Below are 134,987 nucleotides of genomic sequence, written 5' to 3'. Positions count from 1 at the left end.
AGTTTGTGGAGGTCCTGGGCTAATGCGATTGTGCCTGGCGTGAGGCCAGTTGATGCACTGCCAAATTCTTATGATAACTACTTATGGTAATTAATGTTTTACAGTCAACCACAGAAAATTCCCAAGCGCCCCCTGTTGGTGGCATTCAGTAAAAGAGTAAACAAGATGGAATATTCAAGGAGGGCCAAAACCCCCATGAAAAACAAATCCCAAACATGATGTCATTATGTTGTTTTCATGATTTCATGACGTAATATGTGATGCATTATTATCAGATCAGAGAGGATCTAAAACCCACTGAAAGGATCTAAAACCCACTGTTTGTGTAATCTTCAAGAAGTGTGGCTCTGGGAAAACTGCGCATCTTTCAAGTCGAAAAAGTCTGCACTCTTGAGACGCGGTGGCAGATAATCAACCGTGTGACGGGATGAGAGAAGAGAAGCGGCTTGCCAGCAGCTTTTGTCCTTCCTAAACCTACAGTCACTTTGAACAAGCTGCTGAGACCAACTGAGTCAGGGGACACGCAGCTTCACAGCGCCAGTCACGCAAGAGCAAGAACTAATGGACATAAATCTGTCCCAGGCTGTTCATCCTCACTGTATTTTTGCACGTTTGTGCTCACGCAGCTTTCCTTCAAAGCAGAACGTTAATTGCTCCTTGCTAAAGGGGTCTCCAAGTCTCCACAAAACCGCTCTGTTTTTACAGTTTTAGCAAACTGTACACATTTACCGTGTGACTCAAATGTTGCCAGTTTTATTTTATGTGACACAAATAACAGACAAAGCGACACATATGAGCTAACATCCCCGAGTGACTTCCACATGCTCACATCCCCACGGGGAGAGTGACACACATGTCTGCCCGAGTGAATGTGTGTGTGTGCTCGCGCAGTGACACACACACACGCACACACCGATGGCGAACTGTCCCCGGGCTCCTGCAAGCCTGTTTGTGTAGCAGTGAAGCAGAGATAATATTTGAAACTGTGCTCCCTCTGAGCGAAATGTCTGCGTGTGTAGAACGGGGAGGGGGGGTCAGCACTGAAGGACATCACGGAAAATCTGTCCATCTACAGTCACATGAACAAATGGTTCGAGCACATTAAAATCACAGAAAGGACATCCACACTGCCCTGAGATTCACAGAAGCTGGCGTGGCTTCTTCATCTGCAGCATTTAAATGTAAATAACAGACTTAATTGAGTCCAAGCTTGGATGATGGGCCAGAATAGTTCACCTATTGTCTCTTTTTTGAGATGCAAGCAAGCTTCTAAATAGTATTGATAATCCCATTACCTATAAACTACAGTTTAAGGATCAAAAATTCATCACAAAGCACCAAAAGTCCATTTGCTGAATGTACTGGGAAATCCACATGTAGTCTTTGCATTGCTAGATCTCAAAAAGTTGGGAATGACAACAGGTGAAGTACAGATGGACATTGATGAGATTTGTTAACAGAAACTAGCACAGAGCTGTGAGAAAAGTCAAACAGACTTTAATTACTTCTTTCAGACCCTTATAATTAAATTACTACAGGTGGCTGGAAGAGGTGTTCAAGAAAAGATACCTGAATCATTGAAATGCAATTGGCAGGACCGCAGCACAGCGCTCTATCGGAGCTATCAGCTGAGCCTTTGCGGGAGAAAAATAGTTTTTATTGTTCCTCGACACGCTGAAGGATCAGAGGAAGAATCGATAGTAATACAGCATTGATGAACAGAGTCCTCACAAATGTGAATCCATGAAGGAGTGAGAGACAAGAGGGAGACTGAAGCATCAGTGGAAATGAATGACCTCAGAGCGGACCTACACCAACACACACACACACGGACACACACACACCTTCAGTAGTTCCTCTGCCTCGACTTCATGCAGTTACAGTTAATGATAAACATCTCGCTCTCCCCCCAGAGGTCTGTTTTACAGATGGCCTTAAGACGGTTACACACACACACACACACACACACACACACACACACACTTAGGCCTGCACGCACCCACTGCAATCTGTGAGGAGCTCATCCGAGGGCTCCGAGGCGTGGGTGAGTAAACCTACACACTTTATGACATGTATAAACATTTAATGAAGTTTGTAACATGAGCCCTTTATTCATGCAGAGAAGGTAATATGAGAGGGAGAGAAGAACAAATGAGGGCTGTGGTGAGAGTGCGGCCCACCAACTAGCCTGCTAACTACCAGTCAGTCCCTAAAGAATCACATGTGGTGCTCCACCTTCATGGAAAACAATAAAAACATCCATCCATCTTCTGGTAACTGCTGCCTGACACCTACATGGAGGCCTAATCAACCTAATTTGCATGTTTTCGGAGCGTGGGATTAAAGCGCAGGAGCCAGGGAAAACCCACGCAGGGCTGGAGACAACGTGCAGACCTGTACTCTGTCGACCTGCCTCTGTGCTGGACGCGTGTTGTGTTGACGATGCAGCACCCTCCTACACGTGAGCGCCTCGATCACAGGCGAGCAGCCTAATAGAGGCAATCATCTGCGCAGGACGTCCTTAAAACCCTCGATGCCTTTCTCAAGGTCAGCCATTATCCCCACACACGCGTGCATCCAGTCAGATCAAAAGCTCCACCAGCACGCCCACACGGCCCTGGTCACCTTCCCAATCAAATCCCCCGGCTGCACCAGCACATCACAGCTCCTTCTCTCCTCACGCTGAAGTCCCCCCCCCCCACCGCCTTTAACCTTCTGTGTTTCACAGCCTCCCGTATCTCCTCAAGTCCTCGGGAGGAAGCTTTTAAGCGAAATTCAATTTTCATACGGTGCATTTCTTTCATTCAGGCTTTAACAATGATTCCTCTCGGTTATTATATTTTTTTTAAAAATGTTCTGCGCGGATTTAAGGGGGCGGGGGGGATCGAGAAACACGGCTGCGGACATGTTTTAAATCCAGTATGATCTGTCATCCTCACCAGTATTCTCAGCACACCTCATGTTTCACACTAAAACCAACTCTCAAAATAATGGGTGCAGACCTGCTAGAAAATGTTCAATATCTTATATAATGGCTATATTATTTTTGTACATTATCATTTAATATAATGTTTACAACTCCATTGACTCTAAAGACACAATAGGTCTGTTCCAGCACACAGTGACTTGGTTGTTTGGGGTGATACATATTAATTTAGCCAGTAAAACTAGCAAAAATATCAGCATTTAATCATTTAATATGTCTCCATATCCCAATACTATAGGTGGCGCAATAACATCCCCTTAAGCGTCGCAACAAAGGTACTGCCGGGCAACACTGCGACACGCCACTGGGGTGTCACGCACATAGAAGGGACAGATGACATCATCTCACCTGCAAACCCCGCCCACAAATGCAAGATCAAAGCACGCCGGAGCGTTTGCTTCGAAACGTGGATTTGTTGACCCCCCCAAAGCAGACCCATTTGAGCTTTCAACAGCTCGTTTCAAACTAGCAAAGTGGCGCCACGTTTAGTGTTGAGTTGGGATCATCCAACCACTTCGAACCTCTTCAATGATCTCTTCTCTTATTTTTTTTAATTAAATTTGATGTTTCTGTCCCTCTCTTCCTCTGTTAATCATCGCCCAAGCTCTTCTCCTGACTCATCTTTTCTCCTCTGTGCTTCTCAACAGCACTTTTCAGGCTTTGCAGCAGGAAGGACGGCGAGGTCGCGCTCCAGGTCACCGTCACGCCGCTGCTGCCATTAGCATGTGCTGATTTTTACATAACTGTTCACGTCTTTGTGAATGCTGTTGGGGTCAAAGATAAGATGAGATAATTAGGGCTGTGTTTGCCTTTTGTTTTATTTTTAGTTTGCTCTGTTTTAAAGACGTCAAGACAGAACATGGTGATGATGTTTGAAACCCAAACAACCTTAATGAGGAGAAGAAAATAATGAGCCGATTGCATGATTAGAGGCGTAATTCTTCAGCGTGCCGGAAAGGCTGTGGAGCCACTTTCCTTCCTTTCTGGGCGGTCTCCGTGTGAGGACAACAGTAACACGACGCGGCTGCTGTGTTCTGCCGCCGCCGAGGTCGTTCTTTGTTCGGATTACCCCAAACGCGGTGAAATGGCCATGAAATCCCTCTCTTTGACTGTTGACAGCAAACTAGTCAGCCGTGCTGTCCGAGAGCCTTGCAGAATCAGAAAAAGGTAATTGCCTATCAGGAGAATGAAAGAGGGAGGCAGGATCAGGGGGAAAGGGAGAGAGTGACGGCCTGTAATTGGAAAGAAAGATGACTGGGGAGGGGGGAGAAGGAGAGACATTTGCAGCCGGCGAGGGCGCCTCGTGCAAACCTGGCGTCATAAGTCCCATACAGTCCTCCACAGCGTGACATAACACATGGCCGCGCTTGTCATCTTACCACACATGGCAGTGTGGCGTGGGTAAACAGAGCCATGACCCCCAGCGCACCAATGACTCTACAGGTTTTTCTCCCCCAGGAGCCTCATTTTTTTTTTAAAGCATACTTGATCTATGGCTGTGCGCTCACCCACGCAGGAGAACATCGCCCACAAAGTTACATTAATGAGCAAATCCTCGGCTGGACGGGAACACGTGTTGGGATGAGGGTAATGTGATTGTTTAATTTGTCTAACGGTGTGAAACATGACAAAGGCAGAGGTTTATTTACATGCATCACTCTGACAGCTTACGAAAGCCATTATGAAATGCCGCCAGTGGTTTACATTATTGTGGGTAAGAAAGGACGCGCGCGCGCGCGCACGCACACAAACACACACCAACCACAGCTTCCTGATTCTCTTGCTCTTACTGAGGGCAAGTGGAGAGACTTGTCACTTTGGTTAGTCATCACCTCTAAGATCAGGGAACATACACTGCCGTGCAACTGTTCTGTTGATCGAAAAGACAAACAAATGCAGCAACGGATGGAGATAAAAATGCCAATCTATGCTTTGACGTACCCAGGACTGAAGCGCGGTCCCTGGCGTCTCCTCATCTGTCCAGCTGTGTGCATCTATGAATCAATCAGCCCGCAAGTTTCAGGCGGTGCTCCGAGCGTGCCAGCCCTCCACTCCTCCGGTGTCCCCCTCAGTCCGTCTCCGTCTCACACTGGGACCCAGGCAGCAGCAAGCTGTGGAAAACCCTCCCACTCATCCCCCCTCTTTCCCTTCTTTGCTCACTCTTCAGTGTGGCTCGTGCAAACACACCTCCTTGCACTCTTTGCTGTTATTGTCCCCCCCACACACACACACAAAAAAAGAATCACCCAGGCAAATCACAGCCGGGAAGGATTTCGGTCTCCTTCGGACTCCTCAGTGGGTCAGGGTGCCCTCCATTTATCCCCCGGCGTGGATGTGGGATTACAAGAGAGGAGAGGGAGGATGGGGAAGGAGCGCGCTGTTGCTGTGACGGCTGCCTCTGCCTCCGTCACTGAGCGGCTCTCTCGCTCGGAATGCTTTTCATCTTTCTTTCTCTCCTCCTCTCTCTGCTTCCCCACTCTTTACCCCCCCTTCTCAGTCACAGTCTATCTGCTACTGCTCCAGCTGTTTGGATTCACAATTCAGCACGCTGTAGGGCGTAAGGCTAAGGCACCGTCTCTCAATGGGCAGGCAGCAGTAAAAGTGGAGATGTTAAGAGTAGGAGGCAGGAAAAATATACAGGAAGAGGGAGGTGTATAGACTAGGGAACTCAAAGAAAGAGAAGCACAAACCTTCCAACTAAAGGAAAGACTGAGTTTTAGGAAAGCTCATCAAACGAGCAGGAGAACATCATGCACCTACAGAGGAAACATAGAAGCTTCATATTTATCTGATTACAGGGAGCTCCTAATAGCACATCCTTCCCTTCCCCTTATTCTACCAACCTGAACAATACAGGAGAAAAACAGGGATTTATGTTGTGTCGACTTGTCGGGGTAAATCAGCTCACATCGCGCAGACTTTCACACACAAACAGAAATACGCTGCCGACCGAATGCCCAGAGGTCAGTTAACAGCTCATCGCTGGAAAGGAGAAGTCTGGCCTGTGACCCCGAGGCTAAGAGTTGGCATCTTACAATCCCTTTCAGCCATGCCCTGCAGACGCCTCCCACTCCACCTTCTGACCCAGCGAACCACCAACAGTAACATATTACATCATGTCTCCCTGCGTTGAAACATTATGGCAGTGTCCCTGGAATTTGAAAAACGGACCTTCTCTTTCCTAAAATATGCTCCAAAAAATACGTACAACTAAATGTTGGGCTTCGCCCCCCCCCCAATGGTTCAACGATATGTCCTTTCTGTTTAGGAATCGTAAGCTGTGACATATTGACTAAATAAAGACTGTCATTGCTGTCTTTGCTCCTGTAAACACAGAGGTGAATCAATTTATTGACCAAAGCTGACCCAATACCGCCACGGTGGCTCCTGTAACCCCTTTCAGCCTAAAAGCGATGGACCCTTGTGTGGTTGACCTTTGTCACAGACCAAACTACTAAGTAACCAAACAGCAGATGTTACCGGGTTGAGGAGTGGTTGCCGAATTGATACTCTTGTGTTTTTATGGTAAGACCTGACTGCTGGAAAGAAATCTCAGTACATTTTTTGATTCCATTCCAGAGATTACACCTCTTTGGAGGTTATTATTCCTCTAATTCTGCATCATTTTGGTGTGCTTGATATTTTGCCACCTTACCGACAGGAGCAGGTGGTGTTTTTCTCTGGTGTTTAGCTTGAACAACACCTCATCCTCAAATACTTCAGCCCTGCACGAATGGAATGCTCTGGATAATGCTGTAGGTGTAGCATGCGGGTCACATTCTGCAGCCAGGTAACAGGTAAGTTTTTCCGAGGTCTTTTCATTTGTGCTGACATTTCCAGCAAAATGGGATGACATTTAGGTTATGAAAGTCTGTGGGAGCTGGATATATCACATCTGAGATTGGAAATAAATGGAACAAAAATGGTTTATAGTTGTATTAATAATACATTTTAGGTCAGATTTTCCATTTGAGCGTCTTAATTTAGTGGATGGATGATTTTCGCTGTTGGACCAGCATCTCAGGGTGGAAACAGGAAGTTCTATTTAAATGCACAGACGTGATTGGAATCTTTCCTGTACGTTTTCCATTATCCGCTTTATCGCAAGACTAAATTAAGACTTGCTTATTGCTGTTGTTTTTGGCGGCTTCTCTCCTTTTGAAAAAAAAGGCAGTCACAAGCCAAGTGGAATTAAACCTCCAACTGTAGTCACATGCAGAAATACCACACGCTTCTCATATGACCCGAGTTATTTTCCATTACGCAAGTCTAGACTGAGGCTACGGCACCCCGAAACTCCCAGAATAAAGCAGTTATATACTAAGAGCATCCATGTGCTATATTTATTGGTCTCTCAAACCGTTGAGGAGAATAAATTACTTTCAAGAACCAAAGCTGTTGAAAGCTGAGAGAAAAAAGATTTAAGACAGTGCAGATGCTCAATTTTTAAGATGACAAAGCCAGAACTACCTCCTCAATTTAGGCTGGTTGTTAAATCAGGCCTTGTCAGCAAGTCTTTAAAGATCATGGGGACAAGTTGAGTATTTTTTAAACAAGTAATATTATTTATTTTTCCCCAGATGGCACATTAGGTAGAATAAGAGAGAAAGGAAATGAAACATCCAATAAAAGCAACTAAACTCACAGGGAAAAAAAGCTACTATGCAGCAGAAGTGTCAGCAAATCCAGTAAAGAGTCTACAATTGACTCTACACAGCAATACTGGTTAATATGGGAGAAACTACTGTGATAAAAAAAATAAAGTTAAATGAAACCCTGAGGCCATCTTTAGTTAATTAGACATTTAATTGGATTCAGTCTTTTGTAGATAAATATAGCGGACAGAGGGACATCTGACAGAGCTACACCGGCTGCCGTGGACCTCTGATCGTGTCTTGAGCAGCTTAGTCGCTGTTGGCCGCCTGAGAAGCCTTGAAATATTGGCTGACGACTGCTCTCGGTGCAGCTCAAAGCAAAACGGCCCTCTCCTGCACACCCTATTCCCCTGCCCCCTCATTTCCTGTTTCTATTTGTCTCTGGGACAATATCACTGACACCTTCATTAGCGCCGACATAAGAAAATGGAGCAATGGCAGTTAGCTGCGATGGCAACTATGTTGGCAATGCAACATCATTTTCTCCCCCCTCTGCATGTGCATGTGCAGTGGTATTACTGAGAGTCTTATCAGTGGAAACAGACCTGGACGTGAGCGGGGTTGTGAGCAGGAGGGTGTGTGTGGATGGGGGGTGGGGGGGTTAGAAAGCGAGAGAAGAATATAAGGATAAGAAAAGGAATAGGAGACTGAATGTAGGCACAGATGGGGAGATGGGTGATGGACGCAGGGAGGATATCAAAAAAACGGATAATGGATAGTGAAAAAGATGAAAGACAAAAACAGTTGGAAGTGAGGGGGGGGGGGGAGCAAACATGACGTGATCCGGATGAAAAGTGGGAGCTGAGGGAGAAGAGAAGGGAAATACACACAGAAGTTTGGTTCGGGAGACGCCTATAAAAATGATGAAGAGGCGGCATAGAAAGAAATGGGCTTTAGAAATTGGGTTTTTCCACGGACTGACCTTTTGTGGCAGTGCCCCCTGGGGTGGGGGGATCGGGGGGGCAGATGTCACCTCTGGCTCAGGCTTTTGCTTGGGTGGGTTAGCATCCCCACTCACTGAGCAGGATGAGTAGAGCGGCCAGGCGAGGGTTCAAACCACCCACCCGTTTAACCACCCTGGTCACCGGTCCATCGCAAGACACACACACACACACCATCTACTCACACACACACACCATCTACTCACACACACACCATCTACTCACACACACACACACCAAGGGGAGGCACAAGCTAATGTTCATGTTTGTGGATGGTGGCAGGAAACTGGAGTACCTGGACAAACCCACTCAGCTTCTGGGAGAACATGCCAACCAAACATAGAAAAGACACAGCTGGAATCAAAAGTAAGATTGGTAATAATACATCACAACAGCATACAGGATGTGTCCGAGCTATATGTACACAACAATACAAATAAGCCGAGGGGCATCGTAAAACCTAAAGTTCGTTATGGACTGACGGTTTCTGATTAACTTTTTTTTGCAGGCCGTCCACGGATCTCTCATGTTCTTCCGTCCTCATCAAGCCTCATTTTACAGTATATCAGGTGAAACTGTAGACTATCCAGAAACTGGACCTGGTGGTTGCAATTCCCCTCCAAATGTTTAATATTCTATTAATTCAAGGGAACCTGAGCTCGATTGAGCCAACGTGCAACTAAACTGAGCCAAACCCCTGTTTGGCTGCCAGAGTGGTGGGTGACGACTGGCAGGAAGGTCAGACTTGTGGAGATGGAGTTACATTCTGTTTTCAGCGATAGCAAAGAAGAGAAAGAGATTAATAAATAACTGTAGGGGAAGGAGTGTGACTGAGCGAGCTATAGGTACTGATCGAAAGAAAGATTGTGTATCCGCGCAAAATTGGAAACACCCCTGCAAGGTAGGGAGGGAAAGTGAGGGAATTAAGAGATATGGAGATATGGCAGGAGAGAGCTCATGGAGATCAATAGAGCATTGACTGGAGAGATAAAGTGGGGCACAGGAGGGGAGAGAGCGGTGACAATACGGCTGAAAGGTAGGGGAGATATGGAAGACAGGGAAAGAGAGGGTGATGAGGAGGAAGAGAGCGTAATGAATGTAAGATTAAGATGATGTGAGAGGAGCTGTTGTTTGTCCTCAGGCTCCTCTCTTTGAGAAAGGACAAGGATGTGGGGGTGGTGAGCAACATTTACTGACACAAACTGTGTGTGTGTGTGTGTGTGTGTGTGTGTGTGTGTGTGTGTGTGTGTGTGTGTGTGTGTGTGTGTGTGTTCATTTTTCACAGTAACCAGCCACCAATAACATTATATAAGCCTGATCAAAACCATGGGAAACCATGGCAACTAATCCAACCGCATCTGACACACTGATGGAGGATGCGGTATGACAGCACAGACACGTGCGCTCAGGATCTTTTAACAGCGTCGGTTTTAATAACCCCCGCCTGTTGCTATGTTATCGGGGGGCGGGGGGAAAGGGGGGGGGGGGGGGGCGCAGTCCCGCAGACAAAGACAATTTGGTTATCAGACCACGGCAGACCGCAAGGCTCTTCGTCAGAAAATGAAAAGTCCAGACAGTGATGAGCAGCGCTGCCGGGCCATAAGGGTATTTCAGACCCCAAACGGAGGCCATGGGGGGGCTAGACTGAAGATCTGCGCATCGGGGTCACCATCACAAATGACTCGCTCACTTCCAAAAAGTCACGGAGGAGGCACGAGCCTGCAGCGACTGTCTGGGTCCCCAGCTCAGAAGAGGATGAAGGGGATAAATGAGGTAGCTTCAGAGAATGCTGTTCCACCAGCCACAAGCTTAAGAGCTCATTTACATCTGTTTCCCCCCTCACACGAAGCTAAACTGGGCCCCACATGGCCTAAATACCACTTAGAGCACCTGTCTCTGCCCTTTGGGCCACACAGATGGGTCCAATGCAAGTGTCAATACAAATCCAAATTACAGTAGTAAGAGTAAATCAGAGGAATAAACATCACCCACCCTTCTACTAGCTGCTAGCAGTGGATGTAGGCGTGAATAGCTGCTCATCTTCATGTGATCTGGCAGATGGCGACATGCACGGGGTGGAACCTGCATCCTGCCCATGAGCTGGGATGTGTTCCAGACCTGAAGAGAAAGGAAAGATTCAGAGACACGTCTGAATTCACAGCAAATGCTGGATTTTGACATGCCTCACCCCAATCAGGGATGCTAACTCATCCCAACTGATGCACATATTTTACTGGGACTCCAGGCAAGGTGGGGCTGAGCATCCATACATTAACAAGATTTATTTGTTCCCAAGTTTGGTACACAATAGGAAAAGGGGGGGGGGGCAGCTTATATACATCAGGAAGAGGGCGGAGCCAATGAGATCCAGGTGAGGTCGATGAGGTAATTAGACAGGTGAGGAAAGATGGAACAAGCACAAGTTTACCTAATCGCAGAAATCCAATTATCATCCAGTTTGTGGAGTTACCAGATTATTCTTATACTTTGATTTAGAAAGAAATTAGATCAATGCACATACACATGTAAAGGCATCTTTCCCTTTCTAACTCACCTGTGCATATCTCCACCCACTTCGCTCTTTTTACTGTTCTGAATAACGAGCCCCAAAAAAGACGCGACTGTAGCCTGGAGATGAATCCTTGTGCATACAGCCTAGAGATGAAATGAAGAAAAGATGAGTCAATTAGATGGAAGCAGAAAGAATAATGACTTTTGACACGTGGAATGAAGTTTGGGATCACACACCGTCGGTGCAGATGCCGAAACACAAAAACTCAATTATTGTAGCCGCGCGTGTTATAAACTGAGCGGTAGACGTGGGAGCGCCTCTGATGATTTCTGAAAATGGTGTGTGACATATGGAAGGCCGGGGGACACAACACTGAATCACAGTGGCGGCTGCTCATATTAGATTCTTTTGGTGTCTTTTTTTTTGTCATGTCAGAAGACAAATTCTCATACCCTCTCTCACCTTCCTCTCATTGTTTATTTTCATTTTCTCACACAAGAGCTGGTCCTGACTGCAGATGTGGAGGGGGAGGACAAGGGGACAAAGGGGAAGGCAAGGTAATTTTCTTTGGGTCTGAAAATGTGGGATCATTATCTGCTTTTTTAGTGGGTGTTGTTCCGAAGCAGCCGGCTGGAGAACTCCGCCTGCTGCACCTAATGGGAACAGAGACTGTGACGCCCTGATTAAAAACCCGATGAGCGCGCTCGCGCACAAACGCACCACCCAGGCCCTAATTTCTACGCCCTGCTGATGAAAATCTATTCCTTTCAATGTGCTCAATAAGACACTTTTACAAGAGGAGTAAACTAAAATTCAATCAACGGTTGGTTAAAATAATGGCTTTCTTGGATCTGGTCTCTGTGGAAAGGTATAAAGTGTAAAATCAGGAATAATAATGGAACCTCTGCACCTAGACCACCACCCAATGTCAGGCAGCTGCATATGGCTGCTGCTGCTGCTTAATATAGAACTGATACGCAGGAATCCCTGAAAACCAGCAGACAACCCCTGGAATGTGGATGTAATTTGGGATTAACCTTCAGGAAAGTAGACTGTTGCACTTTTAGTTAATTAAATCCAATTAATATTGAGCCTCCTTTAATTGGACTACAGTATGTGCCAAAATGCAAATTTTTGCCTACTAGCGAGCATACAATTCAGCCTCTTAATCCTGTACATTAAACAGCACAATTTGCCATTACCCTGCTAATTCATGCTCCATTTAGTCTGAGCTGGCCCGCAGGGAAATTGACATAGAGAGAAGTTTACACATTTTACACAAACTGTCATTTCATCAGCTCTTATCATGGCCACATCTTTAGTCTTGGTGATTAAACACCACTCACTGAGGACAAGTGACACCAAATCCTGACAAATTGGCAAAAGTGGGTAACATTTGAACGATTTGATACTATATGGAAGGAAGTCTAAAAAAAGAGTGAAGCGTTGAGGATAAGGTCATTCCCTGCTCTCCAGCCTGCGTTGCAGCTCCTGCTCACCTTGTGCTCTGAACAGGGGTACTTATGTATGCATTAAAACGGGAAGGCGAGGAGAGGGAGAATTTTAATTAATTACCATGTCTATATCTGCCTCCATCCACCTGCTCTATAGTCCTGGCAGACAGAACTCAGTTTGGAGTGGAGCCTGAGATACCATGATGGGCGGGCAGCAATTACTCCTTCAATCCCACCATGACCATCAGCTCCTCTTAATTGACTGCACAGTGGATGGCGTTTGGAGGGACGAGCACGCTTTAGGTCTAGTGATGTTTATGGCTCAGCAGGCTGAAGCTGTTCTGAAATCAGCTTTAAATTGTCCACATAGACAATTTCAGACACTCTTTCGACCAAAGCGACAGTGACATTTTCTGTCTGAGACTTCAAAACCATCAGCCAGATGCCCCCAGTAATCTATAAAGTTATGATAGTGGCCGACTTGCATTTGATGACAATGCTCCATGCTTTAAAAACGTGACCCACATGCATGAAAACAGTCTGCGGAGTCTTGGAGGAGACTGGTGAATGAGCGTGTGATGCCTGAGGTTGGACGGATTTGCTTTTTGTTTTGATTCTAGCTAACATGGCAGCTACATATCAGAAAATAACAACTTTGGTCACTGAAAATCAACAACGGTTTATGTTGTGTAACAAAAAGAGTCAGCTTTGGGGTGAATTTACTGTTAATTATTGTTGTTTCTCTTGTTCCTCTCTGCTCTTTTAGGAGTGGTTCGTGCATCTCCCGTGCCTCACCTCTGCATTGGTCCTACCTTCTTCTGATAAGTACACAATACATAATCAAGCTAGCATCGCTTGGGTTCACGTATGCCAACACTGACTGTGTATTTAAACACATCCATGGAGATGAATATGGTGATGGCCCCTGGTAATAGCTGTAGTGTCTGTAAAATCATAAATCCCAACAAGATTTATGAGCCCTGACTTTAATACAACTTCTGCTGAACTTGTTTTTTCTGCCACCTACATTGAGAGAAAGTGCAACAGCCTCTCAGTTTCCCATGCTGCTGTGCATTGACCTTAAAAAAATAAGCTAAACTGTTTAAATAGGGGGAAAGTGAAAAGCCTGTCTGGTTTTCCCTCTCCTGCAGTCCAGCCCATGTATGCATGAAGGGAGAACTGCATTAATCATCTCTGATATAGTCACGAAACCACCTGACAGTTTCATTTAACCAAGTAAAACTCACACACCCTTGAGGTTCCCTGGGAAAAGAAGGGCAGTTTCACGTTAAGCACTGGGGGGCATTTCGCAAGGTGGAGAGAAGGAAAACCTTTGAAGCAAGAAGACGGCACCGAGGGAGGAAATGATCTCGCAAAAAAGGCCAGCGAAAGGTGAGGAGCAAAGCATCGGAGGGAAAGATTAACGGCACTGGAAGTGGGAGGTCCAAATGAGAATATGTACCGCGTGAAATAGAGGTGCACTGACAAGTGAGTGGGCAGAAGTGAAGGGAAAATAGAGGCTTTGGCAGAAATATTGTATGAAATTGGTTACAGAATCAGAGCGCTTTGGGAGACACGGCGGTAGAGGGGCCGAAATATAAAAGGATTGTGCAAAGAGGATGAGGGAGAAGGAAGGTGCTGAGGCTTTTGGAGGGACCTCTGTTCACCTCAGATTGAAAAATATATCCTGCACGCCATAGGCAGAAAACAAAACACCCACGTGTGAAGTCTCCAGCTCTCAAACACCAACATGCAGAGGACCTGACTCCCTGGACCACCACGTTATCCGCCCGACTCTTCCAACAGACTGTAATCTTACCTGAAACACATAAAGGGATTATTCTGGTGCATTATTGCACCTGAACCATTTGCTTCAGATGCAGCTCTGAGCTCAGAGCTCAGCGCACGCGCTCGCCGCTAGTGTCATTGAGGTGTCACCTTTCATAATGATTTTATATAAAGATTTTGGAGCAGACAACTAATCCTGGTTGGCTGGTGCCCTTGGTCAACTAAAAACCCAGTAATCTCACAGACAGTGTGTCCCTCTGTAACCAGAGACAGGTAGCAACAGCTGGTGCGCTGTGCATTTGACTGCATGGACGCATCGATGTGATGTAATACAGCGTTACTGTTTCTATGGACTTTAAATAGCCGGCTGCAGCCTTGGCTCCTATAAGAAAATGTATAGGGAGATGATTTAAAAGCATTAAGGGCCATAAAAACACTTTAGTGATTAGATCGAGTGAGTAACCAAATTCAAAATGAAGATAGACAAGAATTAATTTAATATTTTTAATAGTGAATCAGATTTTGTTGTTGTCCTGGTATCAATCTCAGATGCTCTGTTTGTGTGTGTCTTGGTTTGTTTTATTCAAATGGGTCCAAACTGTTTTGTTTATTTATTTTGTAATGACTTTATCATTAAAATTCACAATAAAGGCTCAAATTTAAAGGTGAGGTCAAGGTTAAAGGTCTTAAACAATAAATGGCACAAATAAATGGAAGGCAATGCAAAGGTCCTCTCAAGATAGCTCTGCAAATGTGTGTGTGTTTCTGAGTGCATGTGTGTGTCCCCTCATGGAAGCAATGATGTGTGTGGTGATATTTGTCCCACTCTTCATCTGTCCAGGACATAATAAGCCAATCACCAGGGCTGATGGGGAAGGATGAGTGATGAGAGCTCCATCTCCCAGTGGAGATGAGACTGGGAGGGATAGATGACGCCTGTCTGCTGATGCTCGCCGGGCTGCTCTGGCCCTGGCCGGTCCCCCCCAACACCTGAGACCGAGGCGGAGGTGTCACGCAGCAGCAGGAGCAGCAGCAGCTGCTGCTGCCCTCGTTGTTTCAGGTCTCCAAGCCGCAGTTTGTTTTATGATGAATCAAATCTGCCGAAAGCCTGATAGCTTTGGCCGAGCTTAGGCCGCTCTCAGCGCAGGCACCAATTACTGTGTGATATATTGAGTTTTTAGCAAGAGCTTGATCAAGCCTTCTGGCATTTCAGACAGGGGAGGCGAGGGGGGCATTGATAAATGAGACGCTGCTTTAGGCTGTGCATGGAAACTGACTTTTCCTTCCATCTACGGGGAGTCTACAAGACTCCTGCTTTGCGGCCTCGGCGATTGCACGTGTTATTGCTTTTCCTGTGTACCTGAGTCAGTGCATACGGGTAGAAAATACACCAGAGAGAAAGCACCACGCGAGCGTGAGAGCATATATGGATAGAAGTTCAATCATGACGCCTCCGTTTTCCAGGCAACGTGAGTGTACTGACATAAGGAAACTGGTTAATAACCAAGCAAAAGCTGCGTGGTGATCAAATCCAAATGTCAAGCCTTAATGTTTATGAAATATAATGAGCTATTTAGATCAGACGTCCAGAATGGGCGACCAAAACTGTCCTGATGATGCTGTTTTAAAGCGAAAGTGGAAGCAACAAACTGAAAAGGGAAGAGAGTTGGTCACCCTCCTCTGTGAACTTGTCCCTCGTCGAGTCGCTGTCCAACGGCTGATCTCACGTTCGCTAGTCAGACACTGTTTGGAGGAGGAAGATGGATGGAAAGCCCCGCGCTCATGTGCCTGTTATCTTTTCCAAGCTTTGATCTCTCCTGCTATTATCATCTTTTGCCTGCGGTCAGGTGCTCCGCTGTCACGGCTCCCCAGGAAACACGCGGGCAGACAGACGCGGGGGTTCCTGCTCAGCGCCGACGCGCCCTCCGCCGCCCTTCTGTTTAGGTTACGCAAGCAGGAGATGACAAAAGATGGAGGGAGGGAAGGAGGAGCAGATGACAATCAGCTGAGAGGCGAGAAAGGAGGGGAAGTGGGAAAAGCGTCAGGAGAGGAGAGGAACGGAGGAAGATGGAGAACGACGGCGAGAGCTGTCATCAAAGTCTGACTCATTGCTTCTGCTCTGGATATAGAACCGGGCTGAGAGGCAGGAAGCTAATGTATGACAGCCGCAGAACAATTACAGCCCTTCAAACCAGGATTAGCCTCGTAATGTGGAAGAGAATGGGCTGATTTTACCCTCAACAACATCTCAGCATTATTTCCCTTCTCACAGATTCCACATAAGAACATCTGGCTTTTTAAACTTCATGGGTTCGGGCGTCGTGTCTGTATTTCTCTGCACAACCACGACGTCGCATTTGATCGTTCGTTTAACAGGTCACCGTAGAGCCTCACCTTCCTTCACGCGGAAGACACTGACAGCACCAGCATCTGTATGATTTATATTCCGCCATATTCTCTCTGCCATCCTGTCTGTAGTTATCTGCAGTTAAGGGCCTCTGCTTGGCATGTTCTCCCTCTCTAAGTGCCTGCAGAAAGGACTGGCTGTGAAAGCTGCAGTCAAATAGCTGTAATTATCTGCAGTCAGTTGACAACCGGGGGCCGACTGAAAGGCTGCTAACACACAAACACGGCACACCAAAGAGAAGCAGGGATGGGGGGGGAGGGGGGATTTGAGAGTTGCAGCCGGTAAACGTACTGGTTTTTGAATGAAGAGATGTCTTTTGGCTTGGTTGTTTCAGATTTCGTGATTTCCTGTGTCACCAACCAGCCCTCGGGAGAGAATTTCTGTTCCCAAATATCAGTGTTTCGTTTGAATTGCGTCATGCAGGGCCAAGTCCCAAAATTCAGCTTGTATTGAAGCTAATGGTTTTTGTGACTTTAAAGAGAAAATCTCTTGATGGCAAACCCATGTTGAGGCCCCCTTTGTCCCCATCATCCTGTCTCTCCCCTGTTGGGTACAAATGGGAGCCACAGATGAAATTGATTAGTGGTTTCACAAATTGGTTATGAGTTTAAGGCTCTGGAATGAGTTATTGATTATGGGGCTGTGCACAGCTAACACCACCAGCACGTCCTGCCTTTAAAGCTGCAGCAGGGACCCGAGGGACCCCAACTCATTTATTCAGATACGCTATTCATATTTTACCTGTAATTACTTTGAGCATCCTATTTAAAATGTTTTTCCCACATGAAATAAACTAAAAAATCTTTGCACCATAATATATAAAGTATTCATGTATTTCTGTTACAGCACAGAGAGTCTAATAATTAAGTCTAATAATATGTACAACTTTATGATGAATCTGTACTCTGTAGAGTGTAATAAATTTGGCTGTTAACAGCCTTCGTTTGTAATTAAAGCTCTCAGCCTGTAGTATTTGTACTTTATATTATTTATATGTGATATTTCTACTGAAAGCAAAGATCTATCTCTGTGTTCCAGCTCCAGTGTTTATGTCACATAAGTTTATTTCGCATTTATTCATCTTAGCAGCCACGGGAGCAGTTCCCTAATTTCACGCATTAACGTAGCAGCGTGAAAACTGCGAGGGGGGGTTGTGAGGCATCGGCTCCGGACCCCTCTGACACACACACCCCCCTCCCTCCCCCACAAATGACTGAATTGCCCCAGATGAGTAGATGGTAAATAATCCAATAATCCAGGAGAATGTGGGGGCAAATAACTCCACCAATAAAGAATCCTGTGGACACAAATGGGGAAGGGGGGGTGGAGGGTTGTGTTTGAGCATCTCTTCGATGTTTGGCTGTAAAAGCCTGAAAAACAGCCTGTCAATCAGCCATCCTATAGCTCATGAATAAATCTGAACTGAAATGTTAATAACAGGCAAAGGTAATGTAAATCCATAAACTCAAAACAGGAGGATATATATCAATATTAATATAGCCAAGACCTCAACACCCATCCGTCCAGAGTGTGAGTTTGTCCCTTCCAGGATAATGTAGAAGTTAGACATTTCAGCACCTTCAGATAATTTATTAGACATTAAATCAGAGATTTTGACCTTTCAAAATTAGGAAGGGACAAATCCGAGCAGCACAAATGTCACAGCAGACATATCCATGTCTCAGGTTTGAGGTAGAGGTGGTATAATGTCTATATAGGTTAATTTTATGCTGTGCATATAAATTATAAAGCCTCTAGGGGGTTAAACTGTAGGATCAGCAACAGTTAGGAGGGAGTGGGGATGAATATTCAAGCACGCAGAATGTATTCAAGGTAAATACAGCGAGTTTTGTTATGAGAGAAGGTTGTTAAACCAGGACTCAGCCAAACATCCTCAGAATTTAAGAACTCAGGATAGAAAAATAAGTCAACTCTTTTATACTTGAACTTATGGTCTGTCTGGAAAACTGTCACCGTTTTGGCATTCAATCAATAAAGGCTTATTCAAAGCTGCAACATTTCAACGCTTGACCTTCATCAAGCATTATTTCAGTGCTTTATAGACCCCCCAAGAATAAATAACTTTCTAAAGCCGTGAGAGAGGGTTCGTGTCAAGCTGTGAGGAACGGCGAGCCGTTAAAATCGTTCCCGCTCTCTTTCCCCAAAAGCTTTGATGGCGCTACCTGGAAAGTGACAGATGAGCAGCAGGCGTTTTTCAAGGGAGAAACTCTTCCTCACGTCTCCACGCAAATGATCAAATGTGTCGGACCGGCAGGAGATTATGAAAGATTAAAAACATGTCAGAACACCGCTCTTAACTCTGACGCTGGGGAGGAGGGATTTGACAGTGTTTTAAGCAAAGAGGCCTAAAGTTAATGGTCTCAGCCCTGCCTCTCTCTATATTAGCCTGCTAAACACACACACACACACACACACACGCACACACACACACACACACACACACACACACACACAGCTATTCAATGTAAGCTAAACTGTCATTAATAGCTAGTCCCAGTGACATTAACTCCATATTTGATGTCATTTCATGCCCCACCACCGTACAGCTGCTCCCAAAGGGAACAGGCCAGTACGACCCCTCTGAGCACAGTCCCCATTATGTAAGGACAAACTGGGATGCAATGCTTCATCTAGCTCAGACCTCTCTCTGGGCCTGAATCTGGAACTTTAGGATGTCCGCCGGCATCGTTTGCTCACTTTTTAGGACGTGGTCAGTCCAAAGGAGGCGCTTGTGTTGCCCTTGAAAGTTCTGGCTCAGTCTTTGCAGGGTTTCACTTTTTTTTTACCCCGTGCATGCTGGGAATGAAATCAGCCTGGACTATTGACTAATGTTTAGTGAGAGATGCCGGCGAAATGCTGGAAGTCTTCATTCGGAAGAGCGAATTTCTCCAAATCAAATGCCCTGTTTAATCAGAGCTGTTGACACAGATAATGCAGTAACTGGTGCTGGGGCTATATATTTGGGACTAATGAGCACTGACAAATCAGCGGGGTGAGACTGCAGATTTGGTCAATTAAATCTGCAGACAGCTCATTACGGGCGAGAACACTATCACCACTTCAGCGCTCAACAGTTCTCCCGATCGGCCTCCATGCATGTCGCGCACTGACAGCAACCTAAAGATGTGGAGGGATTATCCTGGAGTTTGTTGTCGATGATATAACCTTGGGTTTGCTGATAGGAATTCCAGCAGTGGTTGTAAAAGCAGTTTTTGGGCAGTTGATCATTAGGGGGAATTTAATAAACCCCGAGGCCTGAGCCTTTCACATCAAACAGACTGGTGATTCTTTTTAGATTATAGAGTCCCAGAATCACAGAACAGAGGCAAAAGCAAAATTTCAAGAATAATTAAAGGGAACTGCAAGACCAAGTGAACGCAACAATCTGGTGCAGGGGAATAAAAGCAGACCGCAGCTGTCCTCATTTACATAGATGAGGATCCTGGGACCCCTCAGGTCAGGTGGTGCTCCTTTGGTAATGGCCTGCCGAGGAAACTTGAAGGTCGTTGATGTGCTCCAGTAATTAGGCCAGTGTTTGGTCACCATTTCAGGACAATGTCAACAAAGAGTCTGTGAGGGTGAATAAGAGGTTCCCCCATTCAAGAGCATAAATTAATTAAAGAGGAAAATGCAGTTCACGATGATATAAAAGAGGGAAAGCCTTTGGGAAATGATATAACAGGACTGCAAATGAGAAATAAACCGTGGTGTAAATGGTACAGTCCTTAGAATGATCTGAAGCAGACACTGGACAGATCCATGAGCGAGAATTCTTGTGTTTCCATGGGGGAAAATAACCTTTCTGAAATGGCACACCCAGTTCCAACAGCCCCAAATTTTTATTTTTATTTTTTTTGGGGGGGGGGTTAATATTGCAAAATGATTTAGATTTACTTTAAATATGACCCACAATCTTTAATTATCTTCAGGTTTGTTTCCACCCCTCATTAGTAGAGAACAGCGACTAATTGCAATCTTACGGTGCAACGGCGCCCCCTGTTGGTAACGAAAATCAGAAACTGAATCACATGATGAAATTCCAAATGTAAATCAATTTTTACTGATTGATTCATTTTAATTGTGGACAAGAAAAAATTTACTTGTATTGACAGAATGCCATTTCAGTTTTTTTTCAGTTTCCAAAGTAAGGGCGACATTTTGAAGGCTCTTCTGGGATTTGCTCTCATGTCAACCCTTCCTCAGCCAGCCCCTCTGACTGACACTGTTGGGGGTTTTTTTGTTTTTTTTTTCCATCCAGCAGCACCTGTGCTTGGCTGTCAGACACCTCAGAGCGTGACTCTGCTGCCATTAGTGCAGAGAAACAACAGTCACTGGGACAAAGGTTCCCACAACGCGGCCCTGGGGGACCTCCACATGTGCAGGCAGGTAGGTCAGGCCTTTATTTCCCTCAGGGACAAAGTTCGAGCTTCATCGCTGGGCAGAATACATCAGATTATGATGGTTACTTGAGGGGGTCCCAGGCTTTTTCTTTTTCGTGTATTTATATGAGGCGTCTATCCATCTGTAACTCAGCGGCATTGCTACATCTATTTATAGTGAGCAAAGGACATTAGCTCAGTGTCCGCCTGGAAATGTCATGTAAGACATAAGGGTCTTGCAACATTCATCTGTAAATGTGAAGGTCAGGAAACATCTTCTTTCACATTTATAAAATGGAGAGGCTGACCTTTTACTTGTGATATATAGCCAAAGATTTTTGATTAAATTGATAAAAAAAAAAACAGATTATTGCTGAATGAAGTAAAATTTTAAGACATCGACGCCTTTTTTCATTTCACCGTTAATAAAAAGATTTAAAACAACCTCTAATTGAAGTCTGACCAGTATAATTTAATTAAGGTTTAAAATTTCAGCCTCTCATTCTCTCATTCCCCCTCAGAGCTATAATGGAAGAAAGCTATGAGACATTTGAAGAGGAGTTAGGGCCGCAGAGAGTAGATCCTCCTCCACAGAAGCCTGCTGGACAAATCCGCAGACCAGGTGGCAAAACACACACACACACACACACACACAAACACACACACACACGCACACACTGAAAATCTCACTTTCATAGAGCAAAGGCAGATCACCAGAGTCGTCACTATTCATCATCTGGGAGTAGGAACGCTTCCAGAAAAGTATTTAATTCCAAAATAAAACAGGCTACTAGATACATTTCTTCTCCCACGTGGCGTTGATAGGGTTTGGAGAGCTCTGTGTCACCACAAATGTTTAGCGTATTTGAAAAGAAACAATGTCTGGTACACAGTCCATTCAGCAGGTTGCATTTGCATTCTGACTGTGTTGATTCTAACCGGGGGGGGGGGGGGGGGGTCATATTTCAGCGACTCTGCTGCTCTCCAGTATTTATAGAGTTACACAATGCAGGCAACAACAGATGAAGGCTCTGCACTCACACATGCATGCATGTGTGTGTGTGTGTGTGTGTGTGCGTGTGATGAAAATGCATGAAATCACTCCAAAACAAACTGAATTATGAAACCCAGGAAATAAACAGTTTAGTGTCAGCAGGTGCTAATGCAGGTTTAACTCAGCAGGGAGGGTTTTTTTTTGTTCCTATAAAGAATTATTCATACAGATATTGTTATTTAAAAGCCCATTTAAACCACTGTACTTAAAATTTAATCATATGTTGTTGTCATGGGTACAATCTTTTCAACACCGGCTGTCTCTTTCAGAGATGTACGCTAAAAGGAAACTCACAGAGGTCAGTTTAAAAATGAAATTTCCCCCTGAACCCCCTCACATTATGTCTAAACCTCAAAATCGTTCCCTGACAGGAATGGGCTCCGCAGCGTCCAAGAGCGGAGGCCAGAACTTTGCCCAAGGAGCCGAGCTTCTCCAGAACCAGTGAGTCGGTCACATCCTTCCCCATCGCCGGCTGTCCTTACTGACGTTTCCCTCTTTGCTGCAGCATCCTTGCACAGAACTTTGTCCATCCAAAACCTGAGCCAGATGGAGAAACCGTGGGAAAACGTCACCCTGAACCGCTGCCTGTTTGTGGCCATCACCATCCTGGTGCTGACCTCAGGCTTCCAGAGGCTTCACGGTAACCACCACAGTATTTCAATGCATCCTGGAACGACGCTGATGTTTAGTGTTTCGACAGAGGCAGTGCGGGGTCAGAGGGCGATGGAGGAAGAGGAGGATGCGGGACTGAGAGTCAGACGATCGGGAGCATTACAACAAAGAGGACAGGACCTAGAGGTAAAGACACTTTCTCTGATGCTCCACCTTCGATGCAGTTTGCTGTGTTTGAGCTTCAGATCTCTTCCAGCCCGAGACATCCCTGTGGGAGGTCATGTTCTGGTGGCTGCCAGACCTCGACGATGAAGACGATGAGGAAGAGGACGATGACCTCCAAAGGGTGAAAACAAGGACAGGGGGGACAGCGCGTCCACTGAGGGGTCTGAGAAACAAGCCGCTGACAGACAAGAAACTCATGAAGAGAAGAGGAGAAAATTTAAAGGTCAGGAGAGCCAAGAAAAAGGGTCAAGACAAACTCAAAGAAAAAAGGGAACGAGAGGAAATAGATGATGCAGATGGTGCCGAAGAGGAAAACGAGGAGTCCGGACTGAAGGATGAACAACTGAGGGAACGCAAAGTAAAGAAAAAGACTCCAAAGTCATGAAACTAGTTGTAAAACAGAAGACTTCATTAGCAAATGTTGCTGGGTTGCTATTATGGTCACACACAACCATTTCATTCAACATTTCTGCCAATTCAGGTCTCTGCTGTCACAAAATGCATGCGTTTGCATTTCATTGAGTTGTTCGGGTTTTCACCTGAATGAAAGACAAAAAAAAACCTGTTCCAACATTGTGAATATGAATCTTAACTGAAGATAAATAAACTTAACATAGGTTAGAGTTTAACGTGGATTTGATCCATTTGGCAGCACGTTTGATTTCAATTTTATGAGTGTAAAAAGACGGACTCTAATTTTTCCAAGAGTTTAATTACAAAATCGGCATCTTAAAAGCAATTTCCAGGCTTCAGTTCGTAACCAGAATCTTTATACAGAATACAATGTGACCAGCTGGGGTGTCCTGCTCATCCATAAACTAAACAAATGTATAAAAAGCTCTCAGAAATGATGCTTTTCTGCACACAAGAAAAGAAATCCGTCGAGATCAACTGGTCAGAGATCTATTAGAGGATCATAGACCATCAGGAGGAGGTGGCCTCATGGGCATGGGTGGCATATGAGGCGGCATATGGGGGGCACCCGGGGCACCAGGGGGGAGAGGATGGATGGACATTCCTCCTGGCGGTGGAGGAGGCATGGAGTCGCTTCCTGGGTGTCCATCAACAGCACTCATCAGGGGAGGGGGTCGCTTCATACCTGCAGGTGGTGGAGGACCTCCGATCGGAGGAAGAGACTTCTCCATCTTGAAGTGGAATTGTAGGAAGAACTGTGGCGATGAGACAACAAAGGTTAAATCACATATTTCTTAACTTATAAAACCATGTGGTGTGGGCGCTGTCCAGGAAGAACCTGTTTAGTTTCTCTGTTCCAGTGGGTCCAGAAGCGAGTTTCTGCTTTATCAATTTCTCGGCTGGGAACCTGGAAAAACCACAACTGCTGTGAGAAAAGAAAGAAAAAAAAACATAATAAAGAATAGAAGAGTAGCTTTTGCTGACCTTAAAGGCAATAGTTTCATATGGTTCAGCAGCAAAAAGCAGGTACTGCCATCGACGGTCAGGGGGCTCAATGCGCTGTTCATAGGCAGACATGAAACGGTGCCTGGGTCCAATTCCTTCAGCGACTTCTGGATAATCGATCTGATCAACACAGAAATCGGATTATTCTTCTTTTGGACATTACATTTTTGTCGACAATGAGAATTGAATTGAGAAAAACGGGATATCACACCTGGAAAAGTAAAGACTGTTGTCCCGTTTCTGGATCCCTCTGTTTCGTCACTGAAATAAGAAACAGAGAAATTACATCTCAAAATGGATCACACATGAAGTGAAACCAACAATGTCAGTGACAGCATCACTACAGTGATTTACGACCATGCAACCAGTTTACCTTTGTATCCTGGTCGACCAATTTTTACAAACTTCTTGACCTCAACTTTAACTTTTGCTGGGGCTGGCTGAGCAGGAGCTTCTTTGGCCTCCTTGGCTGCTCTGCGAGCTCTGGGGGAAACAAAACACCAAGTATTCACCTCACTGGGGAGTTTTAGAACAGGTTTTTTTTTTTTTCTTTTTTTTTTTTTACAATACTAGTGATCATTCAGTGGTTTTAACAAATAGGTAAAAGGGAAAGATATATACGTGCATGTAAGATTAGTCCAATATGCAGATATATATCTGCATGTAAGATTAGTCCAATAATAACTCATTACTCAAGACAATATACCATTATAAACTCACAAGTTGGTCTGATGTTTCTTTCCTTGTGTGTGTGCCAAGTAGCTGCCCTGTAAATGAAAGATGATTTATTTTAATCTCCGCATTATATCCAAGATGAACAGATGCCAAAAAATCCTAGATTTCCTTACTTCGTTGTTATGAAGTGTTAAGCAAAGTTTGCACTCATATGACCCTAAATGATTCTTCATAAAGTAGGGGTCTTTGTTGATGTCAATGGTTTCCAAGGCGAGCTGTCGCAAACGCTCCCGTCGGTCACGGTTGCTCTCCGATGTAGAAGCAACACCACCGCTCCCAGTCTTTCCTCCAGCTCGATGCTGGAAATCCATTTTTGCTGTATGATGGTCTCACTTAGATACCAGTATGCCTGGAAAACAATAGACAGGGATTCCATGTAGATTGTTAACTGATGTCCGCAGAAAAAAAATGCTGCCATAAAAGATGTTAACAATAAAAAGTGCTGGAGTGCTTACACTAATTACGGACTATTGCATGCCACGATTCAAATGTACTATTTTTCGTTTAGCAATTCATCGAGCTGTTTCTGACGATTTTGTTTCATTAACAGCATAAAAATAAAAAGGGGAGCAGCGAAATGTTGTCATTTATAGAAGAAATATTCAAAGTCAAGCGAAATGTATTAGCACAACGCAACCCCAGCTATTGAAATGCATGATGCAAATTTCAATGCTAAGCTAACAGCCATTGATTAGATTTTAACACACCGGAACTTTGAATCAATAAACAAAGACGTATCATTCGAGTGCATGTAAATAATACTAATTAAATACAAAACCAAAAAGTAATAAAGTATGAATACGGTATTTATAGAAACCTTTTGTTCAAACCAGTCACCTACCTCACAACGTTACGTTTGTGCCACTCACTATTTGCAGTGCGCATGCTCAGACTAGAGCCTATTTCCTGTTTCCTGTCAGAGAATCCGCACAGCGCATCCGGTACATTACTGCCACCTACTGGACATAACAAAATTGGCTCGTCGATTAAAATTATAAACAGAATTATAAGTATACCTTAATCCATGTTTCCATGTATACAAATCTCTTAGAAAGTACATGTATTTATTTAGATATGATGGAATTGATAAATCAAATACATTAACAAATATGATTTTGTGCATTTTAAGATTCCAATTTTAGGATTGCAAAGGCTACATTTTGATACATTAATAACATAACACAGTGGACTGGAACTATAAACGTGCTAAGCTTTTGCAATAAATGGCACTTGCAACTGAAGAGATATAGTGAATAATACTTTACTTACCCCAGATAATCAATCCGTGAGTAGTTAAGGTTGTAAACTACACTCAAAATTGCAAACAACGAGATTTCCTTTAGTACATTCCCTAAACTTACACGTATATAAATCTTTTTCTTCTATCTTTTTGTAATCGCTCAGTGATTGACCCTCACCGACTACCGTACCAGAGGAGTGTCCGCTTCTGAAGTACTGTTACCCATCGACGTGGTTCACTTTACTACTGCCCGTTTAAACTGTCCTTGTCGTTACTAACCCTGATTTTAAGGCGTTTTCTGTCAAGGTCAAGGGAATAGAAGACTTTTGTCAGGTCGCCGATCATAAGCGTGTCTTACCGCTGCAATAGCTCAAGGGTGAAATGATCCAACACTCCGGCGGAATTAAAGTCTCGATATCGCCAGAGCTGCCTTGACTTCTTCGTAGTGCCGTGGCTTCTCGTTATTACACGTCTCGTTAGTGAAACATGAGCCGATCGAAGTGAAAGTGTCCGTGTGCCTTGTTGTTTTTGTGCGTCGGTGGTCGTGATGCGTTTCAACGAGAAGGAGCTGGTGTCCCTGAGCCGCCAACCGTCCGAGAAGGCAGCCGAGCTGGGGATGCGAGGACCCAAGAAAGGGGACGGTAAGGTAGCTCTTTCACACTGAGCCGACCCTTTATTTTCATCAGTCGTCTTGAGGTGAAAGTGCGGTTCCTCACCTTAGTTCCCTTTTTAAATGTCGTGTAGTGGTGAAGAAGAGGTTGGTGAAACTGGTCGTCAACTTCCTGTTCTATTTCCGGACTGATGAGGAGGAGGTCAGCTGGGTCGATGGTTGAACTGTCTAAAATATGTTGTTTTCTGTCATTTATCTATGGTATATTTTTGGTGCTTTTGACAGCCCATTGGAGCCTTGCTGTTGGAGCAGTGTAGGGTGGAGAAAGAAGACGGTCAGTCCTTCTCTGTAGGTGAGCTGCAGCATCCTGGGTTCCCTTTGTTGGTTTTTTGTGTCCTTCGCTACAAAAGGCAACGGTTCATCGCCAGGCTGTCAATATTTTGGTAATTGCACTGTGTTTACAAGAAATTCTGTGTTTCTGCTTGAAGCATTTCTGGACGAAGCAGAGAGGAAATATCTGTTTGAATGTGACTCCGAGGAGCAGTGTGTGGAGTGGGTGGATGCCATTATCAAGGCCAGGTAGCGCATTTTCTCTTCCTTTTTATAAAAAGAAAGTATATTCAGGTGTGCATGGTGCACGTTTTCAGTCTCAGGGACACCTTTTTGATGCAACATGTTATACCTTTATATTCTCATCACAGTTACGAGTTCATGAGGAAAAACCTGATTTTCTATCGGACCGAAATCCACAGGCTCACCGGGAAGGTGAGGCTGATTCTGGTAGAGTTAGTGCGATTAAAACAGTTGGTGGGTAGATAAAGAGGGCAGATTGGGATCATTTTTTGAGTTCTGCTCATTTTTCTCCACAGGATCCATTGGAACAGTACGGAATATCAGATGAAACACGCTTCCAGGTCAGCAACGGCCTGCAGGTTACACCCAGAGATACCTCATCCCTGTAAATCAGCATCCTCTGTTCACACTTCGGTTCTGGCTCAGTCTGCAATTTATTTCCTGTTGGACAGAAAACTACCATTACCACAAACACACATTTCTTTGTCCTTGTTCAGATCCATTCTTCAGGCTGAAAATGAGGCCCTGCTATCTATGTCACTCTCAGCTAGGAAACACTGTATTTAGGCTTTTGACTTCTTTTTTCTTCTCAAAAAACAGTTACCGGTATATACCACATATGTGTACTGTGTAAGACATACTGTATTTGAAGACATCTTTTTATTTTTTTCTGTTGTGCAGTCAAACCGAGACTTTAGTTTAGAGATTTGAAGAACAGCCATAGCCAGAATCAATTTCCAGTGTCAGTACATTTGCTTGATATCATTGCAAATGTACCAGATGTGATTTAGACATTACACAAGCTCAGTTTATACTGGTATCCAGGTTGACCTTTTCCAAGTTTTACGCCAATTTGAGCCGCATGTTTTCTAAATGTGAAATGAAATAGCTCGTGTTTTATATTATGTATCCCACTAAGACTATTTAGCTGTTAATGATACCTTTGCACATCACTGTTGTAATATAGTACTTGAAACTGCTGTACATTTTCTGTGGCACTTTGAATTTCTTTAAAAAAAAGATGGGATCCATTATTCTTTCATTTTAATTTTTGTGCAAAATTCCTCAAAAACAGTTACAAACTAATTGTTGCTAATTGTATGGCTAGCTCTGGATGTGACAGTGCTCAAGCTTCCAGATCATTTTGATTGTAGCAGTTCTGAAGCTGCCATTTTATTGAACAGTTGAATGGTTTGATTACAAAATGTACACCCATCGTGTTGCTCTTTTTAAAATTGTCATTTATTGATTATGTAAACAGAGTCTTAACAAATAAATCCCTTTCATGTATCTGCCCTTTTCTAATTTATAAAATTAAAGTTTGCTTTCATATTATTGTGTATTGTTAAAAGAGTAATATATTTAGCAATACTAATGGCTCACATGACCCTCCTTTCTTAAGCAGGATATTATGGTGGTGAAATGTTTCCTTGGCAACGGGAAGTGTCTGATTCAAAAACAGCGACGTCATGATTTCCCGTGATGCTTCGCGTCTAGCAAATGAACGTTCAGCTGTAGAAAACAGTATTTTTACAAGCTCTTTTCTTTAGAAGAGCAATAACCGCAAAACCAGCGATCTCAGCCATAATCGACGCAACTAAGGAGGATAATCAGACGGCACATCACGGACACACTTGATCGGGACAGGGTATGTGTTAATACAAGTGAAGACTGTGCTCAAACAATGTTGCTAATACGGGTAGCCCAACAGCTAGCTTACTGTAGGTCAGTCACTTTATTGCATTTTAGCTTTAGCCTCTCCATGCTAATTTAATTGTTTTACATTTTAAACTTCCTGACATTTTAAGGTCTCAAATTATTAAGCCAGCACGCGTCATTATTTTTCTTGTCTACGTCGATTGTAGTCAACTAGTTTATATACGTTTAAGCAAATTTATTAAGAACCAAAAGTTAGTCTTAGCTAAAGATGCAGCATTTGACGGCTGACACCGTCTTCACCTGCAGGTTTTAATTTTACACTCTGAAGAGTGGAAATTTAAATTAGAATATGCATTATTTTCTAGTTAATATGATCTATTTGTGTTTCTTTGGGTGACCTGTGATGATGTGATCCCATTTATCTGTGCAAGATTATGTTTTTGCCAGCTGGCATTCTGTGATTAGATTAAGTAATGTACAGTCAGCACTGTTCAATCAGTTCTTTTTAAATAAAGCCACCCTGAAAATAAATAGTAGTTTAAAACGTATACCAGTAAATGCTTACAGGTCCAGTCTGAATTTATTATTAACTTTTAAAGTTATTGTAGTCTTGTTGCTGTTTGTTGCAGAAGCAAACTAACTGGGATCATTTTATACCAAGGTAAAATGTAAATTGTATTTTGCAACTCTAGAAATTCCACTGAGATTGAAAACAAGCCCATGTTGCTAAATTGACATGAATAATAAATTTCACCTTTTCTCAGATGCAGAGCAACTCTGAAGCTTTTTTAGTTCATTTGTTGTTGACTTGTGTTTTCAGGCATCATGGATCAAGACTATGGGTGCAGGTTATTCAGACAAATCAACATCCAAAATGAGAACACAAGCCCTATTGTAAGTAAACGATACACTTTGAACTATTTAAAGGAGTCGAGATTCCCTTTAAATCAGCTTCGCTAACAATCATAACAGGTTTACTGCGTTATAGGCCTTGCAGTAGTTCCATTTATCGCCACTACTAATGGCTGTTGTTAATTTTGTCCACCAGTTGTTTTTATGATTTGTCTGCCTGTGTGTGCCAGCATGTGTTTATCTTTGTAATATGTAAATGGAAGGGTGTTTAATTTCCACCGAGTTTGCGAGAGTGGTTAAATGGAAAAGGCTCAAGATGTGTGCTGAGGGTGTTGCAGGCGTTGTTTCGAAAGAATCAGCAGTTTAACAGGCCAGCCTCTTTCATTTCTCAGTGTCACAGGAGATAAGTGGTAACAAGACCTCACCAGCCAAATGACTGGTCTTTGTGATTGTAGCCTTCTGTTGTTAGCACCTCCGCTCAGTGCACCATCTGTCCACTAAATTATCTTCCTGTTTTATTATCTACTTGTTAAATCACTGTTCATGCCCTATTTGTATTTGGCTTCCAGTCAGGAACTGCTCTCTCTTTCTCTCTCTCTCTCTCCTCCTCTGCAGAAAGCCGCAGGAGCAGTGCGAGCGCTAACACCCACAAGCTCCCCCCTGTCCTCTCCCAGCAAACACGGTGATCGCTTCATTCCCTCCCGGGCTGGAGCCAACTGGAGTGTTAACTTTCATCGCATCAATGTGAGTCTGCTGGAATACACTCAGGGCTGCGCAGACCTCCCCTCCAAAAGAACAGTTCGCTCACTATTATCACGCTGCTGTGGGTTCATAGATACCGCAGAGAATAAATCATCTGTTTATCACTTTGTTTTACAGGAAATTGAAAAGTCACACAATCAGAACAGAAAAACCAAAGACGGCACAGCAGACAACAACAAAGGTAATTCATGCATATTTGTGCAGGGTGACTTTTTGTTGGCTTGTTTTTGCCTCTGAACTGATGGGCAACAGTATATTCTTCATGGCAGCATCACCTGCGTGATTACAATGGAAAGTCATCATCGTGGTAATGCACCAAGGAAATGGCTGGTTTTACCATTTTCACCTCTTGTCAGGCCGGTTTTGACCTTTTGGTGTTTCCCAATCCTAATGAGACCCGGAGATGAGGCCCAAACGGACCTTATTGAATCATCCCCATCGATCTCTGCAGAAATGCTCAGAGCTGAGTCGTTGCTTCAATTGAATCATTTGTGCAGCCTGGTTAGATTTCCCTTCTGTCCGTTCCTCCAGCGGATGGCCTCGCGTACTCTGCTCTGCTGAAGAACGAGCTTCTGGGAGCAGGCATAGAGAAGGTCCAGGACCCTCAGTCTGAGGACCGCCGTCTGCAACCGTCCACTCCTGCCAAGAGGAGTCTTTTTAGTGTTGGTTGCTCTAGCTTTGCCTCCACTTTTAATACCCTTTTCCCTGCTTTATTTTGTTAAATACTTGTTTGCGTTGTAGTACTCTGTAAGTGCCAAAAGGGCCCTGTCTGAAGAGGATGGAAACACAGTCTCTCCGTATTCCCTCTCACCCGTCAGTAGCAACAGGTAATTCACCCCCCCCGTGCTTGTCTGTCATGTCTCCTCTCATGTGAAATCACATTTGGATTTAACCATTTCTTGCCTTTCAGTCAGAAACTTCTGCGGTCACCAAGAAAACCCACGCGCAAAATATCCAAAATTCCTTTTAAAGTTTTGGATGCTCCGGAGCTCCAGGACGATTTCTACCTCAATTTGGTGGACTGGTCCTCTCTGAACGTACTCAGCGTGGGACTGGGCACCTGCGTCTACCTGTGGAGCGCCTGCACAAGCCAGGTAAGCGATCTCTCCCACGTGACGGCATAAAGACGCGGAATAAAACCCCACTAACGGTAATCCTGTCGGCTTTCCATGAGTGTCGATTTTCCTCCCGTCTCTTCAGGTGACCCGCCTGTGTGATCTGTCTGTGGAAGGAGATTCTGTGACGTCTGTGGGCTGGTCAGAGAGGGTGAGTTTCTGGATTTTTCACATTGTTATTGTCTAACTTTTTTTAAACAGTGTACAGCCCCAGCATTCCAGATCTCTCCCCATCTGTTGTTAGGGTAACCTGGTGGCTGTGGGGACTCATAAAGGATATGTTCAGATATGGGATGCGTCAGCAGGGAAGAAGCTCTCCGTACTTGAAGGGCACACAGCTAGAGTGGGTGAGTAGAGAGGTTTTCCTCATCCAGCCTTTTAACGCATTGTATATGCTCATTAAAATTCCTTCATTCGAATTCTTTATCAGGTGCGTTGGCATGGAACGCTGATCAACTGTCGTCTGGAAGTCGCGACCGAGTGATCTTGCAGCGTGATATCAGAGCCCCGCCTCTACAGTCGGAGCGCCGTCTCCAAGGACACAGGCAGGAAGTCTGTGGTCTCAAGTGGAGCACAGACCACCAGCTGCTCGCCTCGGGTGGAAATGACAACAAAGTATGTAGTTGGGGAGTTCCGACTCGGTGTCTTCCTCGGCTTTCTTCAAATACCAGCGTGTCACCTCTCTTTGCTTCTCCCCCTGCGCCGACCTGCTGCCCGGCCGTAGCTGCTTGTGTGGAACCACTCAAGTGTCCTCCCAGTGCAGCAGTACACAGAGCACTTAGCCGCCGTGAAAGCCATCGCCTGGTCCCCACACCAGCACGGGCTGCTGGCCTCCGGCGGGGGCACTGCCGACCGCTGCATCCGCTTCTGGAACACACTGACAGGCCAGCCCCTGCAGTGCACAGACACTGGGTCGCAGGTCTGCAACCTGGCCTGGTCCAAGCACACTAATGAGCTGGTGAGGCGTCGATGATCGTTTTCAGCTCTATAAGTCAAGACGAGCCCCGCGTCTGCTTTTGACACGTGACGTGTGTTTTCAATAGTCTTTTTTTAAAGCTTGTTTTTGATGAGTGGGGTTTCTTAATCTCTCCTGCAGGTCAGCACACATGGATATTCTCAGAACCAGATCCTAGTTTGGAAGTATCCCTCGCTCACCCAGGTGGCCAAACTCACAGGGCATTCCTACAGAGTGCTCTACCTGGTCAGTGGTTAGCAGAATTGATGCCGTCATGAGGATTAGCGACTCAGGCGGCCTAATAAACCTGTTATCAGTGTGTAGTAACGCTGTTCGCTCCCCCCGTGATGATGATTTTGTGTTCAGGCCATGTCCCCTGATGGAGAGGCCATCGTGACAGGAGCGGGAGATGAAACGCTTCGTTTCTGGAATGTATTTAGCAAGATGAGGTCGACCAAGGTAAAGAATTATCCTCTTTCCCAAACACCATATTATGCCTACAATAGTTCTTATCCCTCCCAACTCTGCTCTGTTTCAGGAATCTGTGTCCGTGCTGAACCTGTTCACCAGGATCCGATAATAAGCACACGTCTGTACGACGAGGCCAAGAAGGAAATTCCTCAATTCCTCTTTGCATGTCGGGATGGTCATGAACCCCTTTTTTGGCATTACCCGTCTACAGAGCCCCCCCCCAAATGCCCTTAAGAATAAAGTCGCTGGAGGAGGGAGGTGAGCGTTGAAGGAACAGAAGACAACAGGCGTACTACAGTATTCCACTTCCCTCTGAGAAATGATGCCACTGCCTTTCCAACGGACCAGTGTTCTCTGACAATGAGAGATTTTTTTGGGTGGGTTCTCCTCCCCTGTGGTTAATTTTTGCTTACAAACTGATTAGTTCTTACCTGCCAAATAACTGAGTTTGTATTGATTGTGTATTTATTTTCCTTTTTAAAAAAAAATGTATGTGTTTGGAGGGCTGTTTTTTTTAATTGTTTGTCTTGGTCTTATCTGTGGAGTGTGTTGTTACTCAGTTTAGTTTGAGGGGTGAGAAGACATTTTACTTTGCTGAAAATAATGCTATTTTACCCTGATGGATGACATAACCCTGTGCAAAGCGGCTGATCCTGCTCCACCTTTATGACCTGGTACCGGCATCATTGTAGACTGTGATACGAATATAATAATTATATTCACCCGTATTGGTTTGTTTGTGTTGGGAAATCACTAATATAATCAAGCAAATTACATCCATAATGATGTGCATGTCACCATGTTTCTGTCTTTAAATCAGTCCTGGAAACAAAAGATGTGCTGAAAACTCTCTGGCTACCAAGAAAAAACATTTGGGATTAAATTAGCAACGTTCTGCCTTCTAAAGCATTGGTTTTATTCTGCCGTCTCCTAAAATATTCAAGCTGGGGGCATTTCTGCTACTTACAAGAGCTATAGCTGCACCCCCCCCCCCATCCTTTCTCCCTCATGTGAGTGTTTGAGGCCTCTGGTGCCACCTTTAAACGAATGCTATTTATTTTTGATGTGTACGCAGGTTCCTGTACGGAAATGGCATGCTTGTTTTTCCAGGGAAGCTTATGGGCACTTTTACTGCTAAAGTGTGGAGGTTTTTTTTATTGTCACATCAGGGCAGTGCTGCCAACTTGAATTACAGAATCTCAAAACAGATTTCTTTACAGAGAGATAATCAAGCATTAAATCACCATATCTTGGACCATATGGCCACGCTGTTTTATTGCTTTGAAAGTAAAGCGTGTGGGCCATAAAATCAATAGGATGCTGTTAAGAGAAACAAAAGAATTACTGTTGAGGTGACTTCAATGCCTTTTTCTACACGTTTCTTTATTACCTTGCAATATTTATGGATAATTTAAAATACAGTTATATGGTACCCATATGTGTGAACTTTTTATAAAACCAGATCACGTTGTGACCTTGGTCTCATTAACTAAAGAAGAATAATGGAATGATTGCCTGTTTTTAAGGTGTAATTAAGGAAGACGCGAACCTTGTGAATATATTTGCTGCATTAACGTACTGCAGTGTCGGCATTTGAACATCAGAGGGCGCTGATCCGCTGTAAATTTAAGGCTAATCCTACCACACCTTCATACTTCTTATTCTATTTTTTTCTAAAGGTGAGTTTTATCCCGACAACAGTGGATCAATGTAAGAGTTTCCCTTTATAAAAGCACATGGGTGAAACATCCAAACATTTCTGATTACAGTCGAGTCTCGGTTGAGAGCAGCTGGAGGTTTGAAGAGCCACAAATCTGCCCTGTGGACTCTTGGAAATACAAATTACTGCAGCCCACACACATAGTTTTTTACCAGGAGCACGAAAAATAATGAATGCCTGCCGCCTCCCAAAGCTCCCACACCTCTGCTTGTGCCCTCTGACCCATAAAAGCTCGACTTTTACACATTTAAACAACAAATGTGCTCTTTCGTTGTAAACAACAGCTGAAGGGTCTGACCATGCGAAGAAAGGGGGATTATAAATGATCTTCATCGTGTTGGGTTTCTGCTGTGTTTTGCAAAAGTCAAACTGCGATATTTTGATCACCACCAAGATGGAAGAAATAAAGAACACAGCAATTGGGTGCGATGGCGATCAGACGTTTATAGCCTCCACCACAGCTCGAAGACCCCTCGTTCAGAATTGATTATAATGTCATGTAAACAGCATGCACACATCCATAATAGTGACCTGATAAATCATCTGAATAGAAGACATTCAGCAGTGTCGCGGCTCATCTGCGGGCCTGGGTTAGATGTTAACATCAAATCCTGGAAGCAGGGGAGCAAACAGAGGGAGGCCACTAATATGTGTAATCCTGCCTCCTGATGTTTCTATCAAGAGGCGGGGAGACTTGCTGTTCATTATACAACCAAAGCCCCACAACACAGTGTTCAGGATCTACCCTGTGGTTTCTCCCTAATCCTTGCTCTTGAGTTGTATTGATACCCGGTCTGCAGGGATATCAAAGGAAACAAGGCTTTTTGTGCAAACCAACAGCTGTAGCCGGCCTGCCTTCTTAAGAAAATATATTCTAAAGGAAGCAACTGAGCACAGCAGCCAGCTGACCCACTCCTGCCTGGCAAGAACAGACAGGGTTCCTCGTGTGGCTTATTTACAAAAAGGCTGGTCATACAGCAGCACCTTTGCACCGGCTCCTTTGGACATCTGTTGCTGTAAGACAATGACTTAAGTTGGTCTAAAATGAAAATAAAAATACACATCAACGTGAGTTGAGGGGAGATTGTGCAACTGGTGCCTTCTAATTTCTGTGTTTTTGTTCATTTAGGAGAAAGATTGAATGCAGGTCCCCTTCTAAAGGTGCTAAAATGATGAACCTGGTGACTCTGGTCAGCACCGCTGCTTGGGGGCTTTCCATTGAGGAGTTTGCATGTTCTACTCTTACCCTGGGATGTTTGAGAAAAACCTGGAAGGGTTGTAATTGCTGTGTAAAAAGCTAGTTTACATTGAGGGTGGAACAAAAATGAAAAAACGTCCATTTATGATTGTCAGTAAGACCTGTCCTTGCATAAATAGCGAGACCTGTGGGTGTGTGTGTGTGTATGTCTGTGTGTGTGTGGGGTGGGGGGTGGGGGTAAATGAATTTACATTTTATTCCAAGGCAATTAATTTACCCGATTGCAGTTTGCACAGTATGTCACACTTCCCCGTTGTTGTCTTCATTCCCAGATAATTAGATGCGTAATCTTGATGTCATAGTTCAGACTTAATTCAATTATGTTGCAACTTCCGGTCGCTCTCGTGCTCAGGTGAAATCACCCCCAGAGACCCGTTTTTCACTCTCTCCGGAGCCCTTATTTAAATGTCCCATTCACATCTTTAACCTCCACATAATGTAATTTGGCTGCTGGTTTGAGCCGCACCCTGAAAAGGGTCTGACTCAAAGCGGCTCCCATTGGCCCCCCCGCACGCCGGCGTCACTCCGCAGCGGCCCGCCTCCTCCTTGTCTTCTCCGGAGCGGCGGACGTATATAAACACGCCGATCCATCTTCCTCCAGCCAACCCGGTAACAACATGAGAACCATTACGTGCAGCGCGGATGGGAGGGCGTCGCGGCGCGACGGGGACGCAGAGCCGCGACGGGGACGCAGCCTCCCGATCCGGCGCGGCTCCGCGGTCGTCGGCATCACCTGTTGTTCCCGTCGACGCACGGTGAGTCCGGTTAATTGCAACGTTGCTGTGCAACTCTCGGGCTATTATTTGATATACTGTCGCTCCCGCATTCGCTCCATTTAAATAAAGGTCGCGTTTAAACGCCTCTGAGTCCCAGCTCGACTGTCTTTACGGGAAAACCGAGACCCCCCCGTTCCTCTGCCACAGCTCGGATGAAATGTTTATCATGTCGTCATGTTGCCGTGATTTGAGGAGAGACGGAGAATTGCCCTGACTGTAGATGAGAGCCGATCACGTCTGAAACCGTGAGGGGGTTTGTGTGGGGGGGCTTTATAACACCACGAGAGAAAACTTCTCTGCAGCAACAGGTGGTGTGTTTTCTTTTTCCCCTTTTCCTTTTTTTTTTCCGGGGCCGGGAGTCGAGGCGATGTGCTGAGGCAGGAGATCGACGTAGGGCGTCATTCAGCACCGAGATGCTGGACAGCTCCCTCTTTTCCTGTTTAGCGGCAAATCTGGATGGAATAAACGCGATCCTGGTCGCCTTTCAGAGCCTTGACTAACGGCTCAGCATCATCCCCTGCGAACACCGCCCGCCTGATCCCTCAGTAGATGTTTCGATATACGCCAGCACATTTTGATCAATATTGAAATGTCTTCAGTGCATATTGATCACCCCTCGGGGTCTCTTTTGGTCTATATAGAGTGGTATCTCTTCTCAGCACTTCTCTCTTCTCCAGTTTGCACTCAAGGACCCCTTTATTCACCCTTTCCTTCCCTCCTTCCTCCCTCCCTTCCTTCCTCTCAACTAAACTGTCCCCATCTTCCCATCCCCCCACTTCCACTGACTCCCAGTCCTGTTGCATAGCTACCAGCTCAGAAACATACTGGAGATGCAGGACAATCTGTCTGTCTCTTTTCTCTCTGCCCCCTCTCTTTCAGTTCAACTGTGACTTATTGGGAGGAAACACACACATCACCAAGTTGCCTTCGCCGCCATTGCCTCGCCGTTGTAAACAGGGCGTAATTGCAAATTGTTCACATATTTCCTCCTTTCCGTCTCGCTGCATGTGGAGGACGGCGTTTATTCAAACTGCTGTGATCCTCTCTGTCCCTCCCTCCTCCTCCCGTCTCCCTCTTTTGAAAGGAGCTGAAAGGTTGGCATTACAACAACAAAGGAAGGATGGAATGTCAACGGGCTTCAGAGAGAAATGGATTGAGGGAAAACAGAGAGACGACTGCGGCGTGCGGCGGTCGCCATCGCCCAGATCTAAAGTTCGCGACCCCTCGTCGGACCTCAAGGCCGGCGGCCAGACCCGCCGCAGAACCACGCCGACGACGACGCAGTAGCGATGCTAACGAGTGTTTGAAATCCCGCCCCCCATCCCCCACGGTGCTCCAAGGTTGTTCCTCTCTGCTTCTCTTTTTTCCCGCAGAGTGAAGCAACAGATGCGGCGCCCTCGACATAAAGGAGCGGAGGCATTGGCCGAGTGTTGGGTGGAAGACTAGTGATTTTGTTGTGACGCTGTTCAAACAACAACAAGTCCCAGTCTGCCTCTCAGCACCAGCAGTCCACGTCAATATGAACGGCACATGCGCTTATTCCACCCCCCCAACCCTGTTTATCCAGCTGCAACTGTCTCCCAAAATGCACTTTAAAATCTCATGATTCATCCGAGCCTTCGTGGATGAAGGCTAATAATAATGCTGGCAACGTGAGTTACCCATAAAACCCCAATCAAAGGCCTTTGCCGTGCGTTATTAATAGAAGTTAATCACATAAAATGAAAAGCAAATGTGAAGAAGTGCTGTAACGGCAGATGTTGGCAGCCATGAGATGCACAAATGCTGTTTATTTTTCTTTAATGCATCCTGTTTAAGCAGAATATTTGTGAAATAAAACCAATATGGGGCCACTTCTGGTGTGATTTTGCATTTCCTTGCATTCCTCCAGACAACGTACACACCATCAAAAGCACTAATTCCTCCTCCTTCAGCACCACAGACACTGAAACTGACACTAAAGAGGAGGAGGAGCACTCTGAAAGGAGACTCAAATTCCCGACATGTGTCTTTCAGCTGTAAAATAAAGCGTTTGCCCTACAGACGTGAGCAGTCAACACACCTGCCTGACAACAGGAACCAGCATGCGATATTTTCTGTCATGGCCTCCTTATTATCGACGTCAGCAGCCAAATAAATGGAGGGGGATGGGGGGAATCAGCCAAATTAAAGACCATTTTTAGAAACGGGAGCCATTTTATTTAAGGTCACCGGTTTAGAGCAAAGCTACAATTGCTCCGACTCTGAAATCAGAGCCTGCATGGAAACCATCACGCGTGAGTCCCACTGAAAGGCAAATCATCTGGATTTCTGCTGAAATCAATCAGGCTTCAAATCCTGCTCCCACTTTGCGACGTCTCAATTAAGAATGCGAGGAAGGCTGGCCTCGTTCACACCGCTCTGCCTGCGAGTCTCCAGATTGGCAGCATGCTGCTTTTTTTCATATATATAAAAACAGGGACTGGCTGCGGTTGCTAGGCAACACAAAAGAGTCAAGCGTGTTTGTTTATTGGAAAATATAAGAATGCAGACAAAGTTTCAAGGCTTTCCAGAAAGGTTCTGCAAAAATGGAGCTCAGATAAATGGACGGAGCGGAGGGTTCCTAAGCATACGTTTATATCTGAGGGCTTATTAAAAAAAATAGTGTATTTAGTCGGCCTCAACCACCCACAGCCTGCAAATGCTGTCTTTTTTCCTCATGAAAACAATTTTTCCATCCACTTTCCCCTGCAGAAGCGACTCGCTAAAGTTCAAGGCGCGATTCAGTGGTAAACACCCCGAACCTGACCTTTCTGCTCCCTCCCGGATCCAGTTTTACTTAGTTTATCCTCTTTACAAGAAGGCGGGGGGGGGCGCATGCAACGTGTGCGTTCCTCCCACACGTCACAAACACAATAATTTGTCCTTGATTACAAGTCACCTTTTAGGAACGGAATGAAAGGACCAGGCTGATGATGCCCGAGTTCCCCCCCCCGAACGCGTCCCTGCGGGCTGCGATGGATCCGTGAGCGGAAGCGCACAACAGGTGACGGATCGCATCAGACAACATAGCGCGGAGCGCAGACCTTGAGGAACGCGTGTACTCCCGCCTCGTCGTTACTATCTGGGCGTCCAGCCTGGCATGATGGGATGCCAACTGTTACCCTGCTGTCTGCACTGGCACCCATCACCGGCGCCCCGGCACCCCCCGGGGGAGGGGGGCGACTCTGACGGAGATGCTGTCGGCAACCAGCATCTGTGTGTGTGTGTGTGTGTGTGTGTGTGTGTGTGTCAGAGAGGAGGAGAGAACATGTCTGCTAGTCATCAAAGCGGGGCTGACATTTCATGAACACACACGCACAGGCGGATGAAGCCCGTTATCAGACACACGCTGTAATCCAAGGCAGATTGTGTTTGATATTGCATTCACAGATATGTAAGCAAGGTCATCTCTGTCGCCACGTTGTCGGTGATAAATTATTAAGAGCTCCACGGGGGGAATACTCGCTGCTGCCGTTGGCTCATTTCCAGGTTTTAAAGAAGCGTGAGAGCTCTTTAATGCAGCATGTTGCGGTGGGGTTTTTTTTAATGCCAATTATTTATTTTTGCTCGGTTTTGCGTTTCTTGCGGCAATTTCTGCAGAGACGACTCAACTAAAGGCGGATATTTGACTTTATAGAGCGCGACAGTGATTCAAGCCTGAAAGCAAAGCTCTCATTTGATGAAACACCCTCGAACAGCAGCATCGGCGTGTTTTTCACCCGATTCCTGGACGCTCGTCGTCCACGTCGGAGGGTTTCATACCTGATTAACATGCATTCCTGTTACATTTGGAGTTCATTATAATTACAGCAATCATTCCCTGACTTTTTACCTGAACCAGCTGATTAAAAATCTTCGGGTGATTTATCTGCAAAGCTACATTTCTGTTGTAATTAACGCACCGCTAATTACCAAGTGAGACTGTGCTGAAATGCTAATCTGGGTTGGTTTGAAGTGGAAATGTTGCGACTGATAAGGTGAGCAAGTGTCAGGGTCAGCTTTCAACGGCTTCACCATTCGAGACAAGCGTCACCTCACAGATCAGAGCGTAAAATCTAGTGTTTGCAGTCAAATAAATCCTGTAGATTCGCATCGCAGGAACACAATCTCACCTACCACACAAACACAGCAGCACGGAGGAGAAAATGACCACACGAAGCTCATTCAACGTTCATAGAAATGTCTCAGATTATATTTACAGAACAAAACAGGGATGGGATCACAACAGGCGGCGATTTCCATCTAACCTACCAAACAACATGGGTGCATTTCAAACCTCACCGAGCACAAATACTGCGAAACATCAGTCTTTTTACAGTATATTATAATGTAGAAAACTTGCAGATGAGACAAGACTTTGAGTCTTTTTTTCTTGAATGAAACCGTTATTATGCTAAATGCTTTCATTTCAAATATGAGTGACTTCAATAGTAAAATTAGCACAATATTCAACGAAACAAGACCCACCAAAGCACATTAAGCACAGCGGACAAATTTGGCCAAAAAGTTACCATTAGCGCAGCTAAATATTTCAGATGAAATAAATAGCACAGGTATATAAAAATGAAATGTTTAAAACAGAGATTTTATAGAGATATACAATGTTAATAATGCTGTTTTGTTTCATCTGTTTGCGAAAAAAAAAAAAAAGGATTCGGACCCTGGAACAATACGAACACGTGACTGAACCGAGCAAACGTCGAGCTCCACTTCATCTGCTGGGTGACACAACTGATCCCAGGTCTGTTTCACGGCCTAACACAAACACGTTAGGTTCAAATGAACACTGGCCCAAAAAAACAGCGTTTCTGCCCGTGGGGCAGCTTACAGATGAGAGGAAAAGGCTTTTGAATTTCACCACATGGTTTCTCACTGAACGAGCGAACGGATGGTCGGGTTGTGGGGCGAGCCGTCGGCCCGGGCGAACTGGCACAGTCAGTACTAGGTGGTCTTCACCAGGTCGTAGACGTGGATGTGGACGTCGTCGTCATATTTGATGTAATACACCGTGGGCTTGGCTGGGACCTGGTAGATGACCAACCCCGTCCTCTTCACGCCGTTATCCGTGACGTACTCCACCTGTTTACCCACGAGGCTCTCTGGCTCCTCACCCGGTTTCCTGTCTGCTGGCAGCAGGTGCTTGTTCTCTGGCCATAACAAAAGAGAAGAAGATGGTGATGTCAGTTCAGGCTAGCTCGGGCAAGCATGTCATAAACATCCAATGACCTGATTCAGGCAGGACGCGGAGGTCTCCGTCCTTGTAGTCGTCCCACAGCTGATACATGTACAGCACCGGGTCCTTCTCATATGTGATGTAATACCAGTGGGTCATGATGGGGGCACGGGACAGCACCATACCCCGCCACTCGTTTTTCTCGCCATCCTCCTTCTCAAACAGATGCTCCACGGCTCGGCCCACCAGTTCCTCGGCCCCGGGAGGTATTTTGATCTTATTGTTCACTGTGTGAGAGAGAGACAGAGAGAGACAGAGAGAGAGAGAGAGAGAGCGAGCGAGAGAGAGACAGAGAGAGAGAGACAGAGAGACAGAGAGAGAGACACAGAGAGAGAGAGAGAGAGAGAGAGAGAGAGAGCGAGCGAGAGAGAGACAGAGAGAGAGAGACAGAGAGAGAGAGAGAGACGCTTTGAGGAGAGAGGCTGAAATACCTTCGCTGCTTTATTGACTAACCACCCAAATATTTTGGCTTGACGGGGGCTGTCGATCTATAACCTCAAATTTCCACCTGACCCACTTGCAGTGAATGATGCTTGGCGAGGGAATATCCTTATTTTGTCATGAAGAAAAAAAAAGTGCAATTAAAATAAACAACACAAAAATCAACAGTTCATACAGTAAACTACCCCCCCCCCCCCCCCCCCCCCCCCCCCCCACTGATCTATGCTTGCTTCTCTACCAGAGTCGGCTCATTATACCCAGAAGCTGTGATCATCATGGGCCAAATATGTGGCACACGTCACATCTATGGATGCTCGCGAGCAGCCGTCCTGGACGTCTGACTAGTGATGACCAACAGGGTTCCACAAAAGCTGCTGACCAGACGTCACAGCTAATGAAAACTATCACAACGACGACAGAAAACAACGGTTAAGCCCCTGGTTTTCCGCAAATCCAAGTCGCCAAAGATGTTCCCCACATTGGTAAACTAATGCTCGATACGACACACTAATTGGCAATGTGCCGATTCAGCAGGTTGTTCTTACACTCACCGACTTTCTCAGACAACACCTGCAGGTTGGACACCCGGCTGTCTTTGAAGAGCTCAATCCCGTACACACAATCAAAGCCGTCGTATTTGACCATGTAGAGGGAGGTGTTGACGGTCAGCCGCTCCAGGACGGTGCCTTTCCACGTGGTCATGCTGCCTTTCTCCCTCCAGGTGTGCTGAATCCTCCGACCCAGAAGGTTGTCGGGGTCAGGGGTCAGGCTCAACTCCGAGCCCTCACTCAGCTCTCCAAAGCTACGCTTTCTGCGGGCAGGGACACTTTCACATGAGAGCTCAGTTGATTTCTAATTTTAGTACATGTAAAACATAAGCATTACATTTGAAATGATGGTCTTATCTTACGTTTTAACTATGTAATTATTTCACATTTGCCATCCATGAGGACGCACAGGCGTCCCTTATACACTCATGCACATCATCATGAACCAAATGTCAAAGGTGTTCAGTAACGTTTTGATCATACCTTCCCCGTTTCTTTGACATGTTTCCATTAATTTCTTTACAAACCTGGAAGAGACAGAATTTCCAGTTAATGTAACAATTTTCCCACCACTTCACATGCACATTTGACTAGAGAAGAAATGCAAAGTAGGTCTGGCGCGATCAGATGCAGAGAAACAAACGCTGTTGCAAATTAGCTGCGAAACGCGACGAGCAACCGGATGTAAACACCAAAACTGCGACAAGCCTGGCGCTACTGCTAATGCTAAGCGACGTGGCTAACGGCTAGTAACGCCTACAGGATTTATGTTTCTAAAGCTGAGCACAAGACTGATAAACGTCTTGACTTTCCCCAGAATACCTGAATGAATGCCGACGTGTCGAGCTTCGACCCTCTTACCTACAGACCGTCTAAAATAGGAAACCCCAGTTTCGCCGAGGCAAATAGGTCCATTCAATGAGTGTTTGTGGTTGCGAGCGTTTCTGAGAAATCCATTTCTGTATTCCTTCACATACGCTAGCTGAACAAAAGGAAATGCAACGCCATGGAAGCGCCAGATTTGCACACGCTAGCTTCTACGCCAAATGGACAGAACACGACTGACCGTCATGAAATAATGCACGCATGACACGTTTAATGAGACTGACAGCTGGAGTCGAGAGCTGACACAATGGTCTGTTTAGCCTACCTGCTCAATAATTTCACATGTGTTTGTCTTCGTAAACCAGATTCCACCACCTAACCTGTACAGGAAACGAACCTCCACGGTGGACTACAAATACCACAGACGAATGTTCTCCCTCAAAGAACTCTGGGAATTGACGTTAGTATATCTACCCCCGCTGTACTTGTATTCCAAATAGTCACGAACAATTGGAAAATCTTTACAAGGAGATATACGTTGTTCAGTGGGGTATATGTTTAACAAGCTTGCGAGGATACATTAGTAGCGCCCTGTTTACTTTCAGTCGCGACCATACAAAAGTCATGAAACTACATTTCCCATATTCAATGCGTCATTCAATCATGGCCGCTTCAATTACCTGTACATGGTCATGATGGATCTCGGGAACGCCCCCCTCCCCTTCTATAATAGGGTCAAAACGATACTAACTTTGGATTATTACAGTGTAGAATTTGTCATTTTTATTCCAGACAAACCTGTTTGTTTTTCAAAACGTGGGATTAAAAAAACCTATATATATTAATTATTGTAAATCTTTATGGATCGAGTTTTTAATTTGAGATAATTGTCACTTGACGTTAATAAAAATAAAGCAATACGTTCCTGAATCAGCAGGACGTTTTTCTGTTTTGACTGAATATTAATTAGAAACAGCTGGAGAAATTCCATGTTTTTACCACAGGGTGTCAGGCTAAACGCATAATATCTGCTCCACTTGACCGAGCTGGAGACTAAGTGATGCGGCAGACTGGAGTTTGGCAGCCTTCTTAGGTTTAAAGCTTTTACATGTATCTGGTGTCTGGACCACATCTATGAGTGGATTTCACTTGTGTCATCTGGAAGTGGAACATCACAGCAAGGTTTATTATATTATAATCATTAAGCAGGGATAAACACATCACCTCATATCCATTATGTATCATATCATATGTTATCATATCCATGTAAATGGATTTTTTCATAAACCTGCTTTATTTATTTATTTATTTATTTATTTATTTATTTCAAGATTCAAGAGAACTTTATTGATCCCTTTAGGGGGTGTCCACCAGGGAAATTAGCATCTCCAAAGATCCACAGCATCTACAAAATTTCCCACCACCATTTCACCCATTTATTACCTCTTTTAAATATGTTTTTAATTTAAGCCTGAACTAGCTTTGGAATGAAAAGACAGATGAATGATTCAGTAGCATATAGCACCCTAAAAGCTTTCCAGCAGCATTTAGCACAGTTGTTGGAAAATAAAATTCATATTAACTGACCCAAATCTAATTTTTTCTTTTTACTGTTGGGTCCAACTCTTGAGGATGGGAAGTCTAAGAGGAAGTACTACAAGATGAATTGAATTATGATGGTTTTGCATCGAGTTTTAGTAACTTTTTGGGGTTGATTGTTGCATCCGTGGTCGGAGTGGGTGCAGATAGACTTCAGTAATAATTAATTTGTGGTTTCTCCATTAAACAGTCAGACCACAAATGTTTCACATCAACCATCCGCATTTAATCTGGATGAATGTGTGCGTCAGTGCTGTAAAGATGGAAACATTTCTGAGCAAGCTATTGACATCAAGCTAACTGATGTACAAGGTTACCTCTTCTTGTCCTTGTTGTCACAGCAACAGAAAAAATGGCCTGTGTGCTGAAAAAAATAGGCCGGCACCTTTTTTTCCCCTTCTTGTTAGCCTACATTTGTTCCCATGATGCTCTGCAGCAGCAGGTCTGCGCTGTTCTCAGGGCAAAGTGAAATATGAGGTGAACCCGCGAATGCAGTTGTTAAACATCTGTGCCAGGCGAGGTTCTCACTTTGTTCTAAAAATATTACACTGGCAAGAACCCCAGAATATCAATCTTTCTGGGGGTTTTTCTTTTTTTTCTGTGAGTGACACCTTCCATCACTCATGTATGGCAGAGGAGAGCCCGGAGCAGCCTACTCCTCCAGGGACGCCACGAGTACACCGCCTCCAGAAATAGAGGTTCTCCTCCTCTCCTCTCCTTCCAGCTCTTCTGTTCCTCCAAGTTTAGCTCACATTTGCATTGCTGCCTGAGACACACACATGCATGTACGCACACACAAGTGTACTCTGCAGTGGAATCCCTGTCCATGCTTGTGAAGGTTGTGTAGCAGACCTGTAAACCGAAGCCAAGGTGAAGTGTTTTTCTCCTTATTGATTAAATATCTCTATGATTAGAAACATGCAACCTGAGTGTGGGTTCGTCTGTGTGTGTGTGTGTGTGTGTGTGGTGACCTCTCACCCACTGACTGCTGGGACAAACTCCATGACCCCGATCAGGAAAAAAAAACAGACACAAACAAATACAGTACACTGAAATATTGACATATATGTTGCACACACTAGTTTGCTTGCGTGATCAATATCTTTACTAAAGCTCTATCAATATCTTTACAGACTGGAGGCCGTTTCAGAGGTAGATAGTTAGCGTCTGGAAGCACATCGGCCTGTGTCCTGATGGATGAAATAAGCCCAAGCATCAGCAGCTAATTATAAGACTAAATGTTTTAATGCAATTATAACCTGTGCGTGCGATAACAACTGAATGCTCTCATAATTAAGCTGCACATGGATTGTGGAGTTCTTAGCTGTCGCAGCTAATTGACCCCTAGACTGAGGTGGGGTGGGCTTCTGTCTCCATTTATGCACTGCTCTAATTAAGGCCATCTACTTGTGTGCGGGTGTGTGAGCGTGTGTGTCCTTATATAGAACTTTTTTTTAAAAAATTGTGTCTTGTCTGTGAGTCAAGACATGGTACATGTTTGGGAGGGTTTAGTGTAAGCCTTATAACTCCTCCACGAACCCACGTTTTCATTGTATCTTCATGCTAAACTGCCTTCATCCTTTGAGTAAAAACAATCTCCACTTTAAAAGTTTGAAAAATTCTGCTCTCTCCTCTCATTAGTTGTTTCGTTTCGTTTCGTTTTCTGCCGCTTATCCGGATCCGGGTCGCCCAGAGGGATGCCCAGACAGCCCTCTCCCCGGCCACTTTCATCAGCTCTTCCGGGGGAACCCCCAGCCGCTCCCAAGCCAGGCGAGAGATGTATTCTCTCCACCTAGTCCTGGGCCGACCACGAGGCCGCCTCCCGGTGGGACATGTCCTCTAAAGGGAGGCGTCCGGGAGGCATCCTAGCCGGTGAGGACTGGGACGTAGATCGACCGGTAAATCGAGAGTTTCGCCTTCCGGCTCAGCTCCTTCTTCACCACGACGGATCGGTTAAGCGCCCACATCACTGCTGACGCCGCTCCGATCCGCCTGTCGATCTCCCGTTCCATCCCATCCTCACTCGTGAACAAGATCCCGAGATACCTGAACTCCACCTGGGGCAGGACCTCCTCCTCAACCCGGAGAAGGCACTCTACCTTTTTCCGAGCGAGGACCATGGACTCTGACTTGGAGGTGCTGATCCGCATCCCTGCCGCTTCACACTCGGTCACGAACCGTCCCAGCATTTGTTGGAGGTCCCTGTTCGATGGCGCCAGAAGAACTACGTCATCTGCAAAAAGCAGCGACGAGAGCAGCTTCCGCCCACCGAACTCGACACCCTCCACTTCCCAGCTGTGCCTAGAAATTCTGTCCATAAAAGTTATGAACAGAACCGGGGACAAAGGGCAGCCCTGGTGGAGTCCAACCCTCACTGGGAACGAGTCCGACTTACAACCGGCTATCTGGACCAAGCTCCTGCTCCTTCGGTACAGGGACTGGACGGCCCTTATCAAGGGACCTTCTACCCCATACTCCTGGAGCACCTCCCACAGGATGCTCCTGGGGACCCGGTCATAGGCCTTTTCCAAGTCCACAAATCATATGTGGACGTGTTGGGCAAACTCCCAACTCCCCTCAAGCACCCCAGCAAGGGTAAAGAGGTGATCCGTGGTTCCATGATCGGGGCGAAACCCGCATTGTTCCTCCTCGAGCAGAGGTTCAACTATCAGTCTAATCCACCCTGGCAAAGACTTTCCCAGGGAGGCTGAGGAGTGTGATCCCCCTATAGTTGGAACACACCCTCTGGTCCTTACTCTTAAAAATAGGGACCACCACCCTGGTCTGCCAGTCCAAGGGCACTGCCCCCGATGTCCACCAGGCGTGTCAACCAGGACAGCCCTACAACATCCAGAGCCTTCAGATACCCCGGGCGGATCTTATCCGCTCCCGGAGCTCCGCCACAGGGCAGCTGTTTCACTACCTAGGCAACTTCTGCTCTGGAAATTGGATGGTCCACCTCCTGGTCTCCCGACTCTGTTCCACCTTGAGGATACGTGTTGGTAGGATTGAGGAGCTCCTGGAAGTATTCCTTCCACCGCTGGACAATTGTCTCAGGAGACGTCAGCAGCTCCCCACGCACACCTAACACGGTGTGGCCGAGTTGCCGCCTGCCGCCCCTAAGGCGCCAGACAGTTTGCCAGAATCTTCTCGGAGCAGACTGAAAGTCTTCCTCCAGAGCCTCACCGAACTCCTCCCATGCCCGAGTTTTTGCCTCGTCATCTAATTAGTGACGCGCATGAATGGATGAACAAGATTCCCACTGTCCCTACCTACCATCCAGCGAAACCACAGCCAAGGGAACGGGCTTGGAGAGAAGACCCTGTTGAGCTCATTAGTTGTATTTTTGTGTATTATGTGTTGCAGCCAGGCACGAGCTATAAATCAAGCATTTGTTGCTTCAGGTCGTTAAATTAAACTGTTACAAGCACTGCAGGAAAACATCATTAATAACTTTAAGGTGTGGCTGTGGTTACCCTATACGACTGCAGACGGCCAAGCTGGTTTTCTGGTGAAAATGATGATTTCCAGCATATTTCAAGTCACCAGACAATCATTCACCCCCCCCAAAAAAAAAAAAAAATTAACCTGATGGAAATGATAAAACACACATGTACAAAGTACAGAGCTGCCTTTTGTGGCAAATCTGTTCTTCCTGACAGTGTTGCTCCCAGCGGCTGATATAAAACCTGGTGCCCAAGGACACTTCAAAAGGAACCATCGATGGACGGAACATCCTGCGGCAAAGATTTAATCTGACGCTTATATTTTTAATCTGCTCACGGGAAAGGTTCATTCACCATTTATCTGCCCTCAGAAATCAGTCTTCCCCCCTCTGTTATAGCAGTTATATCACGCCCTGCTGAATCTATCGATCCCTTCACCTTCCAGGGGGGTGTCACTGATCGCGGTTTACTTTCTCAGTCCTGTACATTCCCCAGTCTCGCTCTTCAGTCCCACTCTTAGATAGTCCTGAGTCACACTGTATCACACCCTGTCCTCCTCTCTACGCTCCAATCAGGATATTTTTTTGTGCTGTCACTGCTCACTGTGAGTCTCTCCAGCCTTTCACATGACATAACCAGCAGGGGGCGCTGTTCCCTCTGATCTTTTTTATTCCTCACGTGGCACTGTGTGCGTGTGTGTGTGCGCGCGCGCGTGTGTGTGTGTGGGGGGGGTAGATAGAGAGTTTGGGGTTTTTTTGTTTTAAATAGCCCTTTGACCTTTGTCTTAATGCCATGCTGTAAGCATAATTTCTGGCATATATAGATTTTCACCATTCAGATGCGTTCTGTTTACCCTTCTGACAAATGTGTCTGTCCAGTAAATGCAGCACAAGCAACATAGTCTTTATGCAAAATTACTACTTTTATACCACAAGTGTCACATTAGCACCATAAAATTACAATGTGCAGAATCATAACGAAAGTTCATCAAGATCCAGTTGCCAGAGGCCACAGAAAGATTATTATTAGTGCATCATCCAAAGAGCTTTTTCTATAAAACTTGTAACAACAAGGCCAATGTGTAAAAAAAAGTTCTCCAAATTCCAGATGGATGCTCTTTTTGATGTTCGAAAACACGTCACGTCTGCTTCATCTGGTTTATTTTCATTTTTGCAGCATGCATGACGAAAGCTAAAACCGCAGGAGAGCTCCAGAAAGACATCCTCCTTTCTGCATCCATCACTCTGGGTGGCGTCAGCCCCTGTGTGTGTGTGTGTTTGTGTGTTTGTGTGTGTGTGTGGGGGGGGGGGGGGGGGGGGGGGGGGCACAAGTAAGAGAGCTCTTTCTGTGACTCAGCAATTTCAGGACCACTTTTTTCATCCTCCACTTCTCTGCTCTTTGCCCATTTTGTCCTCTTTCGTGTTCATTACCTCCTCCCTCAAAGCAGTTGGTCTCATTACTAAATTGATTCAGCACATGAAAATAACATCTAATCACCATAATAACTCTTAATCAGAAAAGAGGGACAGCAAAACGCGTAACACATAAGCTGGTGAATTAAAAATAACGCAAAAGCTGCTAAATTCAGATCTTCAGGTAAATATTCGTCCCTCGGTTTTAAACAATATTCGGAGCCAAAGGGAACGAGAGACGCAGACAGAGCATGCTGGGTGTGCTGCTCTCCAGGATTATAGGGCAGGAAATGAACACCAGCAGAGAGAGAAGAACAAGTGTGCTGCAGGTTATGGAGGCCTGGAGGAAGAGACCGATGAGCTTCACGTGGAGTCGCTTCGGTGGGAAGAGTTCAGGGTCACCGTGACAACGGAGGGCCCCGCAGGGGCTCGGCCAGCAGAGAAGGAGTTAATAATAATTACTGATTAATATGTAATTATCAATAACCCACAGATGTGTGAAAGATCACCCAGCACATCGTTTTATCTTTCCATAACGGTTCTGCTTTATCAATGTTTATTCTGATGTTTCTGGTTTGAATGCTAATGTTGCGCTAGCATCAGTAGTGAAAACACCAATGTCTTTTCTTATAAGGATTCAGCAGCCTGGAAGGCAGTTAAAGACGTTTGTGGGTAGGAAATCACTCTGGGCTCTTTATCTTTTTGTCAGTTTTCCAAAAGATTTGACGTTTGCTCAGAACCTCGTCCAGACGACGGCCTCGTGTTAAATTCACACACATGAAGACGTCAGCATGATGAAAACATGGCGTGGATCAGGGAGGACCCCGGGGTGCTCTGTGCGAAGGTGATGGATGATGTGAGGAGTCGTTATCCTCCGACAATTAGGCCATCCCAGCCACTCTCGCCCTCACAGCTCAGCCTCGGCACAAAGCCATCCGTCTCTTTATTAGGCCACTTCAAGTTGCTGCTGGAGGGAATCTCACTAGTGTGTTGCTGGTTTCCAGGCTGCATTAACCAGCAGGGCAACAGTTGCCGACTCCTCAGCCAAAGGCATTAATTTTCCAACTTTTGGAGCCTTTTATTTTGATACTACTGTTTTTTGTTTGAGCTCTGAACCTGATGCGATACAATAAAAAACACGAGTGGTGTGACCGGGCCTCTGAGTGCAGGTTTAAATTGCTCACCTCACAAAAAAGGTTTAGCTTCTCTTGTGCCGGTTTTGGCGTCTAAAGTGGTGTTTTGTATTAATGCAGAGCATTATTTTACCTGATAAACTGCTGCAAGCTGCTTCAAAAAGAGGCTACATTCACATTCACCTTTAAAGCGTTTATCCTGGAGGGTTGAGCCAACAGAGGCTAACAAAAGGTGTGTGTGTGTGTGTGTGTGTGTGTGTGCGCGCGTGCGTGTGTGTGTGTGTGTGTGTGATGGGCAAATAGCAACAGAGCCACTGAGCACAGACCTTGACCGAGCAGAGCAGATGACATGATTATTGTCCTGGCTGTCATCACTTCAGCTGCCGTCTGGGGGCAAAATGATCGGAGGAAGTGGATGATGGGATAAACTCATCGAACTGGGGCTTTTGCTTCCTGCCTAAAAAGCCCAAAGATCACCAAGACAAAGCGTTTCACTAATGAAAAATGGGCCCCCGGTTTTATTTTTCATGAGTTACATTTCCTGTCTTCTGCGCTCCTGGGGCGCGGCTGCTTTTATTTTCACGTGCCCTCACTTTGTCTTCGGTTCACTCAGTCAGAGGGGGTCATGGGCGGGGTGGGCTTTTAGCTGCTCTCCATCCAGGAAAACTTTACAATCAGCTGTTTTCACTATGCAAACTATGACGGTTCACATGGTACAAAAATTACTGTTATGGACAAGGCTTCAAATGCCTCCTTTTGGAAGCCAAATCAATTCTTTGTAACAGTAACACATGTCAGTCAGTGTGATTTAACAGTTTTGTTCTCAAGCTTTTGATGAATGTCTTCACTCTAGACCCCGTAAATGTGCAAATCAGTTGTTTTTATGCTCGTCGGAGTGTTGACAACATTTTCCTTTAATTTCATCGCTGTCACACGCTTCCCATCCTTGCGTGGATGAAGGCTCTAAAGGTCGGTTAATAAAGAAATTTCTCTTTTTGTGATTTTATTAGAGCTTTTTTTTTTTTCCTTGATGAGATTTAAAAGGATGTAAGATCACATGATGCCACTGCTCTGCAGCTTGACGCACTTCTCACTTCCTCCCCAGCCCCCCTGTCCAGCATCTGTGATGTTACCCAGGCTGTAAGATGATTTACTCTCTCTCTCTCTGTCTCTGTCACACGCTGACTGACTCATTCGTGGACACAATTCTTGGGCCGAATGCTAATTCTGCCATTCAGTTCTGAGCCTTGGCCTCTCTGGACGCTCCAGTGTGGCTGAAGCTGTCTCAGCAGAGAGGAAGCGTGAGGGCAGAAGGTGTCCACCTGTCCTTGCCTCGGCATTCCACCTTGGCCTGAAGAGATTTGAACAGCAACAGACTGCACAGGCGATGCAAATGGTTTCAATAATAAACTCGGACCAAGGGGAGTTTGCACGACGACATAGACAACCTTAAAAGCCTAAATACGCCAAATGCACTTCTGGCTGCCTCGGTAGGGAGATGCTGATATGATTAACTGAAGTAGGACAGAAAGGGGCATAGAGGACTGGCATTGCAAAGGAAATGAGGTAGAGGACAGTTCTTGGTCATATACAGGATGAAACTATATACTATGCTACATATAACTTGGTGTAGCATCCGCCTGCAGTCACTATCAGTTTATTGCTTCTTCATTGAATTACAGCGAAAGGGATAGATGGAGGGAGGGATGTGTGTGTCTGTGTGTGTGTGCGTAGAGCAGAAGCGAGAGAGGACATTATGTCACGTCAAGGTAAAGCTACACACACGCACTGCGGAGGGGCTCACCCACATTTGTACCAGCTGGAAGTCAACGTGAGGAGATGGTACAAGCGGTGTAAGGCTGTGTGTTAAAGCCTCACCTTGGCTGTAATTTCAATCATTCTATCTCGTTATCATGCTGTGCATAATCACCGTGTGTGTGTATGTGTGTGAGAGAGAGAGAGGGGCGAGAGAGAGAGAGAGAGAGAGAGCGAGAGAGAGAGAGAGAGAGAGAGAGAGAGAAAAAATGGACCAAACGCAGAAGGAAGAGGTGTTTGCTCCTCCCGTGGCTGTTGGAAGAGCGTGTCCTTGGACTGCCCTCATCCCCAACGCACCCACCCACACACACCTTTATGGGCGCGCGCACAGTCCCACCGGGTCGTTTGCTCTGCTTGAAAAACACAGAAGTAGGGCACGCATGTGCATGGACACACATCGAGGTATAAGAATAAATAGACTCCCTCCTTTTCTGTGTGAGAAACACATGCACACACATACACACAGTGCAAAGCTCTTAGCTCAGACATCTCATCAGGGATGCAGTGGAGCCTCTGTCTGCAGAGAGAGAGAGAGAGAGAGAGAGAGCAGAGATGAGAGGAGAGGGATAAGAGAGATAGAGATGAGAAAAAGAGAGAGAGAAAGAGAGAGAGCAGAGATAAGAGGAGAGGAGAGAGGGGAGATATGAGAAAGAGAGAGAGCAGAGATTAGAGGAAGGATGAGAAAGAGGGAGATGATCTACTGTGGGGTGGAACGAGGGTGGAGACATTGTTGATTTACAACACAGCATGTGCGCATATGTATCTGTGTGTGTGTGTGTGTGTGATAGCCATCCAGCAAGGACAGGTAGAGGAATAAAAGTCCACACACATATAAGTATGCCAATGCGCTCACTTTTTTATTGCACAACAAGGTATCGTCTTTTTCACGAACGCTGAAACAACATTGCCACTGACTGACAGACCAGTTTATTGAGAGAGACCAGGGTGTGGCTCTGTGTTCAGGGTCGGCAGAGGTGGTGGACAAGACAACCTTTCAGGACCTGGGCACAAATCAGCCCCAGCCCCCGCCCGCGCACCTCACGCTGACGCTCTCAGATGGATCTGGAGGTGTTGTAGCTACAGCTGATTTGTCCCCAATTCCTAGACATTAACTTAGACAGATCTGGCATGATGAAAACCTTTTATTATTTTTATTATTGTAAGTGTGGGAGCCAAAACATGACTCAAATGTTTGCTTCCAGAGAGAGGACACATGCTGTGTCGGATATCTGTGCTGTTGTCTACATGGTGCTGGTAACGTGTGTCTGGATGCCCACACCAAGCTAGGCTGCTAATCTAAAAATGTGCTAGAGTCATTTTCAAGGAGCGTTATAGTCTTTTGGTGTTTTCCCTCAGCTTCATATGCACTTCAGATCTTTAAATGGCATCATTTCTTAACTGGGACCAGAGAAGAAAAGGCACAGGAACAACCACGCGCACACACAAACTCAAGCACACGATACAGAGAGTCCTGAAGCGGAGGAGGCTTAGGGAAGCTAAGCAGGCTACGGTAGCTACGACACAAAGTTTCAGCTCAAAGACTAAATGAACTTATTCTGCAGTTGGTGCACAACGCGTCTGTGTACGCAGATTTGAAAATTGGGATCGGGACAATACAGGCATGCACTCGGCTGTGGTCTGTGAGAATGACTCAGCCAGGAGTCGGCGTTGCAACTGCTGATGCTTGAGACAAATTCATCCTTGCAGAGTTTTTTTTTTTTTTTTTAAATATGTGTGTGATTTTTAACCGTTAATGCCACATCTGCCAGCATCAGACCTGTACAACAGTACAGTTCAAATATATTCCACTATGTACACAACCTAAATATGCTTCTGTGGGCATCTCCTTTATATTCCGTATCCACTTATTTATCCCTCCCTGTGTGTAGGAAGCAGGTCATCTGAGCTAATGTCTAGACTGCTGACATCCACCAGAAGACTGCCAGAGCTCACCCCCTCCCTGCAGAAGATGTTACTTTTACAGCAGTTGTGGTCGACCACCATACCCCCCCCCCCCCACACACACACACACACGTCACATGAACAGAGCATGAATACAGCGCGCATGGTGTTGGAAGGCTCAAACGAACGAAAATGTGCAATTTTAGTGTTTCCCAAATCAGGGAAAATTAGATATACTGACATTGTCATTTAAATTCGGCAATAGCAGTCCTTTTTTTTTTATCTTTTTACATATATTGCAAGTTGAAAATAAAAACACCTATTTGCATTTTTACAGGCACATACATACCACAAAAATAGACTATGTGGAAACAAGATATACTAGGCACAAGGTATATACAGTTTATGTGCATGGGGTAGATTGCAAAAACAATAACCGAAGGTAACAATAAGTCCAAGACACATTTACGAACAAAAAGTAATACCCTGATTTGTTAACATTTCAACACCAAGGCATTCAGTACCCTTAAGATCTGTTCCAGCATGAATGACAAATGTCAAACTCAGGTACTCTCAATAACTGTCAGTCAGTCAGTCACACAGGTTTGAGGGACGTCAATCCCACATCACAGCAAGGTCCAGAAGAAGAACCGTTGAACAATCGCACTTTGAACCCCACCCCCCCCTTCGCTATCATCGGGCCGATACAGCCGCTACATCACACACTTGGCGGCAGTGGCTGTGAGCCAATTGACGGAAAGCAACTGCCACGCAGACCCAGCAACAGATAGCTCACGGAGGTGTGGACGTCGCCGGGGACCCGCGTCAGCGGTCGAGGGTCGAAGAGACTAGCGCGGATCAAAGTGTCTGGGACTCCATCCATCAGAGTGGATGCGAATTACACGTTAAAGTGTCTTACTGGATGGATGCAACGGAACAGAGGCTGTGCGTGATATTGCCAGAAACGTTAGCCAAACTCTTCCAAACTCCGCCGCACTTTCACACACTATCTTCCATATAATATCGGCACTGTCCTGATAGCAGCTTAAGAGGGCAAACTCTCGTGTTAGCACAAAGGAAACAGGAAAAAAAGGACCAATTGATTGCACTGGAACAGCATCGAAGCAGACAACAGCTATTGACTCAAACGGACTTGGTTCATTCACAATCACATTGGCATTTTGGCATGTACCTTTCCCATAGGAAGAAGAAAAAACAATACAAATTTCCAATGATGCTGACGAAGCCGGCGGCAGCACTGTGACCCAAGTGGAGCATTTAGTGCATGTTTCTGATCAGAGAGGAAACCAACATGTGGCTACGCCGCAGGAAGAATGAGCCGGGATTCACAAGCCATATAATGAAGCCCTTGGATAAAATCAATCATCCACAAACCGTTTCAATTTTTAAACAGCGTTGAGGAGAACGTGGTTCAAAACGAAACACTGGCGAGGGTTAAAACAGCAAAAAGGTCCGTCATGTTTTTCTAAGCCAAGCAAAAGTCAAATCAGCATGGTTAAATCAACAAGTTGATTTTGGGAGGCTTGACAAGTCTACATAAATCAATGGAAAGCCACACTACGGCAGTCGATACATCCCTCTGGAAAGGTAGCAAACCTGAGTGAAATGTCCATTGCATGGATTTTTGAGTTTGGCTCTGGATCGATGCTCTCTGCTGAAAAAGTTTAACACTGCATTCGCCTTACACATTAATTCAGCTACCCGCTTTTTGTCTCGATTAGATTCACTTCTCGCCCCTACCGGTTTACCTGATATCGGCACCAGAGGAAGCACGGTGACCATTTTTGAGGGTATCGAGCATCGGTTTTCGGTTTGATTGCAAGGTCTAAGTGCAACAGAAGGTGCTTAAACGAATGTCCTCGGTGGTTGCTCTGGACCGAGAAGCTCAAATGGGTCAGGACTCGCTCGTATTCACACCATTCCAAAATAAAAGTATTCCCCTCAGGACAACTGGGGTTTAATGGGTGGGTGGGTGGTTTTTTTTGTTGTTTTTTTTGGGTTTTTTTGGGGGGGGTAGGAAACGGGTTCAAAATACAAGAAAACTTTCATCAAAGTTAAAAGCAAAATCACACGAACATTCAGCAACACATACAGAAATGCCGTATAACCCCCTTGCATCGTAAAAGCCTTTTCAACTCAGCAAACCTTTTTATTTACATGGCAGTTTATATCTGATTAGCTTCCTCCTTCTCTCATGGCATACATTCAGCGGGAGAAGGCTTTTGGGTTAGTGGAATCAGAAGATTTTGAAGCGAAACCTTGGCCTAATCCCAAAATTTGAGCATGGGAATTGCGTCAGATTTTAAATGTCGAGACATTCATGAGAGCATCGGGCCATCCTGAACGAGGAGTATGGAGACAGTATGGAGCACAGAGGTGAGGCATCCTTGCACCACCTAATTTAGTGACTCGGCGACGTACGAGAAGGTAGAATTAGCCGAACTCTGAATCCGTTTCGCTCCGTTTGTTCCAGCTGGGTTAACGTAAATGACGCAACAGTTCCTCGCACTCCCTCAAGCATTTTTGGTTAAGGTAACAACATGGTCACTGGATTACAATACCTCAAGTGAAACCACAGTAGTTGCTGGATTCTTTAAGTTTTCACATTGAAAGTTCAACAAAAGAAAAAGGAAACAAGTTCACTTTCCTGTACAGCATATGTATAGATATTTATATTCATATATATTTATATATAGGCGGGGTAGAGTATTGCAGAATTATATTGCATGTGTTAATTAATAAACCTAGACAAAAACAAGCAAGTATACAGTATGGGTTGTTCACAAATGTTTTCCTTTGATAAAGCTCAGAATATTTTGCCGCCTGGGCCCTCGCGTTTACAATCGGCGTACTGACCAAACAGCCGACTACCCTCCAGGTGTTTTGACAAAAACGCGTCAGCACGTCAAACCGGCCACACCCGATGGGGTGAGTGCGTGAGTCCTTCTCTGAAAACGGAACTGGAACGAACCGACAAACTCGCACACGCGCGCGCGCACATTTACGACCACATATATACATACACACGAACCAAATATATGGCTTCTAACGTTGAATCAAGGCAGTTAAATAAATGGCATTTTCTTCTATGTTTCTTTTTTAGTTGATACAGACACAACCGAACTTTGTGTTCAAGCTCAACTTTGGTTTGGGTAAGATACAATGAATATAATATCCCTCCTTTCTTTTTTCGTCAACTATTTACACATAGATGTAAGATCGACCAGCGGTCTGAAACACTAACTTCACTACTATTTGAAACAATATGAAGAGCAATGTGTTCTTTTGCTACAACAGCTTATAAGGAAAAAGTACACTCAAAACACTTTTAACTCTTAAAATGTCATTGTCATTTGACTTCAAGTCCCTGATTTTCATTTTTAAGTCCAGCTCCAGCTAGATTGCATTGCATGGATTTTACACAGTATGCAATAGTTACATTAATCATACTTTTCTTCAGATCTTTACAGTAAAGACAGCGATATACAGTAGGTGTTTGGAAGCAGAGTGTCAAGGGTGATACTAAGACTAAAGGTGCTGGCACAGTAGACTAGACCAGTTCGACCTATCATTATACTAGTTTAATTGTATAGACTCTTCCGAGTCAAAGTGTCTCAAGAATAATTTGAGTTGCTCTTTTCCTTCTGCTGACACCAGCACACAGTGCATCCAGGTAAAATCACTGGTGGCCCTGGCGGTAGCTGACTGGTCATGAAGTAGGCTGACACATCAGCAGAAATGACCATAAACATACCGATTCTCCTACAAAAAAAGGCCTCTGAACTCTACCAGGGTCACAAGTTGGAAGACAGCCGGGATCTGGCAGAGTCTAGCTCCGGAAGGCTGACAATTGAATCTTTCTTGGGAGCTCCAGAGTCTGGAGGTCCTGATCCAACAGCTGCTGCCACCCCCATTCCAGTAGGTCCACCTGGAGGAGGCGTAGAAGCGAAAGCCACTCGCTGTTGACCCCCTGCGGCTCTCCCAACCCCTGATGGCCCGGGCAGGTTGGGGTGAGGTGGCTGAGGTGGGCCGATGGAGTTGTTGGATGTGTGGGTGGATGCTGGAGGGCTGGGGGCTGCAGAGGCAGCTTGTGGGGTTCCTTCCTGGGGAAGTGAAGGCTGAGAGGCAGACAAGGCCCGGGTGTCCTGGCTCAAGCTGCCTGCATGGAGGGAGTGGGTGCTCTTATGTGAGGCTGGCCTCTGCTGGGTTTGTGTGGGACTGGGTACATGATGCTGTACTAAGGACAACTGAGAACCAGAAGGTCCTGAGCTCGCCATGTATTGGAAAGTCCGTCCTGTAGCTGTGAGTGGGCTTTGGACCGGTGGGCTTGATATTGCAGATCCAAACGCCCCTCCGAATGCTTGAGGGGGTTGTGATTGAAGAGGTGACATAGAGACAGGGCTGGACAGGTTCTGCATCACCTGAAATCTTCGTACCATACGAGGGGATTGCAACGTCCCCGGACCCACAAGGGGACTCGCCATTTGAGGACAAAAGCTCATGGCTACAGCCTGCTGAAGAGTGGCAATTGCAGAGCCCGTGTGGGGCTGGCCAGGAGGAGCAAAAATCCCACCAATGGAGGGGGTCATGGACATGGCGCGTGGCCTCTGCAGGTCCACCAGCTTCACCATTTCACGATCGTATTTGACAATCTCCTGGATCATCTCATTCTCCTGGTTGTTGAAGACGCCGGAGTTGAGATCGTGCTGAACTTTGTGCATCAAGATTGAGTTCTTTTTACCTGAGAGAGAAAAAAATCAGATTAGGGGCAGACAAAAGAAAGGGGTTGGGGAAAGGCAAGTTCTTGCTTGATATATCCTTCACATCTGGTCTACCCTCTCAAAATCTTACAGTATCTACACCATACTGAAGGGACACAACAGCTCAAATTAGTGCCTGATTAATCTAATTTACTTTCATTTAAGTGATTCAAACAAGCTAAATGTATCGTGGCGCGAGTGACTACAGGCTGAGAGGCCTTTTACCTATCCGGTTTAGACGATCGATGGCCACAGTTTCAAAGGCTCGTCTCATCATCGGATATTCTTCCAGCACCTCATTGAAGTGGTCAACCGACAGTGAGTAGAGCCGGCAGTAAGTCTCTGCTCGCACACTGGCGGTTCGCCGACCCCTGGTCAATAGGCAGATCTCTGAAACGCGAGAAGACGAAAAGGGAAAAACAGTTATTCTCGCCATGCCAGACAAACGTCACTGGAGCCTCGAGGCGTACTGGATACCTCCAAAATAAGAGCCATCTGAAAGTTTCATAGCTAGAGTGCCCTTGGTGATGACGCTGCAGACGCCGTGCTGAATGAAGTACATTTTCTTCCCGATGGTGCCCTCTCTGATGATGTAATCGTGCGGCTGGAATACTTCAAATCTCAGCTTGGTCAACATGGCTGTCACAAAGTTTGGCTCCGCGTTGGCAAAAAGCGGCATGGACGCCACCAGCTTACGACAGTTGAAATTCACGATTTCCTAAGAAAAGTGAAACCAATGTTAGAATTGCACAACTTCAGGGACACATCTGGGTAGCATGTGTTACGTCATACCTCTCGCAGAGGCTCGCTGAGTTCTCCCAAGATGCTCTCCTCATCAAACATCTTGCCCTGGTATCTGTGCTCGTAATAGTCGTGGATTTTTTGTCGGAAGTCAGCTGGCAGCTTGTGGAAGGACATGTACTGCTCGACTTGTTTGTACTGAGATGAACAAGAGATTAAGATGTGTTAGCATGGATCGTCTAATTTTCAAAATACTTTTTCTGATTTGTCACCATTAAGGAAATTAAAAAAAACCGATGGTGTTTCATTTGTTGCTCATTTGTGGTGAAAAAGGAAACTGCATTTTATTAAGTTAATTAGAACAGATTTACCAGGGAAATAAAGGCTTAATTTTACTACATATATGGTAACACACTAACACAACAACAACACTATGCAGAGATTTAATGTGTATTTAGATAAACTTAAAAGTTCAATTGTAATTGGCAATACAATAGCAGTACAGTGCAAAAGAAAGTTCAAATCACTAATTTAAAAATCACAATATGTCAAAAAGATTTCACACATGAGAGTTTGTTATGAGGGTATTGATAAATTTCCCGTTGATGGATAAATGAGCGATGGACTGTGAAATGAAGCTGTGGGAGAAGAAAGATCATTTGGTTTTAGGCCATTGACTTTGCTTAACAAACACAAAAAAGAAAAACGATCTCATGCAAAATCACTGAACTCTCCGTCACTGAAAAAGCAAAGAAACTCGCTATGAAAAGTCCGGTTGTGAATCAACATAAACGGGCCTCAAATACTGCAAACAGACGCCCTTCAGACTGCAACCGCATCGATCGCACTCATCAACTGATCAATTCCATTCACAAGGAAATCGCTAGAGGATCCAGTAAAGGCTGCAACACACAATCCGGTTGTAACATTGAATGAAAATCTATCCCAGGTTGATCCCCGACAACCGATTGGACAGCAAAGTACTAAAACCCGCTTTCACGCCTCACACCCCAGCTTTACTTAAACAGAAAGATGGAACCCGCACCCATAAACCAGCTGACACCGGACTCTGAAAGATGACTGAAGTCTAAACTTCTATTGAGCAAAGTCTCCTAACGGCCAAGGCTAACGCTAACCCTCAACAGTCTCAGATTAATGTCTAAAGGGGATCATTTGTTTGGGAGGCAGACATGAAGGTTTGTGTTTCACAGCAAATTCAACACAGAGAGCAGCTGCCAGATGGAATACTTGTGTGTGTGTGTGTGTGTATAAGCAGAATCGTGTAGTCTGAGGCAATAAATCCCTTACGCTGCTTTAATTACAGCTGTAAATATTCAGCCGAAGGCACCCTAAAAGCCCGAATGCAGCTCTGGCAATCAGGGTTAGCACTGGAGGTAAATCAGGAAATCAACATTTATCCTCGCTGTAATAAAATGTTTGGCAATTTTGAAACAAGTGCATAAATAACATGGGACTTTTATGGCATAGAAAGTAATTATGAAATATTCTATGGCTTCGCTCTCTTCAATGTCGTCGGTACAAAAAAAAAAAAATCCAAACATTAATTAAACACCGTGGTGGTGATGGGGGGACTGAGAGCAGGTCCTCTGATGTAGTTACACAACACCTGTGCCGACATCTGCAGATGGAGGTCGGCCCGAAGAAATGACCCCGTGTCACACAGCTCTACGCCAGGCGCCAAAGCCAGCACCACAGCTGCTGCGCTGTTCTTCAGAACAGGCGTGCAGACTGCGAACAGAGCGGCGGTCAGGGGAAACCCTGTGCTCCCCACAGAGGAATACTCAGGAAACCCACCACGGCGGGCCATGACTCAGCAAGATCTGAATGAATGAGGCAGTGGGAAAAAGCAGAGGCGCCGTGACTCCAGTTTGAGAACCGAGGTGGCAGCGCAACTTATATGTTATCGCCCGGGCAAATGTTGGCGTTAAGGAGGAGAGGGCAGCGGGCATTTGGGCGATGTGTCAGAGCAGCCGGGGGGGGCTAGTGGTTAAACAAGAGTGAAAATAACATCACTTTCTGTGTCACTGGGATGGCAGCGTGTGACAGTACGACAGCACCCAAGTAGCAAGCTATTTTGAGGATTCTTTGAAACCCATTAATGAGATTATGTCAACATGCATGGCGTATTCCAGTGAAGCTCCATATTCCAGCGAGGTTCAATACTTTGTTTAAGGTGTTTGGATTCTTTACAGTGGCTGGAAAATCCTCTGTGCGTGCTGAAAAGAAAAAACTATACTTTATTGCATCTAACTCCAAGTTGTTCACACACAAGTGGAAGAAAAATGATTTATTTTGTAGTATATTGCATTTTTAAATTCATTTTCTGCACTTTAAACTACAGTTTATAGACAATACTCAGTGGGGCGGATGTTTTCATTTGAAAACTACAAATAGATGCGAGGATCAGGGACCCATTGGAAATTGCTGACTGCATTGGAAATGTACATTTGAGATGTTAACATGTCGAAATATCAGCACACTGGACTTATTTTAACGCTAAATGAATCAGAAAACTGTCTTTAATTATGGCATCTTTATTATTCTGGTGCAGTCATGAAACTTTATTGTTCCATTTATGTACTTTCACCTTGTATTTACTCTTTTCTTCAAAATTTAAATTTGAAAATATCCCAAATGGTGACATGGTCGTATAATTCATTCATTTAATTCCCTGCAAAATCACCCCTATTATATTATAAACCAAGGAGAAGAGAATCAGATTGTGATAAGTCAGAGCTCATCTTGTCTCTCTTCAATTTGGAGATGGGCACGCAGGCAGGAACAATGCATCGTGGGGCTCACACGGCACAAAGTCTGATTAAATGAAACGAGGCTCCTCGGGAAATAATTCGATCAAAGGGAGCGCCGACCAACGTGAAGATCGTCTGGCACAATCGGGAGTCGTTGCTTACAGATGTTGGTGCAGGAATCTCTTTGCAATGTCAGCCTGCCTCTGGATAATTGGTGCAATCTGGTATAGAGGAAGCACGTCGCCACCGACGATGGCAGCGGCACGCAGGAGGAGGGAAAACAGCCGAGCATTCGGCTCTGTGTCAGCAGAGAGCTGTGCAGTCTGGCTGAGATTAGACTATTAACCTCCTGCGAGGCCATTAAGGGCTGATTATTGATTCAGAAGTTCCACCGGTGTTGCTCTACATTGTGCTGCATGTGTTGATACCGTCTAAAGAGAAACCAAAACCCCAAACACAGTGTTGAACTTCAGGTCAACATGGCCGACGGGTCCTTTTTAGGGTGACAACTCTCAAATAAAGCTGTGTTCCACCTCCAGTAATGATTGCCCATTGCTTTTTGAAGACTTCTCAAGGGTTCGGGAGGGAACTCCAGCCCATCCTTAAGTCAAGAGAGTCAAACATATGGCTTCGTCTGATTTACATTTAAAATCCTTTGCCCTGAAAGCGGCCCTAAAATATCATTAGTTGGACTCGCGCTTGGACATTTTCCTCATAAGAAGAGAAAATAAGGGGTTGGAGTGAATTTGGATTGCTGCAGGATTATGACTGTTGCATTTCGCTACTTTACTGAACTCCCTGCGACAAAACCTCCAGATGCCATTATGTATAAATCTAAACCCCCACACAGCGCGAGTCTGGCATCGCTGCTGGGCTGAAATAGAAACCACAACACAATTCTACTCTCATCCTCAATGGGGCTTTAACAAACTGCCAGAGAATGCATTTTAGAGACACTCCCGCAAGATAAAAAAATAAAAAAAACGTCCCTCGCACTGTTGTTGGGAGGGATGGCGGATACACCCGTCGGCATCGGCATCAGCTGAGGATGGCTGACACTTTGCTGCTGCTTCTCAGCTAAATAAGTGTCTGCATCTATGCTAATCCTCACAGAGCTGCAGAAAAGAAAAACAGCAACTTTGGAGGTGACAACTGGTCCGAAATGGGCTGGGAGGAAACGCAGCTTCCTGCCCTCAGCAGGGACACATACGCAGGGACGCTGCAGGGAAACCTACAAAGTGTCGTATAATAATCGTGCACGGCATTAAGGCGAAATCTAATATGTGAAAGAGGCTTATTTCCAATTAAAAATCCCGTTTAAGCTCCCTGGAAGCTGAGGGCGCTCGCAGTGCAAACTGATTTAAAACAAATGAATCAGCAGCAACAGGACGAGACGGCACAACGATAGCCCTCTAAAAACTAAATTTATGGACCCCCGACTGAGGGTAAAATGATTTCTCGCAGAGAAAACAAAAACAAGAAATTCCTGCTCAGCCTCTTTCACTCGAGGACACACTGTGAAGATTAGAACACAAATAATGATTTGATTTGCTTTACTGTTGTGTTTTACACACATTTCTTGGAGCTGAAGCACACCCGAGTGGCCAAAAAAACAACCCCATTGGGAGTTCTGCACAGGCCCGTACACTTTTAACAAGCCACCGTTCAGTTTCTGTCACTGTGTACCAAAATTTAGTTAACAAGGCTCTCCTCTCTCCCCCTCCCCCCCCCCCCCCCCCCGCTCCCTTTAGCAGACAGCAGAAACACTGCACCTCCCAAGGACACCAGCACCACCAACGAGGGTAGACACAAGGGAAGACGGGTAGAGATGGAGAGACAGTCGGATGGAGAGGAAACCAGAGGGCGGGGGGAGGGGGGGGGGGGGGGCAACAGGGAACAACGGCGAATGGCTGCGCAGGGAGGTGAGAGAGTGATTAGGAGGCGGGGGGGGCTGGTGGCTTATATCACCTTCAGGATGACATTGGCAGGACACACAGGTCTGCTGCCTCATCAATTCTATTGCTGCTCATCTCACACACACACACACACACACACACACACACACACACACACACCCACACACACACACACTTTACATCTTTCTCCCTAAACAACATCAGCACCCATACACCCACTGTGCCGACCCCACACACACACACAGAAGCCAGCCCCCGGCGACGCGGCTGTACCTGGCCGAACACACCCGTGGCCTCTGATTGGCTGTAGAAAGCCGGCAACACGCCCCCGCTCCTCAGTCAGGGAGACTCTGCTTGGAAACAGAGCGGTTGTTACCACTACAGGCCGCTGCTGCAGCGCTGCTCAGCGCTGCTGCCATCCGCAACCTCGCATCAGGAGACGGAACGCCGCACAGAGACAACGCCGACTTGGGAAAGTGGCCTCGAACGCGGCTCTCAGTTTCAAACGTTTGTGTCCGCTGCTTAAATCCGATGCGACAAATCTGAATGGAAATTTGTGGAAATCCATGAGATTTTGTTTTTCCGGAGGTTTAATAGATGCAGACATATCTGGGATGTTGGCTTCCTGGATTAGAATTTTTAGACACCTTTCACTGACGACACCTTCACTTTCAACCGTTTTTTTTTTCTGTGGCTGTCAGGCAGTGTTGACTAAACGGGCTGAAACGACCTTAAATAGACATTTTAGCCCAGAATAATTCCCGTGCTGCGATTATGTCACCAAGCAACCATCACTTTGGTGTCAATGGAGGAAAATGATGTGGTGGCGGCAAGTTTACCAGTTTTCACCGTGTTCTCTTAGTCAGCGCCTCATGACATCGTCCTGTTATGAAGGTGTTGATTTGTCTTTTTGAATTGTGATACTACCAAATATAAAAGCAAGCGAGAATATTCCTTTAAATGAAACCAGCGGTGTGAAACTGGATGTTGGGAATTAACACTTATGGCAGAGGGGAGATGACGTCGCTCCTCACCTTTTCCTGATACTGCCGCCTGGAGGAGTCCAAGGACTGGATCAGAGCTGTTGCGTGGCCAATAAAAACGGCATAGCAAGTAGCTCCGACGATCATGCTCAGCATGGTGAGCCAGATGTCTGATAGGCTCTCCGGGGCCTGTCGGCCATAACCGATGCACAACATGTGGCTCATCGCTTTGAATACGGCGAAGGAGTACAGCTCGGACCAGGTGTCGTTCTGCGGGGAGACAAAAACACATGGTTAAAGACGGCAGATTCGAGGGTGAGAAGTGATAAAACCAACCCCACGGCAACATCTTAGGGGAGCCAGAGGTGGTGGAAATTCACACAAATGAGAACTCTGGGGAGGGTGCGTTAGAAAGAAAACTGGAAGAAGCGGAAACAAGACCGGGGGGGGAATCCAGGGAGGCCTAATCAGCAAAGATAGAAGTATTTCCTTGGAGGAATGACGAGCAGAGTTTACCGAGGAGGGTGTCCATAGGCCACTAGTGCTGATATCCACGAGGAGACAACGCTTACTTTCATGAGGTAAACAGTGGTGAACGGCTTCCTTCAACCCATTAACCAACCGAACGCACGCCAGAGTCGGTACTCTCCGTTTCTGCTGCGGTGACCTCAGTCTGGGAAGGCCGCTGTTGCTGATGCGTTTAAGATAAAGCCACAAACAAGGAGCCGAAACCTGTGTTTTTCCGCCCCTTCCGAGGCACTCGATTAATTTATCCTAGAGACAGAACCCGTATTGAAAGGGAAAGCTGTAATTAAAGACTCTGTTTGACTCTTCCTCTCCACACATCTGCGCTCAGGAATCGACTGCTTGACTGCTTTTTTTTTTGGCATCAGGGTTGTAAATGTTGAATGGAAGGATGCAAATACAAAATGAATGCGAGTGAGAACCAACAGTTTTTAAAGGACAGTAAAAATCCTTTTACATGATTAAAGGGCCACGCAGCCATGGAGGGACTCTTCCAGTGTGAGCAGGGGGGTAGGGGGGTGGTGGGGGGGTTTGGTAGAGTCCAAAAATAAATACAGCTCCACCAAGTGGGCTGAAGCTAAATGTTGTACGTGGAAAAGAAAAAGAGAAACACTGGAGTGAAACAAACTGAATAATAGATGAACAATGAGCACTTTGATACTGAAATAGCACGGGCGAGCAAGGGGGAGGGAACAACTTCATCGTCATGAGCCTCAGCGGCCCTCCCCGGGGGGTTCGCTTTTGGATCCATCCTCTGCGTTGTAGGGTGATCACCTCGGACTTCGAATGGAGGAACCTGAGCTGGAGACGGCCGATACAGCGAAGGGGCCGTACGTGCATGCCAGGGTGTCCTAAAGTGATTCCTTTGTGACCTTGCTCTGCAGCACGGAGGCTCAGACAATAACAGAGGGGGAGTTTAGTTTCTGCACTTCAAGAAGTGGCAGAATGCAGCAAAGCTTTTTTATAAGATGAAAAGACAGCAGGTCTATACCTTGACAATGCTGCTTGTCCTCAGCAGGTTGCTATAAACATTTCTGATGCACAGAACTCACTTGAAGACCCAAATCAGGTTTAAATATAACAATAAGACACAATTTATCAGCAGAAAGTACCCAGGCGCCATTTCATTGTTAGGAAATGATGATATCAAGGTTGATGTCACCACGTCCACGCGTCTGCTAACAAATCCCAAGGTGATTCATCAAGCTGCTGAGACATTTCATTCCGCAACACAAAGGACAACCTCAAGGTCAGGCGGCACGTCGGCCTGTTGCCGCGGCGATTAACGCTGTGAATGTCAGGAAACGTCACAACTTTATGGCCACCCCCCCCCCAAAAGCAATTTTAGCCTGGGATGCAAAAGAAGATTAACATTTGCCCCGTCACCAGCCCTGGGTTGAGGACTAAAAGAGGAGGAGAGGAGGAGAAAATGATTTCAGTAACTAATGAAGCGCGATAAAGAATAAGATGTGTGACAGCGTTGAACAACGTGCACGTCTGCCTGAGAGAACCTTAAGGATCGTTTATCTGACGTTGTTCTTGATGAAGCGGGATTTTGCACAACGACATCCTTTTGAACCAAAACACCTGAGCACCTCCGGGAGGGAGACAATCACATCCTCCCTGTTTCTGGCCCATTCAATCGAATTTGCGGCATCCAGCAGGCCGACCCGTAACGTTGTCTGGCAAATTTGGGTATGGTGAGTAAACAAAATGAGTTAAACCAGCTAAACCAGCTCAAGAGGGAGGAAGACCTTTGTACTGCAAAGCCATTTTTCTGCTGAGGGCAGCAGGGGATCATGGGCCAGAGATATACTGAGGGACGGATGCACACACACACACACAGCTGTAGCCGCGGCGTTGAACTACACACCCTGTGTCTGTCAGTAAGAGCAGCTGTCACCATTATTACCCGCCCGTCTCTGTGCTCCACCGACACGGCGAGGCTCTGCTCCAAAACTCCGACTCCACCGACTGAAATCATCCCTGCGCGGCTGACAAGGCCGTCTGAAGCTAATCCTAAAAAAATTCAGAAATCGAGTCGGACGGAAGAAGAACCTCCGAGCTCCCCAGGGAATAAGAAGTTTGACTCCAGTTACGGGCTGGTGGTTGTCACCCCGAGTTACGGAAAATTCTCGACGTGCCAGGCAGCCTCCGCCTGCGGGTTCAGCGCCACCGCAGCCACTGTAAGGCGCGGGGCTTGACGGATGGCCTGACTGCAGCACAATGGCTAATGTTACAAGTTGTCAGCTGCTCAATAGGGGGGTGGTCTCAGGTGGCTGTGAACAGCCCGTACCATGACAGAGCAGTCCCTTCGGTTTGGGAGTGACGGGTCTCCGGAGACTGACCGCCAGTGATTACACAGCGGTGGAGGAGTGAGTGGCCTGTCAGCCCCGAACTTCATCATCCCGGACTTCGATCTGTCCAGCGCACGCGACCCCGGGTCGCCCAGATGTACCTGGCAGTTTCCTGACATCGCAGCAGAGTTAATGTCGCGTGGTGGGGTCCGGTTTGTTTTGCTTTTCACAATAAAAGCATGAGGAGGGAAACACTCGGTAAATGCCTGCTGATGATCTTAGATTCATCATTAAGGTGGTTAAAGCTCCAAAAAAAAGACAAATGTCTTCACATAAATCACAATGTCAGGTGACCCTTAAAGTAAATAATCAAACATCAGATAGACGCAGAGTTCATCGGGGAGAGAGGCAGAGTTCAATGCTGTTATTTATGGTTTTGTCAATGTAATCGGCTCTGAAAACAAGTGCGTTAAAACTCTGATCAGAACACAAAGAGAAGATCTTCCCTTCTGCTGGAAGCAGTGAGGATGGACATCGATTCCCAGCATAAATTAGCTTTGCACATCAATTAGAAGGAGGCTTGGGACTCTCTCGCTCTCCAGGAAACACCTAAAAACTGAAATTTGCTGCTGACAGGGGCAGACATGAATGGTGTCAGAGCGAGGTGACCGGTGCATTTAAATCCCAGTTTGGAGCAGCGCTGCGTCTGGGTTAGCGCGATCTCTCCCTTCACCCGGCGAGCGTCTGACAGACATGTAAGCCGCTTTTATCTCCGAACCAAGCCTGGCAACAAAGAGCCCCTCCGCATCGCCGTGCCCCCTCCCCTCTTCCTCTGTTGTCCTCTTTATCTTTCCCGTCGCCCCCGCCAGGCTGAAGGGGAGGAATGGAGGGATTTAAAGGTGCGCTTGACTCCTTCTCTCCATCGGCCTCCTGCAGATGTGTTGCTACTGAACGTTACTGCAGTGGCCAGAGTCTCATTTGCTGGAAAGAACGACGGACGTTTTTTTTTTTTTTCCTGCTGAATCAGTAAAAGCATATCTGCAACAGACATCACTTAGGTGGGTAATGAGTCTCTGAGTGGTGCAGTGCACAGCTTCCTGAGAACAGATTGATCTAGTAGAGCACATAAATGTCCTCTAACCGGGAATACCTTTATTTCAACCCCGCCGCCACCACCATCGACCTGTTTTGATTTTGCACCCAAAACTTTTGAATGCCAACATTTTTGTTGGTCTGTTCTTGGCGTTATATTTCTGCACATTATTTGTGTGTGTGTGTGTGTGTGTGTTTGTGTCTCTTGTGAGATAAATGTCTATGGCATCGTATTTCTTGGCTAACTGAGATGGTTAAAAGTTAAAAGCAGTTAAAAGCTTTTCTGAAGGAATGTCTTGGAATTGTCCTGCCTCTTTTCATTTGGATCAAATCAAATCAAAGCTCATCTAATTTGATAAAAGGTTTAATTTCCACTTGATTACAGCAGGAAAGCTGGACTGAGAGGAAACTGATAAGATTTAGGGTTGGGGTTATATTTTATTTTATATTTGAACCTCCACATATTGTAACCCATGAGTGGTTTCAGTCCTTTTCCCTGACACTTGCCTCCATCTTGTTGAGGGACACCCAGCAGTCAGACGGGAAGTCCTGCAGCATTGGAACCAGGAACTGTAGGCAGCCATCCCAGTGACAGAGCAACAGCATCATACCAATAAGGTTAATGATCCGCATCACTGCACTGGCCAAATCATAGGTCATATGGAAGATCTGGAACAGAGAGCAATAAAAGGAAAAGAGTTAAACCCGGGTTTCCACAGAAACTGTGGAGAGGAAGAACATGATGCAGTTAATGTGGTAAAGTGAGAAAGTCTTTGATTCGTTTGCGAAATTTTGAATATTTATATTCAGATCTCAGCGGCTGGACTTCCAGCCTCTGCTCTGAGTGAGACCCGGCGGATTAATGAGAGGAGGAGACGGCGTCCCATCAGTCCCAAATAAAACCCAGCTGGAGTGGGCGACACGTTTGTTTCGCTGAGGTACGTGACATCAATCTCAGGCTCAACTCACGCATGCCTGCAGGAGCAGCGAGGCACTAATGAGAAGCTGCAACACGTGCGCACACACATGTTCAGTCTCACAAGACTGACGGACGGAGACCATTATGATCCTTAACAACTGATAGTCCACATCGTCTCACACATCAATCATCCTGAGTCACTGGACGAGCCCTTCTATCATCACGCAAACACAGAAACCACTCCTTATAAGGTTTTTCTTGTGTTCACAATTATCTGATTAAAGATCTAATGCTGGAATAAATAATGTGTTATTTTTTAGTGAAGTGCAACGCAGAAGTAGAGCGATGAGGAGTGAAACGGACATTAATCACATGACAATTCTTTCTAAATGCTGGTTTAACTGTTATCAATCAGCAACTGAGGAAATGCGCCCATTTGGTTATCTTTTCTCCTCTGATGATGGATGAGGGGACTCTAATGTACGCGTTCGCGCTCCCATCCTGACCGATGGGCTGGTTCAGCACCACGGACAGCTCAGGGGAAGTTACAGCAACCACAGGAGACGCAAACTTGGGCCTCTTGGACGGTAAAATTGATGTATGTCAGCGTCTGAGCCGCCGCCACATCCCGGCCCTCATTACGCATGCATGCCAAGTATCACTTCCCATCACGGGGTGCTTGCGAGCGTGTGCATGGGCATCACATCATATCTCAAGAAATCCAATTATCCAAAGGTCAAGTTAGCAGCAGAGCCTTGCCGGGCTGCTCACCGCTGCAAAATGCCAACACCGGGTTGTCGATAGGGGCACAAATGAAGCCTTGAGTGATCTCATGGCATCATAGGACCTCCCGTCTTCCCAGGATGTCACCTTCTTATGAAGATGGAGTCCAAAAGAGAGCTCCTCCTGGAAAGCACACACCTCAAAGACTCAATAAAAGTGTGCAGAGTTGGGTTCTTTAGCTCCCAAATGCACGATTCAGGCCTCTGTGGACGCCAACGCTTATCTAACTTCACCAAAGCGCTCAAACGAACAATTAGCAACACAGCTTCCTAGAAACACACCTCATCATCGCCCTCTGCTCTTCCTCTCCCACATTAATTGATTAAGTGCATTTTCCCCATTAATCGGTCGCTTACGAGGACGCCTGATGCCACCCGGGGGACTGCTGGGTCAGGCGGGCGCAGCAGTGTGGGGGGGGGGGATTTGGCAATAAGAACAATTAGAATGCAGAGATTGTTAAAGCTCCGCCGACATTCTACATCTCTCACCGGGTGGCGGGCGGGCTTGTTTAATATCCAGCGCGCGGCGCTCGGGACAAACAGAGGCAGATTGTTTAGTCAGAAGTCAACAGAAACAACGGAGAATTTTTTATGTAGCCGCTTTGTTTCCTCTGCTCTGGGCCAAGACGTGTGTTTACTTGAGTGTTTACAGTGTGTCCTCACCTCTTCCCACTGGTGAATGTAGCGTATTAACCTTGATAGCCTTAATAGCCTCAGAAGACTCAGGATCTTGGTAAAACGCACAATCCTCAGGGCGCGAGCAGTCTTGTACACCTCCGAGTCGATCCCTTTCTCCACTATGAGGAATATGTAATCCACTGGGATGGAGGAGATAAAGTCCACAATGAACCAGGTTTTTAGGTACTTCTTCTTTATGGTTTTGGGGTCCAAAATGATGTCAGAGTTGTCCTCAATGATGATTCCGGTGCGAAAGTTGAGCACCAGATCCATGAGGAAGAAGGTGTCGGAGACCACGTTGAAGATGATCCACGGCGTGGTGGTCTCCTCTTTGAAGAAGGTGATGCCCACGGGGATGATGATCAGGTTGCCCACCATAAAGAGCAGCATTGTGAAATCCCAGTAGAACCTACATCAGCCGTGCACGGGGGGCGCACGCGTGCAGGTCAGTTTGGTCACATGGGACAGGGGTGGGGAGACAAAAATAGTCAGATAAGAAAAGGATTCTGGGAGAGATTCTAAATCAGGAAGGAAAGTGCAAATGAAATACAGGAGATATTAATAGCCTGAAGACGCAGGAAGCAATTAAAGGCAATGTACTCAATATCAGCAGAAACACAACAGACACAACAGACAGTTTCCACTTTTGTGTGAGCAGTGAACAAAGATACAACTTTCCACTTGGTGCGATAAGCGACGATAACGATACTGTGCTATGTTGCGGTTTTTATTTATACATATAACAAGAAGGGGGGGATTATAATCAAACCTCGCCAAGATTATTAGCTGTTGAGTAGATCCGTTGTGTTTTAAATCAATCAAACGTCTTGGGTCGGTGGCGTTGCTTCTAGATGTTGCTTAGTTTAAGCCCACATTTCTGCCTAAAGTGACGCGGCACTTTGTTGAGGCAAACGGCGTAAAAGTGGTGACGTTGGAGGAAGCTCTGCAGGACAGGTGCAGCGCTGAGTCATTGCTCTGCGACTTACGCAACCGGCCCCCGACTCCTCCACTTTACGGCCCGATTCGAAAAGATCGGTATCGTCCGGGGCAATTATTCAACTTTCCATTCCGGGGAGAAGGGACGACAAAGAGAGTCCGCAAAGTTGCCCGTCGCTGCAAACTAAAGGCGGTGGGCTCTTGTGGAGACGGAGGCCGAGTCCTTTTGTCTTTTGGTGGGGTGGGGGGGGGCGTTTGTGACTCCAAACAAACGGGGCCAAAGGCGGTGACATTTGAATGGAGCTATCAAAAGAAAAGAAAGAAAAAAAACGAACACACTGACTCCAAATTAGCATCTGTCCACCTTATGGGAGTCGATTTGTTTTACAAGATAATTAACCAGGCTATCACATGAGCAACCCCCCCCCCAACCATCACCCCCATATTATACTGACATATTAACGCATGCGGCGGTTACTGGGTTTAGTGTCGTTATAAACAACGCGCGCCCGTGGTGAAAATGCAGGGTAGGGGCAGCCGTGCGCGGGCGGAGTGTCTCCAGTGAGCATGCTTGAGGTTCTCGCACACTTGGCTCAAGGTGACATTCCATTACTGAGCGCAGCGCGCACACGCAGACGCGTTAGCCCACAGCCGGAAGACAGCGCGTCTTGAAGCGGGGCTTTTATTCAAATAGCTGTACAGAGCTGTAAAAATAATGCTCCTTTAAAGGCGGTCTGGTCTGGCGTCAGCGCGCGCTTCCCTTTGTTAGACGTGAGCGCGGAGCAATGGAGAGCCAAGACGTGTTAGCAGGCCCGGCTTGCTCCTGAGCATCACACACGCTATTGTGGAGGCTGGGATGGGAAGGGGGTGGGGGGAATTTGTTTACAACCTTGAAAGGACGCTATTTGCTCGGGTCCTTTCGCCTGACAACAGGTTGTGTGTGGGGGGAGGATGTCAGCACGTTGCTGTGCATCGATTCAAAGCTCAAAGCGTTCCGAAATGAGGGGTATAATTAAAAACAAATAAATAAATAAATCAGACGTGAACAATAACCATGCAGGTGCACCAGGAGGGGTAACCCTCTGTGAGGTGAGTTGGAGATGGCAATGAAGACCTAAATGGGCCATCGTGACTTTCAGTTTGCAGCCAATGACAGTCCCAGCTCTTACCTGAAATCACTATAAGGGTGGATAATCCAATTTCCTGCTGATTTGACCCTCTCCTGCTCCCTCTCCACAGCCTTTTGACTGCCATACATGCGTAAGGAGAATTTGTTAACTCCAGGTTGCAGCATACTACTGAATTGCCGCTGCATAAAGCTGGCTTGGCTGCCCCGAGCCTCTGCATCCTCGGCGGGCACGATCGGCGGTCCATCCTCCGGCTTCTGGAAGGTGACAGAGTTCCTGGGCTGCTGGGTCTGAGTCTGAGCCAGCGAGGAGGAGGCTTTCCGGCTTGGTGCGTTCGAAAAGGACACCTTGGAGTCCTTTTTATCGGGGACAGTGCTGGACACGGGAGTAACGCTGGGGTTTACGCTCTCTCCTCCTTGGCCCCCCGTCAGGGACCCACCTGGCGTAATTGAGCCGTCCATGCTGGCGCTGGTCGAGTTACGGGCTCCTCTCTTGGCGCTCCCTCCGTCCTCGGCCCTTCCTGACCCTCCAGACTGCTTCTCCTGCTTGGAGATGATCGAGCGGAGGCTCCCGGTGCCCGAGTCCCTCCTGCATTCTCCGTTTTTGTTGCATTTCATGCTGGATATCGGAGCGACGCTGCTGCAACCATAACCCACTACCGCGTTCGAAACCTCTACCACGACCGCTGATTCCGGCGCCTCTGCCCCAGAAGCTCCTCTAGTCTCGCAGCGCTGGGCAGCATCGCCCGAACAGGGTGTCTGAGTCTCGGCAGCTCTGGGGGCAGAAGAGGGCCGTGGAGCGGCAGAGGCGTCCTCTGTGCGAGTGTGGCAGGTTTCCTTGTTGGAGTTTCTCCTCGAACCAGTGGACGCGGCTCCCCCTCCTGGCGTAAAGTTCTTCATCCTTATACTGCCTCCTCCTCCTCCTCCTCCTCCCCCTCCGCCGCCGCCACTGCCGTTACCCCCGGCTCGGCGCAACCGTGGATGCTGAAACTTGGACTCCTCTTCCCCGTCTTCTGTCTCGTCCATCACGACGTCGGTGGTCGCATCAGGTTGCGCGGCGCTTTGCGCGCCGGGAGATGCGGGGTCGGCACAGTTCGGCCCGCCGCTGCCTTTGGTGCATTTGGATGCGGAAGCCTTGGCGGTGCCGATGTGACTGCGTCCACCGCCGCCCACCGTCTTCCTTTTCATGGTGGCAGCAAACACCGGTGAAACCTCATTTCTGTCCATGACATTGGTTATAACAAATTTTGCCTCCAATTATCTTTGGAGAAAACCAATCACAGACAGAGGGGGAGACGGGGGTGGAGGTGGGGGGGACACACACACAGAGGGAGGGGTGGACGTGACTTCTTTGTAAACTACTGCAATTTTACTTTCACCAGTCATAGAATCCCCTGCTCCAAACTGATTGAACTATTTCACGGCGTCATATATCTTTAAACCCTCATGCTCCGGCTAATTCGGCGTCCAGCTGAGGCACCTCGGTACCAACAAGCTTGAATCGCGTCGGGGATCGGGATAATCACTTAAATAGATGCTTACAACGCCGTCGGTGGTCGCATGTAATCAAATCGTCAATTGCCATGTGGTAATGAACCGCTCTAATGATGTCATGCTTTTAGAAGGTGTTTTCAATGACAACCGCTGAAATGATGTCACCTGTCATTTGCCGTTTGGCGCACCCTAGCGGCGATAAAGTGGTAACGCAGGAGAATCAATGAGCGCCGATGGACAGATCTACTGTCTGGATCCAGATGTGGGCAGCGGCGTGGGTCGATGGACTGGCCATTATGGGAAACACGCATATGTGGAAGAGGAACTTTAGGTTATCAGTCATCCAACACTAGATTCATCTGGGTAAAAAACAAAATGGAGCTGAGGATGGGGGCTGACCTGCAGGGAGGGGGATCTGTTGTTTGTATAATTAACAGAAGGTAGGAATAACGCACACAATTTTCAAAGCAAAGGTAGTACGCACAGTAAGAAAACCTGGAGGGTGAGCATCTTTATCATGCATTTGTAAAGTTATTCAGATATCATTCCTGAGTATCATTATCACACCCTTCTTAAGGAATCTGGAGGCCGTGAGTTGTTTTGTCATTTGGCCTCCCACTGAACGCACTGAATTGACGATGACAAATAAAATACACATTTTCCAACAAGTTAGCTTTGAACCTTGAGGCAAAAATTCTTACCTTTTGACACGCTGGCCGGGGGATTTATCAGCGTCATCTCCTACTCCATCTGCTGTCCTCCCACCACTTCATTAGTCAAACCATGCAGCTGCTCCAAGGTTCAGTTTAATTTCCTGGTGGGTGACGTGCTCGGGGGATTTTTAACGATAAGTGAACAGAAAAGCTGATTCACATAGCTCAAGGAGACAGCAAGGAGGAGGACTCCTCATCAGATTGAGACCTAAAGAGACAGAAGACTTGGACAGTGTTCTCAGGATCACCTCTGCAGGACTGCAGCTAGTTTGAAACTCATCCCAATTATTTTGCGTTTTCATCGTCCTCACAAATGCAACAAGGCACAAATTAATGACTGGTGTTATCAGGGTCTGAAACAGATCGCCAGAAAACACTTTATTGTGACTGTAAGTGGGAAAAAAAGTCAGAAATAAATAAAAACAAAATGGTGCAACATATTTGGTCATTTTCATAGAGGTAAGATCAGTCTGTGGGGCTTGAATTCAATAAATACGCTTGCGATGTCCATCGCCGAGTCACATCTTTGTCGTCTGACACACCAAACACACTGGGTCAAGTTCTTATAAAACAGGAATCGTTGTCATTAAAATGTCATATACAATGTTTTAAAGCAAAATTTCAGTAGTTGAGCCAAATTCCACATAAAATGATGGAAAATAAATGTAAAAATAATGCAGACCTCACCAGACACGGACCAATTAAAATCCATCAATTCTATCTACACAACCGTGTTTGCCACATCTTTGGAGGGGGGGGGTGCCTTTATTAGCACTTTAAAAGGAGGTGAAATTTGTCTTTACTATAAAATAAGTCCCAGTTTTGACAGATTCCATCCGTTCATCCGCTGAAGCAGTCCGATCTGTTTCAGAACCACCTCCTGCCCAGTTTCCCCTTTAAACACCTCGCAGCCTCAGCTGAGCCGAGCGTCTGGCAGAGTTCGTCTCGGCTAAACACCTGAAATGAGACGCGCGTCCATCCCCGCTTCAGCCGCTGGGTCTCATCAGCGTCACGTTGTGAGGTTCCTAGATGTGAGAGGTCAGTGTGGACGTTTACGCGTTGCTGGCAGCGTTCTCATTGCTGGGTGAGCTGGAAGAGGACGAGGATGAAGAGGTGGGGGAATAGTTCATTCCTGCTAGCTCTGGTGAGTCTGTGGCTGTGTTCTGTCCGCTGAGGCTTTTCCTGCACACTGGACACGTGTCATGCTGGAGGAAACAAAGACAGGTGAGACCCAGAAGCGGTATTTGCAGAACTTTACTGCATCTGAACAGGTTTCTTACGACTGCACTTAGCTTCTACCGGGCCTATTCTAAGCACACGGGCTGTACACACCTGCTCCAGCCACGGTACGATACAGTCATTGTGAAACAAGTGATTGCAGGGCAGCTGTCGGACGCTCTCCTCCACGCTGTAGTCCTCTTTGCATACCGGACACTCTAAACCAGCACCTGAACAAACAGAAGGCGACACGCTGTCTGTGGCAGGTCAAGCTGTGCTGGGGTGCACGACTCATTTTCTAGTTCATGGGCTCAACTCCGGATTCCACAACTGGTTGTCTGGTCTAAAAAAAACATGACTTGGCATTTTTATTTTCATCTATTCAGGAAACAAGAGGCTGCAGCCGCCTTTGACCTTTCAAACACAACTACTTGATTGATGAAACTTGATTTTTGGTTCTAATTTAGACTAAACCAACAGAGCAAGAAATACCAGAGACCAGAGGTTTACATTCAGGATCATAAGATCACTTATGTGTGTGTGTGTGTGTGTGTGTGTGTGTGTGTATATACACAGGTGAAAATACAACGCTGACAAAACAGAATCCAATGTCAGAGTTAAGTCATTCGATTAATCATAAGGGGAGAGTGGTCACATACCAACGTGCTCCTCTGTGATGGAGATGATGGGTAAGCTTTTTATCCTTTCTTTGTCTGCAGGAGGGGGCCCTGTGTTTTCAAACTGGTTTAATAACTAAATGTGGAGAAAGAGCAAAAACGGTCCCATCATTTATCTTATTTTTACCTCATTTATACAGCTCTTTAACCTCCTCTGATACCTGTGTAATAATTGCATCAAGGCCATTTGCTCCCCATGCATAATCCATTGGATTGGAATGTAGCATACCCCTGGAAAAGAAGACGGTCGTGGGGAAAAATGAATACAAACCACCATATTTGAAACCTAGGAACAATGCATGACGTGTACTTATTCTTACCATGGTCCCATCCCAATGTTTGGCATGGATGTAGGGGCTATGATTCCATTTACTAGTTGTTGGATAATTCTGTGTGCAGGAAAAGAAGATAATACAAACACTCATCAGCATGTGAAGCTTTAATTGTTTTCACAGTTTTTCGTGGACTCCCACAAATATCTCACCCCTCTAACGTAGGCACTCCTTCGTGGCGTGCGCTCTGCCGTCGGGAAACGTGCCGACCCCGCGGCTGCCTCGCACCGTATCTTTGCCGCGATGCCATTTCTCGCTCTCTCCTGTTTTCCGTTTCTCGGTTGTCCTCGGCGGGCAGCTGCGTTCTAAGGTCAAAGCTTTCGTCAAAAATCCCGAGGGTAAAGGGACCATAGCCGGAGGGAAAGGTGAAGAAATGCTGGTGATCCGCGTTCTAGATGAAAACACAGAGGTGACGTTAGACGACGGTGGAGGCGGCGAAGCAGAGTTTTAGCACGTTACCTCAGACAGGGAGTGGTTGTGGTGGCGGGTGGAAGATGTGGATGCAGACCCATTTTCCGACCTGGACGGACACATTTAACACACTTAAATCTCGGAAAACACAAAACCTAGCGAACACGGGAAAAATCCCCACGTACCGTCTTTCTTCCGACAGCTCCTCGATGAAGCCAGATTCACAAACCGGACAGGTATAGTCCTGGAATGAGAAAGAAACATGTGCTTCAGCCTCCAAGGTGTGGTTTTTAATATTTTGAGGAGGTGTACTGTTCTAAAATCGGTAACCTAACAGCTGAGGTAGGTGTAAGAAGATTCCCATCGATGAGAGAACCTCAAGAATCTGTGACAGAGAAACTGCTTGTTGCCACCATAGATAGATAGATATCCAGCTTTTATACTTGTAATCAAAACTCAAATCCCCCCCCTCCTGAATGTCAAGACATCAAATGGTTTTTGGAAACACATGAGCAGATACTTGGTTTTTTTGCCCATAGCTTATGCGTGGCCTCTGATAAACCTTTAGACTGTTCACTTGCGGGTGTAATCTAGTAACCACATCACGCTACGCATCAACACACATTACAGTGCAACACTTGACAACTTAAACGGCTGTCAAGCCCGCACCGCTATCGCCTATAGGGCGTGCTAACTAGCGTAGCTATACAGTAGCGGTGGGGCGATGTGAGCGGCGGCTCCGAAAAATATAACCGACAGAAGCTGAAGAACCGGCCCCCGTTTAAAGTTCGACAAATGTGCCTCTAATGCTCTTACCGGCAAACGCGGGCTGATTTCTTTTGAACACCGGTGACAAAAAAACCGGCCGGACCGTAGAGAAGCTTCAGCCATTTCTGAGCAGACCTGGTCGTGGGAGGATTCACGGAAAGCATCAAGGGACAAACCTCGTTTTTTGTTTTTTTTGCAACGAGAACGAGGAAAAAAACGGAAATATCCCACTTATTTCAATAACAGATCGTTTCACAATAAGAGTGTAATGGACAACTTCCGCTAAATGTTTGCTTTTAGTAAAGCCATGTAATAGTAATCTGTTCCTTTTCAGGTCACCATTTCCTGAAAATGTTATTGAAATTCATTCCTAGTCTTTCCGAGGAATTTTAACCGCCGGCCATCGCATAACCTTAGCGGGGGTATTTGGATCAAATTGAAGGGCAATACCAACAATGGACTGCAGGGGGCAGCACTTTGTTACTAGTCCGTATTGCTGATGACTCGAAGGACTCGAAGAAGTCAGCCGCCTTCGTCCATATACAGCGGCAGGTCCTGAGTCGCGTTACTTCTCAGTTCCTTCAGAGTGTTTTTTTTTTAAGAAATACATTATTCTTTTTCATCTGCATCATGGAGTCCGGTGATGCAGGTAAAAGTTTCCTAAAACTGATGAAGATGTTAATGCAAAATGTGCTACCGATTTCAGGAGGTAGCGACTGAGTAGCTAGCTAACCTAGCTTATGATGGAAGCGCTAGGTTGTTAGTTGGTAGTAGTCTTTAGTTAAATCATATATGGGTACTTGTAATTGTGTTTGTCAAATCTTAAGACTTGGCTGATTCTTGTTGTGTTCCTGTATATGTTTGGGTTTTGGAATGACTTTGGAATGCCATAAATGTTACAAGAATGTGTGACTGGTTTAGCAGATGTTGTGACTGTCATATTTCATTTCATGATGTGTGTATTTTTAATTTTATGCATTAGCACGAGGAGGGTGGAAGCCCCGGCCTGGACAGCAACAGAAAAATAAGTCTAATTTTAGTATTCTACGTCAAGAGAAGCTGATCGCAGAGAAGAAAAAGGAGATCGAGGCCAGAATCTCGGAGCAGGCAAAAATCTCTGTCCAAGCTCCGAGCAAACCCCAGTCTCCAAGGTAACGGTACACTGTATGGAACTGCACAATGTTGTCACAGTGGAATCGGGTGCACGTTTGAAGTGATGTCTGAAATACGTGTCCTGTGATTGACTATTCATCACCATTAATGCAAATTCCCAAAGAGTTTTCTCTGTTTCAAATTCAACCAGATTTTTTTTTTTTTACTAGTTCCAGCAGTTTTTTGAGTGATCAAGGACCTTCTTCAAACAAGTTTGCAAATGATGGCAGTTTTTTACAGCAGTTCATGAAGATGCAGAAGGAAAAATCCAACAGTGTGTCTGGTTAGTAACCTAAAGATTATCCAGTTTAACCTCTGTTGTCTGCCCTGCATGGAGAACTGTGGACATTTTCATAATGGGACACTAGAAGAGGCAGAAAATGTTGGATTATTACTTCATTTGGCTGATAAAGTGCCTTCAGATTGCCTTCAATAAATCCTCTGACAGTTTTCCAGTTCTGTTTGGGATGCAGACATCATGAAGAAGCCACCAAGGTTCTATATTTGTTAATGGGCACTCCTGCTCATTCCAGGTTCTCCCAGTGAATCCAAAAGTCAGTCGACACCACAAAAAAAGACTGTTCTTGTCGGAAAGCGTCCTGGCCTCGGAGTCGGTAGCATGCTTAGTCAGTTCAAGAACTACACACAGACCAAGAAGAATCCTGTTCTCAGCGTGCGACCGAGCGTTTTTTGCTCTCCAGATGATGAAGACGAAGACGAAGACCTTGATTACTCCCAATACCTTGAAATGAAAGGTAATTTAGTGCCTCTGTTACCAGTAGCAGTAGCCGCTGCGATCTTTGGTGATCTGGTACTCACACGCTGCTTAAAGTCTCTCCACCAGAGGACACAGACACCAGACTTATTATCGAGAAGATGGCCTCTTTCGTGGCAGAAGGTGGGCCTGAATTAGAGAGAAAAGCTCGGGACGACTACAAGGACAACCCTGTTTTCACGTAAGCTCCGAGGCCATTGCAGCACAGTCTGATAGAATCACATTTGCCGCATCTCATTTCCATTCGCGTATTTGTCTCCAAGGTTTTTATTTGACAAGGGCAGCATGGAGCACCTCTACTTCAAAAAGAAGGTTGCAGAAATGAGGAAGGATTTGCTCAGACAGGAGAACGCGTCGGGTAATGGTAGGTTTCCATTTTCTAAACTAGGGATTGGCTGAAAAGATTGAAAGGAGGGTGTTGCTTTATCGTAGAGGACTAAAAGGGAAACGAGTCTCCCTCTTGTGTTTGTGTGTATGACGAGGACCGTCGTGTAACTGCAGCCTGACCTGATTGTGAATGTTAGCATGGTGTCAGAGAGAAAACTCGCATTAAATGTGTTACTTGGTTTGTTACTGTAAAGAATCAGTCCTCCATTCACCCCCCCCCCCCTCCTGTCCCTCCTTGCTCCTCTTCTTATCCTCTATCGGCTCTAGACTGGTGGTGTGTGAGGGCTGGTTGAATACGGTACAGTAGTAAGAGTGTGAATTGAGTCCCAGTACTGATAGGCTGCTTAAAGTCTCCCCCCCAGTGGATGCAGAATCCAAGGAAATGGCTGAGAAGCTAGCCAGGTTTGTGGCGGAAAGCGGTCCCGAGGTGGAGGCCATGACCGTCGAGCACAACCGGGACAACCCCGCCTTCAGGTCAGTCGCCGCGAACCTCGCCGTTTCCTGACGTCGTCGCTCTGCTGCTCACCGCCGGCGTCTCCTCTGATGCCGCCGCAGTTTCTTATACGACCAGCACAGTCAGGTCCACCGCTTCTACAAAGAGAGAGTGCAGGAGTATCGCGCCGCTGCAGCCCAGAGCGTCTCGGCGCCGGCACCAACGGCAGCGGCGCCGCCGACTGTGAACCACCCCGCTGTGACCGGCGGTCAGGAGGCAGAACCTGTGCCTGTCAAAAGAAAGAGGAAGAGCAGGTGGGGGTCTGAAGACGACAAGGTCAACCTGCCCATGCCCTCCATCGTCATTCCCCAGGAGATAAACCTTCCAGACCCCAATGCGCCGTCTCTCTCCGGTACGTCAGAGCTTTGGATCTGAAACCGTTTTAACTTTGGATCGTCTCTTCGTAATGAATTCTTGACTTTTCTGGGTGTTGTGGGTTTCAGCCCAGGAGCTACGAGGGCTTGGATACACCAAAGGGAAGCCTGTTGGTCTGGTGGGAGTGACAGAACTATCGGATGACCAGAAGAAGCAGATCAAAGAGCAGCAAGATGTAGGAAACGCTTAAAATTCTCACCCTGTCCTCCGGTTTCTCCACACCACCATGAACGCGTGTGCGCTGCTTCCTCACAGATGCAGGAGATGTACGACATCATCATGAAGCACAAGCGCACGATGGCGGAGATGCAGATCATGTGGGAGAAGGCCGTCAGAGACCATCAGCACGAGTACGACAGCGACGAAGAGGTGGACCAGCAAGCGGGCACTTGGGAGCACCGCCTCCGCAAGATGGAGATGGAGAAGACTCGCGGTGAGGCTGAGCGGGGAGGGTGGGGGGGTCAGGAGCGGGGAGGGTGGGGGGGTCAGGAGCAGCGAGTTTATGATGTTGGGCCTTGTCTGTTCCTCTCCAGAGTGGGCGGAGTCTCTGACAGAGATGGGCAAAGGGAAACACTTTATTGGGGACTTCCTCCCCCCCGAGGAGCTGGAGAAGTTCATGGAGACCTTCAAGGCGCTGAAGGTCGGTTTTCCTGTTGTTATTGAAGCAGAGGTGTGGGGGGAGGGGAGTGTGAAGGCTGACGGAGGTGAGTCTCCGCTCCTGCAGGAAGGTCGTGACCCCGACTACTCTGAGTACAAAGAGTTCAAGCTGACGGTGGAGAATCTGGGCTTCCGGATGCTGATGAAGATGGGCTGGAAGGAGGGTGAAGGTCTGGGCAGCGACAGCCAGGGAATCAAGGCCCCCGTTAACAAGTACGCATGTCTGGCAGAGAGGCAGAATTCTCTCTCTCATCCCTCCTCTCTCTCCTCTCTCATTCTCTCATATCCTTCCTCTCTCATCTCTCCTCTCTCATCCCTCCTCTCTCATCCCTCCTCTCTCTCCTCTCTCGTTCTCTCATATCCTTCCTCTCTCATCTCTCCTCTCTCATCCCTCCTCTCTCATCCCTCCTCTCTCTCCTCTCTCGTTCTCTCATATCCTTCCTCTCTCATCTCTCCTCTCTCATCTCTCCTCTCTCATCCCTCCTCTCTCATCCCTCCTCTCTCTCCTCTCTCATTCTCTCATATCCTTCCTCTCTCATCCCTCCTCTCATTTGCTCTCATATTCCTCCTCTCTCTCCTCTCTCACCCCTCCCCTCTCTCTCCCTCTCATATCCTTCCTCTCTCATCCCTCCTCTCTCCTCTCTCATCCCTCCCCTCTCTCATCCCTCCTCTCACTCGCTCTCTCTCATCCCTCCACTCACTCACTCTCTCATCCCTCCCCTCATTCACTCTCTCATCCCTCTTGCTCTCTCATCCCTTTTCATCTTATGTCTTTCTCATGTCTCACTCTCCTGCATGTATCTCTTTCCTTCACATCTTTCTTTCATCTTCCTGTTTCTTATGCCTCTCTCTCCTCTCATCTGTCTCTTATCTTTCTTTCTCATCTCTTCCCTTCCTATTTCCTCTTCATACCCCTCTCTCTTTCCTCCTCATCTCTTCCATCTCCCTCCCTCTTGTACATCTTTCTCATCCCCCTCTCATTTTTCCTCCTTTCTCTCATCTCCCTCTCATTTCTGCCCCTCTCTCATATGTTTCTCCCTACTGTAACCCCCCCCCCTCTCTCATATCCTGTCCCGTCTCTGTCTCTCCCTCCAGGGGGGTAACAGCCTCTAACGGTGCTGGTTTCGGGATCGAACGGCCGGCCGAGCTGACGAAAGCTGATGACGAGTACGACGCCTTCAGGAAGCGGATGATGCTAGCGTACCGCTTCAGGCCCAACCCCCTGGTGAGACCCGTCTCATGACGCCACTGAACGCCCACCCCTCCCTCCTAACAGAATCAAGGTTTGCAGCTAATCTCGTGTCTGTCCTGTTCCTGCAGAATAATCCTCGGAGGCCGTATTACTGAGACCGCTTTTCCTCCCATTCTAACGACCTTCGAGGGCCGCCACAACCCTTCCTGCTCCAGAAAACCAGCTGCTGCACTACACAGATATCACATCAGCGTGTGGACACTAGAACCGTCAGCGGGTTGTGTCCCCTGTCGGTTTACTCATTAAAATCCATTTTTATTTATCCGCTCATCCCTGGCGTCGAAGAAATAAAAACGGCCAGTTTGCAGAGTTTACAGTTCCCCGTTCACACCTGTAATCGGATGTTCATGCATGTTTTCATCAGTGGGTGCTCTGTGAGTGGATGCAGACTGGAACTAGTCCCAGTTAACCGGGTTCAGCTGGTCGGTGGTGCTGGGTGAAACCGGACCTTCAGCCTGTAAAGATGGCGTTACAGCGGATGAATATAACTTTAAAACACCCCAGGATGCAGGACTGCGGCTCCATTCGTCCATGTTGATGCACATTTGTTCCGCAAGGATGCATTTGATTGTAAATCTGTGTCTATTCTTCAATAAAAGACAAAAGAGGTCCATGAACAAGCCGCCCACACCTGGAGATGTTGTGCCAACTTGTTTCATTAGATGCCTCCTGAGAAACCCAGACGTCCGCATGGGATTATAGTGATTAATTGAAACTAAATGCGGTTGTAATGCGGTTTTGAACCCCCCTGGCAGCACTAATGGCCGCTTCGTGGCAGGAGAAAGTTCGCTTTGACGCATTAATGTATGGGCTGTCAGCGCGGGGGGGGGAGGTAAACAAGATGGCGACAACCTGAGGGGCAAGAATAAGAGTCAGAAAACTGCACTGACATCTTATCATATCCAGACGGGACGTCGGGTTTCACCCAGGAGCGACAATTACAGCTGAACTGGGGCGGAAACGGTGTCCGTGTGGATCTACTCTAGGTGAGACCTGGTAGTTGAAGTTTACTGGTTAGCGTGTTGGGTAGCTGGCTAGCAATTTACATGGGTATGTGAACGACTTGCTAGCCAAAGCAACTCCGATTAGCCCGCTTTACATGGTTTGTTTCTCCGCCGACGGAGGCGGTTTTTGATTTTGGTGTGGGGGGGACGGACCTTGGGACGTTTTGTGGTGAGCACGTCGCAGTGGGTTTCGTGTTTTATTACACACGGGGCTCTGTCGGCGACACAGAGTGAGCTTTGCTAACAATCACAACGCCAGGTAAAGTTCCCGAGCTAACGCCGCACAACCCCATTTAGCTGTAGTTGTGTGACGACGTTTTGCTTGTGTTGCCCGGTTGTGCGTCGTTGGAGCTCAGCGACACTAAATCAATCTAGGTTGTTTTAAATCAGGCTTCCGTGTGTAAACCTGGCTGGAGGTGTGCCCAGCGAGCCGCCACGAAGTGACAGTTAACGCCGATAAACTAGCATAACTCATTCAAGCAGCGGCGCTGCTAGCCAAATAGCTGGCTAATAGTTTACCTTTGTAACATTTGTTTGTTAAAGTGGACACAATCGGTTTTCAAGCGAATCTCCCAGAAAGCGTGCCGATTAGTATTCGCAAGGTTAATCGGAACCCCGTTAATGTTAAGTACCGTACACGAGCACGGGCAGATCTTTTCCGAATAGCGCTAAATAAAAAAAAAAAAGGCTTTGGGTAATTTCGCGTCGTACATTTGGAATAACTGTCGTCCTTTTCAGGTACTTGCTGCAAAAACTTGGCGGCATGGCAGACACCTGAGGACGGTTGGACAGGGATCGGTTGAAGGGGCCCCTGGGGGTCAGGCCGCCACCGCTGCTGTGTGAGACCACACAGCTTGGATTTCCCGACCTGTTCGTGCAAGAACATTGGCGGAAATTCCTCAAGAATGGACCTTTTGAGGATGTCATTGAAGCAAGACCTCCTTCCTCCAACTGAGGCTGAACGGTATTAATCTCTGAGAACTTAAGAGTCGCTCTTATATCTTTAAAATCACCACAAACGGCACCTGTCAGACATTGTACGGAATGCACATATGAGGTACTGACGTTCCTGGACCCTCTGCTAGGACCTCTGCAATTAAGAGATGTTTACGTGTTGGGATTGAGTCCCCCTTCCACTGTATCCCCCCCACTCAGGCCTTAATAACTCCCCCTTCCATGTTCAGTGTTTTTGTGCATCACTTGTTTGCCGTCTCGTGGAATTAAAACCCGCGGCTCAGAGCCGAGAGGTTAGCGGCGGATTACCCCCCCCCCCTTCCCCTTCCCCTCCCGCAGCGGCTGAAGAATATTCTCGCACGGGACCGAAAGTAGGGGGAACCAGCCATGAGCGCCGCCGAGCTGCATCACCTCGACTACCTGAACGAGAACGAGCTGATGGAGATGGACACGTTCATCCACCGCATCGACTCCACGGAGGTGATCTACCAGCCCAGGAGGAAGCGGGCGAAGCTGATCGGGAAGTATCTGATGGGAGACCTCCTCGGGGAGGGGTCGTACGGCAAAGTGAAGGAGATGCTGGACTCGGAGACGCTTTGCCGCAGGGCCGTTAAGATCCTGAAGAAGAAGAAGTTGAGGAGGATTCCTAACGGAGAAGCTAATGTGAAAAAGTAAGTTTGCTCTTTTTGATTTTAGTTTTTCCCTCTCTTCCACGTATTCTTCCACCCTCTAACGGCAGGTTCCATCCTCTGATAAAACTCTTGTGTCCTCTCCTATCAGACAACCATCAACAATCACAAAATCTTGTTAAATGTAATCTCTGCTGCGTTGACTCGTCAGGACGCTCAGATTCGATCCCAGTAACAGCCGGACGCTAACACGGATGCTGCCGCCTCGTCGGCATCGTCGCCTCTTATCTGAAACCCGTGAACACGTTGGCGTCCACCTTCAGTGTCGCCCAGGCCAGAGTTATTCCTGTTCTATTAGCGCTTCCCTCCTAGATAACATCACAGATCTGGCCGCAGCTTTGCACAGACTTGTCATTTTCCTTCACCGTTCTCCCCCTGCCCCCTTTGCTGGAGGCTCGGTGTTTCTCAGTAGGAGGAGGCAGACACCAGTAATCTGTTTGTGTGTGGAAACTCTGGAATTCCGGCCTCACCATTCCAGCCCGATTAGCGTTCCTGTCGCTGCGACACTTCCTGTTTTGTCAGGGTCGGCATTTGTGCGGACACGCTCGGTCGGGATCGAGCAGATCGCCGTCTTTGTTTCCACAGCGATGGTCAAAGACGGATATTATCTGACAGCGCGCACACGCAACACACACACACCCTGTCAGATGTGTAGTTGGGATTGTGCTGTTGTTGCCATGGAAGTCACTGCTGAACTCTTGACCTTTAGCTGCAGCCGCCGCGGGCCTTGAACACAAGGTCCGTGGCTGCTGCAGCCACGATGTGAAGCAAAGGCCACGTTTCAGAAACCATTTGCATAAACGGCGCGGCGGCGCGTCCTTCACGTTTTAACCCCGGCCCGTGCCAGCGCAGTGCTCCTGCGACGCGTGCACAGTCTGAGGGGAATCGTGCCGACGGGCTGTCGAAAAGGAGGAGAACCGCGACACAAACTGTGGTTTTCCGCCCACAGAGCTGCCAGCTGCGGCTCCCAAATCCTGCACAACCGCCTGTTTTTAATCGAGAAAGTTAAATTAAGTGCTGCTTTGTGCGCCGGCCGCCCAGGCTAATGTGATTAGCACAGCAGTAAAACAAATGATAATAGTCGCGCCTGCAATTGTGAGGGGGGGGGGGGCGTTTATTTCTTCTGCCCGCATGCAAATGTCCCTCTCCGAGCGGGACGCAGAGCTCTTCCCGTTATTCCCAGCTTCACCGGTGCCGTGAGTCACGACGGCTGAATGTTAACAGAACAGCCGACTTATTTCTTTGTGTTGACAGGGAAATACAGCTGCTAAGGAGACTCCAACACAAGAACGTGATCCAGTTGGTTGACGTTCTCTACAACGAAGAGAAGCAGAAAATATATCCTTCCGCCCAGTTTTCAACCTCCCTGTGTCCCTCTGAATACCTGCGTGTTCGCTAACTAATCCCCTTAACTCCCCGCTCACGTATATGGTGATGGAGTATTGCGTTTGTGGGATGCAAGAAATGTTGGACAGCGTCCCAGAGAAAAGGTTTCCAGTATTTCAAGCTCACGGGTGAGTCTGGCAGGTCTCCCTCTTGGTTTCCTGGTTTTTCAGCCACTCTGCTATATTTAGTTTGGGCAGAGATTCCTTCAGGCCTAAGTTTAGACCCTGGACTGCTGCCGTAGCCCAGCAGAAATGAAGGTCCATTCAGTCCCGGAGACACGCCCCTCAGTCTGACTCTCTTATTTTCAGGTACTTTTGCCAACTTTTAGATGGCCTTGAATATTTGCACAGCCAGGGAATCGTTCACAAAGACATTAAACCAGGAAATCTGCTGCTGACCACAGACGGGGCGCTCAAAATCTCTGACCTGGGAGTCGCGGAGGTGAGTCCCGGCTGCCTCCGCCCGCACGGCCTCCTGTGGCGTTTGTTTGCTGTAGCGGCGTCGCCGCTGGCTCTGTTTTTCAGGCCCTTCATCCTTTTGCGGAGGACGACACCTGTCGAACCAGTCAGGGCTCCCCGGCCTTCCAGCCACCAGAGATCGCCAACGGACTGGACACCTTTTCAGGGTTTAAAGTGGACATTTGGTCCGCTGGAGTAACACTGTGAGCGCCCTGTCGTTGACTAGGATGCTGTGAAGAGCTTCTCGCCACTAACGCACTCCTACCATCTTCCTTCAGATACAACATTACAACAAGTCTGTATCCATTCGAGGGGGACAACATCTATAAGCTATTTGAGAACATTGGAAAAGGAGATTACACTGTTCCAGAAGAATGTGGACCTCTCCTGTCGGACCTGCTGCGAGGTCGGTGTGCACAGGATCCTGCTCCTGATTATTTATAGAAATAATTATTTTTATAAACGCATATTTGATTTAATGCTGCTAAATGACCTCGGTAGCCAGTAGGTGGCGCTGTGTCCCCAGTTACTCTGATGCTGGGCGGGAAGGTTTCCTCCAAAGTGTAGAAATCCCTCCGACTGTCTGACGTATCTTCCATTGATGTGGAGCAGAATACTAAACGGTTCATCCACCGACATCGTACTACCGCAAAGCTTTTCCCTGCTCCAAAAACCCCAGTCAAGCCAATAATCACACGAATAAATGAGAAATAAAAAAGGGATTGTCACAAAAGGCCCATCAATTAAGTCAATTTCATAGTGTTTGGCGATTTAAAGTGACCCTTTTCATAATAAGTTCTATTTAACCTGTAATCTCACACTGGTATTGAGGAGGAAACGGGGGCGAAAGCTTCTGGACTCTTCCAGGTTGTGGACCTCATCCTCCCTCCATCCTCCATTTTATGTGAGCAAATCTGTGATGACGCAGCGGCTAAGAGATGTTCCGTAATTACATGGTCTAAAATAAGACCAGGGCTACAAAAGATGTCCTTCAGCCGCCACAGCCCCACTATCAGCACTCTGCATGCTGCCCCTCTCTGCTTACTGGGAGACAATTGCATTATTAGGTCTAGATGGGTGCTGCATCACTGCTGCCTTATCACTGACATCCTGCCCCCCCCCCCCACACGCTCACTTCACATTATGATAATTAAGGGACAAAGTCTCCATTGTGTCTCAGCAGTTGGACACCTCATGCCGGTGGCTCCGTATTTTACCTGTGATCTCCTTTTCTAGCTTTATCTGACGGTGCTGTGGCCTCTCAACAGTGTTTGCTCTTTTGTGTCGTGCAGGAATGCTCGAGTACGACCCTGCAAAAAGGTTCTCCATACAGAAAATAAGGCAACACAGGCAAGAGCTTCATTATTTGTCATTTGTTGACCCGTTTACGGCTCTGGGTTTACGTCGGATTTAAATATCTTCGCGCCTGTGTTCTCCAGCTGGGTGCGTAAGAAACACCCTCCGTCCGAGTCCCCCGTGCCCATCCCTGCCAGCGCAGAGTGCAGGGACCCGTGGCGGAGCATGACGGTGGTGCCCTACCTGGAGGACCTGCACGGCTACGCGGAGGAGGACGATGACGAGCTCTACGACGGAGAAGACGAGATCATATACACTCAGGACTTCACAGTGCCAGGTGAGTGACACCCAGGGCGGACGTCATGATTCATGCGAGGGAGAATGTCGTGAATGGTCCGATGACGTACCCGGGGTTTGCCCCCCCCCAACCCTGTGACCTAGCAGCATTTAACAGAAAGGGGAGGGGCTGCGTGGGTGGGTGGCTGCATCAGTCTGCAAACACCAGTGTTTTTATGAGCGTTAATCACATTGCACACACTGCCAGATGTGTGCTCATTCAGGGAAGGACATTTTCACAAACATTAAAATGTTGCCAGGGACGTGAAGTCACACCGATGCGCGTTGCATGCGTACGCTCCTGCGTATGTATGGATACTACACCGAGATGTTTACAGTCCACAAATGTGCGTCTACAGGCTCCCCGGCATTCAGCAGAATCAGTATCAACATTTTTTGAAGATTTTTAACATTTATTTCCCAGCTCCTCTTTCTATATGCCCCCCCCCAAAGAGTTCTGATCCTTTAACGGTTGCTAGGCAACTGCTGCTACTGTTACATGCGCTGGTCTCGGGTATCTGGAAGTGTTGCCCCACATAAAACCCAAACGGGGGTGCAGAATGTGAATGAAGTGGGCTAAAAATAGTGTGCTTGAAATGTGAATGGATTTTCCAGGCTCCACTCCAGCACCGTTATTTATTCAAGGCATTCAAGGCATTATCCGACAGATAGTTAACGCCACCACTCGGCTATTGAGGATCCTAAATGTGTTTTTTATTCAGGACAAGTGGCGGATGATAATCTGGATGAGGGAAGCGCGGACCACAGCCCAGCTCTGGCCAAGCCAGTGTGTGTCAACGGGACAGAGGCGGCGTCTCTGAACAGCAAAGCCAAAGCTGAACGCCGGTCCTCCTCTTCATCCAACCCTTCACGCAAAGGAGTTTCTACAGCCAGCAAGATCCGCAAGCTCTCTACATGCAAACAGCAGTGACAGAAACAGCCCGCCTGGTGAGCGCCTTCACGCCGTGCATCAAAAATGCTTTTATTTTGTAAAATCCGCACAAGAACACATTCAGAACAGGGGCAGCAGATCTGGATGAGAAGAGGGAGCCGAGGGGGGAGTTGTGTTGGTCTACAGGACGCTCACTAGAAGCAAACACACGGGCCGTTTCCTATACAATCACAAAAACCGGATCATTTCCATGCTTTTATTCTGAAAGACCTCCGCAGAAACGACCGCAGCATCATTTTCTGCTTTTTAAAACAACAGCGCTCCAAAAACGCCGGCCTCACCGGCTCCGAATCATGTAATTTCGGGATCATCGCTGACCCTCGTGTTGCTGCCGAGGGTGGCTACTGTCGATGGTGCAGGCGGTTGTCATCTTCTCTGTTGGGCCGCCACCCACGGTTTGCTCTTTTCAATCTCTCACACATACAACGCGCTCGCAGAGCGATGCTGTTTGTCATGGCTGCATTGCAGAGATGTTGTGTGTTAATCTGTTCTGGGGATGACTCACCCCGCATGAGAAGAAGTGGGCTGTGTGCTCCTTCTCCTCCTCTCTTTTTCTTTGCAACACCAATGAATGCTTTTATTTTCTATCTTCTGGTATCTTCCTCTGAACCATCTCTTTATATCTGCTCCCCTCGCAGGTTGATCTGCCCTGATTCCTCTGCCTGGAGCCCACACTTTAAGAGAAACCTGCTGACGTTACCCCCCCACCCCAACAACACACGCATACACACACACACACCAACACATCCTGGCCCACCGGCCTCTTTAAGATGTGGCATGAGTGACGAAGAGGAAGACAGCATGAGATGTTCTGTTATTTTCTTTCTCCATGACTGAGACACTGGCTGCGAATATGGCGTTTTCCCCCCTTTTTGTCCTTCAGTCGTGTCATCTGTCCTCTTCACCCTCTCCAGAGATCCGATCATCGCGTTGGGCATTTGAAACCCCGCCAGCACCGTTATCACCTTTGGTTTTCACAGAACCCTCAAGGCAATTTTTAAGACTCATTGTGATGTGATTAAAAAAAAAACGTATTAAAGGCGAAACCACACCAAAAACACCGAATAATAATTCTATATTCAGAGCTACGACGAGACGAGTAAGATAGTCCCACCACCCTCGTAACGACTGCATGCTGTACAGAGCTTGAAGAAAGGGAAAGTGCTTCAGAGCCGCCGCCAGATGTTGGAATATATAGTTTTTGTTTTGTTTTTTTCCCAATGAATATTTTATAATTATTATTTATATAAAATATGTCCCAACCAGGCCATTTTGTTGGATGATCATTTCCGTTAAACAGCCCGCCGTTATCCTCATTATCACGCTACATTTGCCTGTATAGGCGTCAAATTTACTTTCCTCTGTCCGTTCGGTGCCATAATCACCCAGGAACCCTTCTCCAGCAAAGCTCTTTGTTGTGCTGATCACATCAGCTGGCCCAGCCCCCCATCCCCCCCAACACACACACACACCAGCACCACACTTGTGCAGCCGTCGTCAGCCCCTGCTCGGAATAGATCAGAGAGCAGGTGAGTCACAAATCTGAGGGAGGGAAGAGATGGGCGCTTATAGCCTCAGCGGCTCTGCGGGCCGGGACGTGGGGAGAATCGCAGCTGTCAGGTTAGCCGGAGCCTCTTCCGCCGTGGGGGTCGACGGGGATTTGCACGGGCAGTGAACGCGTCACGCTGGGTTTTTTGGTTTGTTTTTTAATGCTGAAATTCAAACGGAATTAACATGTGCCTCCGCCGGTCTTTAAAAAGGTGACAGACGCTTAAATCTTCTGCTCTCGTCTTCAGAATAAAAGTTTAATTTTTTTTTCCCTCTAAGTGATATGAGTCTCGCATGTACAACCTGTGCGGAAGAAGCCGTTTCCCGGGCAACGGTGTACACTCTAACCCCCTTGGACGTAATCATCAGTTTGTGTCGTTCAAATTTAAAGAATGAGACAGCCTGCCAGTTAAGGTGATATAAAAACTGGGATTTACCCTTGTTAATATGATTGCAAACCAACAGAGATCCTGACCTCACAGTTCTTTAGTTATAATTTAGATTTATTTAAAGAAAATGGCCTGTGGTGGTCAAGGAGGACACCTTGAAGGGTTTACGATGTTCCTACTTCTGAGGTTTGTTACCCCCGCGGATCTGTACAGTATTCACACAGACCTACACGTAGGGACATACAGTAGCATGCTGAGAATTCCTCCACATCTGTTTTTTTTTTCTGTGTGACTTTTCTTTTTAAAAGACAGACTTCTATTTTCAAAGCTATGCGAATGAATGCGTTTCGTCGTGATGGTGGTCACATGGTATCACAGTGGAACATAAGGTCTGAATGGACATGCTGGAAGATCTAAAACATCCAAGTTCTGTCTATGAATGTCTGCGACGCATCGGGCCGTATTTACATGAACCGTGATCCATGAAGGGGACGCTAATCAAAGACATGATGGAGCTTCTTTTTTTAAGTCCGCTGACTACAATTGAATCTGAAATAAATGATGAAGCAGAAGGTGGTTTGTTTTTGTCAGGTTAACTGGGACTGAAGCCAGGTGAGGCCGTGTGAGAGACTCTAAGCGCCTGATCCGTCTCTCCCTGGCCCCGCAGGCCGCCGTAGAGCCTCTCCTCCACCGACGCCGCCAGCTTGTCCGCCAGGTCCGACTCCGCCGGGAGGGAAGCTTCTGACAAAATAGCTTGACTGCTGTTGTTGTTCCGGTTGTCCACTCTGGGGTCCATGTGGCTCTCCCGTGCCGCCGCAGTGGTCGAAGCCCGGCTGATTGTGCTTTCCGTGTCGTTTGTGGTTGCGTGGCCACCGGACGCTCTGCGGCTCTGCGCCGTGTCTGCGGCGCCGCCTGCGTCCCCTTCGCTCGGACGGTCGCTGTCCTCCGTGCCGACTTTGGCTGCTTCCTCGCAAGCTGCAACCTCGCTGGCTTCTTCGTCCGCGGCGCTCGCAATGCGTGAGAGTGTGCTGTGATACCTGGTGTCCAGAGGGTACCCGGCGCTGTCGCCGCGCCTCAGCGGCGTGAACCTCTGCCTCTCCAAGGACGGGGAGTATCTGCCCCCGTCACCTGACCCTGGGTCACTGTATTGCTTATGTCTCTGCCATTGTTTCCGGAGGTGGACTCTGGATCTGTGCCTGGTGCGCATCGGAGAATCCTGTTGGTCAAATCTGGGATCGTGTCTGAGGAACTCGTTGAAAAGAGCGTCCGTCTTCTCGTCGATGCTGTAGTCTCGGTGCCGAAGGCGGGGTTTGTGAGGGCTGGAGGCCGACGGGATGACCTTCATCAGTGGAGACCCCAGCTGTGGTTGTGGATCCTGATGGGATTTGGGTTGTTCCTGAGGAGGACTCGGCTGGGCGCAGGTCTTCGGTTTCTCCTCGGCGCCCTCTTTCATCTCGTCCTCCAGCTCCTCCTGGAAGAGCTTGGCCTCGATGCTCTCGCACACCGAGCCTTTCCTCCCAGAGCTGGTAAAGAACATCCTCCTCTCGGACGCCGTCTTCCCCCGAGGAGCTCCAGGAGTCCCGAACAGACGCATTTCCTCGGGGGCTCGGGATGGCGCCTCGATGGAGGCATAGCCACTGTCCATCTGAAGGAGCTTACGGTTACCCGCCTCAGCCTCTCCCCCAACTCCGTTTCCCATGTCATTGTCTCCTCTGGTGACTCCGTCCAAAACGTCCGCTTCCACGTCTCCTTCAGGGTCGTCATCCAAGTCTTGCGACAGGCAGCTGTCCAGGCCGGAGCGACCTCCTGCGCCGCAGAGGGACGAGATGCTGTCGGCGTCACTGCGGACGGACTCGTGATCTGTGCTGCTCTGGTCTGAAGACACATATTGTTCCAGGGACGCTCTCAAGCTCCAGATGTCTCTATACAAAGAGGGAGCCACCTCCAAACTCTCCTGGCGAATCACGAAGGAAAGCGATGAGCCTGAGTCAGCCCTTCCTCTGACCACGGCCTCTGAGATCGATTCATCTCCATCTTCTACTTCTTCTCCTGTCCTCTTCCTCACATGTGATGCCACCTGCTCCATCTCCGTATTTTTGGTTGATCTTCCCAGTATGGCGGCTTCTTTCTTCTCTTCTTCTGTAACTTCTGTCCTTCTGATTGACCCAAAGTTTGTTTCCTCTTCTTCTGTCAGATGTTCTGTGGCCTCCTTTGGCTGCTGGGAGTGAACACCAGCTGCTGGGATGTCCACCTTTGCGGTACCACTACCGCCGCCCACCTCCAGGTTCAGCCTGCACAGATAAACCGTCATTTAATCGGTATTTCACGGCGCATCACGTGGCATCGCGAGAAAGAACGCACCTGTTGTGAAAGTCCAAGTTTCCCGGGTGGGACAGGGATTCTGCTGAGAGAGCCTGGAGGCCCCCGGCCTGGCTGGGTGTGCGAGCAACAGAGTCGATGACCTCATCTCGCAGCGGAGGGGAGTCGTCTCCGGTGTGGTCGGCAGTTTCACTCGCTGCCCTCTGCCTCTGGAAGGGTCTCCTCTTCGGAGATCCTGACGTGAGACCGTAAAGGACAACGTAAAGCTTTTCACTGTCCTTTAAACAACTTCAGAAGTGGTCATCATTCATGACGTTTAGCCAAACCTTTGGCATCCAGACTAGCAGCCCTGTGGCTGCTGTCAAACTTCCATCTCTTAAAGTAAGGCCCCGCCCCCTCCAAACTCGCATGGCGCCGCAGCTTAGAAAGGAACTGTAGAACCGAGGTTTGGCCTGGCACTTGTGTTCTCGTCCCCTTTTCCTTCTCCGCCTCTCGCCTGTCCCTGATGGCCTCCATCTGAGAGGAGCAAGAAAGAACGAGAGCAGCGGCGGAACCTGATGAGATTTTTCGGGTTGGTTGAACAAGCCGAGATGAATCGGGGCGGGGGGGCAAAGCCTTTATGGGATTGTGCTTTTTCATGCTGTGAGCAGCAGTGTCCTTAGCATGTAAATCTGAAGCAAACAAAAAAATAATACCCAGCTGTTGATCAGATAAAAGCTTTTTAAATAGAACCAGTGGTTTGGTTTAGAGTCTTCTTGGCATCAGTGCAGGAGGAAGCATAAAGTCCTACATTTTCAGCCATTTTTGGACACGATAATGAGGTGCATTTTCAACCATCTGCCGTGAGTGAGATCTAAAGCCACTTCAGCTGCGGTTTTAGCATCTATAGCAGGTAATCCAGTGAATATTCCTCTGCATTTGAATGCATCTGCATTCATTCCTTCATCACCCCACATGTTGGAGAAGGTGAAACTCACTGTTTGGGACCTCTCCTTCATGGTTACGGAAGCCTGTCCGGGCCCCAGCTCCAGGATTGTGGAGTGGCACGTATCTCCTGGCAGACCCCCACTGAGGCCCTGCCCAGTCCAGTCCAGGGCTTGTCTCTCACTGGGCTGGAGACGGGAATCAGTCCAAGTTAGAGACGCTTGGATGCAGTCAGGTGGGGGTAAGGTGATGGCAGCTCACCTGGTAGATGGTGACGGGGAGGTTGGGAGACGCGGTCTCGCTGATGTTGTTGGTGCTGCTCCCTGCTGAGTCGCATTCCATGATGGTAAGAATCTTCAGGTCGCAGGGAGCCGGCGGCAGGTGTAAGTGTGTCAGCCGGGCCTTCTTGAGGTGGTGAAAGTCTCCCTCTGTCAGCGTGTACCTGAGAAACAGGCACCGGGACGGTTGGTTAGAACCTGTCACGGCTGCTTAGCGCAGATGTCGATAAAAGAGGATCACTACCTGCGCACTTTGTCGCTTTGAGTCGTCTTCTCCTTCTCATAAAGTGCAGATTCATTGAAAGAGACTCTTCGGCCGGTATAACCAGTGGAGACGAAGCGCTCGGACTCTCCATCGTGACAGCTGGCGGCTGAGAGGGCGTCTGATTCGTCCAGGTGAATGGTGATTTCTGGGAGAGGGAGACACTGGAAGCGAACCCTGCGCGCCAGCAGAAACGTTTAAACGAATCTTCACGCCGCTCCTACCTTGAGTGGGCTGAGAGTCTTCCGCGTAGGTGGTGTTTGTCTTCTCGAGGTCATCGCTGGCCCTGAACGGGGGCAAGACTCCACAGTCAGTTTCACAATCATCACACCAAAAAGACGCGGAATCTCCGTTTGCGCTTCCGACGCGGCCCTCGCACCTGGAGTAGCGGCGGCCGCCCATGCAGCAGCGGTGGCAGAAGAGGAGCAGCAGAGAGAGCAGGACCAGGGTCCCCCCGGCAAAGATGCTCAGCAGCACCAGCAGCAGCACATAGTTCTCCGCCTGGCCTGCAGACACGGGCACCTCCTGGGGAAGAAGCACGGGAGCCTGTAAAGACTGCGTGTATAGTAATGGAGGAGTGATCAGCAGAGTCCAAGTATTTCCCACTGGATCCGTGCGTTTGCTTTCTTTGTCTTAGTTAGAGGCGGTGGGTGATTTATAGGCAGGTCAAAGAAAGTAAGGTAACAATTTCCAGATGCTAGTGAGCCATAAAACCAACACCCGCACGTACACAGAGACCAGATGAACATAAAAATAAACAGTATACGCGTGAATAGTGAAGCCTGCAGCAACAATCTGCTCAACCTTGATGGTCTGCGGCCTCTGTAACTGCGGGTGTTACACAATAACTAATTGGAGTGCAATATTCCTGTAATAGCACCAGCATTGTAAACCTGGCCTCTGCGCCAATCCTGCTGGGACAATAATACAGTTTTCTGCCTATTTCTTTCCTCCCTTTTCTCCAGTGAAGAATCTCTACGCCGCGCCAGGGTGTCGCATAAGTGTTGTAACGTTTAATAAGGACCATAATCGAGGCTGGAGAAAATGTTCTCCTCTCCCTCAGCGACGTTCATGCGCGCAACTCCCGCAGCTCCGGCTCTGTCTTCACGTAGCTGACAGCGCGGCTGTCCTGTTCTCCACTCTCCCTGATTAATAGTCTTGGCTGAGTGAGCTTGGGGGATGCTAATCGAAACGTCAGTGAGACCCTTAATTCAATTTCCCGGCTCCTCTCAATGAGAGAGAAGCGAGGCCTCCGCAAGCTAAAAATGGAAATCCGAGGAGGATGCAGACGCACATGAGCAATCCCCACACCAGACTTTCCTGGCTCCTCTTCCCATGGAGAACCTTTTACACCCCCCACCCCCCCACCCCCTCCTAAAAAACAAGACAAACGTTTTAAGAAGCCTTGAGGAACTCATAAAACTCCTCGCTGGATATATATAAAACAATTAAATTAGCATTTGAACAAAAGAAGCAGCACAGGAAAAACTGTGTTGCAATTATGGGGCACACACACACACACACACGTGTGTGTGCGTGCACGCAGAGGAAAACGCCAAGCTTGTCAAAGTGCCTGTTTTTCCAAGCTCAGCCGAACAGGGAGAACAGTTTAATCAATCAAATGGAGGGACAGCTGAGCTATTTTCTCCCTTCAAGCTTTCTAACGCACATTGTCTGGCGACCGGCCGTCAGTTCTCCCATCGGACGGACAGATTGACGGACAGACAGACGCCTCTAACTGCCCAGGAATCACCCACCGCCACCCTCCCTGCTTCAGCTACTCTTCCATCCATGCAAAGGGCGGAGTGAAGATGCAAGGTGTGTAAAGTCGTGGTTGCTACTCACAGTGGAGTTCTCCGTCAGACTTGGAAGAGCAGCCAAAGCATTGCTCATGGTCCAGGTCAGCGAGAGAGAGCCCTGCAGAGGTCAGACACAGCCGTCACCGCCCAATATCAACTTAAGTGCCGAGGGGGGGGGGTTGATTTTACAGTCAAACTGGTTTCTGAAGCTGGCTTCAGTCATTCCATGACAGTAACATGATTATTCACACGGGCTGGAGCTGGTGTAACACCGATTACTGCATTCTTAGTCGTGCTGGCGACTCTGCAGCACACACCCAGAACATGTGAGTGTCCCGTTTTATGTAATATTACATACATACTGGAGGCACGAGATGGAGACAAAGAGGAGCATCCTGGCCGTATAGAAACAGCATAAACAAAACGATAGAATCCTGTTTATTGGCATTAAATCGGCTTTATACAAATATATTTCCCTGGGAAGACTCTAGTAATATATATGGTCGTTGCTGTTTATCTGTATGTGTGTGGCCGTGTAGTGTATGTGTGTGGCCGTGCGTGCGTGAGCGCGGGAGTGTGAGCGGTTCAGGTTCCAGTGACTTGATGGTGATGGTCACATCATCTCTTATTTGGACAGATGGTCGGACGCACGGCGCGGACAGACAGATTCCGTCACTGTAGTGATGCCTGGCTGTTTCGCGCAGCGTGCGCTGACATAGGATGAGGGGGGGGAGGGGGGGGGGGGGGTGCAGCTGATGGTGTTCCGATCTGTCTTACGGTTTATATAGGCGGTGTTGGAGCAGCTTCCCTCCGCTCTGTGCAGGCTGACTACAGCGAGCCGCTGCAGCCGGCGGCGCCCAGCGGCAGCAGCGGCAGCAGCCTCAGCACCACTGTCTTCCTCTCTCCGGTGAAAAACCGCCGACCGGGGCTGTCCCACATTCTCGCGTCGTCCGTTGGCACCCTGTGGGAAACAGATCAGGGCTGAATCCTTCGTGGGCCGGACACGGAGGCTCCCCTCTGTGGTCCCCGGGCGCCCCTCACTGCAATTCGAATCCAGCGAGTATCTGAAGCCGAGGCGCACCAGCCATCCCTCATTTTACATAACAGAGGAGATAACATCGCCTGAACTGGGACAGGTCCGGATGAGACCCGGCCCGGGATCGGACTCACCTGTCTGTAGACTCCGGTCCAGCCTGGCCCGTCTGCATACTTCAGTTTGGGCTCCAAAACGCGACTGTAGTTATGAATGAACCCTCACGCGATAGGACACACCCACCAACAGCGGACCACGTGACCACCGCTGACGTTGGCGGAGGAGGCTGATGATGCGGGCTGGAGGAGAAAATCCGTCCTCATTCACAGCAGATGCTCATGAATGACAATCCTCTTCCGAGGCGAAAGATCGGTTGGTTTGGATTTAGTGTTTGCCATCGGTCCAGACATGTCGATTTTTTTTATATCTTCAATATACTTTGGTCTCCTCGTTTAATGTGGCAGTTTTGCTATTTCGAGGTCAAGAGACGGGCACTAGTTGGAGTAATGTCACATTTGACCACACGGTGGCAGCCCTTCCCCATTGTATCTATCTATCTATCTATCTATCTATCTATCTATCTATCTATCTATCTATCTATCTATCTATCTATCTATCTATCTATCTATCTATCTATCTATCTATCTATCTTCATGAGGGTCGACATTTGAAAACGATCTAAATTGCCACCATTGTCGGTTTTTCTATGTATTTAGATATTTATATAGAGGATCTGGCTGTTGTTTTGAAGGCAGAAAGGCCTCTTTATTTTATTCTTTTGTATTTCTCAGTGCAACAAACATGCAGTCAAAGCACCGTGAATTCTTTGAATTCCACCTCTAGAATTTCAGGAACTCTCGGTAGAACATAATAGAACATCTGGGAAATGGTGCCAGAGAGGCCGAGTAGGGGTGATATAAACGAGGAGAGAATGTACACGGAATGTGTGTGTGCGTGTGTGTGTGTGTGTGTGTGGGTTCCAGGATGGGTGACGTCAGCACTGCGTCTGCGCTTGCTCTGGAGAGCAGGACATCCTGTGGAATTGTTCTCGGCTAGGTCTGAGGAATGAAAAGCAGCCATCTCTCCCTTCTCGCTCATGTGTGTGAGATGTTGTACAGACCTGAGAAGGAGGATGTGAAGGATGGTCCAAGGAGACGGGGAGGACAAAATTCCACTGAGAAACCAAGTGCATCCAATAATTGCAAAGGTCACTATAATCAAGAAAAGCTTATTAATTCCTTTTTAAATTGCAGTGGTTCAGCAAAAATGTTAATGTGTCTACACAAAGTGTGCCCAGAATACTGATGACATAATGACTGATTAAACAATGATTCGTTTAATTAGACCACAGAGGAATAGTTTTATTTTGACGCACAGGTTGAAACACGGCGAGAAAAATGTGTCTGAGCGTTAGTGAGGGCGGGGGCGGATCAAGGAAAAGAGGTAGGCGATATGACGCACGCTGGATAAAGTGTGTGTGTGGAGGGGTGCAGCTATTTTTAGCCGCCATTAAGAGAGGCATATTAGCTACATTTCTGTGACCTCCCAGGCTTCCTACGTCACTTTACTCCAGGCTGCTCCTCCTCACCCTGCGATTGTGACAGGTGCATCCTGACATCCTGTGGCGGACCTGATACTGGACTGGAATGCTAAGCAGCTGAAGTGAAAATACAGGATACAAAGAGCCGTCCAAAACGGCGTCTGTGAGGTTATTTCCCAGCATTCGGAGAGGTGGGCATGTGTGAAAGGGTTTCAGGATGAAATCATATCTTTATCATTCAGAAAATCCATTTTCACATGGAAAATAATACGAATTAAATTATCTATATGCATGTACACATATACTTTATTTCTATTAACAAAGCATCATTAATTGAGTACATAATCAGCGTACTTCGTCCAGAAACAGGAGAAAACATGACATGTTTAAACATGATAAATAATGTGATTCATTGTTTGTCTATGCGCCTGGACAGTCTCATATGACGACACCCTGGAATAAATATCAAACCTCTGTGCAGATTGCATCATTTATGAATGGCAAATGACTCCCGCCAGGCTGAAGCCAGGTGTGGAAGCGGGCGCTCTGATTGGTCAGAACACGCTGCCTGCTCTTAAGGCGGTCACTGATTGGCTTTGTGTCCCGGTGGGCGGGGCGTTTACTGAAAGGGTTGAGGTGTTTTTACGCACCGGCTGAGTATTGCAGCGGCTGACACAGCCAGCGAGAGGAGCTGTAGCGACCGGAATCGGGCTTTATCGGTAGAATGGAGCAGCAGCAGGGGGTCTGTAGCTTCCCCCCAGGTCGCTCTGCACACTGCGGGGCTGGGGTCTCCACTGGTCTGCCCACCATGCGTTTGGCCATCGCCTCAACGACCGGCACCCCGGTGGAACTCACCATTTCCCGAGGGGAGACTGTGGAGGGACTGAGGACACATATCTCCAGAAGACTGAGACTGCAGACGGACAGAATTGTTCTCGTCCACAAACACCGGTGAGTTTGCGTCCTCCACCAAACCACGCACATTAATGAGTTACTCAGTCGTTGACCACAAACGGGTCCGTGACAGACAGCTGACTGCGGGAAGCCTGTTGGACCTGGGTGTAACAGATGGCAGCAAACTCACCCTCATACCTGTCATTGAAGCTGGATTGGCTGTAAGTAATTTACTAAAACCGAAACAAGAAATGTGGTGAAATCAGTGACTGAATGGAAAGAATGATTTCTTCTCTTTGTTTTTACTGTCCCAGTGTCCAACTCAGAGGGCTGAAAGAAGTTTCAAGGACATTTTGGAAAGTTTAACAGAAGTCCAGGTAGCTGTTTAGTCTGATGTCTAAAGTGATTGCTATAAATTATGTGTACGGTTACACTGTGAATTCCAACATGAGTGCATCATATGCTTCACAAAAGCTCTAATCCTATAGATAATAAGAAAGTACACACACACACCAGTGCAGCTTCATGCTTCATTTGTAAAGGGAGATAAGGTAATGTTTGTTGTGTTCAGCCACAGTCTCAGTTACTATGGTGGCAGCCTGCATCAAAACTACATGATTGTAACTAAAGTGTTTTGTTCCTGGTGTAGGTCAGAGACTTCCTGTCTGGGCGCTCCCCAATATATATCAACCTTGAAGTTGGCACCCACGTGATGTATGTGGAGCTCCAGCTGTCGGCTCAGGACGTCACAGATCTGCAGTGGAAACAGGACCCAAGGGCGGTCGACGCCAACGCCGGCAGATCCAACACGGCGCCCACCTCTCAAACCTTCACCTCAGCACAGGGACCGTCCTTGTCGCAGTTCAGCCCTCAAAGACCAAGACCCCAGTTTAACTTAAAGGGCTGCACCTCCGTTTCAGAGAACACTACCCATACTGTGTCCTGCAATGATCCCTTCTGCCCCTCGCACCCCTCTCCGGGTCGTGCTGTAACTCCGGTTTGTCCACATAGCAGATGTTCACACCAATCAGGCTCCAGCCCAGCTGCGAGCCCGGTGCCTGCCACAGCTAGCAAAAAGGTTAGTCTTGTGTAGTCCCTTATTAAAGTGTATCTCCACCAACATCTCTGCATTATTCTCGTTCTTCTCGCTGCCTGTTGTAGACTTCTTCATCGCCGGAGATGATCACACAGCCAGGAGCCGCCATAGACAGTTTTGTGAGCCACTCTCCAGGTTTCTATTCCGGGACATTTTCTGGTGAGTCTTGCTGACGATCATCACATTTGAGTAGCTGAAAACAGTTACAAAAGTGAATATGTTGGAACTTTGATGCTTATGTTTGTACAGGTTATTCACCTTCACTTCTTGTTCTGCTATCAGGCACTCTGGCTCCTTCTTGTCAGAGCAGCATCAGCCAACATCAGCATGGCATCGCAATCATTCTGCAGATCCTTAACGACCTTCTCAAAGCCCCCTACCATGGCCAGGGCCCTGCACCTGCACCGTCGGGTCTCCAATCTCCCATCTTAAACACAGAAGAAGAACCAAGCCAAGCAAAAAAGGAAGCAGTGACAGATAAGCAGAGGACTGACCAACACAGAAATACTTCAGGTGAGCTTTATATTTACTGAACGTATACTAAACACTATTCTATGTTTAAATTTTGATCCTTTTTAGCATTTTCATATCTTTGTAGGTGAGTGTCTGTTACGTTCAACCACTCAGAGGGATCAAACACTGCATTATAAGCTAAAGCAGCTGCAGGTTATGATGCATCAGAGGCGCAAGCAAAGGCTGAGTCGCAGGAAAGCCCAAATCTCAATCCCTCGCCCGTACCGGCAACCTCACCATCGTCCCTAGCCTGCTGGACAACGGATTTACTCACTGTGATGGCCCCTCAAAGGAAATTACTGACATCTGATCAACTTGTGAAATAAGAGAAAGAGCAGCAGAGTGCATACTGCATTGCAGAGAGGGAAAAAACTGAGTTGTGTGGCTCTCACTGTTGCGACTTTATGCAACATCGTAGTTCCCATGTAGCCTACCCATGTACCGGTAGCCTACCCATGTAGCCTACCCATGTAGCCTACCCATGTAGCCTACCCATGTAGCCTATCACACAACTTTCAGTTTCCTTTTATTTTAATCACTGTTTTGTACAAATGATAAAGAATGTACGGTATGTTTGCATTCCATTGCCTTAGCATGATGTGTCAATATTTCTGTGCAGAATGTCAATATTTCTGTGCAGAAGGCACACTATTTTACAATTTCACAATGTAAAACAGGTAAAAACAAATCACTGAAAATAAAGAAAACTCAGAAATCTGCCTGAAGGTTTTTAATGAGGCTCTTTTGGGCTGATATATCTGTTGATAAGAGAGTGTGTATTTATGTGTCTCATTCATTAACTTATTATTTAGTTTTATTCAGCTCAGGAATAGGGTTATTTGAGAGGTTTCCCTTGCAAAAACAGGAGAGCACGAGGTAGCTTTTCTCTTTGACTGTATTATCTCATCAGCTAAATAATTTACAATGTTAGAAAATAAACATGCATGCTAATAATAGATGTATTTATGTATACAGACACTGGGAATCCACGAAATAGCTTTCAAATTAATTTCATTATTTTTAAAAACACAAAGTTGCAACAAATGATAAATGATCTTTTCTTCTTCCCACCCCCACCCCCTTCTTCTTCTTCTTCTTCTTGTTCTTCTTCTTCTCTCGCCAACAACCCCTCCCCCCCTTCCCCCCCGTCCCCGTGGTCCGTTAGTCCACGGTTCAGTGGTCGAATAAAGAAAAAGAAAGGCTTTGATAAACACGTTTGTTAAATAGTCCAGCATAAAAAGAATCCTCTCAAAATTAGACAATAATTCCGGGCGCTTATTAAGTTCCGTCAGGGGTGTAATTACCTCGACGGGCCGCTGCATCGCAAATGGCGCTGTGGTTTTAAATCACGAACAAAGGCAGCGGACGAATACGTCATCAGGCTTAGCAGTGAAAAGTGGAGCGCGCGGTCTCTCTCTCATTGATTCTGGACCTCCGCGTCGTCGCCTCAGTACTCTATCACTAAAAGGTAATTTGCTCTTTTCTTGGTTTATTTTAGGACAATGCATTTCATTATACATTTACTTGTATTCTCCGTATTTATGTTACGTTAATCCCCGTCTGTATTTGTTATGTCGATATATTTTATTGTGTGTCAATTAAGCACTGCGACGCGTGCAAAACGTGCTTTTTGATATTTGCGTGTACGTCTGCCTGGCACGGTCTGCAGGGAGCATCCGTTAAATTTATCTAATTTGTTTGTAGCCTATCTATGCCGAGATTTTCTCGTAATACCCGACGACGCGTGTGTGCTCGCCTTGTATTGCAATCGGCCTGGAAAACAAAAATGAGCACCGTGGGCTTAAATGCTACAAAATGGCGCTGATAAAAAATGCGGCCCGTTAGCTCCAAACCGACACCTAGCATACGGCCATGCGGCCTAGCATAGCCTGCGTCCTCGACGTGAATGTGCGTATGTACATGTTACTTGCCATATTTAGTCACAATTGGACCTTGAGGGCTTTTGAATAAAGGCTCTTTATATATTTTACGTGCTAAAGCCTATAATTACCTGCGGATACTGCACCAGTGACCTACTTTGAACTGCATGCGCAGATTGAATAACGCACGAGGGCCCGGGGGCTAATTTAGCAAGCGCTACAACTTCTCTCCAAAAATACACAACACACAACACAAATATATAATATTCGCTTTTCTCTCGGTTTGTAGGAAAAGCGAGGATGTCGGACGAGGGTAAATTGTTCATTGGAGGTCTGAGCTTCGAGACCAACGAGGAGTCTCTGGCTGAGGCCTTCGGCAAGTACGGAACCATCGAAAAGGGTAGGTTCAAAACATTTTACCATCGCAGGCGCGCTACCCCGTTAACATTCCCGATAAATAGCAGCTCCGTTTGGGGGTAAAATATCAAGTCGATTGTGGTTTTTTTCGGCCTTTTTTAGTGGACGTGATCCGAGACAAAGAGACCGGGAGATCTCGCGGGTTTGGCTTTGTGAAATATGAAAGTGTCGAAGACGCGAAGGACGCCATGACGGCGATGAACGGAAAGGTAAGCGAGCGTTTCTACCCTCCAGATCGCCCATTTTGGTAACCGCATTTCGATTAATTTGAAATGGGTTTGACTCGTAGTCTTTGGACGGCCGGGCGATTCGTGTGGATGAAGCTGGCAAGGGTCTTCGTCCCAGGGGAGGCTTCCAGTCAAGCAGCAGATCCCGGGGGAGATCTGGAAGAGGTTATTCCAGAGATATGACTTTAAACAGTCATACCTCTAAATATTACTAAAAATATACACATCATCAAATACAGTTACTTTTGTATCTTGCCTATGCCTATATGGTACTAATTTTTTTTTTTTTTTTTTTTTTTAATTAAATAGGCAGCTATGGTGGAGACAGAAGCTATGGCGACAGGAGTTATGGTGAAAGAAGCTATGGCAACAATGACCGGGGCTTTGGAGGCAGCGGTGGCTACAGAAGTGGAGGCTACTCTGGTGGCTACAGAGACAACAGGTAGGCGCTTTCATTGATTTTAAGATCCTCAAGTGTCTTTTATTGGCAGTGATGTTAACATTTTCTCTTTTTTCCCCCTCCTAGGATGCAGGGTGGATACGAACGCTCCGGGTCCTACCGTGATGGATATGATGGCTATGGTAAGCATCAATGATACGCATTTGTGACGTGAATAAACCTATGTTGGGGCTGTTATGTCTTCAAATGGCATCAAACTAGCCATGTGTGGACGCTGTGGTCCCCAACCCGAAACATTCTCCTCAAAGGATCCAGTTCAGTTCCTTAAAACCTTCTTCCAGCCCCAACATATAAAGCCATGTTTGAAGTCAGCCCCTCAGTTTTGTACCTGAGCCTAAGTTGATACCTCTAAGCGGCTGCCAGATTTAGCTAGCCCTCCAGCCTTGCTCTGACCAGAGGCTAGCCACACCGACGTGCGAACGTTGACTGCTACCTTTTCTCAGATGGAGCCCTTATACGAAAGGACAAGGGAGGAGGAGGGGTGGGGTTTAATACTGTTTGATGGGGGGAGGGGGATGTTGTTAAAACTCCAGTGAACTTTCAGTGTCTTTACCTGTGTGCCCACTTCTTATCCTCAGCTACACACGAGTAAGCATCTCCCTGAATCAAGATCATCACTTGGCTGGCGGTATTTCAAAGATTTGCTCCTCAAGAAAAGTCCACGTGTTATTGCTGACCTTAGTTTTGTAGTTTTGTTGTAGGCATCTTAAAAAAAAAAAAATTGTAGCCATTCCTAATGTTTCAAATTGTTATTCGAGAATGACTCCCTGGAATTGGGCATTGTATTCCTGAAACTAAAGCCACGATCCGGTTCTTAGTCCCTTTCTTATATAGGGATCAAACATTGGCTCCTTGCGGCTTTTCATTCAAAGGCTATCACCATTGAAGACTTGTCCAGCACGTTACATGTTTCTTGTTTTTGATTCCTTATTTCTTTTTTCTATGTGAAATATCAGATGGGGCTTTATTTTCCCAGTTGGTCTCTGACAGAACCAGGTCTTGCCAGGTTTTAAACTGAGGAAAGAATTGCCGTGCTGAATTCCATTTTTACTACAGCCGTTAGTTTAGCCGAGGCTCCTATATGTTCAATTTCCCAAAAGAGTGAATTCCTTTCAGACTGGTGAACTGCGCCTCCGGAGTGGCCGGCTGTTCATGAAGTCTGCCTAAGGTATCTTCTGCTCAACACCTGCATTTTAAGTGTGCTGTAACATGGACTAATCTTGTTTAATGATCGGAAAATGTAACTTGGTTTCCCCAGAGTAAAATTTCAGCCGGGAACGATTTTGTACTTTATGTTCTTTGTATGATCAATATTTTTTCTCTGTCAGTTTGGCTTCATGGAGCCTATTAAATGAACTGTGGAAAAAGATCTTGGTTCTTGCCTTTCAAAACTATCCAATGTGGGGAGGATTAATGCTGCGACAGTCACGCTTAAGAGGAATTTCTGTAGGGCAACAAATTGGCAGTCTCTTTGCTCCATTAGGCGGGTGTTGGTTAACTAGTAATTGGGTTTGTCTCAGTCTAGCTGCCTGGGCCCAGTTGGGTGTTTCAGGAGTCTCAACTGTCCAAAAATGCTTTAGCGGGGAGCCTTTGGGTACTGGTGAAACCTGGGTGTTGTATACTGAACCCTCCCTCCCCCCAATCACTGCCGCATTAACATGCGGGGAAAGCGTCACTTGGTGTCTGGTCATGTTAATGCTTCATTACGTACATTCAAGAGGTCAGCCACTTCAAAAAGCTACAAGTCCTTGGAGAGTGAAGTGTTGCGCCTACCAACAAGTGCTCCTCAGAGATGAAAGCTGCTCTCATGCCTAGGTCATATGTGGAGAAAATAGGCCAATGCACGTGAGGTAAAAATCTCCTTTTGCTTTGCTCACATCCTTCAGACTCAGTTCTCATTGTTTCCATGAATACCTTCAAGTTAGCCATGCTTAAGTTTTCTGCTTCAAATGCGAGTTACAACATGCCATGGACCCTTTCACTCCTAATTCGTAAAGACAATTGAGCTCTACCTCGAGTCCACCAAAAACAGCGCTGGTCTCTTAACTTGGTGGGTCAGTCCACTTCTGCTGACTGCAGTAGTCCTCAGAATTGCTCCTTAAACGCCCCTCAACTGTCCTAAATGTGCAATGGTTGTAATCTCTTAACTGTACACTTAAGTTTGAATTACTGGTGAGTTGCAGATTCATGAGTAGGGCTGCATGCATTTGCTGCTGTGTTCTGTTGTTGGTTGCTGGGTTTAATCGGTGTCGTCTTTATTTTTTCTCCTAGGTTAAACGGATCTAAGCCTGGACTGGATTGACGACTGGAGCAGGCGGCTGTAAGGGGTCGACTGACATCCACAGATGAGGGCATCAGGTGAGTAGGTTCTGAAAATGGGGTCTTTATAGAGCTGTGAACACGTGAATCTCACAGTCTTGTGTTCCAGGTCACACGTGCTGCAGATGTTCCCTACCAGGATCCTGCTAACGGAGCGCTTTGGAGGCAGCGCCTGCCGGAGAAGAGGCTCTGCTTGGCGGATCTGATGTTCTTTTGTGCTTGATGTAAGAGCTTAATAAAGCTGTTGGAAAGACAAGCTTGTCTCCTGAGTTTGTGTAGGTGTTTCACACCTTTGAATGCATCAGCTGTGATGGACTTCAGTTGTGTAATGAGGGGAAAAAAATTAGCTGCTGATGTTGGTGTGCATGAAAACACAACAGCCAGGTTACGCAGTGATTGGTCACCGTTTGAAACCAGCAATTTTACCATATTGGGACCATTTGAGGTCAAGATACTGCTTTTGTAATAGACTAATATTAAACCTACTTTATAATTTGACAAATGCCAAGTTAATACTTAGAGTGGATAAGTGCTTGAATACATTTTGCAGTCTTATCACAATGTTTGCACAGTTGTTACACTACCTAAGTGTATTTCAAACTCTGGCAAAGATTCAACACACGGAAACAAGATCAAGGGAAGATTTTAATAAACATTTACAAGCTAAATTGAGGAGAGCAACAGAGGCCAACTCGGCAGCACTCAGAGGTACTTTAGGAGGCCAAATCGCTGGCTGACCAACTCTTCACGTGGCCGAAGGTTGAACAGCTCCTCTGACATGGGGGTCACCCAGCGCTCTGTGTTGAAGACGCTCTCACCAACCTGCGAGGACAAACGCATCAATATCTACATCTATAAGAGAACTTCCCATTTAAAATGACACTCCAGGACAATGAGAGAGCCCCCTGGCTCTGGAAATGTTACCTTCCATCCTGGAACGTCCTTCATAATAAATGCTTCCTCTTCTAGGTTTTCTCGAAGCAGCCGCAAGGTTCTGAAGCAGAGGACCGATCCATTAGTTTACGTCGGATTAATAAAAACATGGGAATCGTGTGCTTAATCACCTTCGGTCTTGCTCCGCCTGCATCAGAGGGTATAAAGCTATCCTGGCTTCCAGCTCTTCAATCTGTAGGCGTCTGCGTTACGCAAAACACATTGCTGTTAGCCCCAGTCTAATTGTCAGAGATGACACATTCAACTGAATGACAAATCCTAAAATTGCCTTGCCTTCTCTCTCTGTTCCACTTGAAAAGCCTCCAGTAACCAAACACCATGAGGCCGATGCCAATACCAAACAGGCTATATCCTGTTGATGAAATGGATCGGTTAGTGACAGTTCACATCATTTTAATAACTACAGCAAAACAAACTAAAAGCTCTTTATTTAAACACCGCTCTATACTTAATATGCTTAGTTGTTCTGGGCTTATTTTACATGAAGGAACCATGATTTAAACTTATTTTGTTAACAGTAGAACAGTACAAGCTTTTCCAGGTATAACCCTAAAGATTTGATGTGATAATAATTCAGTTTGAGCTGAGTGTGACCAAAAATGAGCCCAAATCCACTCACGCACCACCAGGTTATCATGCAGTTGGAACAACAACCCCCACTTCTGCTATTGCTTGGCTTTTACTTTGAAATGCACTCAAAACCGTCCATTTTGGAGAAGGTGGACTATGATGTTATTGTTCTTAAGAGATGCAGCAGCAGAGGGATGTATTGCAGGAAGTGCTAAGAAAAAGAAATTTAGCTAATACAATAAACATTCGAAATCGAAAATAACACTCATGCTTTACTGAACCCTGTTTTTTGTTTAGCTTGACTGAAACTGCCAGAGCTAGCATGGTTAAGTTAAAATACTATTAACTTCAACACTGACCAGCTGTTTTTGAAATCTTACGTTTGATCACTTATATTCTAATACGATGAAAGAGATGCACGTTTAATAACCCCCAGCGGCCATCTATGCAATAACCCATAAAACGCATTAAGTTAGTAGATCAACTTAATTTCAATGTCTATGCTAATTTGTTAGCATTAGCCGCCGTTCGGCGACAATACGCGACATACAATCTGCGCGTGTCTACTCATTTATGCGCGGTACATGCATGTGTGTCATGAAAGTACCAGAAAGTGCTCTTTTCGGTAGATTTCTCTTGTAATCGAAAGCAGCATAGCCTCCCGGAGGAGGCATGTCCTGCTTCACCTTGGACCCCGCCATCTTCCTCCGGCCTGCTTCTCAACGCGCCGGTGACGTCACAGCACGAACTTCCGTCCTCGTGCGTGAAAACACAGCTGAGAAGCGACGTCGCCACCACGTGCATTTTGCGGCCCTCTTTATATAAGCTCTTAAACTCTTAGTAACTGAGACGTCTCTTTAGCCAACTAGTTTTTTCTTGTTTCAATAGTAAGTTAATAGTTTAAAGCAATTTCCTTTTATTTCATTATCACTTTTGCTGCAGAGGGTTTGGGTTAAACAGCAGTTATAATGTGTGTGAAGAAAATGTTCACAGATGGTAAAATGTATATATATTTTTTTTATTTCTTTAGGTGATAGGAAACAAAGTAAACCAAACAAATTTGAACATAATGAACGATGCACTAAGACTGGAGAGCAGAGAAACGATGCAATATTGTGATGGGTACAAGATTAAAACAGTCTTGGTAGCCGGGAGACTTTCCCATCAAGAACCAATTCAGGACTCTGTGCCACATATTGCAGGAATTCTGATGGAAAAAATAAGGGAAACCAATTGCTCCAATGTGGTATCTTCAGCTCTTGTTGTGTGCATTTAGTCAGAGTTGGCAGAAAAGTCAAAATAATGTGATCAATGATGACATTGATATAAAATAAGCAAAATTGAGATATTAATTACAGATGACTTCAGCAATGACACCACGCTTATTCGGCAAGGTGCAAAATGAACAGAAGGAACAGGGGTGCATGCGGAACAGAAAAAAAACTCTTTGATTGTGGAAATCACAATACAATTTTTTTTTTAACATCAGTCAAAAAAAGGGAAAATAACTTACGGTAAATACAAAACAAATTCAAAGCTTAAACTACAGGGATGAGGGATGTACTGGAAAAATTTACAACATAATTATTTCTGCTGAAAATGAAGGTGTGACTCAATGTCAACTCTTGGGTATGAATATAACCATTCAAACGGGCGAAAAGTCTGGGTCAGTTTGGCCCACATCACAACAGAGAGGGCATCAAATTCCAGAACACTACTCACTTTGTTAAAGCATTTTTAGGTTTATAACCACAGTACCCAAGAAATACTCTTTCAAGTATTTTCGTTGTCTCTGCCGCGATCTAATTTAAAAGAATCCTGCACACTTACAAATGACCCGAACCTCTTAAAATAAATGACAGAAAATGAGAAATCTAAAATAATGATCATACAATGGTAAGAAAGGGACAGTTTTTCCACTTTTTAAGAGATTGTATTTGCTTAAAAGTCCTCTGGGGGTTGCTGTTGACTTTAGAACTGGAGCTGCAGAATTAAGAACTAAGATGCTCAGCAGAGCGCGTTTTCAATTATTTCCATGTGTTGGCAGTCTGCGAGAGCGACGAGCGAGAGGGGATCATGTCCAGCAGGTACTCCCTCTGACGAGCGTCCACGGAGGCTGACGTCTTGTGGCCTGTCAGGCTGGGGTTCACGTAGGCCATAGTTACTCCTGCGAGCATGCAGCAGAGACACGGGACAAGATAAGTCTTACTCCGAATAACAGGCAGATCAACGTTGAATAAAAGGGGGGAAAAGGGAAGTATGATTCAGAGCAGAGCCTCCACCCCACAGCCACACATGTAGATAGGCAAAGGAGAATAATGACTGTATATTTTTGGGAAACCAGGGTCAAAACAATGAAACGCTAATGGAGGGACTAAGGCGAAGATTGACATCACTAGCTGAGAGGGTTTGCCTTGTCCAAAAAGATTTCCTGCTTTGTGTGTCTTAGTTGTCATGGAAGGGTTGATTTTGGACCAGACAGGAATTTGAAAGAGAGCAGATGTCAGTTGCCACAGTGGGGCTGGGATTATTCATTGTGAGTCTACCTGTGTTGCTGTTGCTCTGCTTCTTCCATGCAGTGGATGAGGCACTACCTCCTCGGATATTCCTGCTCCCGCTGAATCCACTGCTGCTCACCTTTGAACTCTGCACAGAGTGGTGGGAAACATGGCCATGCTTACCTGGCCGGCTGACCAAAGCTGCGGCCGCCACCGCACTCTGCAGCTGGGAGGAGGAGGAAAAGGTGTGGGGGAGGCCCCTCACCCCCATGGATGAGATGCCATGGGACAGCTGGCCCTGGGAGCTCTGAGGGGAGACAGAGAGGAATGTTTCAGTTCCTGCTACCACGCTCACGTTTGCATCTCCCTTCTAAAGATGCTAACCTGCTTGATGGAGTGATGCTGCACCATGTTGCTTCCTCGGCTGGACTGGTGGTGATGGAGGGAGGAGGCACGAGCCTGAGCCTGCGCCTGCTTTAGCTGCTGGGACACCAGCTGCTCTGCTTTCAACGAGGAGGACGACGAGCCGCCGTGGGAGACCGACGAGGACGTCTGCTGATAAATGCGCCGCTCGATTTCCTGCTCCTGCTGCAGCGCCTTGACGAAAGCGCCTTTCAGCCTGTTGGTGTGCTCTGCTTTCAGAGCCTTTTTCTGATTGGATGACATGCACTGTTCACAAAGCACGGCTCCACCTTTGGCCTTGTCCTGCCTCCAGCGGCAGGTAAAGTCAGTGTTGCACTGGGAGCAGATGAAGGGCTCTCGGGTTGTGGGCTTGGACAGGGCCACACCTGTCTTTCCTGAATGGAAAAAGATCAGAATTCCAGAGGGAACTGGTTAAAAATACACGTGCTTGTATAATGTCAAAGAAAGTGGTTAAAAATAAATGCACATGCTGGAATCAGCTGATCTAAACCCATTAGAACAGATGAAACGCACCTCTGTGAATGGTGTCTAGAAGGTTCTGCACGACTTCTTCCAGTCCCACCAGGTAGATGAACTCATTGTTGGCCGCAGAGGGCAGGAAGCTGAACTCTGGGGCAGGAGGCTTGGGTGGGGGGATCTCCAGAAGAGTCTTTTCCAACTGTTTGCGCAAAGCGAGCTTGGCTGCGGCTTGGCGGCTGGCGGGAGAGTCGTTCACGTTGACCACAGATATGCTGCTTCCAGAGGAGGAGCCCTTCAGACTGGATGATGAGGCCTTCAGAAACAGGGAGGGGAAGAGAAGAGACCAGGAAAAACTTTCAGTCCTGCTTCACCAGCTAGAACAACTCGTGTAACGATCATTTCCAGCTTATTATCCACCTCTACCAGCCTAACTGTGGTAAAAACTCTGTAAAAATGTCTGTCACTTCTCAGAAAACAAACACTTGGCCATGGGTAATTGTGCCACAGAGTCAGCTCAAGGCCATGCTAGCTAGTGAGCAGCTCAGCTCCGACAGTGCTCCAATAGAGTACAATGCAGGGGGTTATTTGTACTGGGGGCCACTTGGTTGAGACCAGAAGTGTCACGTCCCAATCAAAGCAGTTGGCCCAGTCAAGAGAGACCAAGGGGTTGTGGGAATGTGGCCAAGATGCCCCCTGGAAGTCTTCTTGAGAAGGTTTGTCATCACATTTCTGGCTTCAGGATACTCTAAGAGATCTCAATAACTGCCCCAATGACCCAGACCTGGGTGAGAGGATGAAGCCAAATGGCCACATGCACCGGCAGCCATTGCGTGTACACGATCAGACAGGAATTCCTGACTTGATGGAGTCCCTTCCTGCTGCTTAAACTGATGTAACCACTAGGGGCAGAGACGAGCGCAACAAAAACCCTTCTGGAGGTACAGTGGGGTGTCTGGCACCAAAATATCTGCACCAAACCCTTTATACCCTGCAGATGATGATGAGGCACTCATGATCGTTCAATTCCACCCCACTGGTGTTTACACCATATCCAAAAAAATCTAAAGTTTGGGAACTTTATCACATTTCTGTTACACACACTACTTACAATTCCAATGAGGCCTGACTGGACGATGCCTCTCTGGCCCTGGCCTGCAGGGGTTGAGGTCCTGGGGCCCAGCAGCAGTGGAGGGGGTCCTGAAGCTCCAGAGGCAGACAGCTGCTGCTGCTGCTGCTGCTGTTGGCGCAGAGCCTGGATCTGCTGTGGAGACACAGAGATGGGCTAACCAGGACAATGAGAGGGGTGGCACAGGGGAGGGGGACATTGCGGACAAAGGTAATGGAGGGCAAGGACGGGACGTCCAAAGCATCAAAGCAAAGAGCACAGAGAGACACAGAGAGGTGCAAAGGGTCATAAGTCCAATTTTAAGGGTAATTATTTTCCCACTAGTTTTGTTTTGTAGGCAGTAAGGAAACAGCTGTGAGATGAAAGAATGTAGACCAATGTTTCCTTCAGACTTACCTGTGCACCTCTGACCAAAGGTGGCATTATGACCTGGGAGCCATGTTTGGATGACCCCTGCTGCCCTCCTCTCACCAACGGCGGGGGGATTACGGTGCCCGAACTCCGGCCCGTCAGAATCTGCAAAGACCGAATCGCCATCAGAGACCGTTTGAAGCTACTGCGTGACCGCGGCATGCGCGCGGGGGACAGGCGCGGACGAACCTGCTGAGAGCCTTTATTGCTAGTAATTGTTCCTCGTATTAGAGGAGGAGGAGCAGAGGTGCCGGACAAGCTTGACGGCTGGGGAGGGAACAAATACAGAGGTTAGAGATGGCAACGTTGCTCTGAGGTTATGTCAATCGGCTCTGACCTTCTGCAGATTATCCCTCTGTATCTGGCTCTGTCGTAGCTTCTTCAGCAGCACCAGTTTGGCTTCCTCAAGTCTCAGCTCCTCCTTCAGCTGCTTAATGATGCGCTCCCTCTCTGCAGGGCTGCTCTTCTGCCGATCAGAACGCACAAAATTCTCACGGCTGCGGGAAAAATCCAAAAAGTTGACGCGCCGGGGCGGGTTTTCTCACCATTAGCAGGTCTGTGTCGAGCTCTTTAAAGTGACTCAGGCCGTTCATAGGCGGACTCGGGGAGTCGTTGTCCGACAAGATGATGACGTCGTCATCTTCAGGGGAGGGTGGGCGCTTCTCTCGTTTGATGTTGCTGGTTATACACGGGAAATTCCATTCAAATTAATCATTATAGTAATAATTTTGCCTGCAGGAATCATCAGATTTGACACAAAGCTTCAGCCTTCTTTGGCACATGCTCCCTCGGGGATCGCTGTGGGACCTTTCTCACACACGCAGTGCACAGCAGCAGATATTTATTGTCAAACATGTTTTGTCTAGCTTGGGGGGGGGCGTGAGGAAGAGGTAGGAACGGCGGTGTTGACACACCATCAACTGCAGCCGCTCACACCTCACTGGATTTCTCCACATCCATCCAACACTTGGGCGCCGCTCTCGCTTCGTCTTCATTGTATCCTCTGGACTTTGTCATGTCAGGATCACTCTTCTCGTCAACCTTGAGTATTTGTGTTTGTGAGTGCCAGCCAGCGCAGCTCATTACACCCTTTTGTAGCTCTGTATGCTTCTCCAGAGGCTCTCTCTCTCTCTAAGGGAGCAACAAATGCTCCAGAAACCCAGCTCTGGAGTGCAGACCTTCACCAAGCATTTCCTTTCACCACATGTGACGTACACCAAAAACCGATACTGCAATTAATTAGAATCCCTTCAGTGACTGTCACTGGCTATTGCTCGTCTTATATTCGAGCCTTAATGAAAGGATTTCTGATACAGGCGGCTGGTTACGTACTATGATTCCGATTAGAGACTATTGTGAGGTAATTCCAGGTTATGTAATACAGAAGGATGCTTTATCATCAAAACCCCTTGGGCTTTGATTATTACCTATGATTTTTTGGAAAGTCAAAGGTCAGAGTCTCTCTGGAATAAGAAGCATCGCCAATCTTTAACCTTTCATAACCTTTTGGGTTATTTTGCCAACAGTAATAGAAACACACCCCCAGCTGTCGCGGTCTCCTTGGCGGATGTAACTAATGGTTACAGTCTGTAGGTGACGATCAGTGTATGTATATTGAAGATGGTGATGAAGATATAGATGTTTGATGGTAAGTGTGACAAACTGAAGGAAAAGTAGTCACAACACCCACAAAACAGCTCTTAAATTTTTCAGTTTCACCGCTTTGTTCAAAGTCAGTGACAACACATCAAACATAACTGACTGTAACCGACAAGCCTAGAAAATCAGGCTTAGTATTGTTTAAATATTGTTTTACTGAAAATCAACATGAATAAAGGTAAACAGACCTCAACTGCCTACTTGTAATGTCTGTGCACAATGAAATATGCTTCTTCATCCTAAAGTTTCAGCTACACGGTAATCTGGCACGTGCAGATATTGCTTCTCCTCGACAGATAGGTTATCTGGGCAGGTTAAAGCACCCGTAAAGTTGAAAATTGTAGCATAACCCAAAGGTGATGCAGAAGCCGTGCTTCAACACACTGTGCCTCTGAGGCTTGAGAATGCAGTGTCATATAAAACATGGCTATTGGTACATGTGCGATTCTTAGGTATCAGTTTGGATCAGGATTTACTCGCCTTGCGTGATTATGCACGTATACGCTAACGTGTTGCGCAAGCGGCCATTCAACCGCAGGCTATATATGAGGGCAGATGACCTAAATTCTCTGATTAGTGACACTCACAAGCTAAAGACCATGAGAAACATTAATCTAAGCAACAAAGCTCTGTTATTTCTTAGTTTCTTCATTTGTAAAAAGCATAACAAGTCCTTAAATCTACATTTTGACATTGAGAGGCTTTCATCTCCAAAATGTTCAGTGTGTGTGTGAGTGTGTGTGTCTATTAGTCTCTCCTCAGGGCTTAGCGCCATCATCACTTCCTGTGGATTAATCATTACTCTTCCAAAGAAGTCACATGACCTCAAAGTCACTGTCACGTGACACACTCACTTTTCCTCCCACCCTTCCCCCCTCCCCTTGCCGTGCCTTTCACTGTGGAAACCATGGCAACAAACCGGCTGGAACCGGTTTGTGACACACAGCTTCATTTTGTGTGAGGGGAGATTTTAGGGTTCAGGTGGCAAGTGGGGGGAAAATGGAGGTGGACTAATTTAAAGAGATAAAGTTCACCTCTGAGGTACAAAGCCTTCCTTTGCGCGCGCCGTAAACGTATATATGCGCGTTTTCTCATCTGATTAGCCTTTCATAGAGGTAAAATAACTTTTGTTGTGAGGTTTTTGCTTTGAAGGGACTTTTTAGATGATTCTGTCTCACCTTCTGGAGGTGCTCATGTCCACAGGCTGCTCTCCTGTTTGAACTTCCACTTTGAAGGTGGCCTTCACCTCGCCTCCAGCTAACACGCTTGCAGCTTTTGTCTCCGCTACTCGCGGGTGACTCCTCGTGTCCGCAGCTGGCTCGGCCTTTACCTGGCTGACTCTGTCATCGCAGTCAGTCCGATTGTCTGAGCTGGGTTCACCTGTTTTATCATTCGTCACTTGCTGAGCAGCCAAAGGCAACACCAAAGGTTTAGGCAACTGGCCCTGCTCCTCCTCGTCCTCCTCCATATCATCATCGTCATCTTTCTCATGCTTTGGTGTGTCACTAGTCCGGCTCAGCTCGGCCCCCAGTACCGCAGGGTGCGTTTCGGGCTCAGCTTGAGTCTCTGTTGTAGGTTCAGACGGGTCCAATTTGGGCTTTTTGCTTTCACTGTCAGAATTGGAGGGTTCCGTCAACTGGGGAAGAGCATCTCTCTCCAGTGCCCTCTTCTGGCTGCGCGTCTGGCGGACAGCCTCCTCAGACATCCCCTGCAGACAGAGAAGTGACCACAGCATGTGAGCAGACAAGAAAATACGTCCAAGTTCAAGTTTTACAGACGCTGGTAAAAGGAATTTGAAAACCTCTGTACATAATTCGGGAAACACCAACAAAGGTGTTAACGTATCGGCCAAATTCTCCGAAGAGCAAGAGGATACAGGTGGAGCGGTGACAGGGCGCCTTTGAGAAGATCCCCATGTTGTTTGTGCACGTGCAATGATGTCCGTGGTGCAACACATCACTGTTTCCCCAAACAACAAGGTTGCAGCAACATGCCAAGATTTTTGGCAACACCTCAGACAACAGAGGAACAAAGCTGTGTGCAACGCATGTGGATGCGATAAAGCTGATGAAGGAAGTTACGGTGAAGATCAGCAAAGCCTCGGATTTTAGTCTCAAGTTCAGACCTGCTCGTTATTTAGGGGCTGATTTACATGCACGGTCCCAAATGATTTCAAACACAAAGCTCGTGTTTTATTCCTGCAGCTTTAAATGTCACTTTTCGTCACGTGTGCAACAGCCGCGCAGATATTGCGACCTGATAATGTGAATCTGACGCCACCGTTCAGAATTCAAGCAGACAAAACTGACCTTGAATCAGCTGCAGGGGACACAGCGTGACTAAAATGGCCCCCCAGACAAAGCACGATGTATCAGGAAGGTCACGTGACCGAGATGTTGAGCGAGGCGAGCTAAACGAAGACGCCGAAAGGTGAAGCGGAAAAAAACGATCCGGATGAATTAGGATGATTAAAATTCAGAAGAAAGCCGTGTGAACTTTAACCTCCCCTGTGAATCAGAAGCCTCCCTTATGCACCAAAACTGTCATCCTCATGTTTGAATCACGCTGGACTGGCCCTGAGGCCTCCGGACCGACGCCACTTGGCTTGGATGGTTGATGGGCGACGTCTTAAAGAAGCCAATGATCGGCAGCGGTCCCGAGAGCGTTAGACAACAGTATATTTACAGATTTTCTCCTGAAAAACTGGAGCGATGTGATTGCACAGGGGATTTCAACCTCAAATTAAAGGTAACTGTCACATGCAAGGAAGGATCACAAACAGGATCTTATGGTACACGCAGGTTCTCAGGGAGGCCAACCTGCGCCCAAAACTTTCTCAGACCGTCGGAACGCTCGAGGTGTGCGCTTGGCCCACCAGACGACCACAAAGGGGCAGAACCCAGCCGCCTTCTCCCTCCCGACATATTTATCTGTGTACGTTACAGTCACACTGAGCCCGCTGGAGCCCTCGGGGCTGCCCTGCGACACACTACAGGAAGCTGTTTCTTTCTTTAAAAAGAAAAAAAACAAAGGGGTGGGGGGGGGGGGGTCGACCCATACAGTCTGCTTCTTTTTGGCGACATGCACTGTACGTACTTCTACCCCCCCCCCCCCTTCCTGTTTGGAGAACGGTTCTAACGGTAATGTTCCACCAGACTCGGGGTATCTGTTATGGCCCACGCCGCGAACATACGTCTGATAACCCGACGCTGACTAAGTTGGTTTTTTTTAATACTGACATCACAGAGACACACATGACATGACCCTTCCCAGGATTCATTGGGACACACAAAGCACTTTTTTTTTTCCTGAGAACTGGTTCAAACCGGTTGGCGAGTGTGTGTGTGTGTGTGTGTGTGTCTCAGAGAGAGAGAAGCCGAAGCTAGTTTTAACCCTTCAAGTGCCAGAGCCGACGCCAGGCCTTTCACAGTGACGGCCATTATACAGTGTGTAAGGGCTGCGTGCGTGCGCGGGAGGGGGGCTGTGATGGCATTAATTCTGATGCATACAGCTGTGAAATGATGCTGGGGGGAGAACGCCACCCTAACAGCCCCCCCAATCCACCATCACCTCACCGAAATCCGGGCCTTGTCTTTATAAAGAAGGATTTTAATGGCTGACAGGCGTCATGTTACATCTCTACGGCCGTTACAACCATTGCTACCAAGACACCCCTCCCTCCCTCCCACACACACTAAAGTGGTCCAATATAAATAGTGTAAACCCCCCCAAAGGCAATTTAAACAGAAAGGAAAACCTATGTTTACTTTATGCATCTTACAGGCAAATAGACGAAGAACTGTCTTGTTTTTTTTAATCATTTTTGGCGCTGTTAGCACACGTGAAATACTGAAAGTTTTGCTCGCGGGATTATCTGGCTGCGCAGCAGAATCCTGATAACTATTCAAATAACATGGATAAGAACTCAAAAGATGGCTTTGTGTTGTATATGATGGTGGCCATGGCGACGCGTCCTTGACCGCCTCTATATATTTCAATCAGGCCATTATTTATCAGCGTCACTTTTAAAAGAATGAACACAGAAAAAGCCCCCTCTTTAGGGTGCCAAAGCATTCTTTGTGTTCTGTAATAATCAGTGTTGCTTTATCAATAATCAGCTGTATCTACTGTACATATCTGTTGATCATTACCTTATTAGCGCTGTATTTGTTCTCCAGGCGGGCGTACACAACCTGTTTCTCCCACAAGCTTTCAATCTACATACCGGTAATTAAAAATAATGCTCACCATAACATCTGCGGCATAATTACAGCAGTCGTCAATGAAACGCCCTGTTGGGGCTCCTGATGAGCGTCATCGATACAGAAAGCTGATCTCGCCAACAGCGTTTGGTCTCGTTCGGTCCTGCCCAGAGAAAGTCACCTGTGTATGTTGGTCACTCAGGCAGCCCTCGTGCTAGCTGGAAAACCCCAAGAATCACTGGTATCTGGCGGCGCATTCTATTTACTCGCTAAGACCTTTGACCCGGCGGAGCGTACTTCCAGGCTGCAACAGGTTTTCAGAATGCAGAGCGACCAGACGACATTTTAAATCTGCTGAATCTGTAAAAAACATCCTGCATCCATCTGGCAGAACAACAAATCGCAAATCATCCCATTAAAACCAGTACGAGCGGAAAAACACCAGCTCCTCTATTATCTAAAATATGTTTGATAAAGTCGGGACTGCCCTCTGACCCCTTGTATCATGCACAGCGGCTTAGAATGTGGCACACGGAGGACCTTTTCCAAAACAAGACACGGTTACACAACTCTGGATCAGCCTTGTGTGCGACTGCAGAAACCAGTCTGCAAAATTATCGGATCATTTTAATACGGCGACTTCAGCGCAGAGGAGGAATCTAACAAAGAAAAAGCGTGCACAACATCAGGGTTCAGCTGTTTAAACCCCCGAAACAGCCATGACATGCATTGTGACAGCAGTGCACACACAATGCAAACAAAAGTGAGGTGATGGGTGTATTTAAACTCAGTATGCAGACGGTGGATCAGTCAAAAGTGAGGCGATGGGTGTGAATCGCTGTTTAATATCTAAACATCACCACTAAAGTGCAGCAAGTGTGGTGTTAAATGCAGGCTGCATGCATATGGAAATGCAATAATGTAAAAGCCTGTTTAACTTGACATGCATGTGTAATGTTGTTGTAGTAAACATTTACTAATGGCTAATACCAAAATGGCCAACTTTATCTACACAGGGCTTTTTTTTGTTGTTTTGCTGCGCGTCAATACAGCAGCACTGGCAGCGTTAATACTTATTTATTAATAATTCAACAGACTTTAAATCCTTCTGAGTGAGTCTAAATATAAAGCCAGCGTCATTATAAACTGTTCTGATGGCCAGAGTTGTCTTTAAAGCGCTGCAAAGTCGAACAGCAGAGGAGGCTAGACGTGTGTGTGCATGTGCGTGTGTGTGCGTGCATGCGTGTGCCTGTCTGAGCGAGAGGAAGAGGGGAGTGTGTGCGGTGTGTCAAGAGTGTGTGCGTGTGTGTTCAGCTTTAAGAGGAGGAAGACTACGGTTGTCACAGAGAGAAGTAGGAAGATTAGCTACCAGATAGCAGAACCAACACTGGTGCCAAGGGGCTTAAAAGCGGGCAGCGGCGTCCACCATTAACGTTAATTCACCCACTTACAACATCCAAAACATCCTCAGCCCTTTAAAAACTAAACCCAGCCCACACTACATGTGCAACAAGCCGGCTTTTTTTATTATTGACGCCGCCTCACAGGAGGTGTTATTAGTTAGCGGGCTAACATTAGCTAACATCGCACAAACAGAAAATAATGGAGCCACTTTAGCTCCGATTAAAAAAAACAAACACCGCCCGATTCCCGAACGCAAACTGCTGCCAGTAACAGTCAAGAAACTCTTCCAGTCGACCAGAAGCACTACATCCTGACCCACAGGGACCAGAACCGAGCCCGAATCGTTGACCTGCTGCCACCCGATGCGGGGCAACCAGCATCCCCCCCCCCCACCCCGCGGAAAAATAGGATCAAAACTTTCAGCACATTTGCTTAAAAGTGAAACAGTGTGAAGCTCACCGGGACTGTTTACCTGGATGTCCCCCTCCCGAGGAAGAAAAAAAACCGAGTCGGAACTCCTGTATTTCATTGACCGGCCCACACGGACCGAGCTCGCCGCCGACGAGCCGCTGGCGGAGGGACGTAATAATCCTTACCTCGTTTAACGATTTCCACCGCACATAATCAAGTCCGGCAGCCGTGGCCACAAAGTGACACGGTTGACGAAGCGTTAGGTGAAAAATACAAATATTTCTGGGTTGAGAGAGCCCCCCTTCTCCCACCCAGCGCTCAACCTTTGGCTCTGCGGAGAAGTGTTACTTTTCAACAACCCATCAGCTTCTTTATCGTCACAGATAGGTGGAGGAAAACCTGGCTCCTCTCGACGACTCCGAATAAAAGGCTCCCCTCGATCCACTCACTAAAAAACTTCGGCTTCCCCCCCGCTCAACTTACTCGGTCGCTTTGTTGCCTGTTCTTCGCCGATGGCCGACCAAGGAATGTTTAATCTGCAGTTAACCTCGATAAATCGTTGCTTTTTAGAAATCCAGGGGATATCCTCTTTTTTCGGCCCTCCCCGCTGCCGCGTCTGTTGCCAAATAATGCGCCTCAACACACATGGAGCCGCTGCGTCCTCTCAGTGGGCATGCGCACCTCGGCATACCAGGGCGACGGGATCACATCATGTAAGCCTCTGACCACCAAGGGCCAAACAGGACGGGGAGAAGGAAAAGAACAAAAAATGTCAGGGACCCGTGACCGTACCAGCAAGTACAGGAATAACGCTCGTCACTTACGCGCATTTATGCAGCACCCCCCACCCCCACCCCCCGACACCCAGGAGCGTCATAATTACCTCATAATAAATAGCAGAAATCCCATAATGGGATTCGGGATCTCTTGGTGCCTGTCTGATGCGCGCTCTGGATCTGGTTACGTCAAAAAAAACAACCAGAAATGATATCCAGCAAGAAATAGTGTAAAAGTGTGAACCGTGACCTCCGGCTGGTGACCCGGAGATGGCGTGTTATCACATCTTGGCTGTTTCCTGTCTCCCAAACGCAGACCGGCAGCAGATTCCTCGTGTTTATCCCCAACATCTCACCTGGGAACTGCGTCAGCATCACAACAGCATCCTTACTCCCACCTCAGCACCATTACGATTATATCACGTCCCCCAAAGGTCTCCGCAGTAGCGGACCCGACTCCCTGACCCACCCGGGACTAAAAGTTATATTCCCAAACACATGTTGACGCCATGCCCCATGTGACCGACAGACCTGTCGCTGGAAATTGTGGACTGGAGCGGTTTAAGAGAGAAAATATATGTGGAGGTTACAGAAGTGAGGGAAAGTTGTCCGTACAGCCTGATGTGGGTCCAGCCTGTTGTTCTCCATCAGGTGGGGGGGTTGGGGGGGGGGGGGGGGGGGGGGGGTTGGGGCGGGGGTGAGTGCTGTGTCAGCGTTAAACCTGCTGTTCTTTAAACGACAAAAAAAGGGTCCCTCTAGATGATGCTGTGTCATCAGGTCTGATTGTTTTCATCCTCTCATCCTCCTCCGTCTCCCGGGGCCACAGATCGTCTCGCGGAGGCAATTAGATCTGCACCGAGGCGACACAATCACACGATCGAGGCCCCCCCGAACTGAAAAGGAAACGCTGACAAACGTGCGTTTTATACGCCGTGGGCACTGAAATATGACATGATGTTCCCAGCAAGGAGGAGCCAGATCAGGTCTAATCCAGCGTCACAAAGGTCGTTATAATGGATCCTCCGGAGAGTGATGGCGGAAAGTCCTTTTAGGCCCCTGAAACACGTTGATCGAAGAAGGGAGGGCGTCCAGGGAAGGACCGCAGCCTTGGCTGGGTCAAATCAAAGGCATGGTAAAGGTCATTAGGGTTCATCCACTTGGGAGGGGAACGCCTCATCCACATTACTGCACAACCGGCTGAAAAGAATTCTGAAAATATAAATGCATTTTCAAGACCTGAATTGGGCAATTACTGACAATGACTGCAGTAACTATGGCAACCTGTGATCCCTGAGCTGATTTTACCGACTGTATTGTACCTTCCCTCAAAACATTGACCGTGAGATTTAATGACATTTAGAATGCATTTCCTCAATTCACCAAAATAGTTTAACATTCGCCTTTTCTGTCAGGCTGTCCTGTCCAGGTGAAGGAGGGGAGCTCAGCCTTCCTCCTCTCTTCCTCTCCCTGCAGAACAATGGCGGCCCCTTTGCAACATGACAGCTTCAACTTAATCCTCATTAAGTACTGTAACAATGCAGGAAGTAGCTGCTGCACTCGCGATCACGCCGGCTCACAATTTGGCAGGAAATGGCTCCTCTCGGCTGCGTCCGAGACACCTAGAGCGTCCCAAAAGTTTTCACGTCTCGGCAACTGCTGAAAATGTCCCCCCTCCACACGTGGAGACGAGGAAGAAGCTTTAGAATAGTCCACAGTTGCCGTAAATAAACCGGGTAGTAAATCTAAAAATGACGTCAGGCACCGGCATCCCTGAAAGATGCGTTCGAAATTTGATTTCCTATTACGGATGTCGCATAAAAGACAACAAAAGCGCCGCAACTAACAAACAAATACGGTGGATTTACTGTCGAGCTGTTGAATAAGCTGATTCAAAAATCTCTTATGAAATTTGAATTGGTTCGGAATGAGTGGTTTTAAGAAAATGGGGGCTTTTTTTTTCGTAACCACGACTGTCCTTTATTCCGCTTTTGCACTTTAACACAGGTGATATATAAACCACACGCCCAACATCTGTTGCTCTCTCTTACACCGCATCTTTCTGCACTCTCAGGCGTCAGCTTGTGATCTACAGCATGTTTGTCCGCACAGGTGTAGTGTTCCTCAGGTCCAGGTGATCTGGAGCCAGAAGCAGCAGCAACCATAACTTAGATCGTTGATTAAGTTCTTTCAACCTGTCACCAAGTCTCAGGCTGTCAGACCTGAAAATGAGCTCGCATGAATCTTACATTCTTTGCATCATTTGAAATCCGAGTCATTCGTGGCCACACACGTGTTTTTAACATTCCAGCATCAACAGCAAACATCACGTAAGTATAGATCCGTCACGCACGTCAGATAGGTGATGATTAAAGTGACGCCATCGCGATCCGTGTCAGGTTTTTAAAATAAACGGTTGCACTCACAACTAAGAAAAGCAGGTGGTTGTGAAAGAACTCCCATCGTGTTATTGTCCACCGATCCAACAGACAATATAGATTATGAAAATGTACACGTTCAACAATGTCAGCACAAAACATGACATTTTTATCAACAGTTTTTGTGCAGTTTTCTTTTCAGTTCAAGAAAAACAACCAAAATGAAATAACTGACGATGAAATATTGATTTATAGCGCCATCACCTGTAAGAAATGAGCAAAAAGTGAACAAAACATTGATTTCCAGAATTGCTGCGTGAGGCAAAAGGTGTAAATTTCATAATAAAGAAAAAATTAAAATGCAATAGATATAAAAGTCCCCCATTAAATCTATATTCATGCATTAAGTTAATTAAGAGTTATTTCCTACACTAGGACATATCTATCTGACACTTGATCTGTGGCAGTGGAAAATAAAACCCACGCGGCTGCTCCAGCACATATGTACATATCAAATATAGAAGTAATCTATATTAAGATTATCCCACAGTGTTGTTATCCTCCGTGTGTGCGCCAATACTGTGTATCAGCAGTGCATTGAAGGCCCAGAGACCACATGTCCTACCCAGGAGGTCAGTTACAGAACATCTGTATATAATGCAATGTAGCATGCATCAAAAGAGGGTCTTTTTGAGCCTGGGGCTCCACACCAGTGTGTGAGGATGCAGCATGCAGCACCAACTAGACACTTGCCAAACGAGTGTTTCTAACCTCACTATCATGTTGCCCCTTTCTCTTACCCTTCTGTCAGGCATTTCTCTTTTACTGGTTTAATCCCAGGGTCCCCTCATTCCTTCATGAGGGCACGACTGTGCTTTCACAGGCGGCTGGTCAAGCTTGTAGGTCCGTCTGTTGGATGGGGTGTGGGGGGGCTTTGACCACTGACATACAGCATATTACACAACCCTTTCTCTCAAAATCCAGGAAAGGTTGACTGACTCACCGTTTAGGTTGACTAATTGTTGCTATGCTCGCACAAAGGTTATGTTTAGCGAGGCTTTGGGCCACATTGTGGTCCTCTGCGTAGCTGCTGGGAAATGTTCTTTCCTTGTGGGCGTTTATGAAATTTCCACAGGATTTATACAAATCAGTTTGGAAACCATCACTAGGAATACCGCAGGTTTCTATTTTTCAGTGATGAATTCATACTTCAAAATAGTGCCGTGTCATCTTTTAACAGTTTTGTTCATTTAAAGTATCTCAGTTGCAGATACAGTCATGATTAACTGTTATTTAGAATGTTTCACACATCCTAGATGCCATGAAATATAGGTACTATTATGATTTCGGTGTGTGTATCCCAAAACAAATACTTCTTTTATGTAACAGTATTTGTTGGTGTGATTCATTTAATGTACATGTAGGTTTAAATTAAAATAATCAGCAACTGTGGAATCAGCCTGTAATGTATTACAGTTTATAGATATTCTGTAGCTTTCAGAGGAAACAGGGGAACAGGGGAACAGGGGTGAGTCCATCACCATGACCTTTTGAGTAAAAACAGTAACCTCACAGCAGAAAATCTTCCAATGGATTGCTTATTAAGAGCCATAGCAGCTGTCTGTCTACTCAGACACAATGATTATTGTACATGATTTATTTTTGATGGAAAGTTAAAATTCATGTTCTTGCTGGAGCAATGCACACATTAGACGTCAATGTGACTGATGTCACATTTGAATCTTAATTTTGCGAGTATTTTGTAGCAGTCACATGATACTGAGCAAACGTTATTATATCTCATTGTTATGTATATCCATCCATCCATCCATCCATCCATCCATCCATTCTCTACCGCTTATCCGGGGTCGGGTCGCGGGGGCAGCAGCCTAAGGAGAGAAGCCCAGACTTCCCTCTCCCCAGCTACTTCTTCTAGCTCATCCGGAGGGATCCCCAGGCGTTCCCAGGCCAGTCGAGAGACATAGTCTCTCCAACGTGTCCTGGGTCTTCCCGGGGATCTCCTACTGGAGGGACATGCCCTGAACACCTCACCAGGGAGGCGTCCAGGGGGCATCCTGACTAGATGCCCAAGCCACCTCATCTGGTTCCTCTCAACGCGGAGGAGCAGCGGCTCTACTCCGAGCTCCTCCCAGATGGCAGAGCTTCTCACCCTATCGCTGAGGGAGAGCCCAGCCACCCTACGGAGGAAGCTCATAGTTTTAGCAAATATAAAACCCTAAACCCTTCACAAACCACTAATACCAAGCTCATGTACACTGCACAGGTAGACCGCACTGTTTAGCAGAATACAGTAACATTAAGTAAATGGGACTCAGGGTCCTTTTTCCTGACACAAACCACCCCAAAAAGGAATAAAATATAAAAATCTAAGGATGAGGCAGTTTTTCATGTTCGAGTTTGCTTTACATTCTGTGTACACTCCAATTGCAAAATTGCGTCGTAGAGGCAGCGTCCCTGCACCCCGTGGCGATAGATACTACACCATTCATGCTTTTACTGACGTCGCACGCCCAGGAAACAAAGGCATTAATCTCATTAATCAACTAAGACATTGTTCGTCTTTCTAAACCATACTTAAATGTTTCTCTTATGCATACAAGAGCAAATTTAAGTTTATTTCGCTGATGAGCGACTCGCATCTTTTAATTTTAGATCCTGGTTTCAATCTGGGATGAACCGTTCGCCGCGTCACACAGGCTGAAGCGGTAACAATTTATAGACAGTAGGGGGCAATAGTGAGTCTGAGTGTCCAAGTTCCCGGAAGCAGGAATTAAAGACGAAGAAGACTGAGCCATTCATTCTGTCACTGGGCGGTGGAAACAGTTAGGTGATGTTTACACTGTTTTCTTGTTTAGAAAGAGCGTTGTTTACTGACATTTTAAATCATTTGACCATTAAACAGTCTTAGTCAGCAAAAAGGGTGGAAACAAATGGTCAAACGTTACTAGCTAAATAGGAATAGTTGTCCTTTAAATGTTGAAATGTTTGTCATTTGATATTAATATGTAATTAATTGAGTTGTGTCATATTATTGTTTCAGACTCGATTAACAACGAAAAATGGCGAAACGTAGGATAACCCAGGAAACCTTTGATGCTACAGTCAGAGAAAACATGGAGGAATTTGACATGGAACCCGATGAAGCTCTTAAAGAGGCTGTGGAGCAGTTTGAGTCTCAAGGTAACCGGCTGAAGAAAAGAATAAGAATACTCAACAGTGGGTTTGTCAGGGGTTTGGTTCTGTATGTACTGTACTGATAATAACACGGGAAACAAGCAGGTGTGACGTGTAATAAACGCTTCATTGGAAAGCTATTGCTAAAGCTAAATAACAGGATGAAGAATACGGCAACAACATTCGTTGTTTTTACATTGATCGTTTGGAATGAAGTTATTGATTAGAAAACAACACATGCTCCTGTCTAAAGGAAACTACTAATTTATTTACAAAGGTACAAGAGTGATCTCTCCAGATGCATCTTATTAGAAACACAAGCAAAACTCTTTTAATCTGAAATGATACTGACCATGTGTGAAAATTTGGTTCATCTGCCAATGTTATAGATTAGCTATTGTGATTCTATCTAAATGGAGTGAAATGTGTGTTAAAACTTTAAGTGAAATGTTTAAATCTTTGGATTCAGGTGTGGATCTCAGTTACATAGTTAAAGCCGCACCTGCTGCACCATCAAATGAAGAGCAAGAAGAGCAAATGCATGAAATCTTGCAGGTGAGTTTTGCTCCATTTTGAAAAGATATTTACTCCCAAAGCATTGATCTTTTTCTCCCCTGTGTTTTCATGTGTAGGTTTTGGATACCCTCCGAAATAGGAATGAGTCTGCGGATGTTATGGATCTGATGGAAGACATCAAGTCTTTTACTGAACATTGCTCAGTGGGTTTTGCTCATAGGTATCTGGCTGCCCAGAAAGATGCCTATCCTGTCATCCTTTCTTGCTGTAAAAAGAGTTTCGATAGACAGGAGGCCGTGCTGACTGCCACACTCGCTCTTGCTGCACTCACAGATGGACAGCCAGATTTGTTGGATGCAGAGGGCCAGCGGTTGCTCCTGGACATTCTTATAAAATACAGGGAAGATTCTGAGGTGACGCGTGCAGCTATCAAGACCGTGCATCACTGCTGTCTGAAACATGAACAGAATCGACAGGATTTGGTAAAAGGAGGAGTCCTGGCTCTGCTAACTAGTTCGATCACGCAACACAGTGACTGTGCCGAGCTGGTAAAGGAGGCCTCTGTTGCTCTCAGGGTCATGACCTTTGACGATGATGTCCGTGTTACATTTGGACATGCTCATGACCATGCTAAGATTATTGTCCTGGAGCACGGTGGGCTAAAGGTTCTAATTGACGCTGCCAAAGGTGAGAACAGCTGGCACTATATTCTACACATGTGGCCTGGTAGCTTAGCGATGTGTTTGTTGACATATTCCTAATTTTTTGTATTCTTCTATCGCAGGTCATCTTGAAGATACCTCTGTTTTAAGTGAGCTCTGTGCAACTTTATCCCGTCTGGCTGTCAGGAACGAGTTCTGTCAGGACATTTGTGATCTCGGGGGGTTGGAATTCATAATAACGCTTCTTGCAGACAGTTATGAATCAGCGGTAATCGACCAAAAGCATTTTCACACATTCACCCCCCTCCCTTCACTCATTAGAGTTTCTAATTGCAGGAGTTGGTTCGGCAGATTCTGAGCGCGATACGAGCTGTTGCAGGAAACGATGATGTAAAGGACGCAGTTGTTAATGCCGGGGGAGTCCCGCTAATTGTCATTGCCATGAACAGACACACTACCAGCTCATTGGTGAGTTAAGTGTTTGGATGTGATTAGAACAATTGTAGTGGGATGAAAACACTATATATCAAAACAGGCCACAGTTCAATGTTTTGTATGGGGATGTAAGAAAAGCCCTGTGTTCCTTAAAATTGGCAATCTCTACTCCTTAATTTGATAGGAACAATAACTGGAAATAGATTACAAACTAGTCCTCTAAGCTCTCAGGAGATTAATCTTTGACCTCTGTTGTGACCTAATGTCTGTAAATTATTAAATGTTTATCATGTTATATTGGATTGTTCCAGCCTCGTAAAGGGGTAGGTACTAACTCAAATTTATTATGAAGCTTACATACAATTTTGTTGGCTGAAATGATGAGATTGTAGGTGTTGTAATGACCTCATCTGTAATGTTCTCATATTTTGCGGTAGGTGTGCGAGCAGGGCTGTGCGTGCCTCTCTGTGCTCGCCTTACGCAAGCCCGATAACTGCAGTGTCATCATGGAGAACGGAGGAGCCTTCGCAGCTATTCAGAGTATGAAAACACATGCAGATGCAGTCAACGTGCAGGTAATATTAGGTCATTAATTAATGTTGCAAATTAATACTTCTTAGGGAGTAACTGTGTCTCTTGGGTTCTTTCTGTATAGAAACAAGCCTGTATGCTGTTGAGGAATCTGGTTTCACGTATGCCCAACTACATTCAACCCATCTTGGAGATGGGGGCAGAAGCCCTGATAGCCGAGGCAGTAAAGACCCATCAGGACTGCGGGGATGTTGGGAAAGCTGCTCTCAGAGATCTGGGATGTAAAGTGGAGCTTCGAGAGCTGTGGACCGGCAAACACGGAAGCCTGACAAACTGAGTAGAGTGAGGCGTGTGTATTGTCACATTATGAGGTTCCCTGAAATGTTGCAGCGAAGGTAACTGTGACTCTTCCAGCTCAGCCGTATATTGCCTGAAAAAAATAAACCTTAACTGAGGAATTTAGAATTAAATAGAATGATGCACTTCACTTGGAGTGAGGAAACAAGCTAAACTAGATCGTGGCTGGGCGTAGAGGCAATGTTATGAACAAACTATCTGACTCCTATTTTGTTTTGCTTGCTAATGGTATTCATGCATTTTTTTAATGTACCACATACTGTATATTCTCATGAAATGTAATACTTCTGTGCCATGTGTAAATATATGCAATAATACAATTTGCTGTAATGTTATTTCTTTTAAGCTTATTTCTTTTCTTTCTAATTTCATGTAGCTTCAATCAAAAGGATCAAGGCCAAGGGGCTTTGATAAAGCAACCTACTATATCATGTAACTTGTATCAAAACTTCCTTGCTAACAGCCGAAAACCTAAAAAGAAGTCCTAAATATTCTGTAAAACGATGAAGACATCAGTTATTCAGCTGGTTAAGAAGCTTCTTTTGTTCCAACTTCCTTAGACTGGAAGACTGAGTGTCAGAGAAGGTTTTAGAATAGAAAACTGCATCAGAAGAATATCAAGTATGATAAACTGATGTAAACACAAATACATATTTTAACAAATACATATATACACACACATACTCATGAATACATATAAAAAAAAAAATACATATATACACACAAATACTATATGAATACCTATGACTGAATGATACCTGTGCTAATAGCACAATAGCACTCCCTGTCGTGTGATAGTGCTTAGATATATTCGTATGCAGTATATATATATATATTTGCCTGTGCATCATGACACACCAAATGGTGATCTCGCACAAGAAACTACCAAAGGCGTGTCCCAACGACGCCCCTTTAACGGCCCTTTCGCCATGCCACCCTGCTCCAACTCCATTTCCCATAATGCACCGCACCGTCCTCGTCAAACCCACCTCCCTGTGGTCGAGCTAACGTCTCGCTTCGTTGACAGGAGCGTTTACGACAGCGTGGCTAAGCAATGTCAGCTGCTACAAGTCACAACACAACTCACGACTGAGTGAAATGTGTTGGTGTCAGTGCCTTTATCAACCGAAGAAATGTGCTTTGGATCGCGGCATTTAGGTGCTTTGTCAATATTTGCATAAGGTTATAGGCAGTAACATTAATGGTCCTTTAGCAACAAGCTAACAGCTAATGCTGTTACTGTGT

The 134,987-nt window shown here is 46.6% G+C and overlaps 17 protein-coding genes and 1 long non-coding RNA gene across 42 annotated transcripts in view; 10 read left to right on the top strand and 8 right to left on the bottom strand.

Annotated features, from left to right (window-relative positions):
• Positions 1–5,420, bottom strand: part of lingo3b (leucine rich repeat and Ig domain containing 3b) — a 25,318-nt gene extending 19,898 nt beyond the window's left edge. For both annotated transcript variants that reach the window (XM_003975650.3, XM_029830560.1), the window contains exon 1: positions 4,928–5,420. The gene's annotated coding sequence lies outside the window, so the exon portion shown is untranslated. The remainder of the gene's footprint in view (positions 1–4,927) is intronic.
• Positions 5,421–6,737: 1,317 nt separating this feature from the next.
• Positions 6,738–23,663, top strand: LOC105418132 (uncharacterized). Of its 3 annotated transcripts, XM_029830562.1 has the most exons (8): positions 6,738–6,783; positions 21,026–21,146; positions 21,665–21,765; positions 22,467–22,495; positions 22,569–22,638; positions 22,703–22,837; positions 22,898–22,995; positions 23,066–23,663. In XM_029830562.1, exons 1-8 carry the CDS (start codon positions 6,753–6,755, stop codon positions 23,417–23,419), a joined length of 939 nt encoding a protein of 312 aa, XP_029686422.1. In that variant the 5' UTR covers positions 6,738–6,752; the 3' UTR covers positions 23,420–23,663. The 3 variants fall into 3 exon arrangements, with proteins under 3 accessions (XP_029686422.1, XP_011614777.2, XP_029686423.1); XM_011616475.2 differs by lacking the exon at positions 6,738–6,783 and having other exon boundaries at positions 21,023–21,150; XM_029830563.1 differs by lacking the exons at positions 6,738–6,783; positions 21,026–21,146 and adding an exon at positions 21,276–21,406.
• A 64-nt stretch (positions 23,664–23,727) lies between these two features.
• Positions 23,728–26,919, bottom strand: sf3a2 (splicing factor 3a, subunit 2). Of its 2 annotated transcripts, none has more exons than XM_011616476.2 (9): positions 26,787–26,919; positions 26,030–26,147; positions 25,302–25,537; positions 25,174–25,220; positions 24,827–24,936; positions 24,665–24,714; positions 24,433–24,573; positions 24,287–24,355; positions 23,728–24,203 (listed from the first exon to the last, which is right to left on the bottom strand). In XM_011616476.2, exons 3-9 carry the CDS (start codon positions 25,497–25,499, stop codon positions 23,949–23,951), a joined length of 870 nt encoding a protein of 289 aa, XP_011614778.1. In that variant the 5' UTR covers positions 25,500–25,537; positions 26,030–26,147; positions 26,787–26,919; the 3' UTR covers positions 23,728–23,948. The 2 variants fall into 2 exon arrangements, with proteins under 2 accessions (XP_011614778.1, XP_003975700.1); XM_003975651.3 differs by having other exon boundaries at positions 26,030–26,144.
• Positions 26,920–26,930: 11 nt separating this feature from the next.
• plekhj1 (pleckstrin homology domain containing, family J member 1) lies at positions 26,931–28,901 on the top strand. Its single transcript, XM_003975652.3, has 6 exons — positions 26,931–27,069; positions 27,173–27,240; positions 27,324–27,390; positions 27,527–27,617; positions 27,740–27,803; positions 27,908–28,901. The coding sequence occupies exons 1-6, from the start codon at positions 26,976–26,978 to the stop codon at positions 27,998–28,000; spliced, it is 477 nt and encodes a 158-aa protein (XP_003975701.1). The 5' UTR covers positions 26,931–26,975; the 3' UTR covers positions 28,001–28,901.
• A 176-nt stretch (positions 28,902–29,077) lies between these two features.
• Positions 29,078–34,867, top strand: fzr1a (fizzy/cell division cycle 20 related 1a). Of its 2 annotated transcripts, XM_029830561.1 has the most exons (15): positions 29,078–29,259; positions 29,900–29,931; positions 30,091–30,164; positions 30,738–30,866; positions 31,002–31,065; positions 31,416–31,546; positions 31,626–31,711; positions 31,795–31,978; positions 32,085–32,150; positions 32,244–32,346; positions 32,430–32,614; positions 32,724–32,957; positions 33,096–33,200; positions 33,321–33,413; positions 33,493–34,867. In XM_029830561.1, the coding sequence occupies exons 3-15, from the start codon at positions 30,096–30,098 to the stop codon at positions 33,532–33,534; spliced, it is 1,491 nt and encodes a 496-aa protein (XP_029686421.1). In that variant the 5' UTR covers positions 29,078–29,259; positions 29,900–29,931; positions 30,091–30,095; the 3' UTR covers positions 33,535–34,867. The 2 variants fall into 2 exon arrangements, with proteins under 2 accessions (XP_029686421.1, XP_003975671.1); XM_003975622.3 differs by lacking the exon at positions 29,900–29,931 and having other exon boundaries at positions 29,079–29,259.
• Positions 34,868–37,078: 2,211 nt separating this feature from the next.
• On the top strand, positions 37,079–39,032 carry LOC115247979 (uncharacterized). Its single transcript, XR_003887020.1, has 2 exons — positions 37,079–37,158; positions 38,059–39,032. It is a non-coding gene; the product is annotated as an uncharacterized lncRNA (long non-coding RNA).
• Positions 39,033–41,363: 2,331 nt separating this feature from the next.
• Positions 41,364–44,727, bottom strand: LOC101074085 (spindlin-1-like). Of its 3 annotated transcripts, none has more exons than XM_003975623.3 (5): positions 44,573–44,727; positions 43,906–43,949; positions 43,426–43,685; positions 42,427–42,660; positions 41,364–42,347 (listed from the first exon to the last, which is right to left on the bottom strand). In XM_003975623.3, exons 2-5 carry the CDS (start codon positions 43,923–43,925, stop codon positions 42,142–42,144), a joined length of 720 nt encoding a protein of 239 aa, XP_003975672.1. In that variant the 5' UTR covers positions 43,926–43,949; positions 44,573–44,727; the 3' UTR covers positions 41,364–42,141. The 3 variants fall into 3 exon arrangements, with proteins under 3 accessions (XP_003975672.1, XP_011614779.1, XP_011614780.1); XM_011616477.2 differs by lacking the exon at positions 44,573–44,727 and adding an exon at positions 44,245–44,461; XM_011616478.2 differs by lacking the exon at positions 44,573–44,727 and adding an exon at positions 44,284–44,461.
• A 9,760-nt stretch (positions 44,728–54,487) lies between these two features.
• On the bottom strand, positions 54,488–76,317 carry LOC101061753 (potassium/sodium hyperpolarization-activated cyclic nucleotide-gated channel 2-like). Its single transcript, XM_003975653.2, has 8 exons — positions 75,145–76,317; positions 73,025–73,448; positions 71,168–71,329; positions 66,798–67,016; positions 61,128–61,274; positions 60,813–61,053; positions 60,561–60,725; positions 54,488–60,316 (listed from the first exon to the last, which is right to left on the bottom strand). Exons 1-8 carry the CDS (start codon positions 76,287–76,289, stop codon positions 59,370–59,372), a joined length of 3,450 nt encoding a protein of 1,149 aa, XP_003975702.2. The 5' UTR covers positions 76,290–76,317; the 3' UTR covers positions 54,488–59,369.
• Positions 76,318–77,642: 1,325 nt separating this feature from the next.
• Positions 77,643–80,889, bottom strand: rnf126 (ring finger protein 126). Its single transcript, XM_003975624.3, has 9 exons — positions 80,763–80,889; positions 80,132–80,190; positions 79,995–80,055; positions 79,688–79,926; positions 79,524–79,592; positions 79,365–79,434; positions 79,186–79,279; positions 78,641–78,756; positions 77,643–78,513 (listed from the first exon to the last, which is right to left on the bottom strand). Exons 1-9 carry the CDS (start codon positions 80,835–80,837, stop codon positions 78,361–78,363), a joined length of 936 nt encoding a protein of 311 aa, XP_003975673.2. The 5' UTR covers positions 80,838–80,889; the 3' UTR covers positions 77,643–78,360.
• Positions 80,890–81,204: 315 nt separating this feature from the next.
• Positions 81,205–86,441, top strand: sugp1 (SURP and G patch domain containing 1). 2 transcript variants are annotated; one of them, XM_011616480.2, is made up of 14 exons: positions 81,205–81,363; positions 81,697–81,865; positions 82,037–82,149; positions 82,400–82,621; positions 82,699–82,822; positions 82,905–83,005; positions 83,379–83,502; positions 83,584–83,873; positions 83,965–84,071; positions 84,152–84,329; positions 84,430–84,536; positions 84,621–84,766; positions 85,649–85,778; positions 85,874–86,441. In XM_011616480.2, the coding sequence occupies exons 1-14, from the start codon at positions 81,345–81,347 to the stop codon at positions 85,898–85,900; spliced, it is 1,857 nt and encodes a 618-aa protein (XP_011614782.2). In that variant the 5' UTR covers positions 81,205–81,344; the 3' UTR covers positions 85,901–86,441. The 2 variants fall into 2 exon arrangements, with proteins under 2 accessions (XP_011614782.2, XP_029686507.1); XM_029830647.1 differs by lacking the exon at positions 81,205–81,363 and having other exon boundaries at positions 81,739–81,865; positions 82,018–82,149.
• Positions 86,442–86,607: 166 nt separating this feature from the next.
• On the top strand, positions 86,608–94,146 carry stk11 (serine/threonine kinase 11). Of its 2 annotated transcripts, none has more exons than XM_003975625.3 (11): positions 86,608–86,791; positions 87,548–88,434; positions 89,707–89,790; positions 89,877–89,966; positions 90,147–90,279; positions 90,363–90,499; positions 90,575–90,702; positions 91,589–91,646; positions 91,736–91,929; positions 92,651–92,876; positions 93,519–94,146. In XM_003975625.3, the coding sequence occupies exons 2-10, from the start codon at positions 88,151–88,153 to the stop codon at positions 92,857–92,859; spliced, it is 1,317 nt and encodes a 438-aa protein (XP_003975674.1). In that variant the 5' UTR covers positions 86,608–86,791; positions 87,548–88,150; the 3' UTR covers positions 92,860–92,876; positions 93,519–94,146. The 2 variants fall into 2 exon arrangements, with proteins under 2 accessions (XP_003975674.1, XP_011614781.1); XM_011616479.2 differs by lacking the exon at positions 86,608–86,791 and adding an exon at positions 86,847–87,068.
• A 1,227-nt stretch (positions 94,147–95,373) lies between these two features.
• Positions 95,374–101,717, bottom strand: cbarpa (CACN subunit beta associated regulatory protein a). The gene is made up of 11 exons (XM_029830646.1): positions 101,570–101,717; positions 101,177–101,360; positions 100,446–100,517; positions 98,980–99,125; positions 98,825–98,886; positions 98,583–98,748; positions 98,322–98,502; positions 98,114–98,248; positions 97,463–97,652; positions 97,179–97,371; positions 95,374–97,108 (listed from the first exon to the last, which is right to left on the bottom strand). Exons 3-11 carry the CDS (start codon positions 100,491–100,493, stop codon positions 95,410–95,412), a joined length of 2,820 nt encoding a protein of 939 aa, XP_029686506.1. The 5' UTR covers positions 100,494–100,517; positions 101,177–101,360; positions 101,570–101,717; the 3' UTR covers positions 95,374–95,409.
• A 1,840-nt stretch (positions 101,718–103,557) lies between these two features.
• On the top strand, positions 103,558–106,194 carry LOC101062434 (midnolin-A). Of its 4 annotated transcripts, none has more exons than XM_029831588.1 (7): positions 103,558–103,923; positions 104,000–104,087; positions 104,181–104,243; positions 104,516–104,944; positions 105,028–105,121; positions 105,212–105,475; positions 105,542–105,677. In XM_029831588.1, the coding sequence occupies exons 1-7, from the start codon at positions 103,697–103,699 to the stop codon at positions 105,562–105,564; spliced, it is 1,188 nt and encodes a 395-aa protein (XP_029687448.1). In that variant the 5' UTR covers positions 103,558–103,696; the 3' UTR covers positions 105,565–105,677. The 4 variants fall into 4 exon arrangements, with proteins under 4 accessions (XP_029687448.1, XP_011614786.2, XP_029687447.1 ...); XM_011616484.2 differs by having other exon boundaries at positions 103,569–103,923; positions 104,516–104,773; positions 105,112–105,121; positions 105,245–105,475; positions 105,561–106,194; XM_029831587.1 differs by having other exon boundaries at positions 103,569–103,923; positions 105,561–106,194.
• A 603-nt stretch (positions 106,195–106,797) lies between these two features.
• On the top strand, positions 106,798–111,034 carry cirbpa (cold inducible RNA binding protein a). 3 transcript variants are annotated; one of them, XR_965495.2, is made up of 8 exons: positions 106,798–106,943; positions 107,645–107,755; positions 107,875–107,981; positions 108,062–108,164; positions 108,309–108,441; positions 108,526–108,581; positions 110,731–110,817; positions 110,888–111,034. XR_965495.2 is itself a non-coding variant. In XM_029831431.1 (7 exons), exons 2-7 carry the CDS (start codon positions 107,656–107,658, stop codon positions 109,581–109,583), a joined length of 507 nt encoding a protein of 168 aa, XP_029687291.1. In that variant the 5' UTR covers positions 106,798–106,943; positions 107,645–107,655; the 3' UTR covers positions 109,584–109,828. The 3 variants fall into 3 exon arrangements, 2 of the variants coding, with proteins under 2 accessions (XP_029687291.1, XP_003975675.1); XM_029831431.1 differs by lacking the exons at positions 110,731–110,817; positions 110,888–111,034 and adding an exon at positions 109,576–109,828; XM_003975626.3 differs by lacking the exons at positions 110,731–110,817; positions 110,888–111,034 and adding an exon at positions 109,038–109,827 and having other exon boundaries at positions 106,799–106,943.
• A 371-nt stretch (positions 111,035–111,405) lies between these two features.
• On the bottom strand, positions 111,406–113,067 carry ndufa13 (NADH:ubiquinone oxidoreductase subunit A13). Its single transcript, XM_003975627.3, has 5 exons — positions 112,910–113,067; positions 112,006–112,084; positions 111,843–111,914; positions 111,703–111,772; positions 111,406–111,600 (listed from the first exon to the last, which is right to left on the bottom strand). Exons 1-5 carry the CDS (start codon positions 113,001–113,003, stop codon positions 111,481–111,483), a joined length of 435 nt encoding a protein of 144 aa, XP_003975676.1. The 5' UTR covers positions 113,004–113,067; the 3' UTR covers positions 111,406–111,480.
• Positions 113,068–113,299: 232 nt separating this feature from the next.
• LOC101062652 (transcriptional repressor p66 alpha-like) lies at positions 113,300–125,569 on the bottom strand. Of its 7 annotated transcripts, none has more exons than XM_011616485.2 (11): positions 125,379–125,569; positions 120,057–120,586; positions 117,765–117,897; positions 117,557–117,685; positions 117,409–117,486; positions 117,205–117,324; positions 116,791–116,964; positions 115,737–115,995; positions 115,185–115,597; positions 114,849–115,107; positions 113,300–114,469 (listed from the first exon to the last, which is right to left on the bottom strand). In XM_011616485.2, exons 2-11 carry the CDS (start codon positions 120,581–120,583, stop codon positions 114,330–114,332), a joined length of 2,232 nt encoding a protein of 743 aa, XP_011614787.1. In that variant the 5' UTR covers positions 120,584–120,586; positions 125,379–125,569; the 3' UTR covers positions 113,300–114,329. The 7 variants fall into 7 exon arrangements, with proteins under 7 accessions (XP_011614787.1, XP_011614788.1, XP_029687288.1 ...); XM_011616486.2 differs by lacking the exon at positions 125,379–125,569 and adding an exon at positions 125,081–125,347; XM_029831428.1 differs by lacking the exon at positions 125,379–125,569 and adding an exon at positions 124,944–125,081.
• A 5,254-nt stretch (positions 125,570–130,823) lies between these two features.
• armc6 (armadillo repeat containing 6) lies at positions 130,824–134,062 on the top strand. 2 transcript variants are annotated; one of them, XM_003975658.3, is made up of 8 exons: positions 130,824–130,894; positions 131,108–131,247; positions 131,711–131,796; positions 131,874–132,444; positions 132,542–132,687; positions 132,756–132,887; positions 133,292–133,429; positions 133,510–134,062. In XM_003975658.3, the coding sequence occupies exons 2-8, from the start codon at positions 131,127–131,129 to the stop codon at positions 133,720–133,722; spliced, it is 1,407 nt and encodes a 468-aa protein (XP_003975707.1). In that variant the 5' UTR covers positions 130,824–130,894; positions 131,108–131,126; the 3' UTR covers positions 133,723–134,062. The 2 variants fall into 2 exon arrangements, with proteins under 2 accessions (XP_003975707.1, XP_011614791.1); XM_011616489.2 differs by having other exon boundaries at positions 130,846–130,889.
• Positions 134,063–134,737: 675 nt separating this feature from the next.
• Positions 134,738–134,987, top strand: part of slc25a42 (solute carrier family 25 member 42) — a 6,233-nt gene continuing 5,983 nt past the window's right edge. For 2 of the 4 annotated variants that reach the window (XM_003975659.3, XM_011616490.2), the window contains exon 1: positions 134,738–134,987. This exon is cut by the window's right edge and continues 114 nt beyond it. The gene's annotated coding sequence lies outside the window, so the exon portion shown is untranslated. The other 2 variants (XM_029831430.1, XM_011616491.2) reach the window with 1 other exon arrangement.

This window comes from Takifugu rubripes, chromosome 22 (genome assembly GCF_901000725.2).
Source record: "Takifugu rubripes chromosome 22, fTakRub1.2, whole genome shotgun sequence".
NCBI classification, from domain to species: Eukaryota; Metazoa; Chordata; class Actinopteri; order Tetraodontiformes; family Tetraodontidae; genus Takifugu; species Takifugu rubripes.
Note: the sequence above shows the minus strand (reverse complement) of the source record. Positions and strands in the feature narration are given on the sequence as shown.

Coding starts and splice junctions, on each gene's coding strand:
- LOC105418132 (XM_029830562.1), top strand. CDS start 6,753: ATGCGGGTCACATTCTGCAGCCAGGTAACAG. Junction 21,147..21,664: donor GGGGACCTCCACATGTGCAG/GCAGGTAGGTCA, acceptor ATTCCCCCTCAG/AGCTATAATGGAAGAAAGCT. Junction 21,766..22,466: donor TGGACAAATCCGCAGACCAG/GTGGCAAAACAC, acceptor TGTCTCTTTCAG/AGATGTACGCTAAAAGGAAA.
- sf3a2 (XM_011616476.2), bottom strand. CDS start 25,499: ATGGATTTCCAGCATCGAGCTGGAGGAAAGACTGGGAGCGGTGGTGTT. Junction 24,715..24,826: donor TGGTCGACCAGGATACAAAG/GTAAACTGGTTG, acceptor TTCTTATTTCAG/TGACGAAACAGAGGGATCCA. Junction 24,204..24,286: donor GGAACAGAGAAACTAAACAG/GTTCTTCCTGGA, acceptor TCATCGCCACAG/TTCTTCCTACAATTCCACTT.
- plekhj1 (XM_003975652.3), top strand. CDS start 26,976: ATGCGTTTCAACGAGAAGGAGCTGGTGTCCCTGAGCCGCCAACCGTCC. Junction 27,391..27,526: donor CGGTCAGTCCTTCTCTGTAG/GTGAGCTGCAGC, acceptor TTCTGCTTGAAG/CATTTCTGGACGAAGCAGAG. Junction 27,804..27,907: donor TCCACAGGCTCACCGGGAAG/GTGAGGCTGATT, acceptor TTTTCTCCACAG/GATCCATTGGAACAGTACGG.
- fzr1a (XM_029830561.1), top strand. CDS start 30,096: ATGGATCAAGACTATGGGTGCAGGTTATTCAGACAAATCAACATCCAA. Junction 32,151..32,243: donor CTGTGGGCTGGTCAGAGAGG/GTGAGTTTCTGG, acceptor ATCTGTTGTTAG/GGTAACCTGGTGGCTGTGGG. Junction 32,615..32,723: donor CGGGTGGAAATGACAACAAA/GTATGTAGTTGG, acceptor GCCCGGCCGTAG/CTGCTTGTGTGGAACCACTC.
- LOC101074085 (XM_003975623.3), bottom strand. CDS start 43,925: ATGTCAAAGAAACGGGGAAG. Junction 42,661..43,425: donor GGTGTTGTCTGAGAAAGTCG/GTGAGTGTAAGA, acceptor TCTCTCACACAG/TGAACAATAAGATCAAAATA. Junction 42,348..42,426: donor CCGCGTCCTGCCTGAATCAG/GTCATTGGATGT, acceptor TGTTATGGCCAG/AGAACAAGCACCTGCTGCCA.
- LOC101061753 (XM_003975653.2), bottom strand. CDS start 76,289: ATGAAAAGGAAGACGGTGGGCGGCGGTGGACGCAGTCACATCGGCACC. Junction 67,017..71,167: donor TGTCCCTCAACAAGATGGAG/GCAAGTGTCAGG, acceptor GTCTCCCCGCAG/AACGACACCTGGTCCGAGCT. Junction 61,275..66,797: donor GGCGGCAGTATCAGGAAAAG/GTGAGGAGCGAC, acceptor TGTTCATCTCAG/TACAAACAAGTCGAGCAGTA.
- rnf126 (XM_003975624.3), bottom strand. CDS start 80,837: ATGGCTGAAGCTTCTCTACGGTCCGGCCGGTTTTTTTGTCACCGGTGT. Junction 79,435..79,523: donor AACATTGGGATGGGACCATG/GTAAGAATAAGT, acceptor CTTCTTTTCCAG/GGGTATGCTACATTCCAATC. Junction 79,280..79,364: donor TTGATGCAATTATTACACAG/GTATCAGAGGAG, acceptor CTCCACATTTAG/TTATTAAACCAGTTTGAAAA.
- sugp1 (XM_011616480.2), top strand. Junction 84,767..85,648: donor ATCAAGGCCCCCGTTAACAA/GTACGCATGTCT, acceptor CTCTCCCTCCAG/GGGGGTAACAGCCTCTAACG. Junction 85,779..85,873: donor GCTTCAGGCCCAACCCCCTG/GTGAGACCCGTC, acceptor CTGTTCCTGCAG/AATAATCCTCGGAGGCCGTA.
- stk11 (XM_003975625.3), top strand. CDS start 88,151: ATGAGCGCCGCCGAGCTGCATCACCTCGACTACCTGAACGAGAACGAG. Junction 89,967..90,146: donor CCAGTATTTCAAGCTCACGG/GTGAGTCTGGCA, acceptor TCTTATTTTCAG/GTACTTTTGCCAACTTTTAG. Junction 90,280..90,362: donor CTGACCTGGGAGTCGCGGAG/GTGAGTCCCGGC, acceptor TCTGTTTTTCAG/GCCCTTCATCCTTTTGCGGA.
- cbarpa (XM_029830646.1), bottom strand. CDS start 100,493: ATGAGCAATGCTTTGGCTGCTCTTCCAAGTCTGACGGAGAACTCCACT. Junction 98,249..98,321: donor TCCCCGTCACCATCTACCAG/GTGAGCTGCCAT, acceptor TCCCGTCTCCAG/CCCAGTGAGAGACAAGCCCT. Junction 97,109..97,178: donor AACTTGGACTTTCACAACAG/GTGCGTTCTTTC, acceptor TTATCTGTGCAG/GCTGAACCTGGAGGTGGGCG.
- LOC101062434 (XM_029831587.1), top strand. CDS start 103,697: ATGGAGCAGCAGCAGGGGGTCTGTAGCTTCCCCCCAGGTCGCTCTGCA. Junction 103,924..103,999: donor GTTCTCGTCCACAAACACCG/GTGAGTTTGCGT, acceptor GGTCCGTGACAG/ACAGCTGACTGCGGGAAGCC. Junction 105,122..105,211: donor CTATTCCGGGACATTTTCTG/GTGAGTCTTGCT, acceptor ATGTTTGTACAG/GTTATTCACCTTCACTTCTT.
- cirbpa (XM_003975626.3), top strand. CDS start 107,656: ATGTCGGACGAGGGTAAATTGTTCATTGGAGGTCTGAGCTTCGAGACC. Junction 107,982..108,061: donor TGACGGCGATGAACGGAAAG/GTAAGCGAGCGT, acceptor TTTGACTCGTAG/TCTTTGGACGGCCGGGCGAT. Junction 108,165..108,308: donor CCGGGGGAGATCTGGAAGAG/GTTATTCCAGAG, acceptor TTAATTAAATAG/GCAGCTATGGTGGAGACAGA.
- ndufa13 (XM_003975627.3), bottom strand. CDS start 113,003: ATGGCGGGGTCCAAGGTGAAGCAGGACATGCCTCCTCCGGGAGGCTAT. Junction 111,773..111,842: donor CAGGCGGAGCAAGACCGAAG/GTGATTAAGCAC, acceptor CCTCTGCTTCAG/AACCTTGCGGCTGCTTCGAG. Junction 111,601..111,702: donor AGGACGTTCCAGGATGGAAG/GTAACATTTCCA, acceptor TTGTCCTCGCAG/GTTGGTGAGAGCGTCTTCAA.
- LOC101062652 (XM_029831424.1), bottom strand. CDS start 125,013: ATGAAATACAGGAGTTCCGACTCGGTTTTTTTTCTTCCTCGGGAGGGG. Junction 115,996..116,790: donor AGTCAGGCCTCATTGGAATT/GTAAGTAGTGTG, acceptor CTGTTTCTGAAG/GCCTCATCATCCAGTCTGAA. Junction 114,470..114,848: donor GCAGAGCAACAGCAACACAG/GTAGACTCACAA, acceptor GCATGCTCGCAG/GAGTAACTATGGCCTACGTG.
- armc6 (XM_003975658.3), top strand. CDS start 131,127: ATGGCGAAACGTAGGATAACCCAGGAAACCTTTGATGCTACAGTCAGA. Junction 131,248..131,710: donor GGAGCAGTTTGAGTCTCAAG/GTAACCGGCTGA, acceptor CTTTGGATTCAG/GTGTGGATCTCAGTTACATA. Junction 132,888..133,291: donor GACACACTACCAGCTCATTG/GTGAGTTAAGTG, acceptor ATTTTGCGGTAG/GTGTGCGAGCAGGGCTGTGC.